The following is a 128,627-nucleotide window of genomic DNA, read 5'->3' as shown; positions in this document are numbered from 1 at the left end:
CAAAAGTGTAGAAAGGGCCGAGGGAAACTAAGAGCTCTGAACAAGAGAGGGAGTTGAATCAAGAGAGATGCAAGAGTCCGGAGGAGTAGATTCCCAATGTCAGGAAGAAGGAAGACAAAGGTATCCAGTATGAGGTGAAATGACTTAGATTGGCAACAGGGATCACAAGGAGGTCCAGGGAAGAGTTTATCTCTGCCTCTTGCAGAGGCGGGGGAAGCCAGGGGCCAGCAGAGAGCTGTTTGGGCTTGTAGAGGAGCAGGGGAGGACAGTGGGCCCAGAAGTGAAGGGGTTGGCCATTGCCTGTTTTTCACGTTTCTCCTTCCCCACCAGCAGTGCCCACCAGCAGTTGGTGGGTAGGCTCTGGACACAGCAGGAGCTGCTGTCAATGGAGGGACCCACTGCATCTCGTTGAAGGAAGACCTCCCGTTGCCAATTGGCCAGTTCTTCCCAAACGAATCACATTTGACACAACTCCAATCAGCATTGCAATGGGAGGTTTTTGAACTTGGAATGACATTTCCAATATTGATTTGGAAGAATTTATTTGGGAAGAACAAGTAAAATTCGCCCAGATAAAAAAGTACACCAGCACGCAAAAGCTTGTATTGTTAGATTTTAAAGCATATTTTGCATTTGAAATCGTTTCAACAGTACAAAGCTGGTGGCCAAATAGACCCATGACAAGAAAGTCAGGATACGGGTTTATTTTTGCCGTACCTGCTTTTAGAGGAGTGGGTGTTGTCATTTAGAACTTTGAATGATAGATGATGCATCACTGTCGCGAGCAAAGCAAGGGAGGTGCCCCATTCACTGCCACCGTGGTGCAAAGGCTGGGACGAGGCGGGCACCAGCCAAGAGCCACATTGTTCCCTCTCCGGCCACTGGTTCCCCATAGTTTCATGTCCTGTCACACTGTTCAGCTGCTTAGCCGTCTTCCTTTTGGTCTTGAATGCTTTTTCTACCTGGAACCCTGAGATGTGTCAGAACTCTGTGCATGCTTACTAGAAGGTGCTCTTGATTTCCTTTAAAGATATGAAGAGAAGGGGGAAGGAGGGTTGTGTGAAGCCTCCGACATCAAGCAGTGCTGCGGGAGCGGATGCAGCTAATGGGAACGGCCTTCCTGTTTCCTGAGCATCACCTGTACATCATCTCCCAACCCCGCCGTGGTCACTCTGTAGACTACAGATGCAGGCTTTTGCCCTTGAGTATATCAAGCAAGTAATTTTCCTGAATAAATGTGGCATTCCAAGTCAGGAAGTAAAGCATGAATCATGCAATTATTCATCCAGAAATCACCCAATTATTATTTTTTTCAATGAGTAATTACCGAGTGCCTGTGTTGGGGGTGCAGGCCAGGCATTGTTCTGGGTGCTAACAACCCGCATGTGAACAAAACAAATGAAGTCTTGGCTGTCCCGGGGAGTTGGGAGTTCCTGGGGGAAGGGGAGACACATTGAGCAACCAGTATAGAACTTGACAGGGGGCTGCAGAAATGCACAAAAGCAAATCTGGCCAGGAAGCCCCAAACTGATGGATGTGGGTGTTGGTCACAGAAGACCTCTTGGATAAGGTGGCATTTGGGCAGTGGCCTGAAGAATTGCGGGTCCACGCCCTGGGGCTATCGAGGGAAGAATGTTCCAGAACATGGGTGCAGCAAATGCAGAGGTGCAGCTGGTGGGTTGGCTACCCAAAGTGGATCAGTTTTTATGTGACCTCCTCTGTACAGCAAAATTATTGTCAGTAATCATGTAATAATTAGGAATCATCATCTTTTTCTTAATTGGAGTATAGTTGATTTACAATATTAGGTAAGTTTCAGGTGTACAGCAAAATGATTCTGTTATATATATTTATATATATGTAAACATCTATAGTCTTTTAAAAATTCTTTTCCATTATAGTTTATTACAAGATATTAAATATAGTTCCCCCTACTGCACAGTAAATCCTTATGTATTTTATATATAGTAGTGTGCATCTGTTAATTCCATACTCCCAATTTAAGGAATCATTTTCTTGATTCATTCTTTTATTTTAAAACAATTTAAAGAGTATACATTTCAATTTTAAAGATAAAATTTGATTTCAGTGAAATATTGCATAACGAACTTACTGTATACATTGGTCCTTACAAAAACACTGCCCCTTACAGAATCACACTGTGTTCACTGTTTACATTTTAAACACAAACGATTCCAAGTGGTCAGAGAGAATGGACAGAATGTAGACACTCAGGTTCTAATTTTTGACTTGATAATCATTGTGTATTTTGAATCTACTGCTTAAAACTCAAACTTAGGGATATGCAGGGCTATAAGGAATGGAGACACGAACTGCACCAAAGCAAGCTCAGATAATGCTAAACCATTATGAACCCAACTCTCAAAACACATGTAGATCAGCCCATGTTGACATAGACTTAAAATTTATTTGTATCTGTGTGTGCATGTGTGTGTATGTGTATGTGCCTTCCTCCCTGCCCGCCTCCCCCAACCTCAAAAAATGTGCTTAGTCCCAGCCTTTGCCATTTTTATCCTGGCTTTCTCTTCTCCTCCTCAACACAGATGTATAGATTTTCCTCGATCACTTCAGTAGCTGAAATTAGATTAAGTTAGGTAGCTCCCAGCTCACTTCCTAGTTTGTGGCAGGCCCTTTGATACTGCCATAAGACGTCCTCTCAGACCTGTATTTCTACTGCTCTGATTAGATCAATGAAAAACTGGTCTTCATCGTTAGCAACTATCTGAGTTTTTTTGTGTTTGACTCTCCCATGGAATTTTACTGGTAGGGGATCTATTTCCATGTCACATTCTCCAATCACTCACCCACCCTGCACTCTTGTGTACTGGGAATTTCAGTGCCCTAATGGAGTAGCAAGATGAACAGAGGTGACAGGGTTAGAGCACCACCGTGGTCACATCGAGGGCATTAACAGACTTCCAGTGTTCAATCTGGATGGATCCCAACTCTCTGACTGGGTAGCCCTGCAGGGAGGTGGGGGAGGTGAAGTCTGTTTCTACTTTCTTTAAAGAAGGTAGGCAGCATTAGCTCATGTGGTTGAAAATGCAGCAGCTTTGGTTGTTTTCACTAAACTAATCTTGTAAGCTGGCAGAAATTTCTAAATGTCACTCAGTTTACCAAAAGATTGCTTCTCGGTCATAGTGTGTATGTGTGTTCATGTTCATCTTTACTTGTTTTGGGAATTTAGTAGGTGAACAGGAGTGTATGCCTTTGTTGTTTTCAGCAGAAGGTCTGGGGTACCTCACCAAATCATTTTCTTGGACCTTAGTTTATGTCAGTGCTTCTGCCAGGGAGAAGGTGGAGGAGGGTGAGGTTAAGAGGGACTTTATTGTCTCTTTATAGCCTTGCAGTTGACAGAGAAGACGGCGCCCAGGAGTGTCACCCCTCAGTTTGCTCACAGGGGGCGGTATGACTCCAATCGTGTGAGTCAATCTCCGGAATGGGGTGGCCTTTTCCAGGAGTATGACTGATAATGGTCGCCCTTAGTGTTGGCAGTCTGTGCCTCAAGACTGTTGTGATTGCTCTGTTCCTATAATGTGTCTAATTGTTGTTGGCTTTTCAACGAAGGGTTTATAGGCAAGGGGTCTGTTTGCTTAAGAGTTGAACGTTGTCTGATTTGGGATAAGCCAACCAAGCTGACAGAACTTGCCTCGACCTCTAGGTGGATCCTTGCATTACCAGGTGTGTGTACCCTGAGAAAATAGCCCCGAGTCTCCTGGTTTTCTGACCCAAGGCTACTTAAAAAAAAAAAAGGTTTTGACTCTAGAAAAGCATGTTTATAAATGTGTGTTCTGAAAAGGAGACTTTGATAGCCAACGGAAGCCACTCTGTCCCAGGGCCTCAGACAGAGCGGCAGTGTGAAGTGAGCCTTAACTGAAGCGCTTCACTCCTGCCAAGCCAGGACAGCTCAGGTTCACTGTCAGCCCGAGGGAGAGCAGTCTTGTTTAGCGCTCTTTATTTTTTACTCACAGCCTCTCGTCCACTGGGTGATAGGAAAGACGCCAACTTGTGTTTGACGTTATTTACTTTTTAAGATCCTAATTATTCTCCATCTGGTGCTGTTTATGGAAGGGAAGAGGCCTCGGATAAGCACAGCTGGGGAAGAGATGTCCCTGCCCTGCTGCTCTGTTATTTTGCTCACTTTCTACCAGCACCAAGAACTGTCCTTGATCAGAAGAGTAAAAGGAAGTGTGAAGACCGGATGTCTCTTCCCACTTTCCAGTCAAGTCTTCAGATTTGGGTGGAGATAGATGAACAACAGGATCCAGAACTTCCCACCCTGAAAGATTCTGAAGGAGCCCCTAGAACTCACAGCCTCTCCTTTAAATGCCCACCTGTCCTCCTCCTCCAGCTGCACGCTAATGCTTATCACGTCTCATTGCCCAGCTGAAGAATCAAAAGGAAAATTCAAGTATTTGTGATCTCAGATGGGGAAGGGAATCAGAGGAATCCTTACACCCAATATCCTGTTTTGCACAGACTAATCTGAGGTCCGGTCACCCGCATGATATACCTGTGTCTTTTAAGTGATCAACATTGGTCTATAGGTAATGTGTAGGAAACACATCTTGTTGCAAAGGACAATGATTTCTTTTCTTCATGGCCAGGGATATATGAAGCTAGGATCAGAAGTCTCTGGGCCTTTAAAAACCATTCTGTTTAAAAAAAAAATAGATGTGGTGTGTGTGTGTGTATATATATATATATATATATATATATATATATATATATACACACATACATATAATGGAGTAATACTCAGCCATAAAAAAGAATGAAATAATGTCATTTGCAGCAACATGGATGGACCTAGAGATTATCATACTAAGTGAAGTGAGTCAGACAAAGATAAATGATATCACTTTTATGTGGAATCTAAAATATGATACAAATGAACTTATTTACAGAGCAGACAGACTCACAGACACAGAAAACAAGCATACCAAAGGGGAAACGGGGGGTGGGATAAATTGGGAGTATGGGATTAACAGATGCACACTACCATATATAAAACAGATACACAACAAGGTCCTACTGTATAGCACAGGGAACTATAGTCAATATCTTGTAATAACCTATAAGGGGAAAGAATCTGAAGTTGTGGTCATGAGTGTTTCTCTGCGGGAGAAGCCACTTATGTGGCAAGGTGGGAGGAAAGTACCATTGAAATGAAGGTCATTTGGTGATGAAGCTGGACATCTGTTTCCACTAGGAGAGGCTCATAAAATGCTAAGGAGCCTCTTTCATGAGGAATGCAGGAATTCCAGAGGCAGGCTTCCTTAACAGTCTTACAAAGGTGAGGGTAAGGGGAAGTGGTCTGTTGCAATGGGGGCCAGCGGGGAGACATAGGAAGGATGTAACAGTGTGGAGGTGGGGGGAGTATGGCAGCCCCACAGGTGCTGGGGTCAGGAGTTTTCTGAGAAAGCACATTTGAGGCTGTTGTATTGGGAGCCTGGGGTTTCTCACAACAGGTACAGTTACAGTTTTAAGCGCTCTGCGCCTCAGCCTGAGCACCAAATGCATGACTCTCAAAGGGACTGTTTGACGTATGTGCTTCTCACCTCACTTCCTGACCTGGCCTAACACAACTTTCAAGGGGCCTCCTCTGGCTTATGGTCAAGGATGAAGACAATGGGTATGTCACGCCTGAAGAGACCACCACGAAAAAGTGGGGAGGCGGCTGATCTACAGCTGGTTAGGTGACTCTTGACCCTCTCATCTATATCAAGGGTATAAATGAGTCAGCACGGAGATTTTGAGGACAAGTTTTTTGAGAAGGAGATTTTTGGAAAAGAACTTTGCTGTGAACCCTGTATTGCCTCATGTAGAGCAAGGAGTGTGTATGTGTCTGTGTGTGAGTGTGTGTGTCTATATGTATGAGTGTGTGTGTCTGTGAGTGTGTGCCTGTGTGTGTGTGTTCTCTGTATGTGAGTGTATGTCTCTGTGTGTGTGTGTGCATGGGGTGGGTGGTGTTGATTCTTCTTCTTTTACTTCAAGTCAACAAAACCGTGTAGAAAACTTGGCATCTGTCACTTTCAGTAAGAAGCATAGTGGCCTGGTGCCTGGCTCCTTCTCAACCAAAGGACAAGAACTGATCTAGTCAGGTGTCGCTGGATGAGCTGACAGCAAGAGGGCTGCTTTGTATGCACGGTGCTTCTAGAGACAAAGCAAGTGTTTCTCTGGACCAGAAGTGGACCCTGTGTGAAACCGAATGCGAGGTTATCTAAGGACCTGTTCAAAAGGACCTACTGTGAAGGTAACTGGAACTCAATGGAGAGAAGCTGAAGGTGTTCATTGCTGGATTCTTGAGAATGACAGAATGAATAAGTGGTCATCTGGAAAAGCCAAGTGTCTGAACACATAAAACAAAGTGAGGGATTCCTAGCGATGGTTCAGAGATGGATTCTAAAGGACCATGAAAGCGTCCCATCAGAGAAAGCATCGGGTAAATACATCTGCCAAGCTCGGAACACAAGGCCAGCTTCTAACAGTGCCAGGTAAGTGAGAACTTCCCTTATTTCTCTCTCTGTTTCATCCAACCAACCCTGGAAGTGTCAGCACTGCATCTATTTGCAGAGGGAGAGGTGGACAGGAAAGAGGGAAGTAGTACAACAGACACCGTTCTCCTGCCTACAGGGCTGAGAGGGGACAGGCGTTAAAATGAAGAATGAAATGTAAATTCTTATATGAAACAACATTCAAATTTCTGAATTTCTGGGTATTTATCCAAAGAAAACAAAAAAAAACTAATTTGAAAAGATGTATAAACTCTCACATTCATTTCAGCATGGTTTATAATAGCCAAGATATGGAAACAACTTAAGTGTCCATGAACCGATGAAGAAGATGTGGTACATATATACAATGGAATATCACCCAGCCATAAAAAAGATTGAACTCTTACCATTTGTGACAACAGGGACAGACCTCAAGGGCATTATGCTAAGTGAAATAAGTCAGACAGAGGAAGACAAATACCGTATGATCCCACTTATACGTGCAAGCTAAAACAAAACAAAACAACTGCCCCCCCCAAAAAAACCCTTCAAGCTCATAGATACAGAGCACAGATCAGTGGTTTTAGAGGCAGAGTGTTGGGGTGGGAGAAATGGGTGAAGGAGGTCAAAGGTTAAAGAAAAAATGGGATGGGATTCTGGCATCAGTGTCTGGTTATTGAATCCTAAGTCATGGAAGAGTGCTCATATATATATATATATATATATATATATATATATATATATATATATATATATATCATATATGTATCAGGGGCAGAGGGTTTTCCCTCTTCCCCTGATATATTAGGCTGTTAACAAATGTATAACAGCTTTCCTGCCTTTTCATAGTTTATTGCATTTTGTGTGTTTTGACTGGAAAACAAGGTAACTTGTTACCTTGTTTATGTATGAGCTAAGGGTAAATTGCCAAGGAGGGCTTGCTTAACGTAAGGGACTTAGATTTTCTCTCCAATCTTTTCCAGATAACACTTTCTAGTTTTATCTGGACAAAGTATATTAACATCTAACTTGCGATTTTGCAGAGAAGTTAAGGGACCTCTGCCTGTGTTCAAATCCTATGAACCTGGACAGTTTTTTACTTACCTTTCTCTTTGCTTCAGTCTCCTCACCTCTAAAATGGGAATGATAATGATCCCTAACCACTTCGTAGGATTGTTATCAAGATTAGACGAGCTAGTGTATATCAAGCACTTAGAACACTTGGGGATCTAAAATTCTATGAGTTAATCATTTGTAATGGAAAACCAGGGGTGTGATTACCTGTGTATGATAATCTATGAAGACTTTCTTGATCTATAATGTTGCTGAACTGCAGCACCAGCTGTAGAATAAAATTTCACCATGCATCCGTGATACTGTGTCTAGGGGAGAATGTGCCTGAGGTTGCAGTTTGTCACTTTAGGGACATCCCTGCATCATGTGGACAGCAGAATCTCGAACTCCTTCCAGCAGCGTATGGAAAGGAGCTTCAGAATTGTTCCGGGCGTTACTTTGGACAGGAACGTGAAGCCTTCGCGGCAGTCAGCCTGGGTGAGAATCTGGGCCCCGGAATTGTGCACATAATTGTTTGCTTCTTCGAATCATAGTTTTCTTACTTATTCCTCTTGTGTTGGACAGAGAGAGACCCTGGGGCATAAGACACAGGTGGGGCCTGCAAGCTGTTGATAGTCTATTAGGGGAGACAGATACTTTAAAAAAATTATCATACATAGAGGTTATCATATTAAGTGGAGTAAGTCAGACAAAGACAAGTATCATATGATATCACTTGTATGTGGAATCTAAAAAAATGATACAAATGAACTTATTTACAAAACAGAAATAGACTCAACAGATTTCAAAAAAAAACTTGTGGTTACCAGAGGGGAAAACGTGGTGGGGAGGGATAAATTAGGAGTTTAGGATTAACATATACACACCACTAGATATAAAATAGGTAAATAACAAGAACCTACTGTATAGCACAGGGAACTATACTCAATATCTTGTAATAACCTGTAAGGGAAAAGAATCTGAAAAAGAATATATTTATGTATAACTGAATCACTTTGCTGTATACTTGAAACTAACACGACATCGTTAATTAACTATACTTCAATAAAAAAGCAAATAAACAGATACATGGCATATCTTCTTAAATAAGCAAACAAACAAAAAGTTATAGTACATGATTATAAGAATATAAAGGAAACACCATCAAGGAGGGGGAGTACAGAGGGGAGTTTGACTCTATCTCGGTCACTTGGAAGAGGTGGCCACGAAGCTGGGTTTGGAAATCTCAGTGGAAGCTGAGCAAGGTGGAACCAAGAACCACCTCTTTGGGAGGTGAAACCGATGGTGTTTGTTGACTGCTGACCACAGGAGTGGGGAAGGAAGACTGCCAGGCAAATCTTGGGTTTACAGTTTGAGACTTGGAGTCAAAAGGGAGAGAAAAACTACTCCCTAGGCAATGTATGGATTCTATGAGGTGATGTCTGGGAAGGGCCAGACACATGGTAGGATCTCAATAAACGTGAGTCCTTCCTTTCTCCCGGGAGGTGTGAGTAAGCTCTACATTTATTATTGTTGGGAAATAAAATGAAGACATGTGGGTTTATGAAATGGCCAAGTTTTCTGTTACAGTTGGGTTGGATTGCATCTGTGCTGCCTTTGGCTGATGAAGCTGGGTCCTGTTGAAGGAGCTCGTGGCAGTGATTTAGCTCTGCTCAGCCATCTTTTGTAAGTGACCACGCTGACTGACAAGTCGATTAGCATAAGGAAATTGGGGGGAAATGGTAAGATGCCAGCATTGCATCTGATGATGCAATGTCTTTTGACTTTTGTGTAAAAGACGCAAACAGAGGTTCTGGTTTTCTTTGGTGCAACCCTCTCTGACCCTCAGGGTTCCTTTGTCTGCCTAGTATCAGCGCTATGGAGACCCTGAGCTACACCTGAGACTACATTTAGGACCCTAAGCCCCGTAATAGCCCTGGTCTCTCTCCCCACCCTCATTACCATTCTTGGGGGCAGGAAAACAGCTCTGTTTGCTCAGCCTCGTGCTTCATTTAGATTCCCAGCTCTGAGGACCTCCTTTAATCCTGCCCAGATCTCTGTCACTGTTACCCTCACCCCTCCTCCTGGGCATTTCCACCCCAGCATCCCAGGGACCAAGGAAAGGGAATTGCCCGCAGGTCCCTCTGGCTCCCCCTCCCAGCCTGCCCAGAGCTCACAGAGCTGTCTGTCCGAGTGGAAGGTAGTGTGTAACTCAGGCAGGCAGGCTGGTTCACATTCGCAGGTGCTCTTGGCTGTAGGGTGAGCGCCTGGCCCTTTGGCACTGACACTGTCTCTAAGAGGGGGCTGGGGGTCCGGGCTGGGAGAGGGAAACTCAATCACAGTGCAGGAGGGGGGAGGAGGCTTTTAGTCGAAGTGCCAGTCACTGGGGGCAGCTGATACCATCGCCCACCAGGTCTGGTTACATCTCCCTGCCTCCCTGGAGTGCTCACGAGAAGCCAGCAGTGGATACCAGAGAATGCAGTCCCCCCGAAAAAGCGGGAAGGGGGAAGGGGCAGCTGAGAGGGGGCAGGAGGAGTAAAGCGGCAGTATGACTCCAGCAAAAGCATTTTGTAGTTTTGTCTCAAATCATTCCGTTAACAGAGATGGAGATCACTTTCTCCACGGGAAATTGGTAGCGCCTGAGAAATTAAGAATCTCTTTTAAAAACCACGAAGCTCTATCCTTCTGGGACAGATCATACCAGTTTTCATGGCAGGAGCCCTTCTCATCTGCACTGATGATCGTTGCTCTATTTGTCCTGCAATTGCTAGAAAACGTGTGGGACCTTCTCCTGCCTCAGTCAGCAGTAGGTTACTGAGGGTATCTTGTAGCCAAGCTCCGGCCACAGGCAGAACGCCCAACCCTGCTTCAAACCCTTCTCTCTGGGGTGGCAAAGGAGATGGGGCTGTAGAATTCTGGATGTGTCAGTTTGATTCTCTGTTCATTAATGTGGAACTAAAGCCAAACTCCTCTTACTGGCCACAGTGTCATCTTTCCTTTTTAAAAAAGGATGCCTTCTTTAAAAAAATGTTTTCTCCAAGCCTGGTGCCGGTTAAATGTTTTGCATGTATATCTCATTGATCCTCACAATAAGCCCACCAGATAGGCATTGTTTTTCAACTCCCCTCCCATTTTACAGATAAGGCAACTGAGGATTAGAGAGGTGAAGTCACAGGCTAAGTTCATGACATAACTGAGGTGTGAGGTCACTTGAGCTTTCTGACTCCCCAAGCCTCTTGACCTAACATCAAAGTGCCCTCTAGTTAGTAGTTGTTACCTGTCACCACTCGAGACAACTCACCACTGCCTTTTCTTCATTCCTTCATCTTCCTGAGGAAGCTCTTCTGTCCTCTGGTGCTGGGGACAAAACTGTGTAAGTGGAAGGCTCGGTGCTTGAGGAATGGCAGGAGCTGAACCCAGTACCACCACAGAGGAAAAGCCCAGGGTTGTGGGAAGAACGATGAAGGAAACCTGAGTGCCCAGGAAGGTGGCTCAGGGTGGCCTCAGGGAAGTTTCCAGAGAGAAGGCACAGCATGGGCAAAGGCCCAGCAAGGGGGTTAGAGGTCTGAAAGGGCTGGGGCCTCGGGTGGGCTGCATGGAGCCAAGTCAGGAAGGACCCCGCTTGCCAGGGCTATTTCCTCCAAGGATGAAAGGAGATCCCCGGTAGCTCCAAGACCTGCTCGGGGGATGCATGCTCTGTGGAGGGACAAGAGCCTGGATAACCCCCAGGCTGACTCTAGCCCACGGGTCTGATGAAGTGCAGATGCTTCTGGAGAATTCTGGCTGAGGTGTCCCTTGCCACTCCTGAACTGTATTTCATTTTCCTCGCAGGGAACTTTTCTTTTTCGGTCACCATTTGAAAATGCTTCGTACATGTTTAGAAAAATCCAGTTCAGGCACAGAAAAGAATTGGGGATTTGATCTCAAGACCCTGCCTGGGGGTTTGGCCACATGGTTTCCACTAGACAAACTGTCATAATTGCGCATGGGGATCATTTTTTTAGAGCCTTGGAAATTCTCTTCTTCATGAGTCCCATTAAGTTTGGGAGGCACCAAGGCCCTGCTTAGAATTTCAATGATAAAACGTCCTATTATTTTGAGTAATTTTTTTTATTGTGCCCAACCTCACAGCCTCACGGGCTGTGAGTCAGTCTCACCCATGGTTCCTCAAACACAACCTACTGACATCTGGGGCCAGATAATTCTTTGCTGTGGGCCGCTGTCCTGCACATTGTGGGATGTTTAACAGCATCCCTGGACTCTACCTCTCAGACCCTAGCAACAGCACCTCAGCTGTGCCAACCAAAAATTTCTCCAGGCAAAGTCCCTGGGGACCAAATCACCCAGGCGGAGCACCGCTAGTCTCACCTATGTTCGAATCCTAGCTTCTTTACTTCTGAGTTGCATCATCTTTGGCAAGTTGATGAAACCCCGAGAGCCCCAGTTTACTCACTTGCAAACTGGTGATCTTTGTTTTTCCCTTTCAGGGTTGCTGTGAGATAATGCTTGTTAAGTGCTGACCATTTCATTCAATTCTCAGAAAACTGGAGTCCACTTTCCCCATCACCAGCCCAACATTCATGATATAGAAATCCTTTCCACTATTCACATGGGTCTAGGTTTCCTCTGACGCCTATCTGCCCATGAAATCGTCAAATTCAGCTACATAAAGGTGCAAAGGGATGGACTTTCTCTCCTTGATGGGCAAATGATTTGCTGGCTGGGTCGGCTTTTTGTGTCTCCATAGCTGAGCATCCTATTTGAGGCAAGCAGCTTATGAGCTGCCCTCTGTCCCCAGCCATGGAGCAGAGTCTGGTCGAAGTTGATTTCAGCATTCCAAGTTGCTGCCATTCTCATTCTTCCTTGTCTACTTTCCACAGATCCTGTCCCAGAAGTTATTTTTCTCTTTTTCTTTTTTGGGAACCTTCTTTCTAGATCCTTCTTTCCCTCCGTCTCGGACTTGCACGGTGCACAAACAGTTAAGGGCACTCAGCTTGGCTGCCTCCCCAGTCCCTGTAGTCTACCCTGGAAGGATTGAATGAAATTGATAGGACTAACATTACATTGCTCAAATCCCCAAAGAAAGAGTATCTGGGCGGATAGAAAGAATGACCCCGAAGAAAACAGCTGTCAAGGGCAGCTATTGGTTTATCTTTCATGGAATGGGAGACATAATGAATTCTAAATTAAGATGAACCAGAGGCAGAGCAGTTTATCTGTCTGGCAAGGCTGCTACAGCATGAGCTGGCACTCTAGCTGTACCCGCTGGTGTCTTGCTTACACTGAATCCTGGGACCGTCTGTCTAGCCAGCCATGTCTGAGGAAGGGTGTTTGTGTTTCTTGCAGAAGAACAGCTTTTAAAGGCCTAGGAGCCTGCACGGTGGGAGTGCTGACACTGCCAGTTTGGGCCGGCAGCCGGATGTGGGCCACACGCAGGTGAGGCCTGCATGCAGGCTGGGCCCACGCCTGGGGATCAATTTCACAGGGCTTGGCCCCAGAGGACCACGCAGGCCTCCTCTGGCTCCTTTACTGCCATTCTTTCTGCCTCTGCTCTGTGCACTTATGTTTCCTCAGAACAGGCACAGGCAGGCGCTTTATAAGGGAGGCTGTGAATTTGAGCACAAGGAGGTTGACCTTTGGATGGAAACTGACCCTAATTTGAAACTTGCCTCATTTACCTGTTATTTTTTTATTTGTATTTCTTGACATTGTTTGGAGTTTGATTTATTTATTTATTTTAAAAATTTATTGGGGTAGAGTTGAGTTTTAATGTTGTGTTAGTTTCAGGTGTACAGCAGAATGAATCTGTTATACCTATGCATATATGCACTCTTTTTTAGATTCTTTTCCCATATAGGCCATTACAGAGTATTGAGTAGAGTTCCCTGTGCTATACAGTAGGTCCTTATTAGTTATCTATTTTATATATAGTAGTGTGTATGTGTCAGTCCCAATCTTCCAATTTATCCCTCCCCCTACCCTCTTCCCTCCGGTAACCATAAGTTTATTTTCTACATCTGTAACTCTATTTCTGGTATGCAGATAAATTCATTTGTAGCCTGTTTTTTAAGATTGCATATAAGTGATATCACATGATATTTGTCTTTGTCTGACTTACTTCACTCATTGTGACAATCTCTAGGTCTGTCCATGTTGCTACAAATGGCATGATTTCATTCTTTTTTATGGCTGAGTAATATTCCATTGTATATATGTCCTACATCTTCTTTATCCATTTCTCTGTTGACGGACATTTAGGTTGCTTCCATATCCTGGCTATTGTAAATAGTACTGCAATGAACATTGGGGTGCATGTATCTTTTTTGAATTATGGTTTTCTCTAGATATATGTCCAGGAGTGGTATTGCTGGATCATATGGTAGCTCTATTTTCAGTTCTTTAAGGAATCTCCATACTGTTCTCCATGGTGGCTGTACCAGATTACATTCCCACCAACAGTGTCGGAACGTTCCCTTTTCTCCACACCCTCTCCAGCATTTATTGTTTGTAAAATTTTTGATGATGGCCTTTCTGACCCATGTGAGGTGATACCTCATTGTAGTTTTAATTTGCATTTCTCTAATAATTAGTGATGTTGAGCAGCTTTTCATGTGCCTCTTGGCCATCTGTATGTCTTCTTTGGAGAAATATCTATTTAGGTCTTCTGCCCATTCTTGGACTTGGTTGTTTGTTTTTTTGATATTGAGCTGCATGAGCTGCTTGTATATTTTGGAGATTAATCCCTTGTCAGTTGCTTCGTTTGCAAATATTTTCTCCCATTCTGAGGGTTATCTTTTCATCTTGTTTATGGTTTCCTTTGCTGTGCAAAAGCTTTTAAGTTTCATTAGGTCCCATTTGTTTATTTTTGTTTTAATCTTCATTACTCTAGGAGGTGGATTGAAAAAGGTCTTGCTACGATTTATGTCAGAGAGTGTTCTGCCTATGTTTTCCTCTAAGAGTTTTATAGTGTCCGGCCTTACATTTAGGTCTTTAATCCATTTTGAGTTTATTTTTGTGTATGGTGTTAGGGAGTGTTCTAATTTCATTCTTTTACATGTAGCCCTCCAGTTGGAGTTTTATTTAAATTTCTCTTACAATACCTGAATATAAAGTAAAACAGTGAGCCTGCTGTGAAAGGAACAGCACTATTTAATTCTCAATTTGTTAATGCAAGACCTGACCTTCAAATAATTCATTTTTTAAAAAAAATTTTTATTGGAATACAGTTGATTTACAATGTTGTGTTAGTTTCAGGTATACAGTAAAGTGAATCTGTTATACATATTCATATATTCACCCTTTTTTAGATTCTTTTCCCATATAGGCCATTATAGAGTATTAAGTAGAGTTCCCTGTGCTATACAGTAGGTCCTTATTAGTTATCTATTTTATATATAGTAGTGTGTATGTGTCAGTCCCAATCTCTCAGTTTATCCCTCCCTCTTTCCCCCTTCCCCCCTGGTAACCATAAGTTTGTTTTCTACATCTGTGACTTCTCATTACCTTTTAAATATGTGACCTTTCGTAAGTTACTTCTTCTCTTGGAGACTCAAGTTCCTTTTTTTAAAATTTTATTTAATTAATTAATTAATTTATTTATGGCTGTGTTAGGTCTTCGTTTCTGTGCGAAGGCTTTCTCTAGTTGCGGCAAGTGGGGGCTGCTCCTCATCATGGTGCGCGGGCCTCTCACTATCGCGGCCTCTCTTGTTGCGGAGCACAGGCTCCAGACGCGCAGGCTCAGTAATTGTGGCTCACGGGCCCAGCCGCTCCGTGGAATGTGGGATCCTCCCAGACCAGGGCTCGAACCCGTGTCCCCCGCATTGGCAGGCAGACTCTCAACCACTGTGCCACCAGGGAAGCCCCTCAAGTTTCTTTTTTAATTTAATTTTTTTTCTACTTTTACTTTTACTTATTTATTTTATTGAGGTATAACTGACATATAACATTATATTAGTTCCAGGTGTACAACATAATGATTCGTTATTTGAATATGTTGCAAAATGAAGCAGGGGGTGAGGGGTAAGCCAGATGGGTGAAGGTAGTCAAAAGGTACAAGCCTCCAGTTGTAAATAAATAAGTCCTTGGGATGTCATATACAGCATGGTGACTATAGCTAATAATACTATATTGCATATTTGAAAGTTGCTGAGAGAGTAAATCTTAAAAGTTCTTATCATTAGAGACTCAGTTTCTTAATGTTTAAAATGAGGGCAGAATAACACATTTACCTATGAGAGTTTTAATAAAGATTAGATGTAATGTATAGAATCTAGCCTAGAATGTGGCTCAGAGCATTGGCCCAAAGACGGTAGCTGGTACTATTTGCAGGTGAGAATTAAGGCTCAGTGCATCAAAGAGACTTGGATGTTGTCACCAAGCTAGGGAGTGGCAGAGCAGGAACGTGAGCTCGTGTGTGTTGAGTCCAAGAATTGCACTCTTTCTCTTACACTGCAGCTGCTAAACCTTAGGATTCAAACTGTAGGACACCAAGTAAACTGGAGTATTGTGATGAGGACAACAAATCCCATCTTAGAATGAGGCTTCTGCATCCCCACTCATTACATATACGTATCTGCATCCTTGCCCATTACATGTATGTATCACCACAGGTAGCTTACTTTATTCCAGATCATAAGCACCTGGCCAGGTAGCACCTCATATGGAGGATGGTGAGTTTTCCTTCCATCAATCTTCAGGAAACATACTTGGGTTGGAACCACAGTGGTGAGGGAGATATGATCCCTCATCAAGGCAGACTGATTGACAGACAAATGATGCATTTTGGTAGGTGTAAATGCTAAGAAAGAACTATGTCTTCTGAAAACCACATCAGCAATTGTATTAGGTTATTGATCCAGTTTGGGTAATGAAAGATGAAAGGAAAGTGAGTTTCAAAGTGGACTAAAAATCATTGTTTTGTCTCCAACAATTCTTCAGTTGCTTTAAGGCACTTGGATCTGAAAAGGCATTGGGGGTGGGGAGGAACCTCGTCATTGCCAGTGTGTTGCCAGAGGCCAATGTTGGGAGGTGGAATGGTTTGATCAGAGCGAGGGAGGGGAGTGTGATCATTAGGGTGCGGGGTCAAAGCTTGTGGCTGGGCAGAAAGAACAAGAGCTTTGTAGCTACAAACTTGCTTGGATGATAGAACGTTGACTCTGCTACTCAGAGGGCTGTGTGGTTTTGATCTGTAACTCAACGTATTTAAGCCTCAGTGTTCTTGTCTGTAAAATGGGAAAGCACCACCCATCTCCTAAGACTTCTGAAAGTATTAAATGAGAGGGCACCTGTCGAGTGATTGGGAAATGCCTGGCTGAAGCAGGTGCTGCTGAAAGGAGTGAGGAACACAACAGCTCAGGAGGCGGTCAGAAGCATAGATACTGCCTGGCTCTTCACTTCCCTGGGGGGGGCAATGTGCGCAGCGCTTTATGATTGTTACTTACTTGGTCCTGCAAAAGGAGTAGGTAAAGCCTTTTCTGGGAGATGGTCTTTCAGGTATAGGAAGATAGCTGTTTTGGATATCCTGGGGACCCAAGCCTTTATTTTATCTGGCCTGCATCCACAGATGGCTCCCTTCTCTCCCTCCACCAGCAGTGCTGGTCTTCTTTCTTCCTGGGACATAGGAAGCTTGTTCTTGCCCCAGGGTCTTTGCACCTACGATCCTTTCTGCCTGGAGCGCTCTGCCTTGGATTTGCTCATATATTTGACTCTTAGGCTTTAGCCTGCCACCTCCCAAGGCTGACCTTTTGACAACTCTCATCCCCACTCTCACCCAACCTCCACCCCTGCATCACTTTATTGCATCACTTTGGTTTATTTTCTGTATCACTTACCCCTTTAGGCAATGTCTTGTTTATTTATTCATTGCACTTTTTCCCCATTTACATTTTAAGCTCCATGTGAGCTGGGATCTTGTCTGTCTTGTCCATATTTTCATCTCCAATGACATTGTTGAAGAAATGAGTGAAGGAAAGAAGGAATGCCAGAGCTGGTGGCTTGTTGTGTCTCAGCTATTGAAAGGTCTTGCCGTGGGAGCTGGTTTCAGGCTTCCAGAGAAGAGAAGCAAGGAGGGCGGTGTAGCAGTTCAGGGGTAGGTGTGTGCTGGATACTAGCCATGGGGTATCCTGCTGGGAGCACAGGTCTAGTGCCAGGCCCTGCGATGGAGCCCACCAATATGGTAGCTGTGAGGGGAAGCATCCCCCAGAAGCTGTGCTCTTCTGCAGCTTTCAGTTTTCTTGCTGGGATTGCCCGATCAGGGTGTTATTTCAACCCTCCTTCCCCTGGGTCACGTGACCATCTCGTTCTTGCTCTTTCTTGCTGTTGCCTCTGCCTCCCTCGCCACCCCCGTACCTCCTCTTGAAGCCCTGATTCTCTCGGAATCCAGTTTTCTCAAACTCAGCCCATTCTTCTTTCTGCTCTCCTCAGATTTGACTCCACATTTGTGTTTCATATTGAGACTTTTCCTAAGTGGAGAGGAGGAAAGAATGAGCCCTCCTTCTACCTATAGCCCACCGCTGTGAGACAAGCAAGGGCACCTTGGATAAATAGCTGGAGTGAGGTGAGACTTTTTCAGAGTCCCTGGCTTGGCCCCCTTCATCCCAACTCTGAACCCTGGCATCTGACATCCTCGTCCCACTCTCCTCCCTTCACACCAAACCACCTTTGCTGTTCCAGTGCTTTGCTGGTTAGCACTCAGGGCAATGGGGGCTTTGTGGAGAGAGTCATGCTGGAGAATGCTACTGATGGGAGTCAGTCTGGCCGAGGAGAAGAAAATAGCTCTCGTCTGACCCTGGTGTTAGTCTCTGCCCAGTTCCATTCCGGGTAGTAACGATAGCAGGTTCCCCTCCAGCAGCCAGTCAATTTTTCAGGCCAGTGCTGGCTGCCTTGGCTGATCCACTGAACACCAGGGGAGAGCTGGAGCCTTCGGGTCTCAGCAGCTGGTCCCTCATGTCTCAGGAGGTCACGTTTCCGCTCAGCCTTGGCGACCCAGGCCTTGGACTGGAGTCCAACCTGCTAATGATGAAATCAGCACCTCCACAGGCCACACAACTATGCCACGTGCTCTGAAAGTAAAAGTCTCATCTAGCGGAAGATATCCTTGGTGCTCTATTCCACTGAACCAGATACGCACTTTGTCGGGCCCAGTGCAAATGAGAATGCAGGGCCCATGTGTAAAAAGTATTAAGGATTTCAAAGACAGAGATAGTAGAGCATTGAGCCAAACACGGGGCCTTCTGAGTGTGGCGTCCTGAGCGCATGAACGTGTCACATGCCTGTGGAGTCCACAGTAGTTGTGACCCCTTTATAGGGTTTCAAGGTCATGTGCCTCTTTGTATTCTTGAACAAACACTGTGACTCTCTTTATTTTCAAAAATAATAGCCTCTCCAGGCTTGATTACTTGGGAGTCTCAGGTTCCTTCCCCATGGAGGGGTGCATAGCTAACATTCATTCCAAAAGGAACAAGTAAGATTGATGTGTTAAGAACCAAGGTGTGAGACTCCCAGACTTCTCTCTGCTGGTCGGTCTGTCCCTGGCATTTCTTCCTGTCTGCAGACCTGTTGTATGAAAAGGAGGGCCGAGCTCAACATTTCACATCCACATTCTTTGTTTTCGTAGCAGCAACTGTTTCCTTTGGTTAAATGGCACCATCATTCTCTTGTTACTTTCCTTGTATGTTAAATAGGGACCACTCAGAGGGTTTTATCGATGATGGAAAGAAGTAGCTCCTGTAATGTTTGGGTGCTCAGTAATTGTTCACATGTTGTCTTCCTGTCCTAGGTCCCTAATCACAGTGGAACAGGACATTGGATCTTATAATTGACCAGGAGCTGAGCATCAGAACAATGTTGGGAAACGGAGGGATTTTGCCCAGCAGCTCTGGGTGTGTGTGTGTGTGTGTGTGTGTGTGTGTGTGCATGTGTATGTGTGTGTATGTGTGTGTTTACACACAGAAAGAATTCTCTATGACATCAATTTGTTCTTGTTCAGACTTAACATCTTTAGGGTAATGTCAGACACTTACCTGACCCTGCTCTAAGAAAGCCGCCTTCTCTATAACTGGTGAAGTTCATCTTTATTTGCGGGTCCCAGGACCAACCTGGGAAGAAGTGAAGTGAGGCATTGAGGACTTTTATGGGCAGGAGAGATAGACTCATAGGATACTGCACAGGGATGGCACTCAGAGCTCATCCTCCCTTTCGTTCTTACCGCATCAGAATCCCCCGGAGAGAGTTTTCAAGAAACAGGTGCTAAGACCCCAGCCCCAGAAGTGCTAGATGGCGATATTCGGAATAACATCTGTCTTGAGATTGGACAATATTTTCAGGAAATTCTGATTCATATTCTTAATTAAGTACCACTGGACTAGTCCAACCCTTTCATTTTACATAGAACGGAGCTAATAGTAGGAATCATACCCTCCTAAGTTTAGAGATCGATTTTAGTTAGGGACAAAACAAACATCCCAAATTTGAGGATTTTTAAAATAAATTAAGGCAAATGGAAATAGCCACAAGCTTTGGGCCCAGTTCATCATTTTCCAGCAGACTTAGTGAGAGAATTAACTAATGTCACACTTCTGGTAAATGATAGAAACAGGGCTAGAACCTGGATTACCTGATCCCTGAGGCAATTTTTCTTTCCAGCACGCTCTCTTGTTCTCTGTTTTGCTTAGAGCTAAGTCTAGTCAATGAACTGAATTAACTCCAGTAATATCAATACTATCTCCCTTAATGATCAGGTCAATTGGTTATACCTCCCCAAATAATGTGTACTTTGTTTAGAAGTTTAGATTTTTTTCATTTTCCTTTATTGGGGAGTTTCAAAATTTAACACCCACTGGGCTCAGAGCACTAGTCTTCTGGGGGGCACAGAAGGCATAGCTCCCCAAAGCAATTGTGAGATTCTGTCACTGCTCTATGTGTTGGATGTCTTTCTTGGGTATGCCCCAGTGAAAACTGAAGCCCATCTCCCTGGTCAAGCCATCACGATTATGATTGGTTCTCTCTGTGTAGCCCGAACATGTTTGATTTCTGAGTAAAAGGAGCATTTGCTGATTCCTTGACAATACACAGTCCCTGTTTTAAGCCAGGTTCACTCACTTCCACCTCTTTTATGTCTTTAATTAAAAACTGCAAAGGTCCTTTGACCTGAGAGATGAATGGGGCTAAATGCCTTATTATTCGCACACACCACCTTTGGAGTGAAATGATTCAAGCTGAGATTACATGCAAATTGGTGCTTAAGAATAATTAGCCCAGGGCTTCCCTGGTGGCGCAGTGGTTAGGAATTCACCTGCCAATGCAGGGGACACGGGTTCGAGCCCTGGTCCGGGAAGATCCCACATGCCGCGGAGCAACGAAGCCCGTGCGCCACAACTACTGAGCCTGTGCTCTAGAGCCCGCGAGCCACAACTACTGAACCCGCGCACCACAACTACTGAAGCCTGCGTGCCTAGAGCCCGTGCTCCACAACAAGAGAAGGCACCGCCATGAGAAGCCCCCGCACCGCAACAAAGAGTAGACCCCGCTCGCCACAACTAGAGAAAGCCCGCGCGCACCAACGGAGACCCAACACAGCCAAAAAAAAAAAAAAAAGAAGAATTAGCCCAGGTGGCCTGCAAACCCAGTGAGCACCCTCATCCAGCTGCTGCTTTCCTACAGGCTCAGTACCTGATTGATCACGCTTCTTGGCTTTGGAAGAGCTGGAATCCCACCCTCCTAAGTTCAGAGACAGACTTTAAATGGGATCAAAATAAATATTCATAATTTAAAAGGTTTTTAAAAAATCCTATCAAGGCAGGTGGAAATGGACACAAGCTTTGGGTCCATGTAATTATTTTCCTGTCGTGACAAATCAGCTTTAGGGGCAAGTCATCAGAATAACTTTCCTTGAAAAAGGCACTGTGATGGGGTCGAGGTACCCGAAAACTCAGTGAACCTGACTTGGTTGGGCATATCATTACAGAACCTGCTCTCATTCCTTAGCCCGTGGCTTACCCATCAAACTAACGGCTCAGATAGTTTACGGTCCTCTTAATGTTCTTAATGATAATAGCTACTTCTGCAAAGCCCTTATGGGTCAGACCCTTTATGAGGTGCTTTGCATGTTTTATTTCGTTTGATTCTCACAACCACTCTATGAGAACGGTACAGTTATCACCATTTTACACACGAGGAAACAGAGGTACAGAGAGGTTAAATACCCAAGGTCACCAAGCTAATAAATGGACTTCTTACAAATCCACAGTGTCTGTCAAAAAACGCTGGATAACAGAACAGGGGTGTATCAAGATAAACTCTAAAACAACCAGAAAAACCTTTCAATGATTGCCTCGCTCTTGCTGAGTCAGAAGCATCTTTAAAAAGGAACAGTATGTAACAGCATATGTGTCGATGCCTGTGTTCTGAGCAGCTATGTCTTAAAGCGTTGGTCACTTTCCTCCCCCACTTCATATGTGTCTCTGAACCAGAATAAAGCTCACATCCTTCAGATACTTAGGGTTTGGCGAAAAGTTAAATGACTGTTGAGTAAAGGAACTAAAGTATTTTTCAAGCAGGCTGTAATGAATGCTTTTAATTAGAGATTATTTGAAAAGAGAGACAAAAGGAGGAAAATGCTTTGTCATCTGACTACTATGCCTCTGTTTGTATTTTGGTATATTTTCCTGTAATTTTTTTTCTGTATTATATGTATCAGTTATCTTTTCTGCGTAAGAGTTTATCCTCAATTTAGTGGCTTAAAACAACAAACACTATTATTTCACAGATTTTTTCTGGGTCGAGCCTCCCAGAACAGTTTAGGTGGGTGATTTGACAGTCTGTCCGTGGTGATGTTGCCGTCAAGCTTTTGGCTGGGGTGAAGGTCATCTCAAGGTTTGTCTGGGGAAGGATGCTCTTCTGAGCGCCCTCCCGTGGTTGCTGGTTGGCCTCTATTGATTTCTCATCACCTGGGCCTCTCCATAGTCTGCCTCAGTGTCTCCTCAGGGCAGGTGCCTTCCCTCTTTGCAGGGCTGCCTTTCATCATGGTTTCCTCCAGATCAAGTGATCAGAGAGGGAAAGAGAGGGAGGGAGAGACTGAATCCCGACATGGAAACTGCAGTCAATCTTAAGAATTAACATTCTATCACTTCTACCATATTCTATTCACTAGAAGCAAGTCATTAAATTGCACTCACATTCAAAAGAAGGAAAATTAAGCTCCCTTCCTCAAAAGGAAGACACAGCAAAGAGTCTGTGGGCATATCTTGAAAACCATCACACTGTATCCTTAAAAGTGTTGTGATTATAGTACATATGCGGTTGCTCTTTATCTTTTCTTTTAACATAATAAAAATTATCATAGCTGCATAATACACCTTAAAGTGGATTTCCACAATTTTCCCAAATACATATCTATACGTACATACGTATATACATACTTAGGTGGTTTTCTAAAGTCTGTGTACCAGCAGTGATGCTGAATGGACATTTCTGGTCATAGTTCTTTGCTTTATTTCATTGGGATAGGTTTCTACAAGTGTGACAACAGTCTAAAGGATATGATATCGTTAGAATTTTTATACCTATTGCCATTTTCCTTTCTTTTTTGTAGATATCATTGTTCTTTTTATTTTTTTATATTTTATTGAAGTATAGGTGATTTACAATGTTGTGTTAATTTCTGCTGTACAGCAGTGATTCAGTTATACATGTATATATTCTTTTTCATACTCTTTTCCATTATGGTTTATCACAGGATATTGAATACAGTTCCTTGTGCTATACAGTAGGACCTTGTTGTTTATCCATCCTATATATACTAGTTTGCATCTGCTAATCCCAAACACCCAATCCTTCTCTCCTCCACTCCCCTCCCCCTTGGCAACCACAAGTCTGTTCTCTATGTTTGTGAGTCTGTTTCTGTTGTGTAGATATGTTCACTTGTGTCCTATTTTAGATTCCACATATCAGCGATATCATATGGTATTTTTCTTTCTCTGACTTATTTCACTTAGTAAGATAATCTTTAGGTCCATCTATGTTGCTGCAAATGGCATTATTTCATTCTTTTTTATGGTTGAGTAGTGTTCCATTGTTTATATGTACCACATCTTCTTTATCCATTCATCTGTCGATGGACATTTAGGTTGCTTCCATGTCTTGGCTCTTGTGAATAGTGCTGCAATGAACATCTAGGTGCATGTAATTTTTTCAAATTCTGGTTTTGTTTAGGTATATGCCCAGGAGTGGGATTGCTGGATCATATGGTAACTCTATTTTTAGCTTTTTCAGGAATCTCCATACAGTTTTTCATAGTGACTACACCAATTTACATTCCCACCAACAGTGTAGCAGGGCTCCCTTTTCTCCACACCCTCTCCTATTTTCCTTTCTTAAAGCGTTGGGCCAGTTTACTTCCCCATCTTCCATATATGATGGAGCCAGTGCAGAGTTAAGTCATGTTTTGAGTCTCACTGATGATGGCGCAGGGACATACACCACGTGCAATGATTCCTTTCACCCAAAAGGGACAGTGGCTGATCCTTCACATCCGGGTCTCATGGGCAGATACTGACCTCATTAACACAAAGGGTAACTTTCTCGCCTAGATTATAGTGAGCATGTAGGCGTGGCTAAATAAAATCACAATAATACTATAGCAATCTAGTGTTACATAATTATGTACCCATATAAATTTTATTCTTTGTTTCGGTGAACATTTTTGAAAGATTATTGCTGAGGTAGTCAAATTGCTGTTATTATCTTTCCAAATATTTTCTTCCCAAACTGTAGTGATATTGTGAAAGTGGTTGCTTGCATTGTTTAACTCTTAAAAATAGTTGTATGACAAACTATCGTGACTTAATTCTTTTTGTTAATACAACTTTACTGAGATGTAATTCACATACCATATAACTTCCATGGTTCTTAGCACATTCACAGAATTGTGAACACATAATTCTAGAACATTTTCATCACCCTAAAGAGAAACCCTGTACCCATTTGCACTGTGACTTAATCTTTTTACTCTAAAACAATCACAAATACCTCCACTTTATGGGAGCCTAGGACAATTTTTCTACATTCCTTTGTTTTTTCTTTTTTTTTTTTTGATTACAGATATGGAGAGAGAGAGTAACTTGCCCAACACTCTCAAAATGTTGTCTTTTGGAGACAGGAATAAAAGTCAACCCTCTGAAGCCATTGCCAGTGTTCAAGGTCTAAACATGAGATATATAGATGGGATATTAGACCTCACTTCAAGGACAATCCCTTTAATTCCATCTCCCTCAGACTGGGGAGTTGAGGGATTAAAAAAAAATCTCTCTAAGAATATATAGTTCAAATATGTGGAGCGTATTCTGGCAAACATCTTGATGAAATCTTTAATAGAAAGTGAGGCCACTTACTGAAAAAGAGTTGCAGGCAATCAGCAACATGCCAGGCATCTCTTTACTGACCATAATTTAGACATGTTTTCAATAATCTTTTCTTCTGAAAAAGACAGTTCCGGTGACTTCACTTTCAGGTCAATGAAATCACTGCCTACTGGTGTCAATAGCAAAATGATGAAAAAAGGAACCATTTTGCCCACAAACAGAATGGAATGTCAGCTGTGACCCAGGGTCTTGGGGGCATAATTCACTTCCTCTGGAAGCAGAGGACACCAATTCCTCCCTAGGAGGTCAGGAGCGTGAGGTGTAGGGTTACCGTGGAGTCTAGATTCCAAGAGAAGCTCGAAATGTAATTGCCCTACGGGTTTTGTTCAGCTGCAAGGTTATCCTTAGATATAAGCAATAATGAGGGAATAATGGCTGAAATGGTCTTGGGTTGACCCATGCAGAGGAAGAAGAACTTTTTTTTTTTAATGTGAGGAGGGTGGTCGTTATGACTGCCATTTCTTCCAAACGCAGTTGGCGTTGTCAACTGAATGAGACATGAATTCTTAGGTCAGTTCATTTTCTTGAATCATGAGACATAAATCAACGCTGAGCATCAAAACTTCAGACTGTCTGTGACTCTGCTCCTCTGTAAATGAGGAAGAGGGCTTCCCCTCTGGCCCTTGGGCAGAAGGCTCCTTATTTGTATTCAGTGATTGAATTGGGCTGCTGGTGACATAAGCTTTGCTGACTTTGCAGCGGTAAATAATTCTAACAAAAGGACTACAATAAAGACCAAAGCCATAGATATTTCTATAATGTTAGCCAAGCTGGAAAGACCCTTTGAGACCAGTTCAAGATACCCACACACATCTTGTTGAAGATCAGGTATTTTCTGCCTGTAATTCTTTCTAGTACAGAGAAAGCAGAAACCTTCCTGCTCCCTTACAGATTCTGCACCTGAACTTGAACCCACATGGAAACACTTGAAAGTTTTGAAAAAAAACACCTTTCCCAGTCTCGAAATAGAAATGCAGATTTTTGAAAGCCAGAAAGTTTTTAATGAATTCTTCTGGAAAAACAGCTCTTGTCAGAGTAAAATGACTCTGTTCAAAGTATCTAGAAGTCTATACAGCACTGCAGAATTTTACCAGCTGTCTAAAAGGTCAAAATACTCTCTCTCTCTTAAATTAGATTACTGTTCATGTTTATTGGTTCAATCTAAGGTGAACATCTTGAATTTCTGGAAAGACCTTGTGAAATGTCAAAGTATTGCTGCCCATATTCAAGAACACCTGCATTTAAATGCATGCAGATATTCCTTTGGTCAATCTCTCATTTTGATTTTTAAAATAAATTTTAAAAAGTTAGCCTCTAACGTTTCTATAATAATGGAGACGTTTCAATTTTATGAAATCTGCACATTCTACTTTAGGATTAATTTTGATCAGGAAACAGCCCTTTTGGTTTGTGAAGGCAGTTTGATAATAATAAGACTAGCCCTGCTCAACTAAAAATGCCATTCTGAAGAGCAAAGGATAACAAATGTGGAAAATGTTAGATACAGTCAGTGTTTTCTTCTTAGTCTTTACACTATTAAAGAACACACTGTTAAGTGTGTTCTCCTGCTACCCTGTTTTTTTTTAGGGAGCTTTAGTATTTTGGAAGAAGCCATTTACAATGTCTTCAAGTGTCTTCTGAGTGATCTTTGAGGGTTCAGCAAGGTTATTTAGACTAGCGGCTTCAGTCTTGCTTTTTATCTTTCATTTGATATCTTAATAGATGTGAAAGGCACATCTTCCCCCTGTGTGTGCAGATGTGTTGGTTGCCAGAAAGATTCAAGAGCATTATTACTATTTTCCCAGCACTTCCTCCACGGAGCTGTGATATTTCTTACCAAACATGTGCAATTTCCTTGTGGCTGGCTGCTACACGGCCAAGTACTGATGAAGTAGAAGGACTTCTAAGAGATGTTTGCCTCTATAGGATTTCCCCTGGAGAAGGTATCCAAAGCCATCAGTATTTGTGGACAGCACCCAGTTGACTCCAGGTCAGCCCTTCTGGTCCTTAAGTCCATTTAAACTGAGTGATAACGAGGGGGCCAGCCAACATTAAGAAGAACCTGGCAGAGGGACCATCACTATAGATGCTGTTAGCCTGGGTCCAACAGTCTGGCCAGCAGAGTCCAACTTTATATCTATTTGCTGTTTTCTTAGCTCATGCTTCCCTATTAGTATATCCAACTAACCGTCCTCCATCCAGTCTTCTAGCAGGAGGGACTAGCGCATTGGTCAGAAAATAGCTACATGTTGAGTCTTTTTGACATTGCAAGTTTCTCTTCTTAGACAGACTCCCCAGTTTACACACAGAGATACTGAGGGGAACTTGCACCCAGGATTATAGCTCAAACTGGGACTCTCAGACACTGATGATGGGAGTGTAAGTGGGCACTATTGCTTTGTAAAACTGTTTGGTGGTACTCACTAAAATGACATATGCTTGTATCCTTTGACAGGGTAATTCCACTCTTAGTAATATAACTAAAAGGAATGAGTATATATGTGACAGGCATAAGAATGTTCAAATTGACCTTATGCATGATATCTCCAATTGAAAACAACCCAAATATCCACCAACAGTAGAACAGACAGATAAATTGTGGTATATGGAGTACACCACAAAAATAAAAACAAGCTATTGTTGTATGCAGAGAAACACAGGTGAATCTCACAGACATGAAAATGAGCAAAAGAAACCAGACACGAAAAACTATATTCTGTGTGATTTCATTTACATGAGGTTCAAGGACAGGCAAAACTAATCCATGGTGATGGGAATAAGAATGCTGTTTTTTTAAGAGCTAGAGAATTCAGAATTTGACAGAATTTAAGAGCAGGCATTTAGGAGTCCATACAGAAAAACAAACATCAGCAGAATGTTGGTTTATTTTCTTAGTGACAAGGAAATCTCAATTTACATGTTATAATTTGACTCAAGATGATAGTTTATAATAAACAAATCATACAACAACAACAAAAAAAGAATGGTGATTATTTCCAGGGAGTAGGTAATCACTGAGACAAGCATGAGGGAGCCTTGTGGGTGCCGGGAATGTCCTGAGTCATGTTTTAGGTAGTGCTTACTCGGCATTATACTTATGAAAAAATTTCATTGAGCTTTACACTTAAAATTTGTTTACTTTAAATATATATGCCTTTAAGAGGACCACTGGTACCCACTGAAAAACACATCCCATTTGCCTTTTACAGTAGCCTGAGCTGGCTAGCAGGGAGGCCTTGGATGTCCCCAGAGCTCCTTTTCAAACCTCTCTCCCAGCAAAGGTTGAAGTTTGACTCTGATCTCGGAATCCTGCCTGTCATTTGTTGGTGACTTTCTATGACCTTCGAACTTAGCTTACCCCCTCAGCTTGGCTCTTGCCTCTCAGCCCAGCTGTGATGTGTCAGCTGCTCTCTGTGTGGACTCTTGGGATAGGCTTGCTTTTTTTTTCTGGCTTCATAGGCTGCATACTACAATTCATGCCTAACTTACTGACCTTGGGCAAGAAATTATTGGATTGGATTTACCTAGTAAGAGTCAAGGCCACTGGTTTACTTTAAGCTCATAAGCCTGACTTAGAGAAGTTGGGTCCAATAATGTAGCAGCAAGGAGAAAGTGTTATTGATCCATCAGGAGTGGGAAAGTTCAGCAGGTAGGATTGGGTTGCTTCAGAGGGCAATTAGACTTTTGGGGTTGTAGTCCTCATTTGTTTATTTATTATTTTTGTTTGTTTGGAAGTTGGAGCTAAAGGGGTTGGTGATCTCTGTAATGAGTTAATTTTCAGAATTATGGGGAAAAAACCCAGTTTCTTTATATTGTCCAGCTAACTCTCACTATGGGTGCTTCAAATAGTACAGAAAGACTGTTATAGGTTGAAATGTGTCTGCTCCCCACAAATATGTTGAAATCCTCACCCTTAGTACCTCTGAGTATGACCTTATTTAGAGATAAGGTCTTTAGGCCCTAAGGCAATGTGACTGGTGTCTTTATGAAAAGAGGAAATTTGGACACAGAGACAGATGTGTATAGAGGGAAGGCAGTGTGAAGACACAGGGAGAAGGCTGCTGTCCTCGTGCCAGGGAGAGAGGCCTCAGAAAGAACCAACCCTTGCAATCAGACTTCCAGCCTCCAGAACTGTGAGAGATTATATTTTTGTTGTTTAAGCCACCAAGTCTGTGGTACTTTGTTACAGCAGCCTAAGGAAACGAATACAAAGACCTATGAAGGATTTTGATTACAGGACCTAAAGAAGACTTGTGAATATTGAAAACTTTGGTGTAAACTAAAGCCTTTTTTAAATTTAATTTTTATTTTATATTGGAGTACAGTTGATTTGCAATGTTGTGTTAGATAGGAAAAAGAATCTAAAAATTAAAATCTTTAAAAAGAAGGAGGTGAATAGGTAAAAGAAGATTGAAAACATGATTGTTTTCAAAGTAAGAGATACGATCTGTAGGGAAGATCAATGGGTCAAAACAAGCCCAAGCAAAACCACCACCTTGAATAAAGAAGATGACTAAGTTAACAATAATCCTTCCTCCACCAGCCTCCCTGGGATGGGCATTTGTGAGTTGTTGCATCTCTACCAGTGGGTTTGCTGAGCCTGGGGCCATGTAAACGAGTTCTCTTTCTGTCTTCCTGGTCACGGGAGTTTATTCTTTTTCACAGTCAATTGGAAAATAACAATTGTAAAGGCATTTTGAAGAATACAGGCTTGGGGTGTTGGGCTACCTCTTCTTGGCCTGAAAATGTAGCAGTGGGATCAAGAATCACAAAGAAAACCATATAGCATAGCTTTTATTTTTCAGCAAACACTTCTTGAATGCCTGCTCTGCTCCAGGTGCTGGCTGGGAGCTGGGGCCAATGCATGGTTGAATAAAAAGCACACAGTCCCTGCCCACATGGCACTTGGACCCATTGTTTAAGAAGCAAGCTTAGACTTGAGCCACACAGGGCGAAAGCAGTGGCAGGAAAAGACAATGGTTTAATAATTTGAGTGGCAGCAGGTTTGGGAGGAGAGAGTGAGGGCAAGGAATGGGGAAGGTTTGGCAGGCTGACAAGACAAAGGTCCCCAGCCTAAGTCTTTGAGTCAACTAGTGCTCTTCTGAATCCACTTTCTGCCACTGTCATCTTCCCCCAGTCAGAAACTTGCATGGTCTCCTGTCAAAGACAAGTTCTAAAAGAAAAGGATGGGCTTTGAATAGCAATGTCTGTGTTTCTATGGCTGATTCTTCCCTGACAGTGAGAAGGAAATGAGCGAGCCCCAAGACCGGCGGAAAAGCAAGTGCTTCTTTGGCATGTTTCAATTTAAAAGGCAATTTTGTTTTTAGATTGTTCTTGCCACCCATCTTGAAAAAAATTAAGTTTTGAAAGTATATTTCCCCTCAGCATCTATTTGTCTGGAAACAAAAACCAGCTCTTAAAATTGTGTTGCAATATGTATACTTTGAGGTGTGAAAATAGAGTCTTCGAGAATCTTGTAGATACTTGAAAGATTCAAGAAAAGTTCATGGCTCAGCATTACATCGTGTTCTGTGAGAGCCCAGAGGGGCCAATTCTCAATGCAGGTGGAAGATAATTATGCAAATTCTCTCAGGTTTCTCCTGCTCTCAGACAGGGTTTTTTTTTTATGCTTCTGGGGGTTTCTGGGAAAATCTTCAGAAGCCACCCAGAGGCCCAATAGCCATCAGGAACTTTGCAAAGGTATGAAGCTGGGAGGGGCTGAATCACACCCAACTCAGGCCCTTGATTTCCCCTGGGCTGTTGTACTCGGTCAGTTTCCTTCTCTCTCTTCCACTATCCACCTTTGCCCGCCCTCCTCTTCTACCTAGACACTTGAGCTTTCCAGCAATACACCTTGGTTGTAAGCACCTGCTTGATTTAGCCCTTTAAGCTAAAGAAACTCAGACCTCTGTTAAATTAATTAAAGTGTCGACTGAAAAAAATGCACAACGTGAGAGTTGTGAGTTAAGTTTTATTTGGGGCAAAATGAGGATTATAGCCCGGGAGACAGCATCTCAGATAGCCCTAGAAACTGCTCCAAAGAGGTAGGGAGGCTGCTCAGTGTTATACATGATTTCAGTGAGGGGGGGACCTGCAGTCGAGCACACATTTTGGCAGAGGCTTGCTGCGAGTCATGAGGAGCAGATGTCACCGTTAATGATTTCAGTGCTTTTCTAGATATGAGGAGATGCAAGACTTGGGCTCATAAAATCTTCTCCTGAAAATATCTAACTATCTAAAGCCCTGTTCTGCCAGTTTTTCCCAGAGCACAGAGGGCCTCATTCCTGCTCTCCATCTTGAATGCCTTTCAGGGGGTGTTGAAGGTCAGCGGCTGCAGCAGTTTGTGACTTAGTCCTTGTAGAAGCAGATGGCAAGTGCCAATTTGTAGTTGGCACAGGAACCATTAGACTGAGGCGTCTCTAATCCCATGGCAGCCTACGTAAGCAAGCCCAAATCTAAGCCTGTAAATGCCTCAAGTTTACAAGATCAAACAGATCAAACACTAAGGACAATTGATCACAAGCAGCCAACTAGGATTCAAGCTATAGCCAATCAAATCACTTCCTTTCTTTGTTTCTGTACTTTCTCTGAGTCTTTTCTAGCTTCTGTCCCGGGAGTGCTCCTAACCACTTCTGGTTTGGTGTTGCCCGACTGGAATCCATTTTTGCTCAAATAAACTCAAACTTTTTAGTTGCCCTGGTTTATCTTTTAACACCCCTAATCTTAACTGTCTGGGAATTACAGACTATCATACAGGATGGAACCTCTGACAGAAGAGCTATTTTTCAGCATTTGATCAGGTTTTCATTACCTATTTGAAATATTAAAATGATCTATGAAGGTGAAGGAAACCAGGGAACTGTTAAACCTGAGAAAAAAACCTGATTTTATTTTTTATTCATTTGCTAGTTGCAGAGTGCCAGCACATATGCCCAGCCCTGAGCTAGGCATGGAGATAAATAAGACTCTATTTTTGTCCTGAGACCACAGCCGTTTAGTAGGGAAGAGAAATATCCAAGTGGTCATAATGCAGTGTAGCACAGTATCACAGTGGTTCTCCTAAGATGCAAGAGGGACCTCTGCGGGGGGTGGGTGGGGAGCAATCAACAGGGAAGGATTCAGGCAGGAGCTGGTGCTGGAGCACGATGGGGTAAGCCAGTAGTTGTCGGCCAGTTGAGAAAGGAGTGTCAGGCAGGGAAGAGCAGAGAAAATGTTTGAAGACATGGAGAGCATGGCGCATGCAGCAAACTGCAAGGGGTAGAGGTGGGGAGAGTGTGGCCGGCAGGTAAGGTATGATGGAGGTGGGAAGGAGGGCAGGAAAGGTGGATCGAGCACAGATCAAGAAGACCCTAACGTGGTCTGGAGTTTATCATGCTGGCAATGAGCAGCTCTGGGGGGAACCATAGGGTCAGACTTGGATCCTGCTGGTAGGAGGTTGGAGGTGGATTGGAGCATGGTGAGCCTGGAGGCAGGGAGGCAGGAACGAAGCTGTAAGAGTGCAGTTTCTGGTCCCAGAAACCGGGGGTATGAGCAGTCACACCTCCGGTGAATCTGTTACTATGATGTCAGGAGCATTTGTCCTGTAATCTCACCCCATCACACTGAGAACATCTGATGGGATGCACTCTACTTCCTTAAAGATTGACTAGACCAATTGTTTAATAAGCATACTAGCCGCTTCCCTTAACTGTGACAATCTTCCCAGCTTTCCAGCCCAGAGAAAACGGGCGAGTTACTGGGACTGTCTCTGGCACTGGGGACACAGCAGTGAATGAAATGGACTAAAGTCGCTTCCCTGGAGGAGCTTACATTCTAGTCGGGGGTAGAAAACATAAATAAGTCATCACATTAGATGCTAGGTAACAAGGAAGGTGCTGGCCAAAATAAACATGGGAGGAAAACAGGGAGTGCCGGGGGAAGGGGGCTTACAATCTTCACTAGGCACCAGGACAGCTTCAATGAGGTGATATTTTAACAAATATGATCCCTGAGGACCTTTGTGTCAAGGGTTAAGTTGTCTAAAGAGAGGCCATCTGTGATCCAACAGTGTTTGCAGAGGTGGGAGACCAGGTTGACCATAGGAGACCTGGTGATCATTCTGGAAGGAGGTTCTAATCTGTTCCTCAGCTTGGAGCTGCTCCTGAATATTCAAAACAACTCACCACTCCCTCCTTTCCTTGACCTCCAATTTATTTACTAAAAAAACAAGTGTGCAACTCAGCTGTAGCATCTGTTTTGCAAGGAGGCCGTTGTCTCTTACTCAATTTTCCAGCTGGTTTGACTATCAGGACACAAGCAGGTCATCTGACTGGCCCAAGGCCACACAGTGAGCAAAGGGTTCAGCCAGACATGAACCCAACCTTATTATTATTATTATTTTTTAACTGCACAGTTTCTGGGAACTTTGTAGCTTTGTAGCAGATGGGATGCTAATCACATTCACTGAAAACTTACAGGAGGAACCTCAGTGCAGAACTCTGCATCTGGCTCAAGGAATGTGTATGAATAGTTTCCCTAGTGGAGAAGACAAAGCTGGGAAATACACCCTGTCCCCCCATTAAATGGCCATTTTGCATATGATGGCTGTTCTAGTGCAGCAGCAGTTTGGTTTGGCATCTTCTTCAAAGAACTCACTGCAGGGCCTCAGCTTTGCCCAATTAAGTTACCTTTACTCTTCTTGCCCCCTTCTTCTTGCCTCTTCCCCAACCACCCCCCCTCCCCGAGCAGTTTCAAGTTCATACCCAAACTACTACAGTGTGAGGGAATTTCTGGGTACAAATTGCATGCAGTTGTGGGTGAAATCTTTGGAATAACTGCAGTGAGGTTGAATCTGACACAAGTTTAGACAATTTGAAAGTCACCTTTTGGGCATTCTCATCTGTGACTGTCCTTTATGTTTACATTAATGTTTGGGTTAAGTTTTTCAAGCTAATACATTCAGCTTTAATTCTCTCAGTTTTGGATTTTTGTGTCTTTTTAAGCTACAGAACCCTATTTTCAAATGAAGATTGATGCAAAAACTTGGTGTTGCTTTCATGGAAGTTCCATTGGATCCTTGCCCAGTAGGCTTCTCCACTCTCCTCCTTACCCATCAACAACCCTCTGTGACTCATGGAACCTCAGGCAAAGGTCTTCAGCTCCCTGTACCTCAGCGTTCTCATCTGTCATTTGGGTCCATGAAGAAGAAGTGTAGTGAGGTGATGCATGATGATGTCTGTTGTTGTTTTTTTTTTTCCACACCACCAAGCAATTCTCCGACACCGGCTGGGTGTCCTACGATTCAACTCAATTCTGACACTATCTACTCAGAGATAGCATCAGATCCCACAGATTAAGGGCTCAGTCATACAAGACTGCCCCCCACGTCAGATGCCAATTGCAAACCTAGGTTATCATCTGGGCTTCTGACCAACCAGCTATACACTGGAGGTTTCCATGACCTCTTCCTTGGGTTTGATGAATTTACTAGGGCATCTCACAGAACTCAGAGAAACATCTTACTTCCTAGATTACCAGTTTATTGTAAAAGGATATAACTCAGGAACAACCAGATGGAAGAGATGCATAAGACAAGGTATGGAGAAAGGGCCTGGAGCTTCCGTGTTCTTTCCGAGAGCACCGTTCTCCCAGGCACCTCCGTGTGTTTACCAACCCAGAAGCTCTAAAAAGCCCATCCTTTTGGGACTTAGCAATACCTTCATTACAAACCATGGTTGATTAAATCATTGGCCATTGGTGATTGACCTCAATCTCCAGCTCCTCCTCCAACCCCAAGTTGAGGGGTGAGGCTGAAAGTTCCAGTCCTCTAAGTTTCCCCTGGCAACCATCTCCCATCCTTAGGCTACCTAAAGGCTTTTCAAAAGTCACCTCATTAACATAAATTCCAAGGGTTTTAGGAGCTTAGCGCCAGAAATGGGGATGAAGACCAAATATATATTTCTTATAAATCACAAAATCACATGCACACACAGTGACTTGCATGCTAGATGTTCAATTAGTCTTCCATTCCTTGACTCATTCTTATTTGGGCTCTAATTCGTCCTCTTTATTTTTTTGGTTAGTATCGCTGCTTATGTGGATCCTTGGATTCACAGGGCTGAAGCTTTACTTACCCCATTCCCATTCTCTGACTCCACTCCAGACTAAGCCCCTTCACCCCAGGGAGTTTATTTCTTGTTTTCATCCTTTTCCCTGCCTTTCTAGGTGCCCCCAACATTTTCCCTCCAGATCATTTCATTCTGCTCTCTCTTCTCCCACCCCCTCCTCTCTAAACCCCAACAAATTATTTTCCTTTTATTACAAAAAAATTGGAACACACATAAAAGTAGAATGGATATATGCCTTACAAAAATAAGGATATTTTATTATATATTATTATATATTCACAGGAACATTATCATACCTTACAAAACACAATCCAAATACTTTGTTAATGTTATTTAATACCCAGTCCTTATTCAATGTCTTTTTATGTTTAGTTTGTTAGGATCTGAATCCAAATAAGGTGCACAGGTTGCATTTGGTCCTCTTGATCATTCGTACTCTTTTCCACAATTAATTCTCCCAAGACAAGTCCTGACCGCTGGGTTTAGAGTCTCCTCTTTTTATCCTCCTTTTGGAAGTGATTAGAGGGCAACGCCAAAGATTAAAGACAGTCCCCACCTTGATAGGGTATTTTGAGCATTCTCCATTGCATATTTTAAAGTTTAAAGCCCTGCATTTATAGTTTAACACGTAAACTTTCCATTCTTTTGGGAAAGAGACATTTTGTTAATGACACTCTCCGAGGAAAATGGAGATGATTCAAGTAGAATGCTTAACACTGCCCAGCACATAGAAAATACTCAAAAAGTTTATGGATTCTCAATTGGCAATGATGAACATTATAATTATTGCATCTCAGAAAGCAAGACTTAGGGTCAGCTGACCTACGTCGGAAATCTGGGTTTTCTACTTGTGATTAGGCATGTTATAGAAGGAACATCTCTAAATCTGCCTTTCATTAATTATGAACTGAGAATGATAACATCTCCTGGCACTTCAAGGAAAAGAGATAGTGTGGATAAGACACATATAATATTACTGGGTACACAATAGGCCTTCAGCAAAGGGTACTGTATGTACCATATATGTAAAATAAAAATATTAAGTCATTCATTACCATCCACCTTATTTCTGTTTCTTCCCTATCTTTCCTTCCCTATCTTTCAATTCACATGTGGACAGGAATCTATATACGTTTCAATGTATACGTGGTATAATAGAATATTTATTTAGGATTCTAGGTCTGGACTCATTTTTTGGTAGCAATCTAGCCTTAAGCAATTCTCTCTATCAGCTTGAGCACAGTTTATTCATTTGTAAAATAGGAAGACTCACATCTGTTGTGAGAACCTTACAAAGTCAGTATAATATTCACATAGCTTCCACAAGGGTGAAAGGACTTTCAGTAAGAGTGCCTACTGACAGGCTGAGTCCAAAGAACACAGAATGGATTTTTAAATAAATGAATACAAATTCCAATGGTATGATTACATTCAGGAAGTAATTCATAAGTATTGTCTTTTTTAAAAAAAATCACATTAATCTTCCTGGGTTTACTTGCTTTTCTTTGCCATTGAATCATTCCACCAGGATTTCCTATGTTTTGAAGATTAAGAACCACAAAATGCTAAAGATAAGTTGACTCTTGGAGGTCACGTGTTAAGTGGGAAATCACCTTGATGCAATGGTACCCTCCAAGTGTATTACCATGTCACCTACCGCAGTGGTCAGGAACATAAAGACTCAAGTGCCAGATTAAGATGTTTGAATCATGTGGTTTAATAAACACACAGTGAGAAGCAAGGGGGAAGAGACGGATGATTGACACACCAAAGGTGGGTACAAACAGGGTAAAAGGACCATACTCCTAGAATCCTGTATTAGGCAATGCCTAGAGTCTCTCTCTGTCTCTGTCTCTGTTGCTTCTTCTGTCTCTCACTCTCTGTTTGTTTCTCTGACACACCAGCCTTCCCTGCTGGGGTTATGAGGTGGACCAGAATTCATAATGAACAAGGGCGTCTGGAAGGGGCTGGAGGCAAACACAGACTTGCTTTTACGAGACAAACAGACAAGTTTGCTTGGTCACAGCTGTAGCTTGCCAGTTGGCCTGCTGGCTTTTACCTGTGTGCTGTAGGCAGAAAATTGGTAGAGCCAAAATAGGTGTTCCCAATGAATGGCCAACTTCAGGCCTGGTGAATTCTGAGTACCTTAGTGTCTTAGTGTAACTCTGAATATTTCGTCTTTCTCACGTACCACCAGTACTCGTGCTCAACTTACTTTATCTGTGTTTAATGTGTCTCACCAGCCGCTTACATCTCTTAATTTCCTCTATCCTCATTGGTCTGTTTTTCTTAGTTTACAGAGTCGAATCGAACATCCTTAAACAATACAGCAAACATATGTCAATCATGCACTACAATTCTTGTGTGAAACAAGCCTGGACTTCCATTATCCCTTAACCTTCCTCCTGTTCTCAGATTGAGACAAGGAAGCTTGAGGGAAGGAATGGAGACCAGGTTCAGACATTAGAAGCAGACAAACATCCCAGCAAGCGCACTGGGTCTTTTTGGAATACATTTGGAGGCAAAAGGACTATCAATGCATGTCAACCTTCTGCAGGCCACAGGAGACAGTGGCAAAAAGGCCAGGTAGGCCTGGGTTGAAACCCCAGCGCTTCCAATTGACTGAATAACATGACCTTGGGAGAATTGCTTAAACTTTCTAAGCCTTCTTTCCCTAGCTTATGAAATAAGAATAGAATCGTTTTCTGGAATTATATGAGAAAAGGCATGCAAAGAGCTAATTGTCTAGGGGGGCTTAAGCTGAGACTCATATAAATGTGAGTTCTGCTGTTCTTCCACACACGCCTTCTGATGTCTCTTCATTCCAGGCTTCAAACTGTCCCCAAGCCAATGGCGTTTACTGTACCCATCAGACTCCAGCTGCAATTTTGACTCAGGATGGTAACAGGGGGTGCCACTGCTGGGTTTTGGGGGTCCCAGCAGTGAGGGGGCTTTGCCTTTTGGTGGGAACTCTCCTGCTGTGGGCACCATTAGCTGCTTTGAGTGAGGTTTCTTTGGCGGATGCTTCATTCTAGGCCAAAAGTGATTCAAAGAAGACACAATAAATTGTGCTCAGGGCTGACAACCACGGCTGCCAAGGACAGAGCTGCACACAGCAGGCCTTCTTGTTCTGTTAGAAGCACTTGGAGCCCCTGGGGTAAAGTTTCCTGTAAGTGTGGGTGTTAAAACAGTTTGTTTTGGTGTTGTTTCTGATATGTGCAACTCTGTCCAGAGGCTAAGACGTGCAAAGCCTTGCCAGAAAATCATCACAGAGGAATAAATAATAGCATAACCACATCCTGAAGCAGTCATTCTCCACGCTCTCAGTCCCCGACGCCCCTTCTCTGGTCTCCAGCTCCAAACTTGTAGAGGTTTCTGCAAAGAAGTGCTAGGTGGAAAAATACTACAAATCTCTCTTGGCTCAGCAGGGCCCGCCCATGCTGGGACGGGGAGAATTCCAAGGTGAACAGGCTGCGTTATCACCCCAGACTTTCTTGGCACAAACAGTCCATTTCCAGCCCTGAAACGTATTTTCAGAGGGTAATGGACAACCAGTCCCAGAGTAAACACAACACGGCCAGTCTGCAGGTGTTATGTTCCTTTGTGTTTGCCAACCAGATGTTCCTCTCTGGGACTTGGTCTTTGGCTGTTTGGGCTCCCTGAGCTGAACAGAAATGTCACTCTTTCTTGCCCTTTTCAATAAAAGAAAGCAAGGTTCTCGCAGGACAGGTCCCAAAATGAGCTGTAGATTTCACTTGCAAACTATTAATCTATTTGTGTCAATTTCTTTCTTTCTTTCTTTCTTTTTCTCCCCCCCGCCCAAATCTGGATTAGGCCAAGAAACATAAGTCAAAATAACCATGTGAATCTTGACCTTTAAAAAAAAAGTAACTACTATAGCAGAGCTGTAAAAATTACCCTGGGGAATTTAGGCTGCAAAATTCACGCCCGTGTCCTTGTGCTCTGGTTTGGCACGGGGTGCAGCGGACACCGCCACACACTCCAAACCAAGGCCAAAGCGGGAAGGTGTCTGTGCTATTTCTACCGTTCCCGGTCAAGACAACTGGCGCGCTGCGGACACTTGGGGATATTTGGACGGCATAGTCTCTCTCTCTGTTTGGCCAGCTGTGCTGTGCAACAGTGGGTCAGCTTGGAGAAGGCTGAGTGCTTCTAGAATGTCTGACAGATTGAGGGAGGTGGTGAAGTAGATGAACTTGGATTTAGGAACTGAGACTTTCAAAAGCCACTCCGAAGTTCAATCTCATGTGTCATTAGCCTCGAAAGGTTCCACTTGGTTCTTGTTGAACAAATCTTGGTCTGAGCATTGAACTGGTTTGATCATAGTTAGGTGGAGATTTACAGGAGGCCCCTTTTACTATTAAACCTTAGAATTTGGGGGCAGAAAGGAGCTCCTCATTCTTTCATTCCAATTTTCCCCAGTTTGGGAGCAGCATCAGGTCATCACTCCTCAGTCACTGACTTAGCATTTTTCGTTCTCCCTAGGATATTCCCAGAGCAGAGCAATCTGGGATGCCCGGGGATTCCTGCCACTTGGGAACCCCCAGTCTTTCCCCAGCTCATGATAAAAGGAGGTAGCCCTAAAATATCCTACAGCTTAAAGTTCGATTGTGGAAAATGCACACAGCATGGTTGACTGCATAAGAAATTCAATGTCACAGGTACTGTGTTCTCCTCAAAGCACTAGAGTTATAAGATCTTCTTTGTGATCTTCTTTGATTCTAATTAATAATACCTTAGGCTACCATTAAGTGGTTGTGGTTTGTAAAACACTTTGGCTTACTTGATTCAGGACATATTTATAAGGCAGGTGGAATTAGGCCCCCTTTGCAGGTGAATTAACTTGGTGAGTGTATGTGATTTACCCAAAGTAATTTGCCAGTCAGCGGCAAGACCAGACTCCAACTTTAACCTCTTAACTCTAAATCCAGGGCTTTTCCAAGCAGGCTGGGAGTTCAGTGCGGTAGGTGCCCCTGTTCACGTGGTACAGATGAGGACATTGAGCAGGGATTAAACAACTTGGCGTACAAAAAGTAGTTTGTGACAGAGCCTGAGAAACCTGCTTTTCTTGACTCCTAGTCCGATGTTCCTTCTGGGTCTTCAGGAAGCTGCGAAGGGGGGAATCTGAAAGTGGCAGAGATTTTGTGATCAGATGAAAAGAAATCCAATATATAGATCCTATTTTCGAAGTGATTATAAATTTGTAGTGTGTATGTCATCACAATGCATAAAATAAAATAGCAGCAAAAAAATCTTTACTACGCATCTCTTCTATTTATGGAATCTATTGTCCAACTCTCCTTTTATATTATTACAGTATTTGTGTGTGGAATGTGTCACCTGTTAAATCAGTAATTTTGTATTCAAGACATGATGGGTAATTATATACAGGCGTTGCGCTTGAATTTCCCATCTACTGACAGAAGTGATGGAGTCAGTCGCAGCCTTGCGATTTCTTTTCAGTGAAATGCATTTGTTTTCCTTTTCCATCCTAGTTTTATGAACAAGATTCAGGGGGTCGCTCCAGACTGGCAGAGAAGATGGGGACCTGGGAATTAGTTCTGTCACCTGCAGAAGGATTTGCTTTCTTTCGTGTCCATGTGTATTCAGAAAAGCGCATTCAAGGGAGGTGCAGCAACTCCAGGGGACGGGACCCGCTGGTGGAATGTCAACTATTAGGTTTGCTTGGACATCACCCAGTGGGCTTTCCCAGTGAAATACCACGGGGCAATTCTCTATGGCATTTCAATTCTAAGGTATGGACCCCTCCACCCCAGGCCAGGTCAAGGGTCCCTGCTATGGGCTTTCTCTGATGCCCTGCACTTATATTGTTTGGCCAACTCTACTATTAAACCCTTATATGTCTATTTTCATTATTATTATTATTATTAATTTATTAATTTATTTTTTGGCCACGCTACGCAGCTTGCAGGATCTTAGTTCCCTCACCAGGGATCGAACCCAGGCCCCGGTAATGAAAGTGCTGAGTCCTAACCACTAGACAGCCAGGAAATTCCCTATTTTCATTATTATTTAGAGTCAAAGGGTCTAATACAGTGCTTGGCATCCTGCAGGGACTGACGTGAAGCAGTTGAATAAAGGCATGGAGGAATGACAAACGAACCTTAAATATGGCCTAATAGTGATCTCCCCTTTCTCTATAGGCTAAACATTTCAATATCCACTCAAAATTTAGCCCAGCCAGGAGGACTGTCATGTTTTATTCTCTAAGCAAAACGAAATAGCTCTTTGTGTGTTGATAGACTTGCTCTTGGGTTTAAATTTTCTAAGCCTTGCTTGATGAAGTTAGGGTGTAGGTATCTGAAAGCACCCCCCAAGTGACGGGATGAAGCCCAAATTCCTTGCCGAGCCCCCAAGATCTTCCTGCTTGTGCCTGACTCTGCGGTGTGGAGTCGTCAGCCCCAAGCATGTGGCCGTCCAGCTCTCCTGGCCTTACTGTCCTCGCACTCTTGTTCCTCTGCCTCTTTGCCTGTCCTGCTCTCAATCAAGAATGCCTTTCCTCCATCGCCTTTGCTTGGGAAGCTGTTACACATATTGGGGAACCCAAATCAAATGCCAGCTCCCTTTTTTCCTTAAAACTTTAGAAATCCCTCTTCACCCTCCCCACCTCTTGCTGGTACCTTTTATAGCATTTTGTTTATGTAGTAATTATTGTGTCAATCATATTTAACCAGAATTACTAGAAATCCTTGCCTCTTTACGGGCAGGTACTGTATTCTATTAATTTGGGTATCCCTTGAACCTAGGAAAATATCTGATACAGATTAAATGCTTAAATCTTTGTCGGATAAGCAACTGACTGGCTGAATGAATGAATGAGAGAGAAATAGAATGTAGAATGACGACGCAATTTTAACTTATGAAAAAAGATGAGATGGTTTATTCATAATTTTAGATCAATAGACATTTCTAGCGTGATCTACTGGATGACAAGCTTCTGGGTGACAAGCCGCCCAGCTCAGTACCTGGCAAATATTAGGGGTTAAGTAAAGTTTTGTTGATTGAATGAAATAGATGTATGAACAAGTGGTCTGAGATTCTCCTGCAATTATGTAGGTTGACCTCTGGCTTCGTTTAGCTTGCATTTAGTGATCTTTTATTACAAGCCTGCCCCTATGCATTTCTTCTCTCTCTTCCTGTTTAATTCCTAAGCATTGGGGACGCTAATGCCCTTATGGTATACTGCAGAAGATGATACAGGGAAGTTTAGAAACTTTGTGAAATACGGTATTGAATACCAAGTAAAGGCTCACTGGTTATTTTCAAATTTGACTTTCCTTCCTTGGATTTCTAGCATCTGAGATCATTAAAAATAGATAGCATTTTAGGCCATTTTAAACACCTATCTTACTTTATTTCCACCATTATATTTGCTTTCTCTTCCTGTGGTTCTCTGAGGTTGAAGAGAGAAACCTCAAGGTTACTTTCAATATCAGACTGTTTCATTGCTCAGGGCCCACGTTCCTAGGTTACTTTATTCTCAACATTCTGCAGCTTTTTATAAAAAGATGGTTTGCAAAACCGTACTTTATAGTCAAAATGTAGGATCTGAAAACTTGAAACTCAGATTAATATGACCACTCTAGTGTCATTTGGATTTAAATTGTGAGGAGAAACCGGGAATGATGCTCTTAGCTACCTAAGGAAATTAGATGTACCTCTTCTCACAGGACAAACATTTTTGAGCACCTGCCATGTGCCAAGTACATAGTCATGGTCGAATGCTTCAGGCTGACAAAAAAATTAATGCCTTTTATTACAGATTTTTAACAATTCAAGTTTAGGTCATGCTTTATAACTGTTTACAGAAGTTTTATGTGTGTATGAATAATCATGAACATGTTTATTGTTTTTGTTAGTTACACTGTGCTTAATAAATATCTGTTGAATGAATAAATGATTGACAAGTTAAAAAATAAGTAAAATGTGGGGAGAATGTTCAGCTAGATGATCTATCTGATGTGGAGGTCACATTCAAGGCTTTTATTGATATTAACATTTCACCAGCAACTAAACAGCAGACAACAGTTTCACTTTTGATCCTAATATTCTCTCTTTTTAATAATCCATCTGGGACAAGGCTGAAAATCCTTACTTACCCCAGCATCAATGCAGCTCAGATCCATCTCCTATTTCTTATTTCCTCACCCACTTTGATTTCCTTCCTTGTAGCACTTGTATCCATATCTGTTTCCTTCCTAGATTGCAGGTTTCTTTGAGGCAGGGACTTCCTGATTGATTTCCTTATCCCCACCCCAAAATCTACTATAACGTGTAATAAATGTCTGTTGAATAGATACGGACTTGCTCAAAAGAACAACAGACCCCCAAAAGTACAAAAGATAGAGGCATCTGAGCATGTTGACATTTTATATTCTGCTTGAATCTTGTCCACACCAATGACTGAAGGTCTTCTGTTTTCCCCTCCCTTTTCTCCTAGTTGGAGGACTTTATGTACACTTGTTAAAAGAATGCAAATGTTGACTGGCGAGTAATTCATCGAATCTCAGAGAGTGAGGAAACAGGCCTCGGAGGGCCTGACTCCACTTTCCCAGGCACCAGGCACAAGGCTGCTGGTGCAAAGTCCCTTGTGAAAGTCGGGCCTGAGTTCTTGACAAGCTGCAAAGGCACACGCTTTCAGTTTTGCTCTGAAACAGTGTCTGAAATCAATACCCATCACACAGAACATGGCGGAGGCTGGGAGGCTGGCAGGGCTGCTTCTGACACTTCAGGAGCATCTCAGCTGTCCCTAAGGGTGGTGGTCTGGCCTTGTTCAAGCCCACGTAGCGCTGGGCAGGGGGAGCCTGAGCTGTTCTCTTCAGATACACCGGAGCAGTTTTGATCCATGAGGGCCAGTGGGAGGAAAGAGGATCTGACACCCTTGGCTTGTGTTGTGGTCCAGCAGGGCCCGTTTTAATTCATTGAATTGATTTGTAGGGCTGATGTCATGAAAAAAGCGATTCATTTTGTTGCTGGGCAAGAGAAATGGAGAGAAATGAGCCATGCTTGGTGGATTGCTAAGGCTGATCCATGCAAGAGGTAGATGTCTGGCCTCGCCAGTGGGTCAGGACATGGGTGAGCTCCTGACATACAGTCTTTGCGACAACGTGTGCAGTGTCCAGCATGGTGCCTGGTGGATCATCCGTGTTCCCGAGTCTTAGAGCCTTTCTCCGATGTGTCACACCTAAGTCTTTTCTTGGAATTAATATAGATGTGTACCTATTTTAAGCAAGATATACAATAAGGGCCATGTATACTTCGGAAGTAGGGAGCTATTTCTGCACTTCTCATTGGGTCAGTTAGCATCCAGTTATCCTTGTGGGGTACCCCCTTTTCTCTCTGACCCCTTTCTTCCTGCAACTCCCAGCAGCCCCAGTGGTTTATCTGATGTGCCCTGAGGCCCATCTCTCTCCTGAATTATGGTAACAGGGCACCCTAATTGATCTTTCTGTCCCCAGATTCTCCTGTCTCCAATTAAGTACATCCTCTGCGTTCAGAGTGCTTGCTTGTTGTCACACAGATAGATCATCTTCATTTCCAGGTATATTCTCCAAAGCTTCTCATTATCATCGGTAGAGTATTTCCAAATATATTTGAATTGGGTTATTGCATCTTTACCTCAGCCCACATACCAAACCCTGTCTCTGGTCTCTCCTTTCTGCACATTTCTAGGAATGCAGGACAGTTTGTCCCCTCTCAGACATGACCACTGTACTGTCAACTAACTCTGTTGTATGACAAGCTCCTCTTCACCTGCAAGACTCTGCTCAAACACCATTTCTTTTCTGTAACTCTTCATGTTTTCCTGACACAAAGAATTAATCATTCTACCCTGTTCTGATCCCTTATAATGTTTCACGTACCTTTATAGTGACATTTACTATTCAGTGTTATTTTACTATTGGTACTTATTTTCAAAAAATTTTCCATAATAAGCTATGAAGGCAGAAATTTTAATATATGTTTGAATTTTTTGTGCCCATCATGGCGCCTGCTAGTTGTCTAGTAGGTGCTTTGACAAAAGTCTGGATTTCATTTTTTAAAAATAAATTTATTTATTTATTTATTTATGGCTGCGTTGGGTCTTTGTTGCTGCGCGTGGGTTTTCTCTAGTTTCGTGGTGGTGTGCAGGCTTCTCATTACTGTGGCTTGTCTTGCTGCGGAGCACGGGCTCTAGGCACACGGGCTTTGGGCTCAGTAGTTGTGGCACACGGGCTTAGTTGCACTGCGGCACGTGGGATCTTCCACCCGTGTCCCCTGCATTAGCAGGTGGATTCTTAACCACTACGCCACCAGGGAAGTCCAGAAGTCTGGATTGAATCTTCAAATTTGAGGCACATGAGTCCCTTGGGTTTGACCACTCATGAATATGACATATTGACATATTGATATTTATTGGTTGTTGCTACTACTTTAGGAGTTGGCTATGGATATTATGCCATCTTAAAATCAGATCCTATTGGATCTCGGCACTAAAAGTTTCTTAATAGGCTTCTGATCCGTGTACTTCTTTTGGTTTAGCACAGCGCTTCTTAAATTTTTTGTTCCAAAAATTCTGGTCTCTGATGCATGCAAAATATCTGCATATATTGATAAAGTGTCCATGGACTTTCCAAAATCTACTCAAGAGATAGACTTACTTAGAAGTCTCTGATGGAGAAGAATCTTTTAGAAAAAGGACTCTTTTTTATCATTGATATTCTTTTTTTTAAATTAATTTTTATTGGAGTATAGTTGTTTTATGAGGACTCTGTCTTGATTTTTCTGCTACGTGACTTATCTATGGGAAAGATAGGCTTATGAATGGGGAAGCCAGTTTTCATGATTTGTATTTTTATTGCCTGGGACTAATATGTGAGGCACTGAAATCAGCATGATCTTCAGGTGGTCATATGTTTTAATAGGACTGGTTTAAGTCATTGCTTCCATGGTAACTTGGCGGCAAGAGAAACCCACACTCTCTTCATATCCATTACCCATTTATACTGAGGCGTAATTCCTGATGGATAGAAGCCCAGCTAGAGTGCCTGGGTTTCAATCCTGGCTCCATTAAAGGGCGCGACCTTGGGCAAGTCACTCAGATACTTTCAGTTTCGGTTTCCTCATCTGTAACATGGGAATAATAAAAATTGCCATGGGGGATAAGATCACAATATGACACATCGTAGAACATCAAAGATTTATGCAGAGGGCTTGGCTTGGTGCCTGGTGCAGCCTGAAAAAGTAGCCATTTATAATGATTACTTTTATTTGATGCATTGAGTTGGTTCTCCTAGGCTTGGTTTTTTTCAATTTATTTTTAAATTGAAGTATAGTTGATTTACAACGTTGTGTTAATTTCTACTGTACAGCAAAATGATTCAGTTATACACATAGATATTCCTTACTAGATTTGGTTTTGATTTATAGTTCATGCATTTGATAAGTGTTAACATATGGTGAAAAGGAATGCTGTGATTTTGAATATTTAAAATTGCCATTCTTTACAACAACACACATCCTGTATGCCAAATGCTTTTTGGAATGAAATATCAGTAGGAAGAAAGGCCAACCACTTACTTAGAGATCAATGCTTGTTAAATTTTAAGAAGTTAGGATTAGAAGGTTACTTTATATGAAACTTTTGTCTGATGTCTTTTGTGTTTTCTTGAAACACAAAAATAACTAAATACATTAGTAAATGATTAGTGTCTTAATTCTTTTAGTTTTTCTTAACCCTTTGATTGTTCAATAGGCAACAGGAGGTGAAAACAAATTCTAGTCTTAGTTCTCATATGATATCAGAGAAAATGACTGAGAAAATATATTCGAATTGGTATTTAAACACTTTTGAATATGTATCATGTGCCAGCCACTGCCTTTGTATGTAATGTCTCAATTTTCATAAATCTGTTGGACAGATCTTATTACTTGATTTCAGAGGTGAGGAAATGAAGGTCTAGGGAGGTTATAAAAAGATTATGTTGTAAAAAGATTCTTTTTCTATTGAATTAACATTAATTTGGCCTTCTGTCTTGTTTTGCTGATTTCAGGTGAACTGGATTGAAGGAGGGCTGAGTCATTGACATGGTAGATCAGTTCTCTCATTTGAGCAGCAGGGTTTTTACAGCCTGCTTTGTCAGGAAAAACATTCCTTAGACTATTGTTTTTTGTTTAAAACAGAAATCACTGTGTTGAATGCTTCTGATTTGGCTGTAGAGCAAGCAAGCACATGCCCTCCAGAAATATCAAGAAAGGAGAAGCTTACCGCATGGCAAACTGCCTCCACTTCTCATCCAAAATAGAACTCTGGCTGAGGTAATGTCAGAGTCTGTTTCACATTCTTTTGGTGGGGCTTACAGATGATCTCTTTAGGATAATCTCTTTGGAGCAACATCATTTGCCTAAATATTAATTTGATACTATTCTACATTTTGTCATTGTTAAAGCACTTGAAAAGGTAGCTTTCTATAATGGAGCTAGAAGCATTTTTATTTGTGTGTGATGGGTTAGAGCAGTGGTTCTCAACAAGGGGTCCATTTAGACCCTTGGGACATTTGCCAATGTCTGGAGACATTTTTGCTTGTCCACAACTGGGGGTTGCTACTGGCATCTAGTGAGTAGAGGCAAGAGATTCTGCTAAGCGTCCTCCAGTGCCCAGGACAACACCCGCCCTCAACAGAAAATTATCTGGTCCAAAGTGTCAATAGTGCCAAGAAACAATGGGTTAGATTCAATTGCCTTAAAATCTCTCCCATATTTCTAATCTGAGCCCATTTAAAAATATTTCTCCCTTCCAGCACAAGCAGAGTTAATGTGGAGTTGAATTCTGTGGCGTTATCTCAACTCCCAAGTCTGAGATGATCAATGCCTCGAATTCTTTCCTTGCTGTCAGTTATTGACTTTCTCTCAGTCTCTGGCATCCAAGCTCTTGTTGCTGGGGGATGCTTGTAGGATGGTGCGGGAGATGAAGGAGAGCTTGCACCATTTCCTACCTCCCTGAAACGTGCCTTTAACTAGATAGAGAAAAATTATCTAATAAAATAAATTTACCACTAGGCCAATGAAGAGATTCTGGAGACAGGAGTAGATGATCTTGCTGATAAGAATTAGAAATATGACTTGAATGTCTTTGAGGAAATAATTTATTTATGCAGTGGATAAATTCCTCTCAAATCATTTAAAAATATGGTTGTTGCATTCTTAAGACGAAGAATCCCCCATTTACCTGCCAAACATTCTGGGTGTTTCCACTGGTATTCCATCTTCAATCTTCAGTACAATAAATGAAATATGATGCTTGTGTGGTTATTTTGTATCAAATTTCAGTCTGATTTCTCAAACCTTGTCTATATTCATGTATTTAATTAACAAACTAATTTTTAAAACCATGTTTTTGATGCCTAATATCAATACATTTCAGCACTCTCTCATCTCCTGAGCAATGCAAATGTGAACAGAATATGGTTCTTGTGCTTGAAAAACTGATTAAGTTTAGTGGAAAAAGAAGATTTTAAGCAGATATTTACAATTAATGGGGTCAGTGCTATACAAGGAGAAATGCAAAGTGCTCTGGGAACACACATAGGACAAATTATGTTTTGGGAATTGAGAAAAAATTTATGCACAAGGTAATAAATGTGTTGGGTATTGAAGAATGAATAGAAGTTTTCTGGACAGAAGAGTGACAGTCAGAGGCAAGAAGATATTAAAGAGCATGGATTGATTGATGTTCTGTGGCAGGAATATGACCTGAATAGGAATGAATGGCATGAGATGAAGCTGGAGATTTTTCTCCTAAATATGATGAGCTCTTTGGGGGAGGGGGATCTGTCCTATTCTTCTTTGTATCCCTGGTGCCTGGGACAGTGCCAGGCACATAGCATCTCACAGCGTCAGCAGCAGTAGCAACATGAACACAGAAAGGGATTGTAGATTGTGTGCTCCAAGTCTCTAAGCAGAGAAACAATACGGTTAGAGTTGAAGGTACAGGGAGAGGGTAGATAGGAACAGAAGTAGGAAGTCTCATCCTAAGGAAACTGTAATCACGGCAAGTTGTCATAAGGACCACGGCAAAAGAAAAGAATGGAAGAAAAAGGATTCTAGAGATACTTGGTAGGTAAATCTAGTAGAACTTGGTGAACAAATGAAATTGAAGAGTGATATAAGTGGTAGTTGGAGGTGTTATCATTCATAGTGTACGCAGAGTATACTTAGAACAATCTAGTTTTCAGAATGTCATATTTGAGGGAGCACCTTCAGATGCTGTGGATAAGCAGTGCTCTGGTTGAGAAATATTGGCCTGAAGATTTGCTGGCTCACATGGTGACTGTCTCCCCTGCTTTGTCTTCAGGAACCTTGGCTACTGGCTTCTGAACCATCTTGCTTGGCGTTGGCATCTTTGTGACCTCCCAGGATGGGTCTTGGCCTTACCATCCTTTTGCCATCCTGGCCCACCACTCCCAACTTTAATCACAGACTCAGACAGTTGCCTGATCTCTAGATTCTGGCAACAGCCTGCCTACTTGTTCTTCTTGCCCTCACCAAACTCACTGACCAAGCACATCACACAAGAAGAGGTGAGTGAATCTTTTCCTTACTTTGATGGTAAAGTCAGCATTCCTTTTACATTCCAATGACCACAGGAAAGTGTATATTCTTTCTTGGTATCCATGGGGGATTGGTTCCAGGACTCCCAGCCGAGGATTCCAAAATCTGTGGATGTTCAAGTCCCTTATATAAAATGATGGTAGTACAGTTGGCCCTCCGACTCTGTGGTATCACATCTGCGGAGATGGTGAGCCGGCTGTATTTTAACACAATAGCCCTAATCTATTTCCCTCCTTAATAAGATATACAACAATTTCTTAACATGTCTGTTTCTACCAAATTAAGTTTTGAGAACCATTCTTGTTAGTAACACTGATCTAGGATATTTTTGTGATATGAAATTAACTTTGGCATACACAACAAAAAGAATAACAAATTCTACATAGACCACCTTTGCTGTGAGATTTACATTTCTGAGTCTCTCAGGAAATAGAGCACAGCACCTCTGACTGTCTTCACATTTTTATATTTGATGGTGCCAGTAAATTTTCTCAACATTTATTCTAAAAGGGACATACTTAGTGAGTTCCTTAAATGCAGGATGATTCTGATTTTATTTGTGGAATAGCTCCTCCTTTAGCATGGCTTAGTACAACAGAATGCATCTGAGGCCTGCTATACTGTTTAAAATTAGGAAGTTTCATGCAGCATATTGCCAAATGAACTGCATCATTGGGAAAGTACACAGTCCAGTGAGATCTAGGTTTGACTTCCTGGTCTACCACTTTCTTGATGCAAGATACTTAACTTCCTTATGCCTCAGTTTATAAAATTAGCATCCCAGAGTTGTTGTGAGTATAAAACGAGGGAGTGTATTGAAAGTATCAGCAGGTAGATAGGTCCTTCAACAGAAGTTAGAGGTTCTGGCTCAAGGTCTGGCTCACGTTCAAGGAACACCAAACCACAGAAATGCCCTTATCCCCTGTTAATGCATCAAAAATTTAAGCTAGTCAGTCAATCTGGCACAAAGTGGTCATAAAGATATATATTTTCCAATTTTAGTCTTTTTATACATGGAAATTGGGTAGACATGGAACCCAGGAACTTACAGTTAATAATAAATAGTTCAGTCCATGGCTTACAAGGCAGAGTTGGGGCCAGGTTGTGAAGAAGGGGCAACGGAAGACTCGACATATTTGAACATAGTCCATATACTGTTAACCAACCTCTGCACAGAACCAGGTTCCTTCCATTTGCTCTTTATGACCACCCTGCAAGGATATACTGATTCAGTTTACATATGAAATAACACAAGCTTAAAGAAGTTAAGTAACTTTCCAAGATCACTTGGCCAGTGAGGATGGATAGCTGGGTTTGGTTTCAAATCTCATGCCTTTCCAATGTTCCATGCTGTTTCCCAGGGACTGGAAATGAGCCCGTTTGTAGATACTGAAAACAGGAGGGAGTTTTGAAATCTCTGCTCCCAGGAGGTAGGCTGTCTGTGTTGACTATGTCGATAGAAAGGAGGACAGATTCAACCATGGGGCAGTCAATCTAAGTCTTCTGGAAGGCTCTGCCTGTCATCCCCAGGAGCCCTGCTCAGTCTCTGTCATCCTTGTCCCCATGGGTCCTGCCCTGCTCCCGGCTGAGGAAGGGTCTTGTCTTTATAGGGTGGGTCAATGGTACTCAGTCACAAAGGTAGGGACATTACACAACTGGGTTGCTGATTCTTAATGCTAACATTTGGTTTACAGTTACTAGAGTTTTCTATGAGCATTCTAGGCTTATCTGGTTAATATTTATCTATTGCCTCATTTTAAGAAGGGACATAGGCAGTTTTTAGAATATAATAATAGCAATAGCAGCAGATTAAATGGCTATAATGGGAAAATAAAATGAAGGTGGGATTTAATCAACATACAAAATGCACACCTCAAATGTTGGCATAGAAAGGTCCCAGGGAGCCTGTTGCTGAGATTTCTGATCTAAGCTGATACCAGATGAGGCTCTGACCTGGAGACTCTGTCTGCTTGTCACATCCTTGGAACAGGTCATGCCTTATCTGCTGGTACATGGTCTGGATGTTGGACTATGCAGAATTCTGCTAGGTCAGCATTTCCAAATGGCTTTATGGGAGAGGATGTGTTGAAGGAGAGTAACAACTAAGAAAGCCTAGGTACAGGGCATCATGAGGGCAGTCATAGGTTGTATTGCTGTGTCAGAATTCTGGGTCAGAAGCAAACTATCCTGCTGCCTCAAAGCATGGCACTGTAGGCATGAACCAGTGTCCTATTTATAGGGAGCTAGTCTATCCTAGTGGTTAGGAACATAGATTATAAGAAAAGTAAGACAGGTTGAGTCTACTTAGTAGTTGAGTCACCTTAGGTAAGTTGTTTAATTTCACCTCTCAATGATAGAGCTGTTTTCCATGTTATATACCTTACTGTAAAGTTCCATACAAACACAGTTTAGAGCAAAAACACTTAGAATGGTTATTTTTAAACACAAGTTAATGTTAGAAAGTATAGATACATTTCCAGACACCCATTCTCCAAGAGTTTGATTCATCAACACTGCCCAGAAATGATTAAATGTTATTTAATAAGCTTGACATAAGTCATAAAGAAACAACAAGAGGCTTTGTCAATCACGCTTAGCTAAAAAATGTTAACTCTTGATCCGATGCAGGAATTATGGCACTCAGACCACCTAGATAAAAGTACAACCTAGAGAAAGAAGTGAATTAGGGATGAGAGTGAAGAGGAAGGCAGAGTGGTAGAGGATCCCTATACTCATCTCCTCCAACTTCTTGGCATCCAGGAAGGCAGATGCAGATGGGGGTGGGGGATGACAGATTTTATTCAGTCTGAAGATTGCTTCCTTTTGAAGCTTTTCTTTGAGACAGAAAATAATGAATGTCACTTCAACTTCTTTTTACTATGAGTGTTACTGTCCCTGGGATACCATTTTAAAAATATACTATGACAATGTATTTTATTCTCCTTAAATTATGTCCAAAGGGCAACTCACCTACCTAAAACATTAATTTGCTCAGGGTACACTTAGACCAAAGAGATCAGTGCTCACTTTTGAGTTTCAGAACAGGTTTTCTTGAGTCTTCATTGAAAGCTAGGGTCTGTTGAAAGAGAAAATGGTTATTTAAATTCCACTCTTCTTCATAATCATACCAAGAGCCAAGACACAGTACAGAGAGAAGCAAATAAAAGGTTTAAGGGAATGTCTTACTAGATAGGAAATGGTAGAATATTCTTTTACCATGACAAAGAGGAGCCTAGTTAATGGAGGCAAGAATCAGAAGGCAAAAGCTAGGGTGAAAATTCTTGTGGGGTTGCTCAGAGGGACCCGGTGGCTCTATCACTTGGAAGAAGGTGGGAAAGACAGATTGAGGAGGGAAGCCAAAAGTAAAGCATTGGGAGAAAAGAGGACACTGGTGTCCTACTACCTGTTCCCCTCTTCCTATTCGAATTCTGGGGAGAACACTTAGCCGAATGCCCCAGGCCAGTGTGATGATGTGGTCATGGGTGAATACTAATGGATTTGGGAAGGTTAGGCAGAGAGAATCTGAGCTAGTTCCCATGACCTGTGTCGGATATGTAAGAAATCCATATCTGAGATCCTCAGAGTCAGGAGGCCTACAAGGTAGTTGAGAATTAAGATTTTTGTATCCTATACAAATATAAACAGTATGAGTTCCAAACAAGTGTTGGCCTCATAACCTGGATTCCCTGAACTGACTTCTTTCCAGGTAACTGTAAGGATTACCTTAGAGACTGTGTGTATATGTGTAAGGACTGCTTTATATACTGTACGCAGTGTGTGTTCAGAATAGATCTAGCATTGAGCAAGGAGTCAATCAATGATATCTGATATTATCGTTGCTAATGCAGAATGGGCATTGGTTTGCAGGAGGAGGCAGATTTGGAAAGCACCAGTGTGGTTTCTCATCCAGGAACATCTGCAAATATCTTCTTAGGTTAAGATGTTCTGGCTTGGTTGTGCAGGAGGTATAATAAGATGTGGTTGTGTGAAGGATGCTTTCATAGGTGCAGCCGTGAGAGTGGCATCACATCCTGAGATAGGCCAGGCCAGTGTAAACTCATAGACATTGTTGGCCCCAGATTGTCATATTATGGCATCCTGGGAGTCAGTGGGACTGCACTTTGGAAAAGGGATTGAGGGGAATGGATAGATGGAGCTGATTCTCCTGCAAGGAAGAATTTGTGGACCAAAAAAGCAAGTTAGACGAAGTCAGGGTAAGGTTGTCTTTCTATAGTCTGAGATTAACTGAGGGGAGAGACCATGTTTATTTGGTCTTCTGGTCCCCAAAAGCTCACACAGTACCTGGTATATATTAGGCCCTCAATTAATGTCTGTTGAAAGACATTATGTCCCATGTATGTATTACATGCATAAGAAACTTGAGGAATGTCGGGAGCTTTCCACCGAAATTCAAGGGTGATATTTAATGTATTTCTTGGTCTAGGGCCAAGTTCTGCAGAATAAAATCCCAACAGTTGACCCTCTGCTACTGATAGATGTGATTTTAAAAAGAACTTAGAGATTTTTAAAGTCTCACTGAGAAGAAAAGAAGAAAGTTTTTAAAATGAAAGATTCATTCATAGAATATGTGTATTATTTGTTTGGTTCATCTCAGTGCCTGGGAAGTTGTAAGTTTTTAATAAGTATTCATTGAATTTAAATCATTTAATAGGGGCTTCCCTGGTGGCGCAGTGGTTAAGAATCTGCCTGCCAATGCAGGGGACACGGGTTCGAGCCCTGGTCCAGGAAGATCCCACATGCAGCGGAGCAACTAAGCCCGTGTGCCACGAGTGCTGAAGCCCATGCGCCTAAAGTCCGTGTTCTGCAACAAGAGAAGCCACCACAATGAGAAGCCCGCGCACCACAATGAAGCCCCAACGCCGCAACTAGAGCAAGCCCGCGTGCAGCAACAAAGACCCAATGGAGCCAAAAATAAATAAATAAAATTTAAAAAGTAAAATAAAAAATTTAATAGATGATTCTGTAGCACCTGGTGTGTGCCAGACCATTGTGCCAGGTGCAGACATACTCCCTTCAACAGGGAGCTCAGGGTCTAGTGAAGGAAACAGGCAAATAAAGAGATAATGAGTGCGTAAGTGGTAAGTGTCATGACAGAGCAATAAATGGGATTTTTATGAGAGTGGTACTCTTCTTCCATGTCAGAGACCATCAAATGTGGCTGAATGCTACCTACATGTGTCTCATTAGGTCCTTTCTGTGTTGGTCAAATCAGCATTAAAATTTTTTCTTTTCATCGGTCGTCATCATTTACAAATAAGTTTTATTTTCCTGTAAAAATCTGAATTACTGGCTTTCTTTGAAAATGTGGCAGCTCTGCCAATCCTGGGTCCATATTTCCATGTGGCAATGATTTGGCTGCTGAGCGATGGAGGCTCCATTTAGATGGGGCACGTGCTCCCCAAACCATACTCTACTGGCCCCTCAACACTGAGGCTGTCAGTGGGCCCTCACAGTCATACCTGCAGTGCTGTTTCCATGGCATAGAATTAAGAGGAAGTATCTTCTGTATCTATTCACACTGGAATAATGGAAGATACATTGAGAGGGTATTATGTTTCATGCAAGAAAGAAGAAAGAAAATTTCTTTGTAGATATGAAACACATTCCTAGGTGTTTAAGGTACAAATTAATTGTATCTATGCAAAGTGATGTAATTTAAGAATTCTTTATGAAATAACCACATTGAGAACCATGGGCCAAACTGAAAGTAAAATTACTGAAATTTCAACAGGTTTTACATTTCAATGAAAATAAATTAAGATGTTGTAAATTCAGTAAGAATGAAGATACTTTGGAGGCATTGAAGTTTTTATGAGATAGCAAGTTTATCAGAAAGGATTTTCTGGGTGCAGTAGAAATCATGTGCCATGAACAGACATAAACATGTACAACCAGAAACATTGCTACTTAGTGTGCTGAATGTTTGAGAACCAGGACCAACTTCACAGGCAGGGCTCCATGCTTAGGGTTTAATGCCCCATGGTTACTGTCTTAAAATTCTTAATAATTTTATCTTTGAATTTGTGCTTTGTTCATGAAGTCTGATGGGACAATGGAGCGTGCCCCAGGTCTGCAGCCTCAACCCACGTGCAGTTGCATCTCTAGCACCTCACTGCCTGCATTCCTGGGAAGGATGCTCAGCCACGTACTTCCCCACTTCCTGGTTCCCCAGACCTTGCCTGGACCCTGCTTCTCATCCCCACCTCATGACTACTGCCACCGTCTCCCCCTAGTGGGGGTCTGGGCATTGATGTGTGGACAGTCAGTGCTGGACAAGCATGTCCTCCTCCTATCTTGGAGCCGGGCATGGTGGTGGCTGTCTCCGCCCTGTGCTAGCAGTGCCAGGGTGTTGATGGTGGGTGACTTGGCAGGAGTGACCCTCTCATCTATCCTTAGTCTGTCATGTCCTGGACGAGAGATTGCAATGCCCCTGGGGGTTGCCCATCTGCCATGACTTGGGGTGGTAAGCTCACGGTAAGAGAAGATACCTTCCGCACCCATGGTTGGGGCATGGTGTGCTGGTCCAGCAGCGTGTGGGAGGGGGATCCTGGCAGTCGGTGGATCACATACCAGCATGTACACATATGCCTGCTCATGATGTCACAGGGCAGGGTCTGTGAGAGTCTATTTTGATTGCCTCTTCTTCACTCTGTTGGCAAAGGTAAGAGTCATGCCCTGGGATTATGGGGATGGCTGAACACATGACACTTGACACAAGACAAATGAGATTGACAGCAGTTATTAGTCATCTGTACTCACAGCTCCAGGGAGGAAGAAGTCACGTGCCACACAGGGCCACAGAGGAGTTGCACTTGGGAAGAGAGTAAATAAGCAGAGGCTGTGAGAGCAGGCTTTGTAGTAACAAGAGGTAGAGGTGACCCCTGATTTCCACGGGAGGATGGAATTGGCTGGTTTGAATAATTCTGTGGGCTGGCAGGGGACTGAAACCTGCTTCTCAGGAACAAGCAGGCCCTGTGTCGGGGCCCCATGATAAGGAGGGGTGTTTGGCGAGGGGACCTTATCTGCAGGAGCAGAGTGGGGAGGGGAACTTGTCATTATGCCATCTAAGGCCCTCTTGGCTTCAGATGTCAAGACAGCATGTAATATTGAATCTTAATTTTAGGTCTTACACCATAGGTTCTGCACTCGCCTCATGAGTCTGTCTGTGCCTGAAGAAAAGCAGCATTAAATAGCAAATAAAATCATCATGACAGGACACGTAGAGGGAGTTGTGGGGAAAGAGAGACAGAGACAGAGACAGCATGAGACTGGGGAGAAATGAAAAAGCTTCATACTTTAATACCTTTAATGTCACTTTTTTGCTGCTTTGAGAACAAGGGGCCTTGCATTTTCATTAGGCATTGGACTCCACAAACTGTGTAGCTAGTCCTGCTGAGAATTTAGAGAAATTGTGTGAACTAGTAAACGGGGTCCATGTTGCTTACCTCCATTACCTATTTGACCCTGCAGGTATTTGAGTTTGGGGCTGTGACACATAGGATGCACCTTGAAATGAACTGTTAAATGTGCAGTAAAGGTCCCTGATGACCCATTTGCGGTCTGTGAAACCCCGGAAGTTAGGTAATCTCCTGCTTCTCCTGGGGTACAGCGTCTCTATTCCCAACAATAATTCTGATTCTCCATTTGATCATTAACATGTAAATGTGAGTCATAAAGCACTGAAATGAATCCTTGATTATTGCCATTTTCAGCTATTTATGCTATGGCTCATCTGATCATAAACCTGCTCTCTTTTTTTTTGCCAGAATTGGTAATCTGGTCCACAGTTCTTAACCTGGTGGTCCCCGTGTGAGTTTAAAGTCATTATTCTGACTTCACTGATTATTGACTTTTATTATTTAAGAGCTGAAAAACAGCAAGTAATGTAACATGCTGTGAAATATTTTTCCTTTTGCTAAGAAAATATGTTGGTTGTTGGCAAGGGACTTGTATTCAAGGGAATCCTGCAGGAGCTGAGCTGGCTTTGGCTCTATGTACCTCTGGCTCTATTTATATTGTGAGGCTTCTTGGGTTTGGTAGCACAGCAAGCTGTGTTACTTTCTACTTGCAAGTTGAAAGGGTCTCAATATTATTTAAACAGGGGAAGAAGCTTAAATAAAATCTTAAAGACTCATTGTTATGCAGGAGAATATCAATCTGATTTATAGACTCCCCTTCCTTTTAAATGAAAACCTTTTTATTGCTTTCAATTACAGAGAACATTTCTAACCAACAGCTAAAAATAAAAAAGTAGGTACTGCCAAAGAGAAGTCCTATTGGGCCTAGTTAAGGAATAAAAAATGTTCACTTATAATTAAAGTTGTTCCTCAGAGGCAAATTAACACATATGTTCTTAACCTAACTTCTCCGTGTGTGCCTGCACGCAGGTTAAACAACTATTGTGTTTGGTTACAGTATGGATTTGCATAGGGAACCCTCTTTTTTAATAAGCAATGGCAAAATCCACCCAAACTTAGGAGCACATATTCTAAAATAGTGATGTCAGATCATAGAGTGGGCCCAATCTTCCCCATTTGGGTTTTGAACCAACTGAGAAATAAAATAAAGGAATAAGGTAGGTGGAAAACAAAACATTACCCTTATTAGTGGCAAAAGTGGTTAGCATGAAATGTGGCCTAAGAATGAGAGCCAAATGTAAAGATTTAAGTATAAGACATAAAACTCAGGAAAACATTCTCTGGTATAAATCATACCAATGTTTTCTTTGGTCAGGCTTCCAAGGCAGTAGAAATAAAACCAAAAATAAACAAATGGGACCTAATCAAACTTATAAGCTTTTGCACAGCAAAGGAAACCATAAACAAAACAAAAAGGTAACCTATGGACTGGGAGAAAATATTTGCAAATGATGTAACTGACAATGGCGTAATTTCCAAAATATACAAACAACTCTTACAACTTAATAACAACAACAACAAAAAAACCCAAACAACCCAATCAAAAAATAGGCAGAAGACCTAAGTAGACATTTCTCCAAATAAGACATACAGATGGCCAATAGGCCCATGAAAAGATGCCCATCATTGCTAATTATTAGAGAAATGCAGATCAAAACTACAATGAGATATCTTCTTACACTGATCAGAATGGCCATCATTAAAAAGTCTACAAACAACCAATGCTGGAGAGGGTGTGGAGAAAAGGGAACCCTTCTACACTGTTGGTGGGAATGTAAGTTGGTGCAGCCACTATGGAAAACAGTATGGAGGTTCCTTAAAAAACTAAAAATAGAGTTGCCATATGATCCAGCAATCTCACTCCTCGGCATATATCTGGACAAAACCATAACTTGAAAAGATACATGCACCTCTATGTCCATAGCAGGACTATTTACAATAGCCAAGATGTGGAAACAACCTAAATGTCCACCAACAGATGAATGGATAAAGAAGATGTGGTACATATGTACAGTGGAATATTACTCAGCCATAAAAAAGAATGAAATAATGCAATTTGCAGCAACATGTATGGACCTAGAGATTATCATACTAAGTGAAGTAAGTCAGACAGAGAAAGACAAATACCATATGATATCATTTATATGTGGAATCTAAAATATGACACAGGTGAACTTATTTACAAAACAGAAGCAGACTCATGGACACAGAGATTTGTGGTTGCCAAGGGGGGTGGGGGAAGGATGGATTGGGAGTTTGGGATTAGCAGATACAAGCTATTATGTATAGAATGGATAAACAGCAAGGTCCTACTGTATAGCACAGGGAACTATATTCAATATCCTGTTAGAAAACCATAATGGAAAAGAATATGGAAAAGAAAAAAAAAAGAATGAGAGCCAAATTGACTTCTCAATAGTAAACCTCCAGAGTTAGCTGACATCTTATTTCTGGCACAGTAGCTGGATGGGTAAGGCCTCTACACTTTGGGAACTAGGTGCTGAAGTTATTAAGGAGAGTGAAAGTCTTGGAAAGTGATAACACAGTTCTGTTGAGAGATGTAGAGAGTGGAAAGGAAGTAGTAGATAGAACACAAGACACAGGCAGGTGGACTAAATTTAGAATTTTAGCTCTATCACTTATTGCTGAGTGAGCTTGAGCTTAATCTCTCTGGCTATTTGTGTTCTCATTTTAAAAGGTAAGATCTTCTTTGCATGATTATTGTGAGGCTTGGTCTAGAGTATACACATGTCTAGTGAGTGCCAGGGCTCAAGAAGGCATTCAAGAAGTAGTAGTGATTGTTACAGAGTTGGAGGGTGTGATAAAATAGATATTTTATTCAAAATTTAAATGACAGAAGTCTACTAGAGAAAAGTGACTTGAAGGATAAATTGGAAGAAGAATTGAATTCATGTCTTTGTATCTCTGTGTTTGAACAACTTCACAGGTGTCATCACCAAGAAGAGGGTCTCTCTATCAACTATTAGGAATGTCTCTGTGCAGAGCTAGGAGGAGTGAGAAGTAGGTAGAAGAATTTCAGATCTTTCTTTAGGGAGGAGTCATTATTAACATGAAGTTGGTCATTGTCAGACAGGCAAGGACCAATAAGATTAATATGACTGGGTAATGTACATACGGTTCACTGTCCTGGTTTAATGAGCTATGTGCTTTGATTAAACAGAACGGGTAAAAATGCCATAGTGCATAGTGATTTGAAGTAATGTGTTTTTATCTTCCATGTAGAGTAGATTTCTGAATCAAAACCTTTTGTTTAACTGATTCTAGGATAATGATTTAGTGACATTATACTTTGGAACTCAGTTTCTATCTGCTACTTATAAGAGAGATCTCTGTTTAAAATCATATAAATCTGATAGTCCTAAGTTTTGTGGTATATTCCAGTTTTATGTCTGGGTGTATCTGAGCAGGAAACTTTCAAAGTAATTGTTGGGTTTGTGGTGTTCTCAGTAAAGGTATTGATTTACGACAATTGCATAGAATAGATTAAGAACAACATAAGAAATATTGAAAGAATTTTTCAGTGGAAGGGAGGCACACATATATTTATAAGTAAAACCTTAGAGGAATTAACAGTTTTAAAAAATCCTTAAACTTTTGAAAATACAAACCAGAACGTTTAGAGACATTGATTCCTCCAATTCCCCTTTCTCTCCCAAAATGGATTTAACTTTCTCTTATTCATCAGAAATGCCAATATTCTGTGCAGAACATGGGACAAATAGTTTATATTATCCCCAGAAGGATACAGTTATTTCTGATCATCCAGAAATAAAAGTAGAAATAGTGTTTTAAAGACATTTCCCAGGGTAACCTCAGACTGAGGCTTTGGAGTTTTGCCATGATGGCTGAGTGAGAGATGATTGGTATTGAAAAACATAGAAATTCAGTTTCTGAAAAATCTCGGTGAAGTGTAATGATCCCCTTCACCTCGAAATTATGTTGGGAGACTCTTAGACAGTCTTGCCTCAGGAGGCCAAGACCTTGATCATTGGCTTTGTGTCAGTTCCTCCTTTATCAGTTAATGTATGGACCTAGTAAAACTATCACTAACTAAGACAGCATGGTAGAACAGGTTTGAGTCATTCTACTGAATAAAATCTATCCCCATGAAGTTGTTTATGGCTTGGAAAGGGAATAAAAGTATAAGAAATTCCCTTTACATCTTGTATTACGTGAGGAGAATGCATATGCATGCTAACCTTATTTTTAAATATTTTATTATAGAAAATTTCAAATGTATATAAAGGTAAAGAGAATAACCTCCTCATTATGTATCGCCAAAAGATAAAGACTTTAAAATACATAATCATATACCATTATCATGCTAACAAAATTAACAGCAATACCTTAGTGTCATTCATTATCCGTCATTCACATTTTTCCTTGTACCTTTTATGTATTATGATGTGTTTTTTATAAGGAGGTAAATAATGTCACACAGTACAATTGTTACTATGACTGTTAAGTATCTTTTAATCTATAGAGAACTCCATCATTTTAATTATTTTCAGCTTTATTGAAGTGTGACTAATTGTGAATTATATTATAACATACAATAAACTGCACACATATTTGGGCATATGTATACAGCTACAAAACCATCACCACAATCAAGATAATGAGCACATCCATCACTCCCTAAAGCTTCCTGTGCCCTTTGGTAATCCCCCTCCTCTGTATACCCTCCTATCTCAAGACAACCACTGATCTGCTCTCTGTCCCTATAGATGAATTTTCATCTCTATAATTTTATACAAAAGAAATCATTCACTATGTAGTCTTGTTTTCTTTTGTTAAGGCAAAATTCACATAACATAAAATGCACCATTTTAAAATAGACAATTCAGTGGCATTTAGTACATTTACAGTATTGTGTAGCCATCACCTTTGTCTAGTTCCAATACATTTTGGTTGCCCCCAAAAGAAATCTCGTACTCATTAAGCAGTCAGTTTTCTTTTCTCTCCTCTACCCAGCCCCTGGCAACCACTAATCTGCTTTTTGTCTCTCTGGTTTTACCTATTCTGGGTATTTCATATAAAAGGAATCATGTACTGTGTGGCCTTTTATGTCTGGCTTCTTTCACTTAGCATAATGTTTTTCAGGTGCATCCGTGTTGTAGCATGTATTAGTAAGACATTCCTATTTTATGTCTGAAAAATATTTCACTGTATGGATATACCTCAATTTGTTTACTCATTCATCTTTTCATATACATTTGAGTTGTTTACACCCTTTGACTCTTGTGAATTGTTCTGCTATGAACATTCATGGACAAATCATGGTTTTGTTTGATTGCATGTTTTCAATACTTTGGGGCATATACTTAAGAGAGTGGTTGGTCATATTTTAACAGTATGTTTAACAGTTTTCCATGGTGGCTGCCCCGTTTTGTATTCTCACCAGCAATATGTGAGGATTCCAATCTCGCCACATCCTCTGCAACATTTGTTATTTCCCATTAAAAAAAATTATAGCCAACCTAGTGGTGTGAATTAGTATTTCATTTCAGTCTTCATTTGCATTTCCCTAATGGCTAATTATGTGGAGCATCTCTTCAACATTTTGAAATTGTTCATCTTCAGGGAAATGTCTGTTCAAGTCCTTCACCCATTTTCTAATTGCATTGTTTGTCTTTTTGTTGTTGTTGTAAGTGTTCTCTGTTTATTCTGGATTCTAGACCCTTATCAGACATATGGCTTGCAAATATTTTCTCCCATTCCGTAAGCTGTCTTTTCACTTCCTTGCTGGTGTCCTTTGATGTGCAAAAGTTTTTAATTTGGATCAAGGACAATTTATTTTTTCTTTAGTTGCTTGTGTTTTGGGTGTCACATCTAAGAATCCATTGCTTAATTCAAGGTCACGAAAGACCCCTCTGTTTTCTTCTAAGAATGTTATAGTTTTATCTCTTACACTTAGGTGTTTGATCCAGTTTGAGTTTATTTTTGTATGTGGAGTGAGATAGAGGTTCAACTTCATTCTTTTGCATGTGGCTATCCAGTTGTCCTAGCACCATTTGTTAAAAAGATAGTCCTTCCCCCATTAAACGCTCTTGGCACCCTTGCTAAAAATCAATGCAGCGTAGCTGCATGGGTTTATTTCTGGACTCTCAGTTCTATGCCAGTAAACTATTTGTCTTTATGCCAACACCACACTGGTTTGATTACTATGTCTTTGTAGTAAATTTGAAGTCAGGAAATATAAACCCTCAACCTTTTTTTTTTATTTTTCAAGACTGTTTTGGCTATTTGGAGATCCCCTGAAATTCCAAATGAATTTTAGTGTCATTTTTTTCATTTCTGCAAATAAAATTTGCTGGAATTTTAATAGAGATCATCGTGAATCTGTGTACTCTTTTTGTCTTGTTTCTTTCACTCAGTATAATTATATTGAGATTCATCAAAGTTTTATGTATGAACAGTTCTTTCTTATTAATGAATAGTATTCCTTTATATGGATATACCGCAATTTGTTTATCCATTCATCTGTTCATGAACATTCAGTTTGCTTTCAGTCTTTGGCTATTAAAAATGAAGCTGCTATGAACATTTATTTACAAGTCTGTGTATAGATTTATGCTTTCATTTTTTGGGGTTAAATACCTTTGAATGGAATGGCTGGTTCTTATGGTAGGTGTATGTTTAAACTGTTTTCAAAAGTAACATTTTATGTTCCCACCAGCAGTGTATAGAATAAAAGTTCCAGTTGTTTCATATCCTTGCAAACACTTAGATAAATGGTAGACACACATTACCCACACTTTTTTCCCCTTTGCATCGTCTACTTTCTACTATATTTACTATATCCTGCAATTAACCCATAGTAGTATATGGAGATGCACCTCATTCCCTTTGACAGCTTTATACTACTTCAATGCTTGGATTTATTATAATTTTTCAATCTGTTCCCTATTGATGTACATTTGGGTTATTGCCAGTCTTTTGTTATTAAATTTGTGTTTCAATTAATAGGCTTGTGCATGCATCATTTTATATTTTTGCCAGTGTATCTTTGGGATAGATTCCAGAAGTAGTACCTCAGGATCTAAGAGTAAATCTATGTATGGTTTCACTCGATGTGAATCAAATTATTCTCCATAAGTATCACAGTATTTTTTAATTTCCTTAACAATATATGATTGGGCCTGTGTTCCCACAGCTTCCATCCAACATAAAAATATATTTTTATATATCAGATATTCACTGATTCTACCTCAGTGAACTTTTAATATGCCTTTCTCTTATTTTGAGTAAGGCATCAATCAGAGTTCAATCTAAAAGTCAGAAACAGTGGGAAATATTGATAATAAGCCATGATTTTATGTATTTGACCGTACACAATTGTGAGAACTGGTCAAACAATTTATATGTGGCTGTTGCTTCTGTTGTGTGATGTTGGAGCCTAAAGTCAGCAGGGCAGGGAGTTAGCAGGGGAAACTAAGAGAAGCAGGAACCTGGGAGGATGAGCCAGAATCCAGAGGTTGGACTGGAAACTGAGTTCATCTCTTAGTTCTTCTAAGCCTCAGACTTTAATGGTGGTGGTGGGGAGGTGGCAGGTTAGCTGCAAGAGAAACCGTTGCCCTTTGACAAAGAGCTAAAACGCGCCAGGTCTGGGAGAGTGAAAAGCCAAAAGTGGAGATTGGGCAGGAGTGGGAGTTGATGCAGGCTGGCTGTAGGTTCACTGCAAGTTAAGCCAGCAGGTAGGCATGTGTGAATAGCAGCAGCACGTGGTATCTTGCACTGACCTTCTGAGTATAAAAGGAACATGACTCCTGCTTTTCTTCCATTCTCCAAATCCCTGTACCAGGTCTCTTTTGGTGCACAGGAACCTGGAGCTATGTAGTGAAGGGAGTTCTGGGAAACATAGTTCTTCCTTACCTAGGTTAGTGCAAGAAAATTCCACCGCAAGCAAGGTTGAGCATCTTTCTGTACAGTTCAGGACCTCTCACATTTTCAACTCATGGGCTGTCTCTCTTATCAGCAAACCATTTTTAAAAAGTAAATCTATTGCTTTTTCTTCTCCATTTTAGAAGCTCTTGGGATAATAATGCTTTATTTGTCTGTGAGATAAACTGCAACACCTACTTTTACAAACATCTCTCACAAGGGAAACAAAGAAGCCAAATCCTTAAAGTCCCAAATAAAAGGAACAACCCAAACAGAATTGGATTATTGTCCATTATTTTAATTATTAGAGAAACACCAAGATTTCTCTAATGAAGAGGAGTAATGACCAATTTGTGTCTGAAGAGTTGATCATGGATGGATGGCAATTTGTCTCCTCCTAAGATCGGGCTCGAGTGCGGATAGATTGTGAATGCTGATTGACCCTTTAAAATACAATAGTTCAAGAATGAAGACTGGGTGCCAACAGAATGCCAAGAAACTAGTGTGGGAACAGGATGAGTATCATTTGCTATTATCTAAACTAGTAAATAATAGTAATTTGCTGAAAAAACCTTTCTCGTCATGCCTATCTCATTTAACAATGTCTTGTAGCTAGCCTTCCGGGTGAATTGGTTTGGCTCTAATCCATTCTTTGTAATGGAGTGTAATGCCCTGTGATACAGAAACACCATAATTAATTCAACTGTTTTCTTATTGACAGACCTTGACTTCATTTCTATTCCTTTACCACTATGTGTGTGTTTATGTGCATAAACATATCGGTGTTTTGATTTCTCTAGAATAGACAAACAGGAGTGGGATTTCTAGGTCAAAGATAAACATATTTTTCCTTTTAATAGATTTTTCTTCGTGGTTGTTTTTTGAAAAAGTCTACATAATTTATATTTCAACCAGCAAAGTATGAGAGCTTGGTCCCCTCCAAGTATTTGCCATCAATAAATGTTAACTTTTAAAAATAAATTTTGCCAATTTGATGAGTGTCACTGTTATCTCACTGTTACTTTAATTGGCATTTTCTTGATCTTTAATGAGTTTATTCATCTTTTTGTATAAACAACATTTGAATTTGCCCTCCTGTGACTTGCTATTCAATTTCCTTGAAAATTTTTCTATTCAGTTGGCTTTTTTTTTTTTTGCTTGTCAGTTTGCAAAAGCTTTTTGCATTATATAGATATTACTTCTTTATCTGTCATTTGCATGGAAATATTTTTTCCAACTCTATCATTTGTATATTGGTATACATATTTATGACAGACAAAAGTTTTCAACTTCTTGAATAGTAAAAAAAAGTCTATAATTTCTTTTACAGTTTCTTAGGTTACTTGCCGTAGTCAACATGTTCCCCCCATCCTTAAATTGTACAGGCAGCCTCCTGGATTTTCTTCTAAGGTTTTTGTTATTGTATTTGCTGTTCCTGTTTTTGTATTTAATCTTTAATTCATTGGGAATTTATATTTTGTATATGGCATGAGATGGAGAGGCCAATATGTTTTCCTTCTAATGAATAACTAGCTTTTTCAATACTATTTATTAAATTAACCTTTCTATTTATATTCACTTGTTATAACAAGATGAGAGAGATGCTATTGGTTTTGCATTTCATTAATGAGGAAGTTGATAGATTAAGTAACCTTTCAAGGTCATCCAGCTAATAAGTGATACAGCCATGATTATCTCCAGATCTGGTGTTTTAATAGCTCTGCTGTAAGCTCTTTCCATGCCACTACACAGCCTCTCAGTTAAAGAAATAAAAATGCAAAAAGAAAAAAATAAAAAGATCTGTTCTTTGCACAAGTCACTCTGGGAAAATCTGGTTGAAACCAAAGCAAAGAGGTCTCTTCACTGTATGAATATTCATAGTCTTTAAGGCTGACCTGTTATCACCCCTTGCTCCCAAAATTGTGTCTCATGCATCGATCTCCAGTTTTAAATCGTTCTTATGGGGAAAAGATCACAAACTAAGTATTCTGAAATATAGTTTTTGTGGCTTATGCAAATCTTCATGCAGGGAGAAGAGAAGGGTGCATCCATCAGCTAGAAGTTGAATTAGTGCACACCCCAGTTCCTTGAAAATCAGTTTTACAGTTTTCTATTATACATAAATACAGGCCTCTCCCCCTAACCCCTCAGTATAAATACCTACACCACTTTTAGGAATTTCTTGTGTTACATGAGGGTGGGGTGGGGGGGTGGAGACCTGGTACTCACAAGTTTTAAAAAAAACCCCAAAGGGCTATTTGAGAGGAAAAACTGATAGCACAAATTTGGAAAGAAAAAAACCATACATATTTGAAAAGATGTCACATAGACATCTGAAAACAAAAGCAGTCACAGTATTTATTTAGAGGAAAAAAGAAGAGACTGCCATCCAAGTTCTGTAAAGGCTGAGTAAGCAAATAAATTATCATGCAAACTTTTGAGAGTGGCAGGAATCACTGTCAATAGTTATGCCAGGATGACAGCTGAAAGCCAGAATTATGCTCTATAAACGGGTCATGGGATTTGTTGAAGACGGTTTAACTTTCAAAATAAATGAGGTGAAATTATGTTGATGGTGGAAGGGCTGATTTCCTAGTTACTGTGAATCCAAGCAAGTGTATCACAATCATTAATTTTGGTATATTTTATATTTGCATTCCCATCTTACATAGTTTTAGCATTGGACACTAAAAATAAAGCTTCTGAGTTAGGTTCTATTTATTATTGCTTTCATTTTACAGAGGCTTGGAAAGGTTAATTATCTTGCCCTAGTAACAGTTTCTAAGTGGTAGCATGAGGTTTTGAACAAGATAATCAGACTCCAGAGTCATAGGTATTAACCATTATGCAGTACTCAAGAGTTGCATTAGCACTCACTTTCTCTCAATTATTATGTAATTAAAATTAGATTTCTATTTGTATTGTAAATAAAATATATATGCATGCTTGAATGCATGCACACACATTAACATATGTTTATGTACACAAAAATTACTGAACTAATAATTATTTTAACATCTTTATTGGAGTGTAATTGCTTTACAATGTTGTGTTAGTTTCTGCTGTATAACAAAGTGAATCAGCTATATGTATACATATATCCCCATATCCCCTCCCTCTTGCATCTCCCTCCCACCCTCCCTATCCCACCCCTCTCGGTGGTCACACAACACCGAGCAGATCTCCCTGTGCTATGCAGCTGATTCCCACTAGCTATCTATTTTACATTTGGTACTGTATATATGTCAGTGCTACTCTCTCACTTCATCCCAGCTTACCCTTCCCCCTCCCCGTGTCCTAAAGTCCATTCTCTATGTCTGCATCTTTATTCCTGTCCTGCACCTAGGTTCAGCAAAACCATTTTTTTTTTAGATTCCATATATATGTGTTAGCATACAGTATTTGTTTTTCTCTTTCTGACTTACTTCACTCTGTATGACAGACACTAGGTCCATCCACCTCACTACAAAGAACTCAATTTCATTTCTTTTTATGGTTGAGTAATATTCCATTGTATATATGTGCCACATCTTCTTTATCCATTCATCTGTTGATGGACACTTAGGTTGCTTCCATGTCCTGGCTATTGTAAATAGTGCTGCAATGAACATTGTGGTACATGTCTCTTTTAGAATTATGGTTTTCTCAGGGTATATGCCCAGTAGAGGGATTGCTGGGTCATATGGTAGTTCTATTTTTAGTTTTTTAAGGAACGTCCATACTGTTCTCCATAGTGGCTGTATCAATTTACATTCCCACTAACACTGCAAGAGGGTTCCCTTTTCTCCACACCCTCTCCAGCATTTATTGTTTGTAGATTTTTTGATGATGGCCATTCTGACCAGTGTGAGGTGATACCTCATTGTGGTTTTGATTTACATTTCTCTAATGATTAGTGATGTAGAGCATCCTTTCATGTGTTTGTTGGCAATCTGTGTATCTTTGGAGAAATGTCTATTTAGGTCTTCTGCCCAATTTTTGATTGGGTTGTTTGTTTTTGTGATATTGAGCTGCATGAACTGCTTGTATATTTTGGAGATTAATCCTTTGTTAGTCACTTCACTTGCAACTATTTTCTCCCATTCTGAGGGTTGTCTTTTCATCTTGTTTATGGTTTCCTTTGCTGTGCAAAAGCTTTTAAGTTTTATTAGGTCCCATTTGCTTATTTTTGTTTTCATTTCCCTTTCTCTAGGAGGTAGGTCAAAAAGAATCTTGCTGTGACTTATGTCATAGAGTGTTCTGCCTATGTTTTCCTCTAAGAGTTTTATAGTGTCTGGCCTTATATTTAGGTCTTTAATCCACTTTTTAAAAAACATTTTTATTGGAGTATAATTGCTTTACAATGGTGTGTTAGTTTCTGCTGTATCACAAAGTGAATCAGCTATACATATACATATATCCCCATATCCCCTCCCTCTTGCATCTCCCTCCCACCCTCCCTATCCCACCCCTCTCGGTGGTCACCAAGCACCGAGCTGATCTCCCTGTGTTACGAGGCTGCTTCCCACTAGCTATCTACTTTACATTTGGTGGTGTACATATGTCCATGCCACTCTCTCACTTCGTTCCACCTTACCCTTCCCCCTTCCAGTGTCCTCAAGTCCATTCTCTATGTCTGCATCTTTATTCCTGTCCTGCACCTAGGTTCTTCAGAACCATTTTTTTTTTTTAGATTGCATATATATGTGTTAGCATATGGTATTTGTTTTTCTCTTTCTGACTTACTTCACTCTGTATGACAGACTCTAGGTGCATCCACCTCACTACAAATAACTCAATTTCATTTTTTTTATGGCTGAGTAATATTCCATTGTATATATGTGCCACATCTTCTTTATCCATTCATCTGTCGATGGACACTTAGGTTGCTTCCATGTCCTGGTTATTGTAAATAGAGCTGCAATGAACACTGTGGTACATGACTCTTTTTGAATTATGGTTTTCTCAGGGTATATGCCCAGTAGTGGGATTGCTGGGTCATATGTAGTTCTATTTTTAGATTTTTAAGGAACGTCCATACTGTTCTCCATAGTGGCTGTATCAGTTTACATTCCCACCAACAGTGCAAGAGGGTTCCCTTTTCTCCGCACCCTCTCCAGCATTTATTGTTTGTAGACTTTTTGATGATGGCCATTCTGACTGGTGTGAGGTGGTACCTCATTGTGGTTTTGATTTGCATTTCTCTAATGATTAGTGATGTTGAGCATCCTTTCATGTGTTTGTTGGCACTCTGTATATCTTCTTTGGAGAAATGTCTATCTAGGGAACAGACCAATCTTTGCCAACCAGGCACCTCATTCAGCCAGTCTTCAGGGGGTGCCTGCCCCTTGGTCCAAGGGTCACATGATACAACACAAGCTTCTGGTCAGTTCTTTGGGAAGAAAGTGTGGGTTCTCAGACATTGTAAAGCTCCATTTCTTTAAAAAATGCTTCCATGAATTCCAAGGGGCTTTAACATTGGGAATGATAGTGGTGGAGTGGAGCAAAAGCAACCATTTATAAATAAAGAAATTTTAAAAATTGGGTCTTTCAGGGCACCCTTTCTCTTGTGAGTTTTTAAAAAAATTAATATGAATGTGATCTCTCAAGACTATTTCAACTTCTCTACTGGTACTACGTACAGCATTAATGCCCTAAAAGTGGCTCTAAATCCTGAGATTAGGATTGAAAAATAATTCACTCTCAAAGACAAGTTTGAAAATCTCTAGACCAAAATTTCCTTTTATGTATTCATAAATCTTTCCATTCAGTATTTCTCAAAAAGTCTAGTTTTAAGCTTTACTTTGAGGGGCAAGGTCAAACACACACTGGTTTCATAGATAATCCATTTGTTTGCTTGCTAATTAATTTACTTATTCCATGTCTTTAGATTTGCTCTGGAGAAGAATTAAATGTTGTTCAATAAGTAAATTGTGTCTCATTCTAGAACACAGCACTTAAGTTTGCCCATCTGACAAGTAAACACAAATCATGCCTAAAATTTGGTACGTCCTGTGACTTTGTTTGGGAGCTGATGTTTAAAACCATTGGAATTTTTGATTTAGTTTTTGCTTTGCTTTATTTTTGCTTTGTTCATAGTTTCTCAATACATATGATGAGTTTCTGCATATGTATAACCATGTGAGTCTGTACATCAGAATCCACTGCTCTGGGATTATGTAATTGAATTGTCATTGAATCAGCTGCTCTGGGGTATGTCTTAAAACTACATCCCCTCTCAAGATCCTTCAGCATAAATTTTCACGTATACACTAGAATCTTCGCTTTAATACATAGAGTCTCAATCCCACCCTTCATATTTTAAGACTATGTACAGCAGTTTTGATCTGACAAGTTAATTTTAAAAAGATAAAAATTTAATTTTGCTTTCATATAAATTATTTATTCATTTATTTATTGATTTATCAATCATACCCTCTTGCCCCAATTGCAAGTAAGACTTGAGCAGAATGCAACATATTAGAACATATCAGACAAGGCAAAAATAGATGTACATATACAATTTTAAAAAGCCAGGAAACATAAATACTTGGGGACCAGTATACAATAGAGATGGTATATATTGTGTGTAGGCACTTACCTTAGACAGATTCCTGGGGGTCAGGCAAAAATGAAAAGTGTGTTGTATATGTTGTATTATATAACTTTCAGTATCAAAGGAAGTATACACGTTTGCATGGAGGGGTGGACCTTCTCTTGCCATTGGCTTACAGGTAAAATTTATTATGTGGATTCTTATATATAAGACATTTGATAACACAACAGATAGAATTTTAAAATATAAATTTCTAAATATTTAGAAACTTCTCAAATGAATTTTTGTTATATGCATCTATTTAAAAATCTATGTGATGATGGTGGTGGTAGGGATGGGGGAAGGGTAGTGGTGAGCATTGACTTTATTCAGAGGAATTATTGCTATAGAAATCTAAGGAAATATACAACATTCATGGCATTTCCTGAGGCTAACGTGTGTTCCATGATATGCTAGTTCTATGAGAAGCCCATTGACAAGCATTTAACATGTCTGAGAAACTGTGTGTTTACACCTTCTAGAATACATATGAACCTTACGTTAAACGAGAAATCCTGAAACAGAGAAACTTGATTGATTTTGCTTTACCTACTGTCTTCCAAACTCTCTTGTTGATGAAACATTTTTTCATTTGTTTATTTTTACTAGGATTATTCTTTTTGTCGGTATTTTTATTAAGATATTATGATTACAGATTTTTTAAGAGCCTAGAGTGATGCATAATGAACACTTCCAACTTCAAGAATGCCTAAATCTTGGGCTTCCCTGGTGGCGCAGTGGTTAGGAATCCGCCTGCCAATGCAGGGGACACGGGTTCGTGCCCCGGGCCGGGAAGATCCCACATGCCGCGCAGCGGCTAGGCCCGTGAGCCACAACTACTGAGCCTGCGCGTCTGGAGCCTGTGCTCCGCAACGGGAGAGGCCGCGACAGTGAGAGGCCTGCGCACCGCGATGAAGAGTGGCCCCCCCTTGCCACAACTGGAGAAAGCCCTCGCACAGAAACGAAGACCCAACACAGCCAAAAATAAATAAATAAATAAATAAATTTATAAAAAAAAAAGAATGCCTAAATCTTGTCAGAAACAACCACTGGTAGTTGCAAATACAAAATGCAAAAGCGAAATGAGAACTTTCACGGTTGAATTTTCTGAGGAGTTCCTGAATGTCATGTAATTGATTACAGTGTAAAACATATACTTTAGGAACCAGACCCATCAACCGTTTAACAGATAATCTCTTGAGAAAATTCAGAAGTTGATTTGTACTTTTCTCCAAAAGGAAGGTCACTCCGTAGCCCAGTCATGGAGAGTCATGAGGGTACCTTTAGGAAAGTCACAGCTTTTCTCAGAAGCGATATAAGGCTCTTCGAACACCTAGGCACATCAGTACAGCTTTAGTCTGGATTGAAAATATGACTTCTCCTTTTGCTGACTGTGGAGATTCGAGCATGTTTCCTAACTTGTTTGAATCTTGATGGTAGGTAAAATGGAGGTAATACCACCTGTCTCTCACAGGATTATCATGAGAATTCAATGAGGAAAAACATACTTAAAATACCTACCATGGGACCAAGAGGAGAGTGGGAGTTCCATGATTCTTAAGTCCATTTTCCTTTTTATTTGGTTAAAAATCCTGAGATTTTCCCAATAATATATGAAAGGGATGATAGTGACCTGAAAAAAAATATGGATTACTGATTCTTTTATATCATCTTAATATTTTTTCTAATGCTCATGGTTTACAGATTCAACACAATCTGTAACAAAATCTCAGCTGTGTTCTTTGCAGAAATTGACAAGTTGATCCGAAAATTCATATGGAAATTCAAGGGACCTAGAATAGCCAAGACAATCTTGAAAAAGAAAAAGTTGGAGAGGTCATACTTCACTATTTCAAAACTTACTACAGAAGCTACAGTAATCAAGACTGTCCAATTCTGGCAACAAGATAGACGTATAGATCAATGAAATAGAATTAAGTCCAAACATAAGCCCATACATCTATGACCAATTGATTTTTTACCAGGATGCCAAGACCGTCTAATGGGAAAGAATAAATATTCCTTTCAACAAATGGTGTTTAGACAATTGGGTATACACATGTAAAAGAATGAATTTGGACTCCCACTTCACACCATTTACAAAAATTAACTCAAAATGAATCAAAAACCTAAATGTAAGAAATAATATTATTAAAATCTTAGAAAAACAAACACAACATCTTTGTGACCTTGACTTAGGCAACGGGTTCTTAGATATGATCCCCAAAGTATAAGCAACAAGAACAACAACGAAAATAAATAAATTTTACTTGATCAAAATTTAAACTTTTAGGTGTCAAAGGACACTACCAAGAAAGCAGAAAGATAGCCTACAGATTGGGAGAAAATATTTGCAAATGATATATCTGATAAGGGTCTAGTATCCAGAATATATAAAGAAATTTTACAACTCAGAAATAAAAAGACAAATAACCCAATTAAAAATGGGCAAAGGATCTGAATAGATATTTCTCCAAAGAAAATATTAAAATAGCCAATAAGCACATGAAAATAAGCTCATGTCATTAGCCATCAGGGAAATAAAAATCAAAACCACACTGAGATACCACTTCACAACAACTACGATAGTTATAATAAAACAGACAGATATTAACAAGTGTTGGAAAGGATATAGAGAAATTGGTACCCTCATACATTCTGAGTGGGAATGTAAAATGATGCAGCCCCTTTGAAAGGAAGCCTGACTAAAGAAAATCTGGTTAAACATAGTTACCATTTGACTCAGCAATTCCATTTTTAATATCCAAGAGAAATGGAAAGATGTAAAAACTTGAACATACTGTTCTTAGAAGTATTATTTATAATAACAAAAAGAAGAAACATTTAAAATGTTTAGCAAATGGTGAATGGAAAAACAAAGTACACTATATCCATACAATAGAATATTTTTCAGCTGTAAGAAGAAATGAAGTACTGATAACATGCTACAAAATGGATGAACCTTGAAAACATGTTAAGTGAAAGAAGCCAGTCACAAAAATTACATACTCTATGATTTCATGTATATGAAATGTCTAGAATAGGTAAATCTATATAGCAAGAAAGTAGATTAACGTTTGTCTATGACCAGGTATTGGGGGAGGGGGGCTTAGGAGTGATTGTGAATGGGTATGGGATTTCTTTTTGAGGTGATGAAAATATTCTAAAATGTATTGTGGTTGTGGTTGCACAATTCCTTGAATATACTAAAAATCATTGACATGTACACTTTCAATATGTACACTTTATGATATGCAAATTCAATTTCAATAACTTCATGTATATATGTAAGTATATATATATATATTTTTGGCTGCATTGGGTCTTCATTGCCATATGTGGGCTTTCTCTAGTTGCAGCGAGTGGGGACTACTCTTCATTGCAGTGCACGGGCTTCTCACTGTGGTGGCTTCTCTTTTTTTTTTTTTTTACTAATTTCTTTTTTGTTCTGAATTTTTGAATTTTATATTATTTATTTTTTTATACGGCAGGTTCTTATTAGTTATCCATTTTATACATATTAGTGTATATATGTCAATCCGAATCTCCCAGTTAATCACACCACCCGCCACCCCCCCCACCGCCACTTTCCGCCCTTGGTTTCCATACCTTTGTTATCTACATGTGTGCCTCAATTTCTGCCCTGCAAACTGGTTCATCTGTACCATTTTTCTAGGTTCCACATTTATGCGTTAATATACTATAGTTGTTTTTCTCTTTCTGACTTGCTTCACTCTGTCATCTCTAGATCCATCCACGTCTCTACAAATGACCCAATTTCGTTCCCTTTCATGGCTGAGTAATATTCCATTGTATATACGTACCACATCTTCTTTATCCATTCATCTGTTGATGGGCATTTAGGTTGCTTCCATGGCCTGGCTATTGTAAATAGTCCTGCAATGAACATTGGGGTGCATGTGCCTTTTTGAATTATGGTTTTCTCTGGGTATATGCCCAGTAGTGGGATTGCTGGGTCATATAGTAATTCTATTTTTAGTTTTTTAAGGAACTTCCATACTGTTCTCCATAGTGGCTGTATCAATTTACATTCCCACCAACAGTGCAAGAGGGTTCCCTTTTCTCCACACCCTCTCCAGCATTTGTTGCTTGTAGATTTTCTGATGATGCCCATTCTAACTGGTGTGAGGTGATACCTCATTGTAGTTTTGGTTTGCATTTCTCTAATAATTAGTGATGTAGAGCAGCTTTTCATGTACTTCTTGGCCATCTGTATGTCTTCTTTGGAGAAATGTCTACTTAGGTCTTCTGCCCATTTTTGGATTGAGTTGTTTGTTTTTTTAATATTGAGCTGCATGAGTTGTTTATATATTTTGGAGATTAATCCTTTGTCCGTTGAGTCGTTTGCAAATATTTTCTCCCATTCTGAAGGTTGTCTTTTCGTCTTGTTTGTAGTTTCCTTTGCTGTGCAAAGGCTTGTAAGTTTCATTAGGTCCCATTTGTTTATTTTTGTTTTTATTTCCATTACTCTAGGAAGTGGATCAAAAAAGATCTTGCTGTGATTTATGTCAAAGAGTGCTCTTCCTATGTTTTCCTCTAAGAGTTTTATAGTATCTGGTCTTACATTTAGGTCTCTAATCCATTTTGAGTTTATTTTTGTGTATGGTGTTAGGGAGTGTTCTAATTTCATTCTTTTACATGTAGCTGTCCAGTTTTCCCAGCACCACTTATTGAAGAGACTGTCTTTTCTCCATTGTATATCCTTGCCTCCTTTGTCATAGATTAGTTGACCATAGGTGTGTGGGTTTATCTCTGGACTTTCTATCCTGTTCCATTGATCTATATTTCTGCTTTTGTGCCAGTAACATATTGTTTTGATTACTATAGCTTTGTAGTATAGTCTGAAGTCAGGGAGTCTGATTCCTCCAGCTCTGTTTTTTCCCTTCAAGACTGCTTTGGCTATTTGGGGTCTTTTATGACTCCATACAAATGATAGATTTTTTGTTCTAGTTCTGTAAAAATGCCATTGGTAATTTGATAGGGATTGCATTGAATCTGTAGATAACTTTGGGTAGTATAGTCATTTTCACAATTTGATTCTTCCAATCCAAGAACATGGTATATCTCTCCATCTGTTTGTATCATCTTTAATTTCTTTCATCAGTGTCTTATAGTTTTCTGCATACAGGTCTTTTGTCTCCTTAGGTAGGTTTATTCCTAAGTATTTTATTCTTTTTGTTGCAATGGTAAATGGGAGTGTTTCCTTAATTTCTCATTCAGATTTTTCATCTTTAGTGTATAGGAATGCAAGAAGTTTCTGTGAATTAATTTTGTTTCCTGGAACTTTACCAAATTCATTGATTAGCTCTACTAGTTTTCTGGTGGCATCTTTAGGATTCTCTATGTATAGTATCATGCCATCTGCAAACCGTGACAGTTTTACTTGTTCTTTTCCAATTTGTATTCCTTTTATTTCTTTTTCTTCTCTGATTGTTGTGGCTAGGACTTCCAAAACTATGTTGACTAATATGGGGAGAGTGGATATGCTTGTCTTGTTCCTGATTTTAGAGGAAATGCTTTCAGTTTTTCACCATTGAGAATCATGTTTGCTGTGGGTTTGTCGTATATGGCCTTTATTATGTTGAGGTAGGTTCCCTCTATGCCCACTTTCTGGAGAGTTTTTATCATAAATCGGTGTTGAATTTTGTCAAAAGCTTTTTCTGCATCTATTGAGATGATCATATTGTTTTTATTCTTCAATTTGTTAATATGGTGTATCACATTGATTGCTTTGTGTATATTGAAGAATCCTTGCATCCCTGGGATAAATCCCTCTTGATCATGGTGTATGATCCTTTTAATGTATTGTTGGATTCTGTTTGCTAGTATTTTGTTGAGGATTTTTGCACCTTTATTCATCAGTGATATTGGTCTGTAATTTTCTTTTTTCTTTTTGTAGTATCTTTGTCTGGTTTTGGTATCAGGGTGATTGTGGCCTCATAGAATGAGTTTGGGAGTGTTCCTTCCTCTGCAATTTTTTGGAAGAGTTTTAGAAGGGTGGGTGTTAGCTCTTCTCTAAATGTTTGATAGAATTCACCTGTGAAGCCATCTTGTCATAGACTTTTGTTTGTTGGAAGATTTTTAATCACAGTTTCAATTTCATTACGTGTGATTGGTCTGTTCATATTTTGTATTTCTTCCTGGTTCAATCTTGGAAGGTTATACCTTTCTAAGAATTTGTCCATTTCTTCCAGGTTGTCCATTTTATTGGCATAGAGTTGCTTGTAGTAGTCTCTTAGGATGCTTTGTATTTCTGCGGTGTCTGTTGTAACTTCTTCTCCTTCTCATTTCTAATTGTATTGATTTGAGTCTTCTCCCTCTTTTTCTTGGTGAGCCTGGCTAAAGGTTTATCAATTTTGTTTATCTTCTCAAAGAACCAACTTTTAGTTTTATTGATCTTTGCTATTATTTTCTTTCTTTCTATTTCATTTATTTCTGCTCTGATCTTTATGATTTCCTTCCTTCTATTAACTTTGGGTTTTGTTTGTTCTTCTTTCTCTAGTTCCTTTAGGTGTAAGGTTAGATTGCTTATTTGAAATGTTTGTTGTTTCTTTAGGTAGGATTGTATTGCTATAAACTTCCCTCTTAGAACTGCTTTGGCTGCATCCCATAGGTTTTGGATCATCGCGTTTTCATTGGTATTTGTCTCTAGGTATTTTTTACTTTCCTCTTTGATTTCTTCAGTGATCTCTTGGTTATTTAGTAACGTATTGTTTAGCCTCCATGTGTTTGTGTTTTTTACATTTTTTCCCCTGTAATTGATTTCTAATCTCATACCATTGTGGTCAGAAAAGATGCTTGATATGATTTCAATTTTCTTAAATTTACTGAGGCTTGATTTGTGGCCCAAGAGGTGATGTATCCTGGAGAATGTTCAGTGTGCACTTGAGAAGAAAGTGTAATCTGCTGTTTTTGGATGGAATGTCCTATAAATATCAATTAAATCTATCTGGTCTATTGTGTCATTTAAAGCTTCTGTTTCCTTATAAATTTTCTGTTTGGATGATCTGTCCATTGGTGTAAGTGAGGTGTTAAAGTCCTCCACTATTATTGTGTTACTGTCGATTTCCTCTCTTATAGCTCTTAGCAGTTGCCTTATGTATTGAGGTGCTCCTATGTAGGGTGCATATATATTTATAACTGTTATATATTCTTCTCGGATTGATCCCTTCATCATTATGTAGTGTCCTTCCTTGTCTCTTGTAACATTCTTTAAAGTCTATTTTATCTGATATGAGTATTGCTACTCCAGCTTTCTTTTGATTTCCATTTGCATGGAATATCTTTTTCCATCCCCTCACTTTCAGTCTGTATGTGTCCCTAGGTGTGAAGTGAATCTCTTGCAGACAGCATATATATGGGTCTTCTTTTTGTATCCATTCAGAGAGCCTGTGTCTTTTGGTTGGAGCATTTAATCCATTCACATTTAAGGTAATTATCGATATGTATGTTCCTATTACCATTTTCTTAATTGTTATGAGTTTGTTTTTGTAGTTCCTTTTCTTCTCTTGTGTTTCCCTCTTAGAGAAGTTCCTTTAGCATTTGTTGTAGAGCTGGTTTGGTGGTGCTGAATTCTCTTAGCTGTTGCTTATCTGTAAAACTTTTGATTTCTCCATCGAATCTGAATGAGATCCTTGCTGGGTAGTGTAATCTTGGTTGTAGGTTCTTCCCTTTCATCACTTTAAATATCTCATGCCACCACCTTCTGGCTTGTAGAGTTTCTGCTGAGAAATCAGCTGTTAACCTTATGGGAGTTCCCTTGTATGTTATTTGTTGTTTTTCTGCTGCTTTCAATACTTTTTCTTTGTCTTAATTTTGGCAATTTGATTACTATGTGTCTCGGCATGTTTCTCCTTGGATTTATCCTGTATGGGACTCTGCAATTCCTGGACTTAGGTGGCTATTTCCTTTCCCATATTAGGGAATTTTTCCACTATAATCTCTTCAAATATTTTCTCGGGTCCTTTCTCTCTCTCTTCTCCTTCTGGGACCTCTATAATGCGAATGTTGTTGTGTTTAATGTTCTCCCAGAGGTCTGTTAGGCTGTCTTCATTTCTTTTCATTCTTTTTTCTTTATTCTGTTCCACAGCAGTGAATTCCACCATTCTGTCTTCCAGGTCACTTATCCTTTCTTCTGCCTCAGTTAGTCTGCTATTGATTCCTTCTAGTGTATTTTTCATTTCAGTTATTGCATTTTTCATCTCTGTTTGTTTGTTCTTTAATTCTTCTAGGTTTTTGTTCTTTAATTCTTCTAGGTCTTTGTTAAACATTTCTTGCATCTACTCGATCTTTACCTCCATTCTTTTTCCGAGGTCCTGGATCATCTTCACTATTATTTTTCTGAATTCTTTTTCTGGAAGGTTTCCTATCTCCACTTCATTTAGTTGTTGTTCTGGGGTTTTATGTTGTTCTGTCATCTGGTACATAGTCCCCTGCCTTTTCATCTTGTCTGTCTTTCTGTGAATGTGGTGTTTGTTCCACAGGCTGCAGGATTGTAGTTTTTCTTGCTTCTGCTCTCTGCCCTCTGGTGGATGAGGCTATCTAAGAGGCTTGTGCAAGTTTCCTGATTGGAGGGACTGGTGGTGGGTATAGCTGGGTGTTGCTATGGTGGACAGAGCTCAGTAAAACTTAATCTGCTTGTCTGCTGATGGGTGGGGCTGGGTTCCCTCCCTGTTGGTTGTTTGGCCTGAGGCAACCCAACACTGGAGCCTACCTGGGCTGTTTGGTGGGGCTAATGGTGGACTCTGGGAGGGCTCACACCAAGGAGTACTTCCCAGAACTTCTGCTGTCAGTGTCCTTGTCCTCACGGTGAGCAACAGCCACCCCCCGCCTCTGTAGGAGACCCTCCAACACTGGCAGGTAGGTCTGGTTCAGTATCCTATGGGGTCACTGCTCCTTCCCCTGCGTCCTGATGAACACAGTACTTCATGTGTGCCCTCCAAGAGTGGAGTCTCTGTTTCCCCCAGTCTTGTCAAAGTCCTGCAATCAAATCCCGCTAGCCTTCAAAGTCTGATTCTCTAGGAATTTCTCCTCCTGTTGCCAGACCCCCAGATTGGGAAACCTGACGTGGGGCTCAGAACCTTCATTCCAGTGGGTGGACTTCTGTGGTATAAGTGTTCTCTAGTTTGTGAGTCACCCACACAGCGGTCATGGGATTTGATTTTATTGTGATTGCATCCCTCTTACCGTCTCATTATGGCTTCTCCTTTGTCTTTGGATGTGGGATATCTTTTTTGGTCAGTTCCATTGTCTTCCTGTTTATGATTGTTCAGCAGTTAGTTGTGATTCCAGTGCTCTTGCAAGAGGGAGTGAGAGCACATCCTTCTACTCTGCCATCTTGAACCAAATCCCCACGGTGACTTCTCTTGTTGTGGATCACGGGCTCTACACACCCGGGCTTCAGTAGTTGCAGCACGTGGACTCAGTAGTCATGACATGCAGTCTCTAGGGCATGCAGGCTCCAGTAGTTGTGGCTTGTGAGCTCTAGAGTGCAGGCTCAGTAGTTGTGGTGCACGGGCTTAGTTGTACTGTGGCATGTGGGATCTTCCTGGACCAGTGATTGAACCTGTGTCCCCTGCATCGGTAGGCAGATTCTTAACCACTGCACCACCAAGGAAGTCCCCACTTTATGTATATTTGTATGTATGTATTTATGAAAAGCTCATGTTGATCTTTGATGCAGTTGGCTACATAATTTGGGAAGGAGATTGGAGCATCACACCTCAGGTAATGGGGAGACCTGAAATGTTTCTAAACATAATTTTGCCATGGACTTAGTTTGATACTAAGCAGATCACTTCTCTCTTTTATGCCTCATTTACTCAACAAATGTGCAGAACTAGAAGGTTGGACTAGATCACAAGTTTTATCCCCTCAAGAATCTTCACTGCTAATTTTGCAGCTCACAGTGTACTGGATGTGTTTCCATCTTCTGCCTTGATTTTCCAGTGGATCTCTGAAGTGAGCTAGAGATAGAGACAGACATTGCCTCAACAAAATGTATTTGGCTTTCCTTGCCACGTGCTTTGTCATCCCTGGCACTCAAGTGGTTTTATGTAACTATGTGCTGACTTTGTCATTATACCAAAATAGATCCTGTATCATTGTGTCAGAAACACTGCTCTGTGCCCAAGCCTTACTGCAAGCTCACATCAAGCTCACAAGATGCTCCGGTTTCTACTTCTGGTCTTATCATCTTCTTCAACTTCTACATTTTGGAAATATGGGAAGGGTCACCAGTTTCCTCCCTCTTGGCCCTTGGAAGGCTGCCTTACTCTGGAAGTTCCAGTCCAAGGCACGTCATGATTCATCTCTGTCTTTAATCCCACACAGGAAAGGGCTACTTTGCTCTAGACTCGTGTTCCATTTGCTCACACCTATTTCCTGCCAAAGTAACTATTTCCCCCAAAGAAAATAAAAGATGTCTGAGCCATTCATTAATTTCTGCATGTGGAATGAATGAGGAATTGATGTGAGGATCCCAGCAGTAATGAGGTGATGGCCAAGACGGGATGGGATGACCCAAAAGCAATTCCTTGCAATGAACAATTAATTATTAAAAATTGGAGCCCAAGTACATTATATTACTAAATCAATCAGCTTCAGCTTAGAGTTTGATTAAAATTAGTGAGTTTAAAGTCAATTTATTAGAAATGGATTACTTTCTTCCATTTAAAGCATATATGTTTCTTGCTCTAGAATTAAGATTTGAACAATCATATCCTCTCCAGATTATAAATATCTGACCATTGGCAGATTATTTATGGAAAATGTATGTGTACGCATGGCTGTACCTTTCCTTTTCATTTCCAAAAGTGCAGAATAGATTGCCTGGATAGACAATCTATTAGTAGGAGGGATACACAAGCATATGATGGTTGTTTTCCCCCCAAATAGTCTTTCCTTTGTATTCCCTTCTCCCTGCTGCCCTCTCTCTATCAAAAAAGAACAGACATATTTTTAAGGAAAACATGTCTTTCTTCAAAGGTTTGAAGATCAGATGTCCTGAAATGAATAAACAATGACTAAATAGTTACTTTGTATTTGGCTAATAAACAACATTCTTTGAGGAAAAGAAGGAAGACAAATTGGTGTATGAGAGTTTGAGAACTATATATGTGGTTCAGCAGAAGACTTGTACCTGAAAAATATTTGGAGTCAGAATAGTTCTGACTCTTGCTGATAATTTATTCTCTTGGCCTTGCATCCATCTTCCTCTGTCTTTCCCCCACCCTTAACTAGTTTCTGTTTTGACTTAGTACCCTTGTGAAGAGCGCCTTTCTCTTTTATATTCATTTTAATCCACACCATATACCAAACATAGTTGTCAGAACAGGGATTGTCTGGTAGAAAAAAGCAGTGCTTATATGCAAATAACTGCAGTAAATATGCCATTTTGGCATGAAAACAGCAAAAGAGACAATGTCAATGGTTTCTGGAAATTACCTCCATTCTTTCCTGAAACAGAGCTTTGCTCTTCTACAAGGAGCCAAGGTCAAAACTTTCCTATTCTAAAATCTTAAGGGAGTGACTTTGAGAATCTTATGTATTCACACATAGGGCTTATTTTCAGGCTTACATTTTACATGTTTACAAATGCAATATTTAATTTTGGACAGCATTTGGAATAGTATAGATTTGTTTGAGTCCTCTAAAGGGCTTAAGAGTGAAGATGTTAGTCCTCACTAAAAAATGTGAGCTCCCTGAAGGCAGGGATTTTTGCTTGTTTTGGTCACACTGGCGTTTCCTGTGCCCAGAGTAATGCCTGACACATAGCAGGTACTCAATAAATATTTCTTTTTTTTTTTTTTTTTTTTTTTTTTTTTAATAAATATTTCTTAAATGAAAAGAGCAGGTTAAGGCATTAGTCCAGAGAGAAAATCCTAAGATACTTATTTTAAAGTCTCTTGACAATGAGTTCTAATTGGTTCCCTTTAATGCAAAACCCTTCCTTTCAGGAAGTGAGTTTTTGAGCAGGTAATAAAATTTCCACTGAAAATTAGGAAATGTTTCACCAACATCTACATCCTTTCTCAAGTTTTAAAGTCCAGGTGTCTTATTTATGTATTGTTTATTTATTTTTAGAGTAGCATTAAGAAAAAAAGAAGATGCAATGTGGTAAAAATGTCAATTCTCCATAAGCTGATTATAGGTTTCACACACTCCGAGAAAGAATTGTGTAGAAATGTACAACCTGATTCTAAAATTTATATGAAAGTCAAAGGACCTATAATAGCCAGAACAATTTTCAAAGAGAAGAACAATGTTGAAGGATTTACACTACCTCACTTCAAGACATTATAAAGAAACAGACATCAAGACTGCAGTATTGGCATATGGATAGACAGATCTATGGAACAGAATAGAAAGCCCAGAAAAAGACCCAAACTTATATGGTCAATTGATTTTTGACAAAGGTGCTATGCCAAAGCTATTTATTAAGAAAGGAAATTCTTTTCAAGAAATGATGCAGGATACCAAGTGAAGTAAGTCAGAAAGAGAAAAACAAATACTGTATGCTAACACGTATATATGGAATCTAAAAAAAAAAATGGTTCTGAAGAACCTAGGGGCAGGACAGGAATAAAGACGCAGACGTAGAGAATGGACTTGAGGACATGGGGAAGGGGAAGCTGGTACGAAGTTAGAGAGTGGCATGGACATATATACACTACCAAATGTAAAATAGTCAGTGGGAAGCAGCCACATAACACAGGGAGATCAGCTCTGTGCTTTGTGTCCACCTAGAGGGAAGGGATAGGGAGGGTGGGAGGGAGGAGATATGGGGATATATGTTTATGTATAGCCGATTCACTTTGTTATAAAGCAGAAACTAACACACCATTGTAAAGCAATTATACTCCAATAAAGATGTTAAAAAAAAAAAAACCAACTAAACATTTTGCTCTGTGAAACACAGTTAAAGAGCATGAAAAGACAATTAATAGAGTGGGAGAAAATGTTTGCAGATCACATATCTGACAAAGAAATTGTAGACAGAATATATAAAGAATTCCTGCAGTTCAACAATAAAAAGATAGAAAACCCAATTAAAAATGGGCAAAAGACTTGAACAGACACTTTACAAAAATTGGCCATCAAACACAAGAAAAAGAGCTCATATCAGTGGTCATCAGGGAAATGCAATTTAAAACCCTATGAGACACAGATGTAGAGAACAAACGTATGGATACCAAGGGGGAAGTGGGGGTGGGGTGGTGGGATGAATTGGGAGATTGGGATTGACATATATACACTATTGATACTATGTATAAAATAGATAACTACTTAGAACCTACTGTATAGCACTGGGAACTCTACTCAATGTTCTTTGGTGACCTAAATGGGAAGGAAATCTAAAAAAGAGGGACTATATGTATATGTACAGCTGATTCACTTTGCTGTGCAGTAGAAACTAACACAACATTGCAAAGCAACTATACTCCAATAAAAATTAATAAAAAAAAACAACCCTATGAGGCAGGTAGGGTAGGGGTGGGGGTTGTGTGGAGGGGTGCAAAATGGGTAAAGGGGGTCAAAATGTACAAAATTCAAGTTATAAAATAAATGTCATGGAATATAATGTACAGCATGGTGACTATAATTAATAATACCATATTGTATATTAGAAAGCCAGGAGAGTACATCTTAAAAGTTCTCATCACATGCACAAAACTCTGTAACTACGTGTGGTGATGAATGTTGATTACAGTTATTGTGCTGACCACTTGTCAATATCTAATCATTTACGTTGTACACCTGAAACTAATATGATGTTATATGTCAAGTCTATCTCAACCCTCCCCTCCCCACTGTGGTATAGCACTACATACCCACTAGAAAGTTTAAAATTAAAATGACTAACAGTATGAAGTGTTGGTGAGGATGTGAAGCCACTAGACCTCTACTGCTGGTGGGACTTTAAAATGGTACAAAGTACACTTTGTAATACTGTTTGGGAAATTATTATTTAGTTTAATGTATATCTACACTACAATCCAGGTAATTTTCCCAAGAGAAACAAAGATGGGTGTCCATGAAAAGAATATTCAGAGCAGCATTATTCATAATAGCATCCAAATGGAAACAACCAAAATGCCCATCCACAAGAGAATGGATGAAAAATTGTGGTATAATCGTTTAATGAAAGCTGCTTTATGAGATGCAAACCAATACAGAGGAATCTCAAAAACAATATGCCAAGTAAAAGAAGCCAGACACAAAACAGTACATACAGTTTGGTTCTGTTTATGAAATTCTAGAACAGAAAAACTACATTATGAAGAAAGCCTTTTTCAATGCAAGGATTCATGCCTTTCTCCAATTCTGAAAAACTCTCAGAAGTTTTCTCTCCAAATATTGTCTTTCTCTCCCTTTTCTCTACTCTGACCTTTTGGTGTTCCTATTGGACACATACTTGCTTAAGTTTGTATGAAAGGTAATAAATCTTATAGCCTAGGCTTGGCATAGACTTGGTCCACTCCTTCAAAGAAACATCAGTTCCCAAACAAAAACAAGCTTTCAACGATACAACAAAATAATGGAGAGGTGCTTACCCCCATGTCAGATCCCCTCACTAAGTTTCCCTTTTGTTCTCATACACCACTCCATTCCACGGCTAGCTGAGTTTTTTGTTTGTTTGTTTGTTTTGTTTTGTTTTTAATTAATTAATTTATTTATTTATGGCTGTGTTGGGTCTTCGTTTCTGTGTGAGGGCTTTCTCTAGTTGCGGCAAGCGGGGGCCACTCTTCATCGCCGTGCACGGGCCTCTCACTGTCGCGGCCTCTCCCGTTGCGGAGCACAGGCTCCAGACGCGCAGGCTCAGTAATTGTGGCTCACGGGCCCAGTTGCTCCGCGCCTTGTGGGACCTTCCCAGACCAGGGCTCGAACCCATGTCCCCTGCATTGGCAGGCAGATTCTCAACCACTGCGCCACCAGGGAAGCCCAACTAGCTGAGTTTTTGACAAAGAAGCTCAATATTCTATTTCTAGTTTTGATAAGTTTGCAATTTGGACTTGAACATTGAAGTTTCTTGGTTTTATCCCCCTCTAGTCCTACTCTCAAATGACAGAATAATGACACTGCTGACATCTTTTGGCTCCTGGGACTCTCAGAACTGCCATGGGCTTGGCCACTGGTGGGTGTCCAGGCAGCCTTTCTGGCTCCCTGTCATGCAGATGGGGCCACCATGACCAAGGGCGCTGGTTACTCTTTTACAAAAGATAACAGACGAGTGTGCGTGCATACACACACATGCACACACACACACATAGCCAAAAAAAAGTATGAGTAATTCTTAAAACCTAAAGAAATTTGTGTATTCCTAAACCCCTTTCAAATAAAAAAATGTGTGTGTGTGTGAGAGAGAGAGAGAGAGTGTGTGTGTGTGTGTGTGTGTGTGTGTGTGTCTATATAACTTCTGTGGTCAACCTCAAATTCCAAGATTAGACTTTTTTGGGTGATTAGGTGATTATAAGTTTTAAGTGCAAATGAGAAATTGGTAGTGAATTCAGTGCAAACCACAATTTCAAGGCTAGAGAAAGAACAGGGCAATGACCTCAGTAATGACAAAGGAATATTTTCACAATCAGTCCTCCTGGAAAGTCATCAGATTAAAACAACAAAAGGCAAACCATGCATAGAGCCCCTGTGTACCCAGCCCCCTCCACTGCTCCACTGGGGACACTGTGTAGATTTGTAAGAGCCTCTAGAAATAGCGGCTTGGATAACAAGCTAATACTAAAGACTTGTAACAGCTCTCTTCCAGAGGGGGAAAAGCCCTCATAACGAGCTGTTGACTGGATGTTTATGGCTGGGAAATACTGTTACCCTATAATTTGACTCCTGAAGGACACATTCTTCCTTGGAACAGAAGCCACAGGTCAATTATCGCGGTTGGTAAGCTTTCCTTTTGGGCGTGAGTCAGGGTCAATTTTGCGTGAAAGAACGGTTTCCCTTCTGGCACTGGCTCACACTACAATTACGGAATCATATCATGGGGCTGCAGAAAACAGTATTCTCCAGGGAGCCCCCGTGGGATCCTGTGAAGTTACCTGTGGGACACTGTGCACTGGAGACCATTTCCTACAGCAGCACCCAGAAGCTCCTCTCCACGGCTGCCTCTTTGAATTTCTCTTTCTCTTCCAAGATTTTGGATTCTAGAATCATAAATCATCCCTTACTAAATCCATGGCTGTGATTATTTACTCATCCTTGGAATCAAGGACAACTCTGGCCCGAGTTACTTTTGCTTATATGTACCTCTCTCTACCTATAGGAATATGTCTCCCTCCTTCCCTCCCTCCTTCCTTTTCCCTACAATTATTGATAAACCTGTGATGTGAAAGACATTCTACAACGCTGTGTTACACTCACATCATGCATTCAGAGTAGTTTTCATAGTTTCTCTGATGTGATTCTCATGACTCCCCAGGAGGAGGAAGAATAATTTTTCTGGAAAGGAAATGTTACTCTTGGAGAGACCATAAGTTTGAGAGACATATGTGGAATTCAAATCCTTTTCCCACAAGTACTACGTATACAACATGGACAGATTGTTCCATCTTTTTAAGCCTTAATTTCCACATTTGTGAGTTGCAACAGTAACACTTCCTTCATAACATTGTTTTGGAAACAGAGGCGATGCTTCAAAAAAGTGCCCTGCGCATTGCCTGACACATATGATTACACAGTGCATTATTGTTACTATTATCCTTTTTAAGATTAGTCTGAATTTGATTATAATGAAAACAAGCCTCAGAGAGAGGAAGTAACAAGTGGCAGAGCCAGCACTTTATCTATGGCCTTTGGACCCCACCCAGTCATCATACATTGTCCCTCCTTATATGGGATGTGCAATGCTGCCCTCTCCTGTAAGGATGGTCAGGCAGTGTTGGTGTCCCCATTGTGTCCTTTCTTCAAAACACCTTCATGAAGAGACGCTTTACTTTGTGTGTTATGAATTGGAAGGTAATTCACTTTTTGAGTCTGTGTCTTCTTCTCCAAGGCTTTTGTGACTTAAGGCGCATGAAAATGTTTTCCGTCTCCAGAGAAAACACTGGGAATATGGTGGTTCTATAGGTGGTGAGAGAACCCGCAGGACAGAAGAGCCCTGCCACTATGCGTTACCATCCTCAGGGAGGTGGGCCATGCCCCATGCTGTCTGAACAAGCAGCTTGATGAAGGACTCAGGTTTATGTATACTCTCTACTGCACCCTCTTCCTCACTTGCTTGAGGTGTATCAAAGAGATTTCACCTGGAATACCAACACTGTGGTGTTCAAAGTAACTGTACATATTTTCTCTCATGAACAGAAGTCAGATAAATAACAAAAATGATTTATTGCAGGCTTTCTGCTTCAACAATAACAACAAATAGAAGGTAACTTCAAAGCAAAGCTGGAAACTTTATACTGCATGGTTTGAAGTTGTTCCTTTGAAATACTGCATTCAGAGGGGTGGCCGGTAGTTTCCAACACTAATGATACCTACTGCATGCTAGGGCCATTTCTACCTGTGGTGCACCTACTTCAGCTATCGTGTGGGAGGCAAGAAAATATCCTGTGTATTTGAAAATGCTAGAATTACCCACTGCTTGAACTAAGTTTGATGTCTTTGCAATCAAAAAGAAAATCCCCGGGTGTATTACTTCAGCACAAAAAATCATAGAAAAACTGCTTTGGGATCTGCCTCTTTCATAACTGTCTGTAATTTGAAAGCTCACCCAATTGCAGTCCTTGAGTTAGATCATGAGGGTTTTATTTTACTCTACCTCTCCCTCTGCTCCCTCACCTTTCACACTCCCAATACGCTCTCTAGCAACTTCTTTTGACTTCCTGAAACTGTGTTAGGAAAAGGCTATTAGAGCAGTACTGAGAACTCCATGCTGTTTCAAAAGATAATTTTTCAGGATGGCTTAGAAATTTCTAGAAAAAAAATTACATGGGGGTACATTTGGGATTTTGGATGAATCACTTCTTCCGTCTTTGTAACCCTGGAAAAAAGAGGTGGAGTTTCAGTTTAGTGAAAAGATAAAGAACTGAAGAAAAAAAATTACATGGGGGTACATTTGGGATTTTGGATGAATCACTTCTTCCGTCTTTGTAACCCTGGAAGAAAGACTTGGAGTTTCAGTTTAGTGAAAAGATAAAGAACTGAAGACATGGAAATCATAATGCATCCTCATAAACATATTGTCATATTGACCATGAGTACTAAGCCAAACAAATGGGACATTCTGAGTAATATTAAATTTTTTTTCTTGTGCCAAATAATATGAGAAGAGTAATTGAGAGGACTTTGCTGAAATTCTCAGTCACTAACAAACTGCATTTATAGAAAAACATATTTACCTGTTAAAACTTTTCTCACATATTTCTTTGGATGATCTGAATAGTACTATAAAAGGCCAACTGAATAGTACTATAAAAATCAGTCAAGAAAACAGAAGAAAATATCGTATATTAGTGTGAACATAGTCATTATCATGTGGAGAATTCCCTCCAAGCTTCTTGGCAGCTCAGTGGGGTAGGCATTGTTCCCAACTTATAGATGAGAAAAATGATAGACAGAAAGGAACATAAAAATGCCGATATTTATTTCTTTGTAAGTGGCAGGCTATTGAAGCAAGTTTACATCTGATTTCAGAGTTCAAGCTAATGGCCACTACACTAAATGTACCACTTCCTCAGGTAAAGATTTTTTTCTGTTAAGAAATAGTAAAGCAAAATTCTCACTTGTCCAGGGCTGTAAAAAAGACCAGTGTCCCAGCTTAGCAGTTAGACGGGAAGAATTCTCTCTTACTCAGTCTTTTTGTTCTATTCAATCCTTCAGCTAACTGGGTGAGGCCCACCCACATTGGGGAGGGCAATCTGTTTTACATAGTCTACTGACTCAAATGTCATTCTCATCCGGAAATGCCCTCACAGCACATCTAGAATAATGTTTCACAAATGTCTGGGCACCCGATAGCTCAGTCAAGTTGACCCCTAAAATTAACCGTCAGAAGTGAATGTTATGGACTGAATGTTTCTGCTCTCTACTCCCATCCCAATTCATATGTTGAAGTCCTGGCCCCCAAAGTGATGGTATTAGAGATGGAGCCATTGAGAAGTACTTAGGTTTAGATGAGGTCATGAGAGTAGAACCCTCATGGTGGGATTTTTGCACTTATAAGAAGAGACATGAGGGCATTCTCTCTCTCTCTCTCTCTCAGCCACTTGAGAACACAGTGAGAAGGTGGCCATCTGTAAGCCAAGAAGAGGGCCCTCACCAGAACTGGACGGTGCTGGCACCCTGATAGATTTCCAGCCTCCACAACTCTGAGAAAATCAATTTCTGACATTCAAGCCACCCAGTCTGGGGTAGTTTGTTATGGCAGCCTGACCTAAAACACTGTATCAGTTAGGAATACATTTAGCTGCAGGGTATAGAAAACCTGACCATGGGTCAAATTATCAAATGGGTTAATGCTTCTCATGTTGCAAGGATTCTGGAGTGAGGTGGCAGTCCAGGACTCAAGAATGAATACCAACCACCGCCCCCATCCCAGGAATGCCTCCTTGAATTTTATTGGCAATACCCAAGTTACCTGAACATCCTTACCTGCAAAAGAGGCTTGGATTTGAATATTTTGCTTTATAACTTCTAGAAAAGGGGAATTTGGATATGTCTTAAGCGAGGTAACGTATAATATCTGCCACAATATCAGTGAAAGAATTGGAACAAGAAGAGATAAACAAAATCTAAAATATTTAGATTTAAATTAAAAAGGGACATTGATTTTATTTTTACTCCTTCCTTGTTTGATATTTGATTAGTAGAGGGTAGACTGTGAGGTAAGATTCATTTGGTTGGATATGTCCTTTCTAACAGATACTAAATTAATTGATAAATCTTTAATGAATACTTAATATCTTTATGTACCAAATCCAGTGCTTTCTATAAGATGCTCGTAGCCATTCTCTTTGGCCATTTGTCTTCAATGAACAAAACCCCTTTATTCCAGTATATTTGTCAGAATATAAATTGTATTCAACTAGATTCAAAGGCTATCTATGTTCAGTGTAGGCTAGATTTAAAAAGTGATTCTTTCATGCTACAGCCCCTGGTTTACCTTCTAAATCTAGCTCTTTCCACCAAGCCCTGTCTCTCTCCACCCAATTATCTTAAACAGAAGAAATTCTTGAAAAACTTTAAAAAAATTTATTGAAGTATAGCTAATTTACAATGTTGTGTTAGTTTCTGGTGTACAACAAAGTGATTCAGGTATAATCATATATATAATATATATTTTCTTTTCCATTATGGTTTATTACAGGATATTGAATATAGTTCCTGTGTTATACAGTAGGACCTTGTTGTTTATTCATTCTATATATAATAGTTTGCATCTGCTAATTCCAAATTCTTAATTCTTAATTAAGAAATTCTTAATTTTATCCACATTCTATCCTCATCCTGGGATAGACTGACCTTGACCATAGTGTCCCTACTGTTTTTCCCCAGCTCCTCCTAGTTCAGGCTGAACCACACCTAGCGTGGATTGTTCACAGACGATAAACCCCAGGCTTCTGTTCCCATTTCTCCAAAGCGTTCATCAAAATTAGCCCATCTGCTTGAACAGCTCTCCAAATCTGTTCTCACCAGGACTCTTGCTCTATCTTCTATTCAAGTTAATCCTGGGAATTTCCCTGCTCCCGCCTGCATTCTAACTTGTAGGTTCCCATGTGTTTCATTTTCACCCTGTTTAACTTATAGTCAACACCCCGTCCCCCCACCCCCAGCTCACTCCTCTCAAATTTACACTACATGCAGGTCCATCTGTTTGGGGAAAGTTTGGCAGGTAGGTGGGTGGGTGGCAGTGGTAAGCGAGCTTTTGGAGGAAGTCTGCAATGCAGTTTTTATTGGAGTATTGTTGATTTACTGTTGTGTTAGTTTCTGCTGTACAGCAAAGTGAATCAGTTACACATATACATATAGCCACTCTTTTTTAGATTCTTTTCCCATATAGGTCATTACAGAGTATTGAGTAGAATTCCCTGTGCTATACAGTAGGTCGTTATTAGTTACCTATTTTATGTATAGTAGTGTGTATACATCAATCCCAATCTTCTAGCCTTTGCATTTTGACATAACCATGACAAGTCCTGAAAGTGAAACAGATAGACAGCTCCATTTTGTAAAAAACAACTTTTTTTATGCTTGCCAGCGATTATTAACTGGGGACCAAATGTTTGCCAACAAGCCCTTTCGTAGCTCTGGCTTTGTGTTGTGTCAGCCCATGAATTCAGATGCTGGTACTTGGGATAATTTAAAGTCAAACTGGATAGAAATTCTGGTGGTGGGGTCGGGGAACCTTAGGGATCCAGTTTGGTAGTTATAAATCAGCTCCCAGCCACAGCACCAGTGCCTGAAAGAATTCCTCCCTTCAACAAAATGTACTTGTCCTGAAGCCAATTCCATTATATCTCTGCAAGGTGGCTTATTAACTAATTCAGTTCAGAACCACTTATGTAAATCAACTGATTCCAGAAGATTAGACTGTCAATGGAGAAGCCCATTTGTAAATTTATGGAGCTGTCACTGAGCATCAGTGCTTGTTAATCCTCTCTTCTCTCTACTTTGATGAGAGCAAGATACTTGCACCTTCTAGATAACGGTCCTTAAAGTGGGGTACAGGAACTCCTTGAAGCTACATGCACAACTGAGATGTTGCGGTATCTGTCACATGGTAGATGTTCTCAATAGATATTTGCTAAAGTAATGAGCGTGTGAACCAACAGAAACTCAGTTTGTCAACAGATAATGGGGCAGCATCATTTGGGGAAATAGAATCATGTACTTTTATAGACCTACCTCCATTCTGTAATCCAATGCTTGAAAACATGTCACTTCTTTTAATATGTTTGTTTCTCAGTCTATCCCACACATTAGTAGTTGAAATCTACGAGGTAGACCCCACTTCAACTGGCATAGGCTGTGCTGTGTCATTACCAGAAGCTGTGATTTATATGATTAAGTCTCTTGAATGAGGAGAGGTGGAACTATGTCTTACTGCTTCTGTCTTTGCTATTCTTTGTCCCAGCATGCGCTGGTTCTCCAAATGACACATTTTTTTTTTTCATCAGGCTGACCACACTCCATGTCCCAAGACTCTTTTGAAGGTGATGAATGAGGGAAACACCGCACATAGATGACTGGGGCTTGAGTGCTGACCATATCAAGGACATGTGACTTACAGGGAAGCACAGCTTCTAGTACGCCAAGTCTTATCAAGGATGAAGCATAGTAGGGATACCTGGTAAGGATAGAACGGACAGTAAATAAGTCATCACATAGGAAAGCACATTGTAAAGTGCAAAGTGTTTTGTTTTGAAGAACTAACATTATGAGTTTTATTATTATCAGCAGAAAACTTATCATCACTCGCAGGAACTACTGTGGACGGCCGAGGAAGGGCTTCTGGCCAGCTGTCAGAGAAGGAGGTGACTACTTTGCAGCACAGGCTCCTTTCTGACTGATAGTCTAAGCTGAGGCTCCGCAGTGGTGGCCCTGAGCTCTGCACCCATGTCTGCCCTGAATAGCAGGCACCCGCAGCTCCTTGGCAGAAAGCACGGTCTAGTGCAGAAGTTCACATGGTCATAACTTTCCTACGATATCCATTTTACTTTCTGTGTCTCCTTTGCTATTTCTACATGCTGTCCTGCTACTCCAAGGCCAATTCAGTTGAACAAACCTTTACTGAGGACTGAGAGAAAATCAGAAATATTTGTGACCTAAATACTACTACTAAGTTGCTTTTCTATTCTGGTGGGAGGGGGCGTGCAAATAAATCACAGTTCTATTTATAACAGAAAAAGGTAGAAAAAGGCAAGGATGATAAGAGCAAAGTTATAAACAAATAACTTTAGAGGAGAGAATAGTTATTTTTAGCTTGAGGTTTCAAGGAGATGGTGGAAGATTTTAGAAGTAGGCATTGAAAAGTGAGCACTCTTTTGTCAGGCTGAGCTGAGAGGGAATAGCATTAGGGGCTGTGGGAACATCAAGAACAAAGATGTAAAATAGGAAAGACTTACCTGAAGCCTGGGAATGGTAGTTTGATAGTGGAGTATATTTGGAAAATATACTGAACAGAGATTGATACCAAACTACAAATGGTATTCAATGCAATTTACTGAAATTCAGATTTGATTTAGCTGGAAATAATTTAAATAGTACAAATAAAATTAAAAATGCAGCTATTCTCCCAGACTGGTACAATGACAGTGTTTTGGCATGTTTCTTTCTAATCTTTTTCTCCTTATATATTTATCTTTTACACAGCATATTGACAGATTACTCTTCTTTCCTTACCTAATGCTTTTTGGTAAGTATTATTAAAAGTTGCTCCATCATCTTCATAATCAGCTTATTTATATAAAAGTCCATCTAATATTGAATATATGGGACAGGTTCAGTGTTCCCAAGATGACGACTTGGCAAGGCTGGAGATGCAATTTTTTTGAAGGAGTCCGTCATTCTGACTTCCCCTGGTAAATAGGGAAATAGGTGCTCAATGAGTTCAGATTACTTTTATTAGAAATTGTATCACAGGGGCATCTAAGAAATGAGTGTCAACTTCCTGATGGGCACTGCAACGGTATTTGCTTTGTCAGGTTTTGTCTACCTCTCTGCGATCTCTGAAATGTTCTGTCTTCTGCTGCATTCCGAGATGCTGCCTAAGGCTCCCTTGTTGGGAAAGCTAAACATTTACCTGAAAAAAGACAGATGGGATGGCTGGAGAGACCATGTAGCTGTGCCAGGAAATCAAACTTTCTGGAAAATAACATAACTATATACAATCTACTTCAAAAAACCATTGCATGGATTATGAAATATCTTCTTAGATATGACACCAAAAACGCAAGCAACAAAGAAAAATATAGATAAACTGGGCATCATCAAAATCACAAACTTTTGTGTTTCAAAGGACATCATCAAGAAGGTGAAAAGGTTGCATACAGAATGGGGGAGAATATTTGCAAATACATATCTGATAAGGGACTTATCTAGAACATGTAAAGAATTCTTACAACTCAGTCATAAAAAGTCAAATAACCCAATTAAAGAATGGGAAAGCTCTTAATAGATACCTCTAAAGAAGGTATGAGAATGGCCAACAAAGACATGAAAAAATGCTGAACATCATTAGCCATTAGGGAAACGCAAATCAAAACCACAACGAAATACTACTTCACAACCACTAGGATGAGTATAATTTTTAAAAGGCAGATGATAACATATCTTGGTGAGAATGTAGAGAAATTAGGAATTTCTAATTCCTAATTAGAAATCATACACTGCTGATGGGAATATAAAATGGTGCAAACAGTGTGGAAAACAGGTTGACCATTCCTGAAAATGTTAAATGTAGAGTTACCACATGACCTGAAAATTCCACTCCTAGGGGAATGATACCCAAAAGAAATGAAAACATATGTTCACACAAAAACCTGTACATGAATGTTTATAGCAACATTATTCATAATATCCAAAATAGGAAATAACCCAAATGTCCATCAACTGAGGAACTGATTAACAAAATGTGACACATCCCTATAATGATATATTATTTAGCAATAAAAAGAAACAAAATACTGATACACGCTACAACATGAATGAACCTTGAATACATTACACTTAGTGAAAGACGCCACTCATAAAGGATCACATATTGTAAGATTCCATTTATACAAAATGCCTAGAATAGCAAATCTATAGAGACAGAAAGTAGATTAGTGATTGCAGGGCTGGGAGGGTGGGACTCAGGTGTGACAGCTAAGGGATGCAGGGTTTCTTTTTTGGAGTGATAAATTATTCTAATGAGATGATGATTGCCCAACTCTGCATATATTAGAAGTCACTGAATACCAATAAAGCTGTTAAAAATCAAGGCAGAATAGGAATACTATAGTCTAAGCAAAATAGCCCCTTCTTGTTGAACAGTTCCTCTTACTATACATACTACAGAATAAGCTTTTCCACTATTTTGTGTTGTTTCCTTAAGATAGACTACCAGGGAAGGAATTACTTTCATGGGCATTTTTATGACTATAAAGTTATATTGATAAATCTCTTGGCACTACAGTATCACCTCAAATTACAATTCTGCCCATAATGAACCTCTTATTCACCAGAATTGCATATTATTATCTTTTAAAATTTATTTGTTAATTTAATAGGTGTTTTGTCATTCATTTCTTTGATTACTAAAGCGGATCAATTTCTAAATTTTTTGATAGCTGTAATTCTTTGTTGTGAAAAATCTCATTGTGTCTCTCAGAGCCTAGTCACTTTTCTCATTACATTACAAAAATATTTCCGTAAATTAATGCATAAAAGCACATTTGCTATAAATTCTTTTCCAATTCTATCCTTTTATTTTGTGATGTAAACATTAAAAATTTTATGCATCTGACATCTGTCTGTCTCTTCCCTTATGATTTCTTCCTTTTCTTCTAGAATAGAAAATTCTCCCTATCCTTCAGAGGTCTGGTGTATATCACATACAGTTTTCTTTTTTTAAATATGGTTTTAAATTTTATCTGTAACTTTCACATTTAACAAATACTGAGTGGACTTCCCTGGCAGTCCAGTAGTTAAGACTCCGAGCTTCCAATGCAGGGGCCACGGGTTCAATCCCCGGTAGGGGAACTAAGATCCCACCTGCCATGAGACACAGCTAAATAAATAAGTAAGTAAGTAAATAAATAAATGAATAAATAAATATTGAGTGTCAACTATGTGCTTGGTAGAGTGCTGTATTTATTTTGGTTCAAGGTATGATATGAAAGTCTATTTTTCCAAATCATTATCAGACTCCAAACCTCTTATTGAGTAAATGTTTGTGTGCATGCATGCATGTGGGTATAAATTGTTAACCATTTCTCTACATTACTAAGTGACTCTTCTGTTTAGTTTCTCCATATGTCTAGCTGGTGCCAGTATCAAACCATTTTTGTACTGTTCCTCTGTAATATGCATTGCTATCTGATAAGATTGCTCCTCCTTCATCAAATATTTTAAAAATTATATTTAGACATTTTTTTTCTGGTGACATTTACAGCAATTTTTCCAAGTGAAAAAACAGGTTGGGGTTTTGATTAGACTTATATGAAATATAAATTGATTTGGGAAAATTGTTACTTTTAAAATATATTGTCTCCCGTCTCAGATCATGGTGTTCTTTTTCATTTATTCAAGTCTTTATTTATGTCTTTCAGTAAAATATTGCTGAGTTATTCATATAGGTCACAGATATTTCTCATTAAAGCTATTTCTTATAATTGCATATTTCCATGGACATTGTGAAAGGAGGTTTTTTTCATTATATCTTCAGCCACACTATGAGAATTGGGGGGTATGTATGTGTGTGTATATGTGTGTGTGTGTGTGCTTTATTTTCCACCAGGCTACCTATCAAACTTTTATTAATTAAAATAGTTTCTTAGCTTATTCTCTTGAGTTATCTAACTATGAAATCATACTGCCAGCAATTTTTTATCACTTATTTTTCAATATGTCTAACCCTTACTGCTATCTCATTTTTGCTTTCAGTGAATAGAATTTCTAGCATATTAATAATAGTGACACTGAACAAATTTTTTTTCATGAATATGGCTTTTAGATAGAAACAGATGGCCTTTATTGTGGTAAAGCAGTTTTCCTCTACTCCTGTATTTTAATACTTTATAAAAGGACGTAATCTTTTTTGAGCATTTTTCTTCTTTAATCCACTTATGCTAAATACTATGTATCCTTAGATCATATCTTTCTTCTTTAATCTACTTCTGTCAAATATTATATTAATAGATGTCCTTGTCTATTTATAGCACTTTTGCTTGAAAAGAAAAAAACAAAACTTGGAGAGACTGCATGTTGGTAAAAGAGTTTTGTCTCATACCAAGTAACCTTAGAAATAGAAGTGTCACTGATGTTTGGGTGTGTGTTCCTAGGTCCAGCTTCTCATCAGGGCTTCCATATTGAAAATAAATTTGTGGTTTTCAACTCTAACTAGAGTCAGAAACTCCTTTTGTGGAAACTATGGACCAGGGGTCCACCTCAGAGTCAGCAAGCCTTGCTTTGTAATACTGATTCCAGTTCAGTTTGGGCCTTTGAGGGCAGCCAATATTACTGTTCTTTCTTCCTCCTCTCCTGGAAATTAGCTTGGAGAATAGAAGGAGTTGGGGGAGTTTCTTGGCTTTGCCGTAAATTGTTACCCCGGTGATTTATTCCAACTGGCATGATTTTTCCAGATTGAGCTCCATGTCACTTTGTAGAATGGAATTATTAACACACAACTAAAGGGTTTGGGTGTTTTTCTATTCTCTTTCTCCCTGGTGTGTAACTCTCCATTGTCTCTTTTGTCTATTTCAGTATTGTTGGACACTTGTCTGCTAAGATGGCAGGATTGGTGGCCACAAGACCACATAACGTTCCAAGTGCTGAAAGCTACAGGATTTCACAAATCTCCATTGCCACCCCTGATACAGTTCAGTGGTGCTCTTTCAACCGTGGGTGGATTTCAGAATCCCCGGGGGATCCTCTCAAACCAGGCTAATGCCTGGTCCCACCGTGCACCCATTAAATCAGTGCGGTGTCTGCCACTCCATCCAGGGCTGGCCACATGTAGTGAGGTCTCAACCAGGGCCTCCAACGCTTGCTTGGTGGCTCCACAGGAGCTGTCTTTCCAGGGAAGCCAGTCATCTCCCTGCTAGTTCTTTCTCTTCCCTTCTCAGGATAACTCTAACTTCTTCAGGTCCTACCTTTCAGTTGTGTAAGTGTTAGTTGACTTGTTTGATTCGTTGCCTTGGGGGCAGAGGGTTGAGTTAGCCATTCTCCTCAATTCATGGCCCACTGTTATTGTGGTTAATGTTCATCCCTCCTCCCTCCTTACCCTTTTCTCTACATTTCCTTAGTTTTTACCTAATGTCCTCTTTCTGTTCCAGGATCCCATCTAGGATATCAGGTTATGTTTATTCATCATGTTTCCTTTGGATCCTCTTGGCTGTGGTTGTTTCTCAGACTTTCCTTGTTTTTGAAGATTTTGACAGTGTTGAAGATGACTGGTCAGGTATTTTATAGACTGTCTTCAGTTGGGCTTTGTCTGATATTTTTCTCATGATTAGACCTTGGTTATGAGTTTTAGGGAGGAAGACCACAGAGGTAGAGTCATTTTCATCACATGATGTCAAGGGTGAATACTATCAACATGACGTCACTGTTGATGCTGACTTGGATCACCTGGCTGAGGTCATGTTTGCCAGATTTCTCCCTGTGAAGTTATTTTTTTCCTTTTTTCCACACTGTTGTCTTTGGCAGGATGTCACTGAATAGAAAGTTGTACTCCACCTTCTTGAGGGTGGACCATATGTATAAACTATTTGAAATTCTTTTCGGGGGAGATTATCTCTTCTCCCTAACCTTATTTATGTATTTAATCATTTATTTATGTCAGTATAAACTCATGAATATTTATTTTATACTTTGGGTTATAATCCAATACTACTTAATTTCTTTTGTTGCTCAAATGAAGTTTCAACTCTGGCCTCTGAGAATACTCCCTTGGCTTCTGTGTCCTTTTGACATACTACATCTCTCTCTCTCTCTCTTTTCTTTTTAAAACCACATTCTTCCTTTCTGTCACTGTAAGATGCTCCAGATTTTTCTTGAGAGTTTCCTGCCCCACTCCTAGAATCAGCCATTTCTCCAAGGATCCTTGGCTTTTTTTTTTGCTGAAAATATCATTAAAAACCAAGATCTTGGCACTAGGTGTGCTTGCTGTTACTGGGATACTATTCCTTCAGGATCCCTCAGCTGTCAGAACAAGGAAATATATGTGTGTATATACACATAGCTATATGTAACCATCTGTGTCTCTATTAAGCTAAATATGGGTTCATACTAATATCTCCAACTATAATCTGTTATCACATGGATCATTCACACCTCCTCCTCTTGCTTATCCATCACCTTTTACTCAACAGTGAGAAACTCGCCCCTCCATCCACCATCTACTTATTTAACTGTCCTAATCCAATATACATGTATAACAGTATCAGAATTATTAACACCTACCCCCGTAGAAAATAACTCTATCAACCAGAATACATGCTTGTGTATAGTTTCTGTTGTCTTTACTCTTACAGATTTTACTGATTTCCAAAGTTACTTAGATCATGACCTTTTTCTCTCACCCCCTTCAGTGAGCTTGTTTCATACATTTGTAATGCAGTTAGATTCATTTGTCCCAATCTGCATTCCATTCTGGGATCCCCTGACCTCCCAAATGATTTTTCAACTTTATGTATATTATGGTTCACTGTGCTGTAAAGTTCTATGAGTTTTGACAAATGTATAGTGTCTCTCTCAGAGACAACCACCCTTGGAATATTGTTTTACAATAAAAATTTAATATATGCTCATCTTCACTTAAAAGTTTGTTATTCTGGATTCATATATGATTTCCCCTATAAATAATAATAATGTACTTTTTAAATTTAACAAGCCCATATATAGCTCTTACCATGTCCCAGGCACTATTTTAAGTGCTTTATAAGTATTCATTTATTTAATCCTCTTAACATTCCTATGAGATAGGTGCTATTATTATCCTTATATTACAGATAAGGAAACTGAGGCAAAGAAAGGTTAAATTTCTTGTCAAGATCACACAGCTGAAATGTGTTTATCATCCAAGGCAAACACAGCAAACATGGCCTTTTGATTAGATGTTCATGTCACATTGGTGATTGGCTGACTCTGAATGGATCTCAGAGGCTTCCTGTATGTAAAACTCATAGCAAAGTTGTGCTTTGTGGTAGAGGGCTACAGGTATACAGCAAGCAGGAGCCAAGAAAAATGCTTTGAACAGCTTCCTTCAGCAGTTGTAAAATTGATGAAATAGAATAATTTATGGTTGCTTTACTGAATAATTTACCAATCAAATCATTCAGCAAAGCAGTAAGATGTGAAATGGGAAAACAAGGGAGACATGAATTTGGACCAGGGAAGGATCAATAAGACCCAGCAAGGCTGAACGTTGCCTACCAGGGTCAGGCATGTTGAAGGAAGGCAGGTCTCTCTGGCCTTACTTCTGATTTCAGGAGGCAAAATATGGTAGCCTGGCCAGCTTGCTGCTTCCCACACTGAGTGCTGCTGGAGAGCCTGCATCCGCTTTCAGTGGACTCTGGGCGTGTCTTTTTCTTGCTTGTCTATTCTTTCTGCATGAATGACTAACATCATCGACTAGGGCGGGGAGCAGACCTTGGTATCAGGATTTCTATCAGATTCCACTAGATCCTTGTTGAAAATTTCAATGATGGTTGCAAAATTGGATCATAAAAATGATCACTTGAGAAATGCTTTGCAATTGATAAAGGAATTTGCATGTTGTCTCGTTTAGTTTAACCTGTACAACTACTGTTAAGGTCAATGTCACGAGCTGTACCTCATAGGTGAGGACCAGTACACAAGGAGGGTAAACTCTCCTGCTCAGAGTCTCCACAATTCAGACTTCTGATTCTAAATCTCCCTTTCTTTCCACTGTTCTCCAGTTGCCTTTGTCTCATATGACACAGAGAAAGAAAAATCGGATCCAAAGTCAAAGAGCTGGCTCTCTGTGATAACTACTCCATTAATTTTAGTCATTTCTGCATTCTTTATCCCATCTATTATCCCACATAGACATTTTATCACTTGGGAATCAAAGACGTTTTCCTTCTAGTATAACTTCAAGATTAAACGGCCGTTTTGAATACTCATTTTTCTAATCTTGTTTAGTGCCTGTACCACGAGCACTTTTGCTACTCTCCAGGCTTTTCCAGTAACTTATCATAATTAACTGAGAAGAAACCAGAGTGACCGGGCAAAGAGAAATGATGCCAGCTTTAGTATCAACGCAGACAAATAAATAGAATGAACAGAATTTTCTGGAATGGTTTTGCAGATAGTATCATAGATTTGTTTAGAGAATCTCTAGAGAATTGTACTAAGGAAATAGTCCAGCCTACTTTTCCGTTTCTCACAGTTGAGATTCCAGATGATTTCTGTACAATAACTGTAATAACTACATTTACAAGTCAAAAGTGCTTGAGTCAGGATCTGAGTGTTGGTTAGACATCCCCAAACTTCCTTCCAATCATTATGGCACGTGCTGAGAGCTAGAATTTCTAGTGTCTTTGTCGTTTTACCTAAGTAAATGGGCTATGAGTAAATATGTCAGATTTCTTTGCCAATTTTAGCAGTTGAATAGCGTTCACCTCCAGTTGCTCTGTGTGTTGTAGCAATATCTGAACATCATAAAATTCCCTATCAGTGTGCTATGGTTAGTTCACTTATATTGCAAAGACCATCTATCTGGATTTTAAACAAATTGGTTTGAGACCAGTAGCTTTGAGAATTTAAAATTGAGAAGCTAAAGAATAACCTAACGGGAGACATTAGAAAGAGAGATTTCGTTCTAAGATAACTGGACCCACTGTGCAAATTATGGGCCATGATTTGTTCATAGTTTCAACTAATGAGATTCGTGTTGAAGAAGAGAACTCTGATTTCTGTTACTCATGTACAGAATTCTGCTAATCAAAGTTCCAGCAATTGTCAGAGGTCAGACCCATCATGAGCCATTGTTTCTTTTGTGGTTTTCATGGATAACTGGCCATTATTATCAACCCACTGCCTTTAACTTTTGCTCCGAAGATGAGAGCGTAGCAAAGAAAAAGTTGTTCATAATTGTTCCCATTGTTTACTTGAAACACCATAGATGAGACAGCAGTTTTGTGTTTTGCATCCTTTCCCATCACTGCCGGGCAGTTAATATCTGTCTATTAAAATTCCTAGAAATTAAAAAGTTTGGAAGGGAAGTAGGAATATTGCTTGTTTTCTTTTAGGATAAGAGATTCTTAGGAAGTTATTCTCTCAATCTCTCAGATTGTCAAAGTCCCTAATTTCTGTAAAGCACTGTTTTATTGTAAACTACATTGTGAGAAATTAAACTCAGAAGAATGAATTATTACAATAACATGCAAATAGCTTCCTCCCAATATCTTCTTTTTGTTGCTATTAATTAACTTTTAGTAAGATTTTTAATTTAAATTTTAGAAGGAATGTCTGAGTACATTTTTCTGAAATATTGAGTACTATAAGAACTCGAAAAGGTAACTAGTAAAAGACCTCTTTTTCTTTCAGTCTAGGCTAGCTTATGTCATAGTAAAATACAAGTCTTTTTTTCTTTTTAATCTTATATTTTTTTAAATTAATTTATTTTTTTATGTGGGACCTTATTTCCCTGAGCAGGGATTGAATTTGGGACCAGAGAAAGCACTGATTCCTAACCACTGGACCACCAGGGAATTCCCAACCCAAGTCTTACTGGTATATAAATCAAAGGTGCATTTCTCCCTTATGTTACATATCCATTGTGGGTTGGCTGAGGGTTCTGCTCTATTCTTGCTCAGGCATCAGGAGTATCAGAGCTGCTGCTGACAGTCACGATATCAGAAGGAACGAGAGCATGGGTTTTAAAGCTTTTATCTGAAAATTACACAAGTTGAAATGTACTTTGGACATTTCACTGTCCAAAGCAAGTCACATGATCGTGCCTAACTTCAAGCGGGGGTGGGGGGGTGAGGGGGGATGGTATAATGCACTGATACCCTATACAGTATTTGCTAGATAGCACTAATGACTATTGTATTGACTTTAATACTTGAAACGGCAGCCCTCCGTTCTCCATTTATAGGTTTGTTTGCTCTTAAACCCATACAACATTGTTTCAATTACTACGACTTTTTGGCACTGTCTGCCACCTGGTGAAGCAAGGCCCTTTTCATCATTTTAAAATGTTGGGGAGATACTTGAATATGATACAAATCAGAATAATTTTCTTAGATTACATAAAAATAATCTTTTGAGAATCATGATTGAGATTGCTTTAAATTTATAGATTAATTGATGGAGAAATGATATTTTTCTAAAATTGAGTCTTCAAAAACAAGAGGTCTCTGTACTTTTTTGTTCTTATTTAGGTACAAAAGTGAATTTGTAATATCTATAACTATAAATTTCCATGTAATTTAGCTTGGTGAGCATTTGTACTAGCATTGTATTCTAAATATTTCTTAATTTCCTTTTTCAACAGGAGTTATTTAGTTACTAAGTTACTGAACATAGAGAATCTTTTTAGTTCTCATTTTGTTATTTTAAAAATTTTTATTGAATAAGATCAGAGAACAGCATATATGATATCTATTCTTTTGAATTAGCTGAGGCTTCTGTTTCTGACTTATTACATGTTCTATTTCTGCTACTGATCTATATATGCTCAAGAAGACATGTGCTGTCTGTTTCTTTACTACTATTAATTGCATTTTTCAGCTCTTTGAAGTTTCTTATTTTTCTTCTACTTGTCTGAAGACGAGTGAGTTAAAATCTCTACCTGCATCTGATAGTTTATTTACCCCTGTACTTTTGTAATTTATTCATTTTTATATTTTGAGACTATTTTGTTAGTAACATATCTGAAAAAGTAGATTTTAAAGCAAACGTGTGATCTTCTGATCTATTTTTTCCTTAATAATATTACATATTTATTGATCACTTGTATTTGTCTTAAAATGTAGGGGTTATTTTTTGTTTCTTCAGATATTAGGAATGGGACCACAGGTCCTTTTTGCTTTAGATTTGCCCAGTATACCTTTTGATAGCCCTTTTTTTTTGAATCTGTGTGTTTTTTGTTTGGAGTGTGTCTCCTCTAGATGGTGATTTTTCAACCTTGTTTTTGTTATCTAATTCAAGAGTGTCTGTAACTGGTGAGTTTAACCTATTTACATTTATTGTAAATTGTATTGTATTAGGGTTTATTTCTGTCATTTTATCTTATACCCTCCATTTATTGTACACTCTTCCTTCTCTCTCTGTCTCTCCATATACATATATGTTTCTATTGAATAGATTTTATTTTCTTTTACTGGTTTAAAGATTGTATATACTTGTGAAAATGGATAAAGGAAATCTGATTTAAAATGGAGTTGGGACTCATGAAGGGAGAGCTCTCACATATGTACCACTCATCTCAACTTACACAGGCAGTAGGAAGAAAGGAGATTTCAGCATTCCTTAGTAACAGGAAACTGCTCATCACCTTCAACCAATGTGAAACCATCAAAACCCTGAACTCTCATCCTCCAGTGAACTTTTGTTCAAAATGACTCCTCCCAATTTCCTCCCAGAAACTAATAAAAGCTAATCTTTCCTTTGTTTCCTCAGACTTGCCATGGTTTGCCATAGTTCACTTGTCTCAAATTGCAATTCATCTGCAATTCCTGAATAAACTCACCTTTGCTTAATAAATAATTGCTGTTCATTTTGTTTAAGGTTGACACATTTTTGTTCTTATGATGGTTGTCTCTAACTTAAGACCAATATCATGTATTTTTAGCCCAGGCTTTTTCTTAAATTAGGGATTTTATGGGTCTATGGAATGTGCTGAGGGCCTTTTAATCTTTTTTAAAATATAATCTGTTAGCTTATATAATATTGGAAGTATCCCTTCTTTGAAGGTTTTATAAAATTTTTATTAAAACTCTGATCTTAGTGTTATTTTTCAGGAGAATTTCAATTACAATTTTACTTTAAAAATATGATTGTTGAGAATTCCCTGGCAGTCCAGTGGTTAGGACTCTGCGCTTTCACTGCCAAGGGCCCGGGTTCAATCCATGGTTGGGGAACTAAGATCCTGCAAGCCACGTGGCCAAACAAAGACGCAAATAAAAATATGATTGTAAGTCTACTCATGTTTTCTAACATCCTGAATCAGTACGATATAATATATATACCCAAGGAAATAGATGATTTTATTTAGATTTTAAATTTATGTTTAGAATGTTGTACCTACTATTTTCACATAATTAAAAAGGTCTTCAGATTTTTTTGTATGTACGGAATTTTTCTCACATTCAGTGTTATTACTTGGATCATTTTTACTAAACATGTATGCCAAAGATTTATTCATATTTTTGGAGGGAAGGTCTTTTCAAAGAATTAGCTCTTGGTTTTATTAACTCACTGTTTGCATGTTTCCTATATCAAGTTAAATTTTTAATAATTATTAATTTATTTCTTTTACTTTCTTTGGGTTCATTTTACTGTTTATTTTTTAGCTACTGGTGTTTAATATGTAATTCTTATTTTAGTCTTACTTGTTTTATAAGCAATGTGTTCAAGTTTATACTCGTTACTTTGAATAACATTTTGGCCACATGAGACAAGTTGATAAATGCAATGTTTTCCCTGTCATTCATTTCTAAATGCGTTATTTTAGTCCTGTCATCCTCTTTTACCAAAGAGCATATTGAAAGTTGCTTTCATTTGCTTGTTTCTAATTTCTAAATGACTTGATAAATTTTTGGTTATCCCATTTTATTATTAATTTGGATCCAGTAAATGCAGCTTTTTAGCCCTTTTGAGATTCTTCTTTGTGGCCTAATACTCAGTCAGGATTCCGGAATGTTCATATTATTATAAAACAAGTATGTTTTGTTTATTAGATACAGAGCTTTATAAACAATTCTGTCTCATGCACACACATGTGCACAGATGCACACACACCCATACACACACTTTTAGTATAAGCTTCTTTATTGAGTTATTAAACTCTTTTATAATTCAACTAATTTTTATCTATTTTTACTGAGGGAAGAATTTTCAAATCCAGATTTGTCAATTTCTTTTTTTTCAAAAAATGTTGCCATAAATATTTTGATTCTATGTTATTAATTACATAATGTTCATGAATATTATAACATAAATTTGATTTCACTTTTTTATCATCACAAAATATATCTCTTTGTCCTAGGTTTTGCTGTGGACTTTGTATCATTTTTGTCCCATATGAAGTTTTACCATGTCTATTTTCTTTTTTTCTTCAGTTTTACTTGTTCATCCTTTCCCATCTTTATAAATTTTTAAACTTTGTGTGTCATTCTAGTTTAGATATCATGCTCATTAATAACAAAATACTGGATTTTTTATTTATTCCTTTTAAAATCTTATTCTGGCACTGTTTTTCCTCTTCTCTGGGTTGTGGTTCCTTCCATGGTTCAGGCTGATGTAGAGAGATGGAGGTTAACACCAAGATGCTGAACAAAGTGCTGGCCTGACTGGGATTCACCGGCCAGTGGTGCTTCGAGGATGTGTTGGGGCTGGAGGAGGAAAAAAATATCTTATTCTGATAGTCACTTTTTAATAAGAAAATTTAACCCATTTACATTTATTAATACTGGCTCATATTTTATGCATTTTTCTATATGATGTGTTATTGTTTCCTTTCCCCCCTTTATTGGCCTTTGTGTGTGTGTGTGTGTGTGTGTGTGTGTGTGGTGTGTATGCATGCATATGGTGGAATTGAATGAGTTTTCTTAGTCCAGCTTTTTCATATGGTTTGGAATTATGGTTCAATACCTATTTTTGGTACTTGTTATGTTTAAATGTTTAGTGCATATTTTAAAACTCATATTTTCTATAATCATTTAAACTTAGTCATTGTATTTTTCTCTGACCACTGAAAGAAATTTAGGATACCATCTCTCTTATTCTCCTTATCATGTCATAATTATTATATTTTCATTAATTTATAAAGATTATGCATCAACTGTTGTTTAGGAATAACCATAATTTATTTTTTAGGTGCCCCATCATATTCCATATCATGTAATTAATTTTTCTGCAGTGTAACCTTGAATGATTTATAGAATGTTTGGTTTAATAGGACATCTGTATTCTTGCATGACCAAAATAATTTTTTCTTCTTTGACATATATATATATATATATATATATATATATATATATATATATATATATATTAGATAGATAGAGAAAAAAATCTATCTATATATATAGATAATAGATTTTTTTTTTGCCCTTGCACTAATATGTTAGTTTTACTGTGCATAGAATTCTAGGGTCCAACAGTTTAGCCTTGAAACTTCAAATATTGCTTAGATTTTGTAATAATTATTTAGTGATGCTGATGAAAAGCCAAGTGTAGATTTTTTTTTAAAGGGGCCTCTGTCCATTTCTTTGAAAATTTTATGCTTTTGTAGCTATATACGGAATTCCAAAATTTTACAAGGGTATGTTTTATATGAGTCATTTATGAATTTGTTAACTTGTTCAGTGTGCTTTTCACTATGAAGAACCATGACTTCACATCAAGGATGTTTTATTTTTCTTGTATTAATTGATTAATTAATCTCTTTGTTTCATGTCTCTATGTTTTCAACCTCTTACTAAGTGGAATTGTGCTTTCTAGATTAATCCTCCAATATTTAACATAGTACCTTTAATGTATTAGGTATATTATAAAACAACTTAAATAAAAAATGCCTCCAGCAAAGAACACAATGTCTAATTCTTGATGGGTTAATTTATTAAGAGTTCACAGCACACTATGTATACCTTGGAGACAGAGCTAAATTATGATATGATAGTTGGAAAAATATTTTATGTAAAAGTAATGGCTTCAGTTAAGGTGTGGAGCTAGACAGGCACAAGGTAGGTTCAAGCAGCAGAAATCGCTTTGCTGGAATAAAGGGTACGGGATGAGAAGTAGTAAGTACGAAGCTGGAAAAATGAGTGTCAGAATGTAGAGGGTTTTGAACAGTAAATAAAGAAATGTATGTGCTTCATAAAGTGAACAATGAGAAGCCACAGGAGGGACACCATTCATGTGACGTTACAGGAAGTTTAATGTGACTGAGTCATAGGGGTGACTGGATTTGGAAGAGAAAGGTTAAAGGGAGATCAGATAGGAGGTTCTGAAGTTGTCCTGATGAGAAGTGATAGAGGTTGGAACCAGGGCAATGGCATTAATCATTAAAGGAGAGAATGACTATGAGAGATACGAAGGAAGAGAAAGAAAGAGTTAATGTCACCTGTGACTGCGGGCAGGTTAACACAAGGAAAAGTCAGAGCTTCAGAGAATTAGAGGCAGTCAACAAGAGGACTTCATTTTGGTAGAAAGATGATCCCAACTTTAGATGTATTGAGGTTCTGGTTCTCGTAGACTGTCCACCAGGGGAAATCCAATAGGCAGACAGAAATAGGGCATTAGCTATCATGGGAGAGGAATAACCCTTGATAACAGTGTGAAGGATGCTGATGGCCTTACAAGGTATAGTTTTTTCTCAGGGGGCTTAAAATCTATTTGTGAGGTCAAGGTAACACTTTATAAGCAACAACAATAAAAAGAATGTAAGTTAGGGCTAAACTGTGCATGGCACATTTTCTTTGTTGTAAGAATTTAGGGGGAAAGAGAAAGACTTCTAAGGGACATGGAGGACCTGAGCTGGCTTTTCATGGGTAGAAAGTGTTTAGTCAGGTGCAAGAGCAGGGAAGATTGACATGTTCTAAAGAATTAATATATATCCATGTGATATGGTCACTATGAGTAAAATCTTGATAACTAATTAGTCCTGCCGAAGGACAGGCACGGGGTTCCCATGTACTTCTGGATTTCTGTACTCTGTGCCCCAGTTTGCTGTTGCATGTACTGCCATCCACACTAAATCTGAAGTAGGTCTGTGTCTCCTTAGGACTGTAGCTGGCACAGGTAGCTAGTGTAACGACAGATGCAAGATGTGGAACTGGAGGGATTTATGCCCTTGTAAACAAGATGGTGCTTAATCCATCGGAAGGCAATGCAAGGTAAGATTTCACAGTCTTTAGGTGATTTTGTTTCCCAGGAAAACCTAACATAATTTATGCAGCTGTACTCCCTCATGCCTGGCATCAACAGACCAAAAAATAGACTGTAACCTCACCTAATTTTTCCCACAGTATTCTCTGCTTTCTAGGAAGATGGCAGTGTGTGTGTGTGTGTGTGTGAGTGAGATGTGGCATTTACTAAGAGTTCTACAGAGCAACTTAGGGAGGCCAGTTTTTTCCGGGGATTCTCACTGATTCCTGTGTGAAATATTTGGCCTAATGTTCCCCAGCCCCAGCTTCCTCTGGCGATCCTGTAAGGGGATATTCTGGAACCACTTATTCTGCAGATGGAGAATTGCCCGCATCTGCCTGGACAGCTCCTGCTCCTCTTTCACGGCTCAGCTCAAGTGTCATGACTTCAAGGGAGCTTTGGTTCTCTGTCCCTCCTTGCCCCAACCCAGGCTCTGCTCAGTACACATCCATTCTGTTCCTTTAGCTGCATTTAAAGCACTGACCTCTCTGTCTATTAATGGTTGGTTGAATTGTCTGTGGACTTTGAACTTCTTGAACGTGTGAGGCCTGGTATGGTTATCTCTGAACACCATTCTAAGACTCATACTTGGCCACTGCAGGCTCTCTACAAAGGCTTGCTGAGTGGATGGATGAATGAATGGATAGCATTTAAGCATGGGCTCTGATATATTTTGTGCCCACATTTTTTTTGTATCCACATTCATGAATAAGCTGATTATTGTCACTCTGTGATGTCTAAATCAGTCTTTGAAACAATTGCACAAAAAGAAAAATATTCCAGCCTGTCAACAGGTTGCCTGACATTATAATCAGGCAATGGGGATGAGTCCAGCTTTAGTAGCTGTGTGGCATCTATGTTCTCTCTGGACATGGCCTGAAGACAATGCCAGGAGACAGTTGTGACATGATCTACCATCTGGGTCTCTGGAATATCTATGCAGCTCTCTGGGTTTTATAAAGACTTAGGCTAGCAGCCATAAAGGGTGTTGCCTTTCTTCGCCAGAAGGCATTGGAGCTAGAGTTTCCTTTCCAGTAGAGACTTGAATGGATGGAGATGCAAGTGCCGAGGATATTTGTCACTCCAATTCCTTATGCAGAAGGATACAGAATTCACTTGGCCATAACAGTGAGAACTGAATTCTCTGTGTATTTGAATAACCTCCCAACTTTTCAATCCATTACAGTTAGAGAAAATTTCACCGCACAGATAGAGGCTGTGTACAGCCTTCATCACTTTTCCCTTTCTTCCTGCCTTGGAGAAAACACCAGGTGAAACTGGGAAATGCCATTGGCTCTCCTGCTCTAAATAGACTGAATGCTGCCTCCAATATCAAAGGTTTGGCACACTTGCAGTATCTTTGCCTGCAAATTACCCCATTGTTTTGTTGTCCTTGAGAAATTCCTGTTTTGCTTTCCTGGGAATAGATGTTTATGAAATGGAAATGTGGAGCCCTGTGAAAATGTCCTTGGTACAAATGCTATAACAAACTGCTCTCTGTGGGGTTCCATTCTGGAAAATGGATGCACAGCCTTGTTATCTCCACAGGCTGTGTGGCAGTAAGTCTAGTCACATACTGACACCACCAACAAAAGCAATATGTATCTCTATAACCGTCCAGGGAAATATTATGGATTACTAATTTCGTATTTTAGGGAGGTGGTAGAAGGGATGAATAAATTGAAGCTGAATTAAAAGAATTTTCATGTAAGGGTAGAACAAGCAAGAAGATCTCTGAATGGATTGGGGCTTTGGACTAGAAACAGAGGTTGTATGTTAATTTGAAGGTCTCTAGTCCTCCTCAGCTTAGCCTTTCAGACAGCTTTTTCTTCACTAGCATGGATTTGTGAGGAAATCCAGCTGTATTTTATGCTGTAGAATTAACCTTTCAAAAAGGATAATGTGTCATTAGCTTGAGATGATGATACATAGTGAATGCTGAGTGCTGCGCAACACATGGGAATGATGATGAGGCTCATGATAATGATGGTGGTGGTGATGGTGACAATGATGGTAATGGTGTTGAGGAAGATGATGATGATGGTGATGGTGATAATGATGGTGGTGATGGTGATGATGACAATGATGGTAATGGTGTTGAGGAAGATGATGATGATGGTGATGGTGATAATGATGGTGGTGATGGTGATGATGACAATGATGGTAATGGTGTTGAGGAGGATGATGATGATGGTGATGGTGATAATGATGGTGGTGGTGATGGTGATGATGACAATGATGTTAATGGTGTTGAGGAAGATGATGATGATGGTGATGGTGATAACGATGGTGGTGATGGTGATGATGATGGTGGTGGTGGTGATGACGATGATGATTTGTCAGCAGAAATTCTGGCCCAGAGGTATTTTTCCCAAATAAGCTCAGTGGGCTAAAGAAAGTCTAAGGTAACATAAATCATAACAAATCAATCCCCTGAGTCCCAGGAAAGGAGACAAAGGTGGGGATTTCCAAGTGTAGATCGGATTCAGAAGCAGCTCCAGAGGATTGAATATTGAGAGCAGGACCATCTCTAGGAGAGGACACTCAGGGCAGGGCAGCTGAGGCAAAAGAAAGGCTTAGTTTGCTTTTCAGAGGATCTCATACATCACGTTGATTGCACAGACACACCACCCTGCTTTTACACACAAGACCTGCACGCAGTTCCTAGGCACACACCCTCACCTTGTACGTGTACCCCGGATGCGTATATACAGCTCCACGTGCACATTTCCTGCCTCATATACACACACCCACACTTACCACCCTAACAAACAGAGCCCCCTCCATAGTCTCTAAATATCACCTACATAAGCTCATACACACTCTCTTTTCTAATCTCCATCCATACCCATAGCCCCACACCCCTTATTCAAGTACCCTCATACACATCCTTCAGATACACACCCTGCACACCCATACACACTCAAACCCCTCCATCTTATGCACTCTCAGTTTTCCCTTCCCTCATATACATACCACATATACAGAGACTCATACAGATACACCCAGACACACTCAGTTTCATAGTCTCCCACACATACCAATGGTCACACAGTGTGTTTGGGGCTGAAAAGAGGAACTGGGTTAGGGGAACAAATTAATCTTGTTATATTTATTACAATTCCTCTGTCTTTCTCTTCCCCTACTTTTGCTCCTCCCCCTTCTCTCTCTGCCTCCTTCCCTAACTATTCCTTGCAGAACCATTATTTTCAATTTTCATATGCATCATTTGCTTTGCTTAAAATGGAGGTATAGTGCCCAAATTACCATTTATCTACTTTTTGATTAACTCTTATGAAGAAAGAGCTTCTTAAGAAAACTTGATTTGGGACTATTTTTGTGTTTATCCAGCTGCTTTCATTAACAGACCATCCAACCATCCTATAAATCCTATAATCTTCAAGTCCATTCAGATGAGATTAATTGCTTTGGATATTCAGGTGGAGCATAGAATGACTCTAGCAAGTAGTGTCCTGTAACCTGCCCATCAGCTTTTTCCTTGGTACCCTCCTTAGACGGAAAAGCAAAGCCAGGCCCAAGCATGCTGAAACTAATGAGCCATGGCCAGGAAGGAATCCACAGCTGCAGATGGAGCCAGGTAATTGACTTTTCATGTTCTCTTAGCTGAAGAAATATTTGGTTCAGAGACAATGACTTTGTCTCCTTAAGTGGCATAAGGCACACACATTTTGCAATTTCTCTCTCGCAGCTCAGCCAGATGAGATGACATTTCAGCTCGGTGCTTTGTAACCACCTAGAGGGGTGGGATAGGGAGGGTGGGAGGGAGATGCAAGAGGGAGGAGATATGGGGATATATGTATATGTATAGCTGATTCACTTTGTTATAAAGCAGAAACTAACACACCATTGTAAAGCAATTATACTCCAGTAAAGATGTTAAAAAAATAAAATAAAAATAAAAATAATTAAATAAAAAAAATAAAAACCTTGTGGCTTCCCTTCTGTCATATATGAGAGTTCTTTGATTTTTGCACAGCCATGAAATGTTGAGTAGCTCGTCTTCTTTTTCCATCCAGATCTGAAGTGCTCTGAGAATAGAAAAGGGTCTCCTACTTCCTGTAGATTTTGCAATGGAGAGCTTAAGCCTGTATTGATTATGGTGGATGCCCATGGAACCACTTTGGATTTCCCACAATGAATGTGAACTCACAGCTTTAGAATTCACAGTAGAGGCTTGGAAGTAAAGGCTTTTACTGAAAAAAACAAATGTCTGATTTATTTTCCTAGGGTATTTACAAGGAGGAACATTTTCTCAGAATCATGGGCTTGTTATTTCACACCAGGGACATGGGCCCAAGGACACTCTCCCTTGTTGACTGAACCAGGGTTGCCAGACACACAAGGACAAGAGAGATGGAAGGAGAGAGAAGGGTGATCAGGCTACAAATGGGGTTACGAAGGCAAAAGAACAAACTTCAAGTTCATAGTCTTTTGCTTCTTGTTGTTTTTTTTTCTTTCTAATTTTGTACCATCATTCTAGTTTTCCCATTAAGTTGGAGAGGTTAATGAAAGAGTGGGCATATCTGGTCAATGATGCCACCTCAGCTGTAGTGGAATAAAACTGTTGGCAAGGACCTGGGTTTGAGCCCCATTAACAATATTTCTGACACCACTGTGTTTCTGGTAAGAATTAAATACGGTTGAGTAAGATAAAAAAGAATGTGAAAGCTCATTGTAAATTGTGAGGAATCATACAACTGCTAGTTATTTCTAATTTATAAATAACTTTACTTAAAATATGGCATTCTTTTTCTGGAAATTTTATAAAAGGGCGTGATTTTATTTTATTTTTAAAATTTTTTAAAATTGAAGTATAGTTGATTTATAATGTGTTTATTTCTGCTGTACAGCAAAGTGACTCAGTTATACATATATACATATACACATTCTTTTTTAATATTCTTTTCCATTATGTTTTGTCATAGGATTTTTTTTTTGATGCTGTATTTTTATTAGATGTTGTCTTTTATTTTATTGGAGTAAAATTGCTTTACAATGATGGGTTAGTTTCTGCTGTACAATGAAGTGAATCAGCTATATGTATACCTATATCTGCTACCTCTTGGACCTCCCTCCCACCCATCTAGGTCGTCACAGAGCACCAAGCTGCACTCCCTGTGCTGTACAGCATGATCCCACTAGCTATCTATTTTATACAGGGTAGTGTATTTATGTCAAACCTAATCTCCCAATTCGTCCCACCCTCCCCTTCCTCGCCCTGTGTCCACATATCCGTTCTCTATGTCTATGTCTCTATTCCTGCCCTACAAATAGGTTCATCTGTACCATTTTTCTAGATTCCACATATATGCATTAATATACGGTATTTGTTTTTCTCTTTCTGGTTTACTTCATTCTGTATGACAGACTCTAGGTCCATACACATCTCTACAAATGACCTAATTTCATTCCTTTTTATGGCTGAGTAATATTCCATTGTATATATGTGCCACCTCTTCTTTATCCATTCATTTATCGTTGGACATTTAGGTTGTTGAATATACTTCCCTATGCTATACAGTAGGACCTTGTTGTCTGTCCATTCTATACGTAATTGCTTACATCTGCTAAACCCAACCTCCCACTCCATCCTTCCCCCAACCCCTTCACTTTTGGGAACTACAAGTCTATGTCCTTGAATCTGCTTCTCTTTTGTAGGTAGGTTCATATAAAGTGAATATGATTGTACGAACCCATAATTAATCCGAGGTATCTTTGAGAGTAGGGGAAGTAAATTTGCCTTTTAAACTTCTCCAAGAAGAGGACAACAGTCCAGTAGATGATTAGAAAATCAGAAATTAATTGGTTTCCAAGCCTAGCAGAGCCATTAACAGGGGTCCTCTTCCTGGAAGCAGGTATAGCCAGGTGAACATTTTTAGTCCCCCTGGCATTTGAGCCCAGAAAAGGGGGGGTGGTGCAGGGAAGCCCTCAGAATGAGCAAAACAAGAAATGAGTGAAAAGTGACAGAGGAGAGGCCTGAAATAGGTAGAAGGCCCCGAGTCACATGCTTCACGGACTTTCACTCACTTAATTCTTGCTGCCACCCTGAGGAGTGTCACCCACATGTCCTCAAGCCCTCCACCCTTCCATATCTACAGTTCTTACTGCATAGGAAGTCAAGGGCCCTTCTCAATGTCCCCAGAGATTTTCTGTGTTTGTTTTGGCAGTGGTGGTTGTTTCTCCTAACTCAGTGACTTCCAGCTCTGCTATTACTTATTTTTTCACTCCAGCTATTTCTCCTTTTCTTTCTTTTTCTGGAACTTGGATCACAACAATTACTCCTCATCCTCTGGGCTGCCATATTTTTTCCTGCTTCATCGCATGGTGGTTACCATCTACTTTCTTGTAATCCCCATAACCTCACTGATAACAAAGCATTTACTGGAAGTATGATGAGTACGCAGGGGCAGGTACGTGTGAGGAGGACAGCACAGGGCGTGAAATACCTTCAGACTTGACATTTGATTTGATAGGGACTCATCATTTGGGCTGTTTCTCTTTGTAGGCCCCTGTCCAGGGCTTTGGCAACATTTAGTGCCTTTGCCTGAAGGAAAAGGTAGCCTTAACCCTGGGCATATGGCTGGCTTGACTTGCACAGAATTCCAGCCCCCATGGCCTCACTTCCCCTTGCTGGCCATCCTTGTGCAGACTCATGTGCTCACGCTTCCCTAGAGGGAAGCCTGCCCCTGCCTTCCACACAACTTTGGAGTTCTCCTCATTGACTTCCTTCCATCCCTGTTTTCTCTCTGTTTCTGAAACCTCCTCCCTGATCTAGGGTTTCCTGTAGAATCTTAGCATTCCTCACATGTTTCGGGGCATAGAAATCTGCTCCTTCCCATGTCTCCATCCATTTAGGTTCTGCCCAAGTGGTATCATATTTTTTAACCCCAAATGACTCATCAAGACCAAACTGAGGCATTTTTCTAAACACCTCAGAAAGCTGTTCTGCCAGCTACACAAAGAAGAAATGTCTGCAGTTTTTGTATTAAAAGCAATGTCCTTTTTTGGTGTTTTTCTACAGTTATATATAAACAGCCCCTTTTAGAAACAAGAAAGCAGAAGCTTAATGAAGCTAAATAAACTTCCCAGTGAATTATGATACTAATTACTACTAAAAAATAGAACTGGAATTGAAGTTCAGGGCTGTGGGCTCCAAGACCCATTCTTTTCCCATTTGCTGCATGGTCTATAGAAAGACAGCAGCTTTGGGTCAGCTGGTATCTTAGGATGGTGCTCAGTAGACTTCACGAGCAAAGAATGTTGCTACTACAGCCCTGCCCTTGGCAGATAGACACTTTGGGGACACTGGGATGGGCTTCAATAGGAGGAATGATGAGAGCAGCCTTAACTGAGCGCAAATCATCAGCTGCCTCTGACAGTGCTGGTTCCCTGCCTGCCTCCCCTGAGTCTGCAATACACAAGGAAAGGGCAGTGATTCTCAGGGGAACTTGCAAGTCAGCAGTAGGCCTTAAATCTCTATGACCTAGTGGCATTCCTGGCTAAACATTGTCACAGGGAAACACTCATTTCGCTAACCAACTGCAAAGAAATGTCTAAGGAATGTGGAGCCCAAAACACATTTGCAAAAGGAACCTGAGAAAGGAACAAAATAAAAAGCAAACAAGCTTTCCAGTATTTTCAAGACTCTGATATTTGGCATAAGTACTAAAAGAAAAAAAGGAAAAAAAAAAAAGATTGAAGTACTTGGGACCCATAACAAAAGCTTGTGAGCCAGGATGAAATTCCATCTGCTTTAATTAAAAGATATTGTAGAAATCCACAGGAACACTGTTGAGACCATTTTGATTTTGGTTCTCCTCAAATGGCCTTTCATCTTAATCATTCACTTGTTAGTAGATTTCTTGAGCTGTGGCAATGATTTCTTCTCATTGATCTGATACTTAGAGGATGACAGTCTCAGAAAGATGGAACAGGGGATGTATAGATCTTTTTGTGAGTGACTCAGCAAAGCATCTGAGAACTCACCCTGAATCAACGCTTTCCAAAGAAAATGACTGGTAATATTGAGACACATACATTTTTAAGATCCTAACATAATGAGAATGTTGTTTTTTGTTTTGTGTATTTACATATATAGTTTTAAATTGATTTTTATCTTCTTTCTAAAACTTTAATTTCCTTACCTATTTTGTAATATTTAGAAATGTCTATTAGTGCTGAGAGTTTTCATTTGGGTGATCTGTGAATAGCTGTAATTATCCATAATGGAAAAGGAAAAGGGTTGGGTGGTGGAATCAGAAAGTCGTGGGTTTGGGACATCACGTGATTGCTCTGTTTAGTTACTTCACTAACTTTTACCTTTGTTTTCTCAATTGTAAGATGAGGATAACAATATCTATCTAACAGGATTGTTTTTAGGATTAAAACAGCTTATATAAAAGGCCTCGAATACTGCCTGACATGGAGTAAGTGTTGAAATGGTCATTCTCTTCCCTCTTTGCTACCTTGAAGTTCTTATAATAACTATCATTACCAACTTATTCTTTAACACAATGTTTTGAGAACATCAGAGGCAACCAGATGAGCTTTTGATGAAATTTATCACCTCATTTATTTATTCAATAAATATTTATTAATTCCAGACATGGTAAATGGAGTGAGCCAAAGTAAAACCAATTTACTTGCTATAGTAATTTCTCTAGTTCTGGGATTTAAGTGCCCTTGACTTTAAGTAAAAAAAAAAAAAAAAAGTCCAGTATATTCTGAACATCCAGGACTATCTTTAAGAGTCAACTGATTCAAACATATGGAAGGAAAAAAAGCTAACAAAAGATTCAATTGTCAATTGACTAATATATTGTATTTCTACCTTTCGTGAATATATATCTATGTATGATGCCAGGTGCTTGTCCCAGTAGGAAAGGTTGGCTGGCTTACCTTTGAAATTCCATTGATAAGAGTTAGAGTGAACTTGTTTTTCTCATTTAAGTTTGATTTATATCTATTGACAATGTAATTATTAATAAAACCTTCCTCTACTTTTAAAAGTGTTCCAGGAGATGATAAGTGTTTGGATGATTTATTACATGGTGTTCCCTCAGGAACAGTGGTTTTGTGGTTCCTTTTGAAAGGTTCTGGAAGTGGCCTCCTTGACCATTTCCTGTTCAGGGTCTGGGATTCCATTGCAAACACCTCTGGAACAGTGGGGCCGGACTATCCAAGGAGTTGCTATGATGGATGGAAACTCACAAGGCAGCTGAGGCCAGAAGGGGTAGATAATGAATGTCCAGTTTTGCAGGATGCACCACTGTTAACAGTTCCATCGCTAACTAGAGATCAGCCTTGTGAAAAATGACTTCCCATTTCCAGCTATAATGAGAGTGAAATCGTGCAAAGACGGATGAAACTCTGCTTTGAGTAGTCCTTTATGAAGCTGGTTTGAGAAATAAAACCATTTGTCTCTTCCATGCGACTGGCTCTTGTTATATCCAATAGCTATGTAATCATCTTAAACCAGAACGGACTGAAGGGGCTAAGGGACAGAAACTTCTGAGTCTTATGTTTCTGTCATCCACAGCTGCTCATCAATAACAAAGAAGCAAATGTTTCAACAATTACTTTCTCATGACGATACTGGACATTCAGGCATAACCTGAAAGAAAAATCCTTCCATGGATTTGTGAGCACTTGTGCATTCAATTTCACTCAGTGATTTGCCTTGATCAAAAAAAAAAAAAAAATCAGGAGGCAAGTCTTTGACAGAAGCATGTTGTTACTCTAAATTAACTTTGGAGTCCAGCTCATTTCCAACCATTTGACTGTTTACCATTCAAATCCTTGGTGGTCTTCACGCCTGGCATCCATCCCGCCTTCTGTTGAATTTGCCATGTTGATAATTCAATCGGTTATTAGCACAATCTAAACAACAGAAGGGTTTGGGGGTAGAAAGTGCTCTATTGGAGAAAACTCTGGATAAAGAGTCTGGTGACACTAATTTCTAGTTTGCTGTGGTTCGGCTTTATTTTCACTGTAGCCTTGGGAAAGTCACCTTGTTTCCTTATGCACACCCACCCAACCCGTCCTATGTAAATAGGGCTCAGCCTGGTGCTGTGATCCAAAACACCAGCACTTCCTTCCACATACCATGAACATCCCCAGGCACCTGCCTGTACTCCTGAACTCTCTTCCCCACCATTCTTTATACAAAAATTAACACTATTTCGAGTTGCAGCACAAATGCCAACTTTGCCACGGGACAATTCCTCTTCGTCTCCCGGGTTCTTTGAAAGAAGTGATGTCTGTTTCCTCTGAGCTCGTTAGTATGTTAGGTCTACTTTTTCACGGCAGCATCCATGCGCTCACTTTCCATGTTTTACTGTCATTCTCAAGAACATGTTGGGTGTCTTTGTGAGCTGGATCTGCTTGCAGCTCCATTTGCCTTGTTGCCATAGGCAGAAACTTGCACATTTTTCTTGCTGCCCTACCCATTTTCTTCAGCTCTCTTCCCCAGTCCCCACTCTCCATGCAATCAAGATAGTGGTTCCTAATTCCTTCATCTTCTCCTGGACCCTTCTGCACCTCTCTAGCCCTACGGCTACTGGCAGGTTTGTTCAGGCCCTTCTAATTTTTCACGGCAGTGCAGTTTTCTTCCCCAGGCCTCTTGATAACAATTGTCTACAATGCATCTGCACTGATCTTTCTTAAAGACATCCTTAAATCTGATCATCTTGCCCCTGCTTAACATCTATCAAAGATGCTTGATTGTCTGTAGTCAGGGTCGGCTTCATGAGTGTGGCACAATGCAGTTAACACAGGGCCCCATGCTTGGTTTAATTCTCTGTGGTTACCATCTTGAACTTCTTAATACTTTTAAAACAAGGGGTCCTGAAATTTCATTTCACACTGGGCTCCAAAACTTATGTAGCTGGTCCCGTCTTTGGTGTAGAATTCAAGCCCGGGAAAGAGCCATCATGGCCCACGTGACTGGTGACGGCATCTCCTTACAGCCAACACCCTGGTCAGAGTTCTCTGACCTCAACCCTGAGCTTTTCCTGCATCTTCCCATCCATCCTTCCTTCCCCAGCATCCCGTTTGGTCTAGTTGGTGTCATTTATGCATCAACAATCCATCCCATGCCTAATGCTTGCCAGAGATTGTAGCTGGGTACTGGGAATACACAGATGAGGGGAGAGACCTTGTCTCATGGAAAAGACCAACTATGTAGAGATAACAAAGACACAATTTGGAAAGTGCATTAAAAGAGAAATGAATATCTGATAAGCCAGTTACACACACACACACACACACACACACACACACACACACACACGTGGGACTCCCATTTGTTTAATTTTTCCAAAATAATATTGTATTTTACAAATTATCCTGAAATGGTACAAATTTTTGGTGATTTTTCTCCATATTTACGTAAAGGTTTTCTCATTGTTTTTCAAAAATGGCACATTGTACATTCTGCTTCTGTTATTTTTCATTCTTCTCTGCTTCTTACTTTTCTCCCTCAATAACTCTTTGTGTAAATATCTCTTAAATCAATGATTAAAACAAAGTTGGTTTATCTTAAGAATCCCCTTTTAATCATTTCTTTGTTTCTATCATCAGAATAGCTAACTTAAAGTTCAGTTTTCATTCCACTGCTTTGGAAAGAAACATTGAGTAGTAGCTGTTTTCCAACTTGATCTATTTGCTTATTAAAATTAGATACTCAGTTCCACCCTTGTATTTATTCTTTCAATTAGGCAAACTAGCATGTTATTTGGAAATTGTATTGTAAATGCTGGCTTTCCCTTGCAATTTTGTTCTTGAAACGTCTGTTTAGGAAGGAAGCATGTAAGTCATAAAATAATTCCATAAATATTGTTCTGATGAAAACTCCACCAGCTCAGCCTAACTTTAGGGCCACATTATAAATATTATGTTTAATTAATTTCACTTGCATTTGGTGTCCTTTCTCCTGTCACTTTCCTCTTCCCAGGGGGAACCAGACCTTTCCTAATGCTCCCTTTCCTTCCTCCATGTCTATGCTGACTCCATGGGTCTCCACGTGCATTCTCCAAGATTTGCCTGCCCAAGTACCCCCTGTCCTTGCCCTTCTTCCTCAACCAAGTGGAAATTAGCAAACCGAGCCTGACTTTTTCCACTAGTTATGCAAAGGATGGCAGTTTTCATTTAATTTAAATTTTAGTCTTTATTTTTCCTAGTCTGAATTATCTTGGGTAAAACCTGATTTTGATGGGGACCTGAGGATGTAGCAGGGAGCAGGATAAATCAGAGGGCAGATTCTATTTGGGCTTGAAAACATAAAGCAGAGACAGGTAAGCCTGGAGACATCTTGAAATCTTATCCCGCTGCTGCTCCCATCCCTTCTCTCTGTACATTTAACGCCCTTACTCCCCTCCACTCTGCATCATGCCATGGATACACGCCTTCAAGTGGAAAATTGTTCTTCCACAGATTCTTCAGGCCTTCTCTTAGACTTCACTCTTCAAAGTATCAGTTGCTGTCTGGGATGTTCTAAACAAGTCAGATCTCACACTGCACTCTCTCCAAGCACCCAGCACCTTTCCTTTGTAAGCACTATCTCAAATTATTCCTGCTAATTTATTTGAGAGAATACTTGCTTACAGTCTGTCTCCCAGCTGGCCTATACGCTCCTTGAAGGCAGGGCATACCAAACAGAACAAAACATAGAAGGACTCATATAAGGACAGTGCTATGCCACAGAACCTTCTGCAATGATGGAAATGTTCTGTATCTGTGTTGTTTGTTATGGTAGCCGTGGGCCACCTGTGTCTATTAAGTAATTGAAATGTGGCCAGTGTGACTGAGGAAAATAGTTTTATGGGATTAACATATACACACTACTATATATAAAATAGATAACAAGGACCTACTGTATATCACAGGGAACTACACTCAATACTCTGTAATGACCTAATGGGAAAATAATCTGAAAAAGAATAAGTATATGAATATGTGTAACTAAATCACTTTGCTGTGCACCTGAAACTAACACAACTATTCTATAATATAAAATAAAAAAATAAACTCCATTTAATTCTAATTCACTTACATTTAAGTTTCGAGAGCCCCATATGGCTTCCATATTTGACAGCACTAACTGTGAACTAGGCTGTTGGGTATGTGTATAGACCAACATCAATAGCAAGGGTATGAGAGTAAAGGACAGTCAAAGTCATCACAGGTAATATTTTTGCATTTTTCATACTCAACATACACACTCGCCCAGACACATTCACACACCTGTGTGCTCCACTGGCTAGACTGGCCTGAAGCAGGAGAAGGATGTTTGTAGCCTCCCAAATTGACTCTGATGTCTCCCTGGCAATGAGTGAAACCCTACTGCAGTTGAGCATGGTTTGCTCATCCCAGCCCCATTTCACCCTTGCACTTGGCCCTGCCTTCCTCTGGGTGCAAGGAGGCTGTCACCAGTCCAAGTGTATTGGTGTGGTCCCCTGAGTCACCAGGAAGCAGCAAATCCTCACTGGGTGAGTTCCTTGAACTGGGAGGATATCCTGAACATGTTATAACCTGAACAAGAGCATGTTTATCTTGTAACATAAAAACCCTCTGTTGGCCATACAGCTCTTGTTAATCCGGGACTCTCTTTAAGCCTGACTCAGTAGGTAGTAAATAAAGAAATAAATTTACCCTCTCTTTTCCTGTAACGCATGCTGACTGCACATGTCTTGACTGGATGTTGGCTTTTTCTTTTCCAAAGGGTATGTTTCCAATGGTACATTGATTTGTGTCGATCAAAGACTCCCTTGCCTTAGATAACATAGGAGGTCACAACCCAATCAACTCAGTTCTCTATTTAGAGGAGTTATATTTGAAAGGATTGGCTTAGAAAGTTCCCATTTTTAAAAGCTGTGTCAGCAGGACAGTCTCAGCACATACCTGCAGACTCAGAATGTGAAAATTAGATTCTCAGGTATGCCTCTTCAGCCAATGAGATGTAGTCTCCAGGCCACCTGAGTGAGAAAAGACTTTCTGACCCTACTAAACCCAACACAAATATTTCAACAGCCTTTCAAATATCTGTTTACATGTTCCTCTGTTGCTGGTTCAATCTGGTGGGCTTAAGACGTTGGGATGCTTCAGCTGAATTGTCTCTAGAAATCTGCCTTTTCTATGGCTGGTCTAAGTTATTCAAGGGATATTTAATTTATTTAGTCAGAGGAAAAAAACAATTCCAGAAGATGAAGCACTTATATTATTTTTGGTTTTAATAATGTTGTGGAATAAAGTAATTGCTTAAATAAGCAATAAGGTTATATTGTATAGCACAGGGAAATATAGCTATTATTTTGTAATAACTTTAAATGGAGTAGAATCTATTAAAAAATTGAATCACTATGTTGTACACCTGAAACCAATATAATATTGTAAATCATCTACACTTCAGTTAAAAAATAAAATAAAAATAAAAAAATAAAATAAAGTAATTAATATATGTAGCTTTATTCCACTGAATTTCTGGATCCTTTCAAATTGCTCAAATTCCTTGCAATGGGACCCTGAAACAAACCTATATGTCTATGGGACTCTGTTGTCAAGAAGAATAGCATTTTCTCTTGGAAGAAAAATACTGGACTGACATAAATATTTTGGGGACAATTGGTTATCTATCTGAAAAAATACCCCACACCACAGGCAAAAATAATCTAGATCGATTTCATTATAATCTTTTAAAAAATAAGCAAACAACAATAGCAATTCTAGAAGGAAATAAAAGGATATTTTTGCTTTAAGTAATATTGAGCCAGAAAGGCTTTCCTAAGAAAATTATAAAAATCCAATTTCATAAAGAAAAAGACAGAAAGATTTTAGCACACAGAAACTCAAAACATTTAGGTGATGAAAAACATTATAAATAAAAGATAAGCAAATGACTGGGATATTTTTTACCAGCAACAAAAAGCACAGACAAAGATTAATACTTAGAATAAAGAATTCCTATAGATTAATATGAAAAAGACAAACAGCTGAATAAAAAACAAGCAAACACCATGCACAGACAATTCACAGTTGATGGAATACAATGACCAATAAATAGCTGAAAAAAATGTTCAACCCTGTTAATAATCAAACAAATGGAGTTTAGTGGAATAGTTCGTATTTTATTAGCATAATATTTTAAAACAGTATATAGCACTGGGGAGGATGCAGAAAATGCAAGCTCTCATGCTGCTTGAGGGAATCTGAATTGGTACAACCTATTTGGACAGAAAGTCAACTTTATCTATTAAAATTCTAAATGTACTTGCCCTTTTCCCCAGCAATTCACTGCTAGTAATTTATCCTACAGAAATACTTGCCCATGTGTGAACAGATATGTGTATAAGGTTATTCACCGAGGTGAAAAATTTGAACCAAGAAAAATGCTGTGAGTAGGATCATGGTATAATAAATTAAGGTGCTTATAGAAATGACAGAAAGAGGTTTTCTGCCCACTTCAGTTTCTCTTTCATTTCTTTCTACCTTTTACTTTCTAACTTAATCCCTTGGATACTCATGAAAAAATATGGCTTTATTCTAATATAGGTCAATTAGCATTGTGGCATAAAATATCAATAATTTTTAAAATATAATCAAGTTTATTTTTCATTTTTGCATGTAAAGGCTCTAAGCTGGGGACCAGGTTAAGGGAATGATCATTACTAGTGAAAGCCAATATAGGGTGATTATCAGGTGAGATGATTGAGCTCCCCAAGAATAATACAATATATTTTCTGTACCAAGAGCCCAACTCAAGAAGAGGGAAATGAGAGAATCTGTAACCTACCAAGTTACAATCTTGAATTTGACTTAGTCATTAGAACTAATTGTTAAGGATGAAAGAGATTGTTTTACATTGGAAAGGGGCTGAATTACTGTTGTCAAGTAAGGAGAGTTTTATTTTGGCTTGGATTTTGCCATTGGCAAAACTTGGTGTCTTGGGCTGAGTTTAATTTTAGAAAAATAAAGTTACATTTTGGCATGGTCAGTATCTCCTGTCGTGGGGTGACTGCAAGGCCAGTAAGAACATAGAAGTCCTGGCCATTTCAGCCATTCCAGACAACTCACTGGGTCACCATGACATCGAGCCTTCTCATGTTCTCAGCCCAGGGTCCCTCCAGGCACTGAGGCTGCTGGTTACAGCAGGCAGGATCATGTGGGGATATGCAGACAGGTGATTCATTACACATCTGTGGCCATGAAACTAGAGGAGAAAAGAGCAGGTCTGCTCTTGGCCATGTGTAACCTCAGCTTAATAACTTTATACAGAACATGGATTCTTTTGCCTCGTGACCTCATACTTTGCCTGACATGATCTCCAGACTCCTCCAGTGTAGAATCAGCCATGTGACGAGTGGCTCTGCTATTCAGTACTGGTCTCCCTTTTATATTATTTTGTCAGAAGGTGAAGATAATGATGTCTGAGCCACAGAGAAACCTTAAGGCTACTTGATCAAAGTTCCATTGAGTTGTAGGCACCATATCTCTGCCAGTAGTTGTAATTCTGCAAATCATCTCATACTTCTGCAGTTTTGTCTGTTTCTTTTGACCTGCACATTTGCCTGCATTTTATTTTTATTAATATACCTTAACCATGTCTTTCCTCCTTTTCGACAGATGCCCCCTTCTGAACAATCCTGCCAACTCACTACTGTGTATCTGCATTGTTACTAAAATTCTTGGCTCTCTTTCATTCAGAACAAATGGAGGGACCAGTTTAGTTGACTGAGGGTAGCAACAAGGAAAAAATCTCTTGAAGGCACTGGGCTTCCCCCCTTTGACAGGCTTGCTCTTCCTATGATCCTCTCCTTCCCGTCCTCTGGATTTATAGAAACATCCAGCTTGGGGTGATCTAAAGACAGAACTGAAATAAAGCAAATGGAGAAATGGCATTTTACAGTGAAGGTGATTTATGGGATCATGGAACCATAGCAATCAATGCTGGAAAGGACCCCACAATTTACCTGGTCCAATTCTCATCTTTTCATGTGAATAAATTAAGTGATTTAAGTGACCTTCCCAATATCACATACCTAGATTTGAAACTGAAGTGAAATTAACTGAACTCACTTCCAGAAAGTTCAAATAAGATATATGCAGCAATCTCTGCAATCAACAATAAAATAAGCCTCTGAACGGGAATTTGAAATGAAGGTTAGGGCGTTGCACTTCTTTGCATACTATTCTTTATGCAAAATAATGAAATTAACTTATGCAAAATAATAGTGTTATTTTAATTTATTAGCTGATTTATGGTTATCCAACCAAGCATTTTGGTGTAAATACTCATTTAATATTCATGACAACTTTGCAAAGTCTGAATTATTATTCTGATTTTGCAGTTTAATTACTATAGGTGCATGGAGGTTAACTGGCTTTCATATTAACACAGAGCTGTTTGTTTTTAAAACACACATTCCAATACGAGTCACATCACTCCAAGAGTAGCTCCAATCAGAGCCCAAACAGTAAAGGCACTTCTAATTCATACCAAAGATACGTTGCCTAATGTTTCCAGAAGAATTAAATCAGTGATCCCCTTTCCTGCTCTGGTAAGCCTCATGTCAGGGTCCACTAGCCCTCGTTATTGGTGTGATCCCAGTTATTAAGGAGACCAGAGAGGATCATGATGCCTTGTGTTTCCTTCAATACTTACAGCTTCAAATGTCAAAAATGGCAATAGAAGTTGAGAATGAAGCCATTGTATATGAGTATATTTTTTCAAAAATAAAGGAGTCCCTCTTACTGGCATTTTTACTTACAGTAATTACGTTTGAATCAAGATTGACTGTCGGTTCATCAGTTACAGAATTGATTATGCACTGGGTAAGGGAAAATGTAAATAAAACAAAAAATATTTTCTGTCTAATTATAGGCAATTGACCAGGTTTCAGGGGGTATATTGAAGGCTCCTTACCTAGTATCCAGCAGTAACTAACTCTCTCCTTTTTTCCTCTTAGGATATGTCTATAATCTATCTTCTCAACTATAAAACCACTTACCCTCTCCCTCCCCACATCTAAAACCACATGATGCCTAATTGTTAATATGTGGGTAAATGTTAAAAATATTTTTGTTTGTTTCTTAGTATATTTACAAGGCATTTCCCATTTTCAATAAGAATAATCATCATGTGTTATGGTGTTTACAACATATGGAGAAGAAACATC

At 39.8% G+C, this 128,627-nt stretch overlaps 1 long non-coding RNA gene across 2 annotated transcripts; it reads left to right on the top strand.

Annotated features, from left to right (window-relative positions):
• Positions 1-7,295: 7,295 nt before the first annotated feature.
• Positions 7,296-68,190, top strand: LOC309654681. 2 transcript variants are annotated; one of them, XR_014260400.1, is made up of 5 exons: positions 15,622-40,242; positions 43,238-44,705; positions 47,166-47,430; positions 49,466-51,152; positions 54,395-68,190. It is a non-coding gene; the product is annotated as an uncharacterized lncRNA (long non-coding RNA). The 2 variants fall into 2 exon arrangements; XR_014260399.1 differs by lacking the exons at positions 15,622-40,242; positions 43,238-44,705 and adding an exon at positions 7,296-13,007 and having other exon boundaries at positions 49,466-49,691.
• Positions 68,191-128,627: the final 60,437 nt, after the last annotated feature.

Source organism: Balaenoptera physalus (assembly GCF_965194825.1).
Source record: "Balaenoptera physalus genome assembly, chromosome: 2".
NCBI lineage: Eukaryota > Metazoa > Chordata > Mammalia > Artiodactyla > Balaenopteridae > Balaenoptera > Balaenoptera physalus.
Note: the sequence above shows the minus strand (reverse complement) of the source record. Positions and strands in the feature narration are given on the sequence as shown.